The following is a 129,837-nucleotide window of genomic DNA, read 5'->3' as shown; positions in this document are numbered from 1 at the left end:
CTCCAGCACTGCCAAGTTAACCTCCAGCACTGCCATTATAACCTCCAGCACTGCCATTTAACCTCCAGCACTGCCATTTAACCTCCAGCACTGCCATTTAACCTCCAGCACTGCCATTTAACCTCCAGCACTGCCATTTAACCTCCAGCACTGCCATTTAACCTCCAGCACTGCCATTTAACCTCCAGCACTGCCATTTAACCTCCAGCACTGCCATTTAACCTCCAGCACTGCCATTTAACCTCCAGCACTGCCATTTAACCTCCAGCACTGCCATTTAACCTCCAGCACTGCCATTTAACCTCCAGCACTGCCATTTAACCTCCAGCACTGCCATTTAACCTCCAGCACTGCCATTTAACCTCCAGCACTGCCATTTAACCTCCAGCACTGCCATTTAACCTCCAGCACTGCCATTTAACCTCCAGCACTGCCATTTAACCTCCAGCACTGCCATTTAACCTCCAGCACTGCCATTTAACCTCCAGCACTGCCATTTAACCTCCAGCACTGCCATTTAACCTCCAGCACTGCCATTTAACCTCCAGCACTGCCATTTAACCTCCAGCACTGCCATTTAACCTCCAGCACTGCCATTTAACCTCCAGCACTGCCATGTAACCTCCAGCACTGCCATTTAACCTCCAGCACTGCCATTTAACCTCCAGCACTGCCATTTAACCTCCAGCACTGCCATTTAACCTCCAGCACTGCCATGTAACCTCCAGCACTGCCATTTAACCTCCAGCACTGCCATTTAACCTCCAGCACTGCCATTTAACCTCCAGCACTGCCATTTAACCTCCAGCACTGCCATTTAACCTCCAGCACTGCCATTTAACCTCCAGCACTGCCATTTAACCTCCAGCACTGCCATGTAACCTCCAGCACTGCCATTTAACCTCCAGCACTGCCATTTAACCTCCAGCACTGCCATTTAACCTCCAGCACTGCCATTTAACCTCCAGCACTGCCATTTAACCTCCAGCACTGCCATTTAACCTCCAGCACTGCCATTTAACCTCCAGCACTGCCATTTAACCTCCAGCACTGCCATTTAACCTCCAGCACTGCCATGTAACCTCCAGCACTGCCATTTAACCTCCAGCACTGCCATTTAACCTCCAGCACTGCCATTTAACCTCCAGCACTGCCATTTAACCTCCAGCACTGCCATTTAACCTCCAGCACTGCCATGTAACCTCCAGCACTGCCATTTAACCTCCAGCACTGCCATTTAACCTCCAGCACTGCCATTTAACCTCCAGCACTGCCATTTAACCTCCAGCACTGCCATTTAACCTCCAGCACTGCCATTTAACCTCCAGCACTGCCATTTAACCTCCAGCACTGCCATTTAACCTCCAGCACTGCCATGTAACCTCCAGCACTGCCATGTAACCTCCAGCACTGCCATGTAACCTCCAGCACTGCCATGTAACCTCCAGCACTGCCATTTAACCTCCAGCACTGCCATTTAACCTCCAGCACTGCCATGTAACCTCCAGCACTGCCATGTAACCTCCAGCACTGCCATTTAACCTCCAGCACTGCCATTTAACCTCCAGCACTGCCATTTAACCTCCAGCACTGCCATTTAACCTCCAGCACTGCCATTTAACCTCCAGCACTGCCATTTAACCTCCAGCACTGCCATTTAACCTCCAGCACTGCCATTTAACCTCCAGCACTGCCATTTAACCTCCAGCACTGCCATTTAACCTCCAGCACTGCCATTTAACCTCCAGCACTGCCATTTAACCTCCAGCACTGCCATTTAACCTCCAGCACTGCCATTTAACCTCCAGCACTGCCATTTAACCTCCAGCACTGCCATTTAACCTCCAGCACTGCCATTTAACCTCCAGCACTGCCATTTAACCTCCAGCACTGCCATGTAACCTCCAGCACTGCCATTTAACCTCCAGCACTGCCATTTAACCTCCAGCACTGCCATTTAACCTCCAGCACTGCCATTTAACCTCCAGCACTGCCATTTAACCTCCAGCACTGCCATTTAACCTCCAGCACTGCCATTTAACCTCCAGCACTGCCATTTAACCTCCAGCACTGCCATTTAACCTCCAGCACTGCCATTTAACCTCCAGCACTGCCATTTAACCTCCAGCACTGCCATTTAACCTCCAGCACTGCCATGTAACCTCCAGCACTGCCATTTAACCTCCAGCACTGCCATTTAACCTCCAGCACTGCCATGTAACCTCCAGCACTGCCATTTAACCTCCAGCACTGCCATTTAACCTCCAGCACTGCCATTTAACCTCCAGCACTGCCATTTAACCTCCAGCACTGCCATTTAACCTCCAGCACTGCCATTTAACCTCCAGCACTGCCATGTAACCTCCAGCACTGCCATTTAACCTCCAGCACTGCCATTTAACCTCCAGCACTGCCATGTAACCTCCAGCACTGCCATTTAACCTCCAGCACTGCCATTTAACCTCCAGCACTGCCATGTAACCTCCAGCACTGCCATGTAACCTCCAGCACTGCCATTTAACCTCCAGCACTGCCATTTAACCTCCAGCACTGCCATTTAACCTCCAGCACTGCCATTTAACCTCCAGCACTGCCATTTAACCTCCAGCACTGCCATTTAACCTCCAGCACTGCCATTTAACCTCCAGCACTGCCATTTAACCTCCAGCACTGCCATTTAACCTCCAGCACTGCCATTTAACCTCCAGCACTGCCATTTAACCTCCAGCACTGCCATTTAACCTCCAGCACTGCCATGTAACCTCCAGCACTGCCATTTAACCTCCAGCACTGCCATTTAACCTCCAGCACTGCCATTTAACCTCCAGCACTGCCATTTAACCTCCAGCACTGCCATGTAACCTCCAGCACTGCCATTTAACCTCCAGCACTGCCATGTAACCTCCAGCACTGCCATTTAACCTCCAGCACTGCCATTTAACCTCCAGCACTGCCATTTAACCTCCAGCACTGCCATTTAACCTCCAGCACTGCCATGTAACCTCCAGCACTGCCATGTAACCTCCAGCACTGCCATTTAACCTCCAGCACTGCCATTTAACCTCCAGCACTGCCATTTAACCTCCAGCACTGCCATTTAACCTCCAGCACTGCCATTTAACCTCCAGCACTGCCATTTAACCTCCAGCACTGCCATTTAACCTCCAGCACTGCCATTTAACCTCCAGCACTGCCATTTAACCTCCAGCACTGCCATTTAACCTCCAGCACTGCCATTTAACCTCCAGCACTGCCATGTAACCTCCAGCACTGCCATTTAACCTCCAGCACTGCCATTTAACCTCCAGCACTGCCATTTAACCTCCAGCACTGCCATTTAACCTCCAGCACTGCCATGTAACCTCCAGCACTGCCATTTAACCTCCAGCACTGCCATGTAACCTCCAGCACTGCCATTTAACCTCCAGCACTGCCATTTAACCTCCAGCACTGCCATTTAACCTCCAGCACTGCCATTTAACCTCCAGCACTGCCATGTAACCTCCAGCACTGCCATTTAACCTCCAGCACTGCCATTTAACCTCCAGCACTGCCATGTAACCTCCAGCACTGCCATTTAACCTCCAGCACTGCCATGTAACCTCCAGCACTGCCATTTAACCTCCAGCACTGCCATTTAACCTCCAGCACTGCCATTTAACCTCCAGCACTGCCATTTAACCTCCAGCACTGCCATTTAACCTCCAGCACTGCCATTTAACCTCCAGCACTGCCATTTAACCTCCAGCACTGCCATTTAACCTCCAGCACTGCCATTTAACCTCCAGCACTGCCATTTAACCTCCAGCACTGCCATTTAACCTCCAGCACTGCCATTTAACCTCCAGCACTGCCATGTAACCTCCAGCACTGCCATTTAACCTCCAGCACTGCCATTTAACCTCCAGCACTGCCATTTAACCTCCAGCACTGCCATTTAACCTCCAGCACTGCCATGTAACCTCCAGCACTGCCATTTAACCTCCAGCACTGCCATGTAACCTCCAGCACTGCCATTTAACCTCCAGCACTGCCATTTAACCTCCAGCACTGCCATTTAACCTCCAGCACTGCCATTTAACCTCCAGCACTGCCATGTAACCTCCAGCACTGCCATGTAACCTCCAGCACTGCCATTTAACCTCCAGCACTGCCATTTAACCTCCAGCACTGCCATTTAACCTCCAGCACTGCCATTTAACCTCCAGCACTGCCATTTAACCTCCAGCACTGCCATTTAACCTCCAGCACTGCCATTTAACCTCCAGCACTGCCATTTAACCTCCAGCACTGCCATTTAACCTCCAGCACTGCCATTTAACCTCCAGCACTGCCATTTAACCTCCAGCACTGCCATGTAACCTCCAGCACTGCCATTTAACCTCCAGCACTGCCATTTAACCTCCAGCACTGCCATTTAACCTCCAGCACTGCCATTTAACCTCCAGCACTGCCATGTAACCTCCAGCACTGCCATTTAACCTCCAGCACTGCCATGTAACCTCCAGCACTGCCATTTAACCTCCAGCACTGCCATTTAACCTCCAGCACTGCCATGTAACCTCCAGCACTGCCATTTAACCTCCAGCACTGCCATGTAACCTCCAGCACTGCCATTTAACCTCCAGCACTGCCATTTAACCTCCAGCACTGCCATGTAACCTCCAGCACTGCCATTTAACCTCCAGCACTGCCATGTAACCTCCAGCACTGCCATGTAACCTCCAGCACTGCCATGTAACCTCCAGCACTGCCATTTAACCTCCAGCACTGCCATTTAACCTCCAGCACTGCCATTTAACCTCCAGCACTGCCATTTAACCTCCAGCACTGCCATGTAACCTCCAGCACTGCCATTTAACCTCCAGCACTGCCATTTAACCTCCAGCACTGCCATTTAACCTCCAGCACTGCCATTTAACCTCCAGCACTGCCATGTAACCTCCAGCACTGCCATTTAACCTCCAGCACTGCCATTTAACCTCCAGCACTGCCATGTAACCTCCAGCACTGCCATTTAACCTCCAGCACTGCCATGTAACCTCCAGCACTGCCATTTAACCTCCAGCACTGCCATTTAACCTCCAGCACTGCCATGTAACCTCCAGCACTGCCATTTAACCTCCAGCACTGCCATGTAACCTCCAGCACTGCCATGTAACCTCCAGCACTGCCATGTAACCTCCAGCACTGCCATTTAACCTCCAGCACTGCCATTTAACCTCCAGCACTGCCATTTAACCTCCAGCACTGCCATTTAACCTCCAGCACTGCCATTTAACCTCCAGCACTGCCATTTAACCTCCAGCACTGCCATTTAACCTCCAGCACTGCCATTTAACCTCCAGCACTGCCATGTAACCTCCAGCACTGCCCCGAGTTCACCGTGCTGTGCTCCCTTCCCAACAGCCTCCAGGGCTGGGGAGAGGGCTGGGGAGAGGGCTGGGGAGAGGGCTGGGGAGAGGGCTGGGGAGAGGGCTGGGGAGAGGGCTCGGGAGAGGGCTGGGGAGAGGGCTCGGGAGAGGGCTGGGGAGAGGGCTGGGGAGAGGGCTCGGGAGAGGGCTGGGGAGAGGGCTGGGGAGAGGGCTGGGGAGAGGGCTGGGGAGAGGGCTGGGGAGAGGGCTGGGGAGAGGGCTCGGGAGAGGGCTCGGGAGAGGGCTCAGCAGGCCCCAGAGCTTGCTGCTCTGCCAGAGGGTGTGAATCCAGTTCCCAGCACCCACAGCTCACAACCACACTCAACCCCAGCTCCAGGGGGTCCCATACCCCCTTCTGCTCTCCGTGGACACCCCTCTGTTCACATGCACATATACATAAATAAAAATAATAAAAATAGATCTTAAAAAGTTGGGGGAAGCATGTATATACATGAGTAGTTATGGTGTCAGACGATGAGCTTTTTATTTCATACTGTCACGCCTGACTTCTAGCTTATTTGAGACCTCAGCCCTGTCTGTCTGTCTGTCTCATGTTTCAGCAGTAAAATCACGGATGGAAATCACCTAAGATGATGGCATTTGGTAGCCACCATTTTCTCAGTGAGGGCGCTGCACAGCTGTGGTCCCTCATCTGTTAGTGAGCTGCTCTGAGGTTTGCCTGCAGTCCCCCCCACCACCACCACACTCTCTCCTGAGCGCCTCGGTGGCCGTCAGAGTTCCCGAGGATGGTTTTGATTCCCCCCACACTGAGCCATGGAGGTTTCAAGACTACAAAACGTGGCAGGGTTGTACCTACACAGTGATTTCCCCAGCATCTGCCCGAAGCACATCCAGGTTTGGCCCGGGCTGGAGCAACTATGATGGGCTGCTCCATCAAAGCTGCTGGATGTGGGCGTCAAGGTGGAGAAGGAATGTTCAGTGCAGCCCACCCATTCTTAGTGCAGGCTGCAGGCTCAGGCTCACCTAGCCTGTGTGGAGACAGGGCCCCGGCGGCCTGTGCTTGGGGAGGGTGCTTCTGTTCTCCTGCTGCCTTGGGAGCAGGAAGGCCCCGTCCTAGCATCAGTGACCCTGTGCCCATCCTGGTACGTGTGTGTCAGTTGGTCGCAGGGGACAAATGAGGACGATTCCCAGTGTCTCCCCTATGGTGAGGTGGGGGAGGGGGGGCACAGAAAACAATCTTCTCTAAGTGACTTAAACTCTATTCAGTTGAGGAACTGTCACATACAGCTTGGGAGACTTTGGAGGAGTTATTTCTAAGGATTTTTTTTTTTGTAGTTGTTTAGTCACTTTAAATGATATAGATGTCTCCTTATCTGCGAGGTACATTCTAAGACACTGTCCCAGAGAGACCTTGAACTCTGTGGAATACCAACCCATACACATACACAGTTATTGTACCCTGTGTCTACACACCTGCGATAAAGTTAAACTGGAAAATTTGGTGCACTAAAAGATTAACAAAAACAAAAATAGACCAATCGAAGGGACTCTGACCAGCTCCAGTGAGGTGAGCACGGCTCCGGCAGGCCTTGCCTCATCCCCATTCCCTCTGCCTTGTTCAGAGCCATTAGGTTATCTCGCTAAAGCTGGCCACCAAGGGCTGCTCCCTTATCTGGCCACTTCCTCCTCCTGAGACTGACCACCAAGGTCCAGCTACCAGAGTACTGAAGCCCAGCATCGAAAGCCCCCCTTGGCTCACCTAATGAACATGCCCAACCAAAATCAAACACCTCAGCCTAACTTAGGATTTTCCCCTCTACCTCTATAAACTGCCATTTGCCTATGGGCCACCTCTGTCTCCCCACTATGCTAAGGAAAAGCAGTCCTTTGTCACCTGGGACAAATATGCCTTTCCTCTGTCCCTTGTTTGCTCCCTTTATCTTCTTCCTCTCCTTTATCTCCTGTCTTTGTCTCTTATTCCCTGTCCTCTGTCCCTCTGGGGCAAATAAATCTCCTTTGGGTTGAGAACTTGGCCTTAGTGGTCCTTAAAAATTTTACTTAACACTTAAGAGTTGTTAATTTCTAGAACTTGTCTGCACTGACATTGGGGAAGGTGAAGCCACAGACATGGGTAAGCGTTAGGGCTGGGCATTCCACACTTGCCGTTCTTTTTTTATAATTATTTTTATTTTTTATATTAATTATCATTTATTTCCTTTGTATCCCAGCTGTAGCCCCTCCCTCATTCCCTCCCGGCCCCACCCTCCCGCCCCGCCTCGTCTCCTCTCTGCCCCTCTTTGAGTCCACTGATGGGGGGGCCTCCTCCCCTCACAGTTGCCATTCTTACAGGATGTATTTGAGCATAGGTGAAACAAGTGATACACAATGGGGAAATAAAGATCCCTCCTGTCCTGGCTTACTTTTTGTTGCTGTAATAAAAATAAAAAAGCTGACCAGAACCAAACTGGAGGAGAAAGGGGCTTATTTTAGTTTACAGGTTATTTTCCATTACGGAGTGAAGCCAAAGCAGGGAGTCAGGGCAAGAACCTGAAGGGGCAGCTATGGAGGAGTGCTGCTCGCTGGCTTAGACCCACGCTGGTACCCTCCTCCATAAACTAACAATCAAGGAGATGCCCCAGGGGTGTGCCCACAGGCCAAGCTGATGGGGGCAATTCCTCAGTTTAGGTTCTCTCTTCCAGTTACCAACCAAGTTACCAACCAAAATTAGTCATCAAGTAAAAGGAAGAAATCAAAGTAAAAATTTAAAAAAAGATTAGTCATCAAGCTACTGCAGACCCGGCATGATAAGCAAACTTATGTGCAGGGGGTGGCGGTATGCCTGTAGGCCCAGCATTCGTGGGGCAGAGGCAGGGTAGCTTCTTTTAACTTTCAGACCAGTCCCGTCTACGTAGTGCCAAGGCTGCGCAGTGAGGCACTGTCTCCAAAGCCCAAACACTAACATAAGACAACACACTGCAAAAGCCGGGCACTCACGGCAGTGCACGCCTGAGATCCCAGCACTCAGGGAGGCAGAGGCAGGCAGATCTCTGTGAGTTCAAGGCCAGCCTGGTCTACAAAGGAGTCTAGGACAGCCAAGGGTACACAGAGAAACCCTGTCCCAAAAAATCAAAAAGCTAAAACAACAACAACAACAAAACACATTACTTCTTTGGATAATTTCCACCCCCTCCCCAATTTTCCTATTGAAGTAGAGATGTTGCTTTGGATATTTAAAATATATATATATATGTGTATTTTATATATTTAAATATATATATTTTATATGTTATATATATTTAAATATATATATAGGTGTGGTGGCACATGTCAGCACTCAGAAGAAAGAGCAGCAGATCTCTGAGTTGGAGGCCGGCCTGATCTACACAGTGAGTTCCAGGATTGTCAGGGCTACATAGTAAGACATTGTCTCAAAAAAAAAATGTGTATGAGTATGTTATAGGTGTACACATGTTCCCTTGTGTGTGTAGAAACAAGCATGTATGTGGAATCCAGAGGTCACAGTCAAGAGTTTTACCTTATCATTGTTCGTCCTCCACCACAGCCATCTCTTCATATTTTGAAGCCAGTGAAAGCTTCTTTTCAGCATGCAAATAGTCTCTGTGAGATCCAGGATTGCTCTCAGTTCTGAACCGGCCTCTCTCCTGGAGCCCGGAGTTTCTGAAACCTCAGCTGGTCCAGTCTTGACTGTTTCCTCTGCCAAAGAGCCCTGGCTGAAATCAATCCAGAGAGGATATCTGATGACCAGCTGTAGTAAAGGGTCAGGTAGGAACCCGAGCCGCCTTGGGGACAGCCTGCGAAGCTCTGAGCAGACACACACTCTCCATTAGAGGCCCGGAGGAGGCCGGCTTCAGCAAAACCGTTAAGAGATGATGAATCTGCAGTCGTCTCTTGTCTGCCTTGTTGGTGGGGGCAGCCAAGTGTAGCTTTCCCTCAGACAGAAGCGGTAGGCATACAAGGACGGTAAGACAAGCCCACAGGTAACCTTGAACTGGCCATGAAATCCAACATCCAAGACTTTCAACAGACAGGAAGAGAGGAGCGTTGCGGTGACCCCCTCCCTATGTCAAGGTCACCAAGTGGGAAAGTCGGTCAAGGGCTCTTCAGAGTAAATCAGAGTGCCTGGGCCGGAGTCCTCCCAGAAGATTTAACCAATTGCCCTGTGTGGGCTGCTGTGTGTGTGTACATCCGTGTGGGTGTGTGTACCTGTGTACTGGTTCTTGTGTATGTGAGTGGGTAGATACATGTATGTGTGTGCATGAATCTGTACTTATTTATCTGTATGTAAATAGGTTGTGTGTGTGTGTGTGTGTGTGTGTGCATATAGGCCAGAAGTCCAAGGCAGGTATCTTCTTCACTCTCTGCCCTATTTTTCTTTTAACTTTTAATGCTTTATATGTATGGCTGTCTTGCCTGCATGTATGTCTGTATACCGTGTTCTATGCCCAGTACCTGAAGAAGCCAGAGGAGGGTGTCAGATCCCTTTGAGTTGGAGTTAGAGACAGTTGTGAGCCACCATGTGGGTGCTGGAAATAGACCCCAGGTCCTCTGGAAGAGCATCTTCAGCCCTTCCACAGGTCTCTGGCTGAGCCTGAGGCTCATTACTTTGGTTCTCTCACCAGGGCACTCCTGGGATTTTCCTTCTCTGCTTCCCCCCCCCCCCAGCTGACATTACAGCTGCCCCCCGCCATGTCTGGCTAGGGTGTTCCGGATCTGAACTCGGGTCCTCATGCTGTCGCGAGGCTTCACCAATGAAGCCACCTGTCCCACCCTTGGGTTTGGGAATTTTAAACTTTGGACACCACTGTGCGTCCAGGCATCTTCCTATGTCTACCCCCAAGTGGGCTGGGTGTGACCATCACCTGTAAGGAGGCCCCCGCTGCTGTGGGGAGAAAAACAGGCTATAGAATTGTGAAGGGGTCTACATACACAAACAGTAAAAGCCAGAAGTGAAGAATGAGAGCATTGTGAGACCTGGATCCGGGGCTGCACGGGAGTCCCCATCTCAGGACAGCTGTAGCTACCTTCAGCTTTCCCGGCCACCAACTGCAGATATAAACCGGTTCAGCTGGAAAAACGGACAGCATTTTAAGGTTCTGAGTGATGTTTACTTTAGAGATAATTTCAGGGGTTAGAGAGCTAGGTCTGTGGTTAAGGGCACATGCTGTTCCTCCTGAGAACCTGAGTTCAGTTCCCAGCACCCACCTCAGGTAGCTTACTGCTCGTAACCCCAACTCAGGGCTTTCTCACACTCTGACCTCTGTGCGCACTTGCATGTATTAGCCGGGTGCAGTAACCTCAGCACTCAGGGAGGCAGAGGCAGGCAGATCTCTGTGAGTTTGAGGTCAGCCTGGTCTACAAAGTGAGTCCAGGACAGCCAAGACTACACAGAGAAACCCTGTTCCAAAAAACCAAAATAACAAAAATTGATATTAATTAATTTTTTAATACAATTTAATTAAAATGCTTATGTGTCTGGATGTTTTGCGTTCATGGAAACCTGTGCCTGATTCTGCTGCAGACCAGAAAAGGGCACCGGATGCCCTCTTAACGTGAGTCCTCTGGAAGAGCAGAAGGCGCTTGGAAGCACCGAGCTACTCTCTGGCCCTGCCGTGTTTATTTTTCGATTGGCGTTCAGTCATCGTGCAGGTTTGGGCTTGCCTGACGTGTACAAAGTACCACAACAGAGGGAAAAGAGAAGCGTGCTGCTTTTGCGTTGCTCTGGGTCAGCTTGACACACAGGTACAAATACTGAAGGGTCAAACAGTTTCCATGTCCTGAGCCATTCCTCAGGTTCATGTCCTGGGCGTCTCTAGACTCGTCTTAACTTGACGTTCAGAGTAACAGTTCTCCCTTGTCCTTGTTGGCTGTCCTGTAAGGCAGTGTGGAGACCGGGCTGACCCGGAGGTCCCAGCGCTGCCGCCTTGGTCTCCTGAGCTGAACTGGCACACAGCACACCCTGCCTCCGCCAGTGACGCTCAGAGAGCTGAGCTGCTTTTCCTCTGGGTGTTTCTTCTGACTCACAGTCCAGCCTCCAGGGTGGCCTGCGGGCAGTTTCACATCACAAAAGCTTCTTGCTGTTATTAAGCAGAAACGTGTGTGTGTGTGTGTGTGTGTGTGTGTGTGTGTGTGTGTGTGTATGCATGTGTACCCAGAAAGGACGCTTCTGGGGGGAGCAGCCACATAACGGGGCTTTTCCTCTGCTTCGCTCCGGGCCCTTGCTGGCCAACCTTTGCCATGGCAAGCCCCAGCCTGAGGAACGAGCCCCCAGCGCCACAGGTCTCACTTCCCCTCTGCCACCACAGACCCGCCGAGGGACTGAGCAAGCTCCCCCGGCTGCACACCCGAGGATGCTAGCCTGAGAGCTGAGGGACTCCCACCTTGCACGTCCAGTCCGCTCAAGGCCAGAGGTGGAGTGTGAGAGCAGGCCCGAGGGCTGCTGCCCCGGAGGGGGAGGCGGCCTCTTGCCAGGAAGCTTCCAGCAGGAAAACACCCCGTGTTTCCAACCTGCCATCACAGTGCCCATCCCAGCGTGAGTACCCGAGGAGCTCAGGGAGAGGGAAAGTGAGTCACCCCGCGCAGGAGGGCGCCCCGTAGTTCCCACGGAGAATCCTCCTCTGTCCGCCCTGTGTCCCTGCCCTGGAGCTGGCAGGAGAAGCTGGAGCAGAGTTGTTTCGGCTGGTGCCTCCCTATCACCAGCGCACACTCGCTCCTCTTGTGCTTCTGGCACACCGCGCTCCGAGCCGTGAAATTCTCTTGTCTAAGCTGTTAGTCCACGCCACTGAGTCACAGCGGCGAGATACACGACTCGCGCTGTCCTCCCCTCCTCCCTTAGGAGTGGTTATTACAATACATAAGAGCGTCTTCAAATTTTAAACCGGGAAGGCGGCGAGGGCTGGCAGGACGGCGCAGCGGAGTGGGCCCCTGCCCCTGCGCTGAGAACCTGAGTTAGATCCTGGGGGTTCTCTCTGGCTCCTCCCGAGATGGACGACCTTCCCACCTCGCCTGAACCATCCTCTCTCCCCGGCGCTGAGGGATGGCTGCCTCAGGCCTCCTCTTCCCATCTGTCTGAGAAGACAGGGCTCCGCCGAGTCTGGACAGCTCTCTCCAGACCAGGCTTTGGGTTGACTGAGTGTAGTCAGCAGCTCCAGCCAGAACAGGACAAGGAAAATACCCACCCATCTCCCACCTGATCAAAACATAAATAAATGTCTCAGTTCCTGTAATGGGGTTCGAAAGGCCGATTCTAAGCGTAGGCATCTAAAAATATTGGAGGCAGCTGTGGTGGCCCATGCCGGTGATGTCAGTGTGCTGGCAGAGGATGTGGGGTTCAAGACAGCTACGCGGTGAGGTTATGCCTCAAAACAGGAAACATGCCAGGTTTACATAGGCCTCATCTTAGTCTTTGTTAAGATAAAATTCTAGGAGAGGTACAATCCTGACTGATGAAAATATAAAAAAAAAAGTAAAAAGATGTCAAGAATTTATATTTTCATCAGTTAATAAATATGTAATATATAGTATTATAGAATAATATACATTGAATAATATTTTTATATTATTATAACATATAATATAATTATATAACATATTACATATAATAAAAATATATAGTAAATCTATACACAATATTTCACATGTCAGTACTCTGGGGGATGAAACTTGGGCCAGGGCCAATAAACCATAAACTTTGGGGTTTTTCTGTTCCAGTTGAACAGAAATTTATCCACATTTCTACCTGATAAAAATCTTCATGTTAACTCTGTTTATACAGACTTGTAACACAACCCTGACAATAGATTCCCAAGCTCAGAACTCTGTGGTAAATGAATACCTGGAGTCTTGTGTACTCAGGCTGTGACAACAGAACGCCTTCTGCTGGGGGCCTGAAAACAACAAAAAATCATGTCTACTAGCTCCAGAGCCTGGGAGGCCAGGACTGAAGCGCTGGCTTGTCAGTGTCTGGCGAGGGAGTGTGTAGATGGTATCTTCTTTTAGGGTTCTTTTACAGTGAGAGGTTTCTCTAGGGCGTTTTGTAAGGACACTAGTTTTCTCCACGAGGATCTACCCCGAGATCAAATGCCCCCACAACCAGCATTTGGCTACTTTGCTGGGTCCTTCTGTCTTCCACCCTTCTCCACCCCGTTTTTTTTCACCCTTCCAACCCCCTAACACTAGGTCGGAGAGAAAATAGGACAGAGGGGAAAACGTGATATTATAAGACTACTTCCTGCTGATTAGGTACCTAAACAACCACCAGCCAGCTAACACTCCCCCGGACCCTTCTTCTTGGGGCACTCAAATTTATATACGTTCTGAAGTCGCCAGAATTCCAAACACCACACAGTTTCTGCTGTCCTGCTGGCAAAAATTACGCCCCTGCTAGAGCAGGAGGCGAATCATAGCCAGCTGCCACGGACAGCTTAAAGCAGTCCGTGTCCCACACCTGGGGTTAAAACAAAACTATAGTCTTATAATATTTGTGTTTTTTTTTTTTTTTTAATTCAAAATTGTCACTACCTCCCCCCCAACCCAGGTTCCCCTCCCAAAGGGCCCTGTCTCCTAACGCTATCACACTTCAGGTTAGGCTTAAATATTAATCTTGGATGGTTAGAAATGTTTACACTCTAGCACTTGGTGATTTCTTTTTATTTTCCCCATGCATCTGAAATGTCCATGCGGGCTGGAGAGGTGGCTCAGGGGTTAAGGCATACATTGCTCTTCCAGAGGAGCCAAATTTGGTTTTCAGAGCCTACACCAGGTGGCTCACAACTGCCTGTAACTCCAGCCTGAGGGAATCTGACACCTCTGACCTTCTTGAGCACCTGTACTCTGACGCACATTTTCCAGCACAGACACATGATTTAAATTGTAATAATAATAATAATAATAATTTGAGTATAATATTTTAGGTGTTAAGGGGTGTGGCAAACAGACAAATATCGCTACCAGGGGCCAAGCCTTCACTGTGGTAATCATTGATGCACAGGAATCTGTGGGTTTTGCATGACTATCTTAAGTGAGATTTGGCTCCCTGTCTTTTTAGGGGTTGTCATGGTTTGACTGAGATGTCCCTCATTGTCTGGGGTGTAGGAATACTTGGTCCCCAGTAGTGGTGCTGTCTGGGGAAGTGGGGAAGTGTGCCCTGTTGGCAGAAGTATGCCACTGGAGGCGGGGTTTGAGAGTTTAAAGATGGGTGCCATTCCCACTGGACTCTTTGCTTCCTGTTTGTAGTTCAAGATGGCAGCTCTCAGGTTCTAGCTCTGATGCTATATCTGCCATTTGATGCCACACGTGTCTCCTATGACGGACTCTGATTTTTTTAAAGTCATGAGCCCCAAATCCTTTCTTCTGTAAGTTGCCTTGGCCATGGTGTTTTATCACAGCAATAGAAAAGTAACTCATACAGGGGTGAAATGAGGAAAGTATGTAGAATAAAGGAGCCCATTCTCCTCTCTCTTCTCCCCCTAAAATGCATTTTAAATATTTCTTTGGATTCTGTATGTTCTTTAAGAAATTTGTATTTAGCAAAGTAATACTGAATTTTATAAGAAACATTGTTATTTCTTGAACAGAGATCTATTTTCTTTTTCTTTACGTGTGTGTGTGTGTGGGGGGTACTCACGTGGGTGCCTGCAGAGCTATTCCAGGAGCTGGAGTCACAAGCGGTTGTGAGGTGTCTGATGGGATCCACACTCCAGTTCTCTGGTGCTCTTAACCACAGATCATCTCTCTGCTTCCAGCACACTGGTTTTTAAAATTTGCTTTGGAAGCAAGGCTTTGCTATGCAGTCAAAGCTGGCTCCTGCCTCCACCTGCTATGTGCTGATATTACAGGTGTGAGCCGGCATTCCTGCTCACTGTTCTTGAAACTTCTAATGCAAAGTAACCTCTCCCTGTCCTATGGCCTGTGCCCCGAAGGCGATCTGTGTTAATTCCTCTTGTGCTTTTTTTCTTTCTCCGTTTATACTTGATCTTAGCTCAGAGGTAGAGAGATAACCTCCTGTTTCCAAGTGTTATATTCTTGTTACTGAGTCTTAGCTTTCAGTGTGCCACCTTTCTGTTACACACTGTGAGGACCTGCTTTATATTACTTTTGTGATGCTGAGGACTGAATGCAGAGCTGTGCTTTGAGACACATGCTCTACCACGGAGCCACATGGACTTAGCCTTTCTCCTGTCCTCAGCTTCCCTCACTAAGGGATGTAATGATGTTTAGGCAGCAATTAACCTTCAGTGACTTAAGTTTTTTTTTTAGTGAGCACTGCTTTTAGTACTTACATGCAGAGCCTTCTCTGTGTATTATGACTCAGTTCCTTCCTTGCAGAGCTCTGTCTCTTCTAGTTCAAACCTCCCCATCTAAAGCTCTGCTACATCTGTGTGTTCTCAACCCGAATCCAGCCGTGCTCTAAGCCATCAAGTTCCTCCAAGCCTTGCCCGACAACCTGACAATCTCTGCTGTGTCTGGAAGATGCTGTTTGCTTAGAGTCACTCATTCCTTCCGGCTCGAACAGTCTTTCCAGCTCCTCTTACACATAGTTCTGAGGCCTCAGGGGAGGGTGTGATGAAGATATCCTATTTAGGACGGAGCGCTTCAAAGTCTCTCATTCTCTGCAAACTGCAGTTGTGGGGGCTGTGTTATTTCCCAGAAGAAGCATCTCTGACGAGAACTGAAGGAGGCCCTGACCTGTGGGTAGAGCAGTGTGTCATCAGGAGCCATGTTATCGCTGTGTTCTTTTGACAGAATTATAGTTTTAGGCTTTCTCATAGGTCTATGGCCTGAATAGTCTTAGGTTATGGGCCACTTCCTCAGGGTCAGATTTGAGTTACATCTCATGGAGTGGGCCTTAATCCAATCATTAAAACGGCTGGTTACTCCATAACGTTTGTACCATGATTGTACAGGTGTATCATGCAGGCTGGTTTCTGAAATTCAGCGCTAAAACGAGCCATTTCTCTCCTGTTGCTTTATGTCAGGAGACTTATCCCAGCATCTGAGATGAAACCAGAGCATTGTTCTTATACCTCGTTTTTTGTCCATGACCTCTCTGTTCTCTCCGGGAGGAGTTCAGAATCATATCTCTAGCGTGGGTTCTGTTAACTAGTGTGATGTGTCTTGGTACAGGTCTATTTTCACTCACGAGGGTATGTGCTTCAAACCGGTCTTCAAGTTTGTGGTTGAGACTGGGACCTTGCAATGTGGAGACTCATGTCCTCCTGTTCTTGGTATTTGTGTTTTTAGATTTTTGCCTGTTTTTTCTTTACACACTCTAGTTTGTTAGACTCCCTCTATTTAAATGGATGCTTTGTCTTCTCTCTGTATCTGCACTGCTTTCCTCATCTTTGTTGGGTTGTTTGTGCCTCCTGGGAAGATGACCTCAACTTCTACTCCCCGTCTTTCTCCTGCACTTCTCACTTTTGCAATTTTATTTTTCTTTTACTTCAGTGCCTTCCTTATTTTCTTTCCCCATTTTTAAAAATAGCTCATGCTCTCGTGTCATGGAGGAATGTCTTATTCTCTGAGGACTTTCATTATAGAGTTCTTATGCTTTGATTTGGTTTTCTTGAGATGGCGCCTACTTAGCTTGCCTCAGCCCCTGGGTACCTGGCGTGATGGCCGTGTGTCAACATCCCTAGATTTCATTATGGATTTTTTTAAGTTGTCATCTGTTCTCTGTGTGTGTGTGTCTGATTTTATTTTTTTATGGTGTTGTTTATTGGAGTCTCTTGTCTCTCATGGCATTTTTCCAAGTGTTCTGTACTTTGTGGTCCATTCATATTCTAGAATGAACCATATGAAGTAGATCCGTGTGGCTTATATGTGCTTAGCAGTGGTGATCATTGGCCCCTTGCTGTGGGGACGAGGAACTGAGCTATCCTTTTCAGAGGAGCTTCAAATGTCAGTGTGCTGGGTCATTTTTCACCAGCTACGCATTTTGTCCGATTTCCTGACTATGTGTGGGGAAAACCCCTTCACATGTTCCCCACAGCTTCACCCAATGTTTCTGATTTCCATTTTTGTCTCCACCCAGGCAAGAGAGGAAACTGGAGGCCTTCAGACCTGACCGCTCTGCCCTGTAACCAGAACCTTCTGAATCTCTTCTTCTCTACTCTTCATATATTGGCTGAGTTTCTACCCCAAGTCAATGTCCAAGCGATTGCTCGCTAGGCTGCTGTTTCTGCTCTCCTGATCGGCATATGAGCCGTTCAGTACCATCCACAACCATTTCAGTGGCTCCTGAAAGGAGAGAAAATACAGACGCATGGGAGAGACGACAGTGTACCTCTCCCAGTGGCTTCCAAATGCAATCCCGAAGCCAGTGGTTGTGACCCCTCTGGGGGCGATGTCAGCTGACCCTTTCACAGGGGTCACCTATTAGATCTCCTGTATATCAGATACATTATAATTCACAACAATAGAAGAATTACAATCATGGCGTAGCAACAAAAATAATTTTGTGGTTGGGGATCACTACAACATGAGGAACGTATTAAGGGGTTGAGAATCACTGTCCTTGGCTTGGAAGAGATTCAGGAGACACGGTGTGCACCAGACATTCCGTGAAGTGTGGTCATGTTAGATAGCCCCCTTTCTATCCACGTAGAAGAAGTGTGCTGCAAGCTGTGGAGTAAACCAGCACACGTGGCTGATTATCACTATCCGCCATGCACCACACATCACGCACAGTAGGTCTGTTCATACTGCAACACTCGTGCCACGAACGCATCATGCCAACAACCTGTGTGTCACGGGTGTTGTAAGTGACTATTAATATTTACTATTGGTTTATGTTTTATTAAAGCTGCTGTTAGTCCTAAACAGCCATATACCCAAATCACCACACAGAGACTGGGATTTATTTAATTAACCTAGAACACAATGCTGGGCAATAGTTAGTCCATCCTAAACCTCCAAGCCCTCATAGTTTCCTAACATGTAGATTTCCCACATCATACTTGCTTTCAATGAAATCTTAGGTTCATTCTCCACATTGTTCCAAGACCTCCCTCTCTCAGCTCTGCTCTCCCAGCTCCCTTCTGCCCTTCTCTCTTCCTCTGCCTCCCACCTTCCTGTCCTCTGGCTCCTCCCTCTCTTCCTGCTTCCTTTCCATTACTCAACAGTGTGGCTAGTTGCTTTATTTTGGCCTGTTTACAGAAAGTTGAGACAGGTAATGCTTAGAATAAGTATCACAAAGCAATGTCCGGATTGAAACCAGAGAGTGGGGGAGAGAAATCAGCATTTGAATGAACAAGGGTAAAGTGTGTACATTTCAAAAGAACATATACATCAAAAGAACACACGGGCAAGAGGACTGTTCCCACTCTTCCACAGCCTTGCTGCCTGTGTTTACTGAAGCGTCACTGTGTGGACACCACTAATTTAAAGTGACATCTGGTGCTGAGGACAGAGTCAGGCACCCACCTAAGCACATCGGGCCCTGGGTCTCATCCCCAGTGTTGGGGTCAAAACTGGAGTAGATGCCAGGGTGCCCAGTGACTGTGATGTCCTCCATACTTCAGAAAGCAGAATGTCTGCTGTGCGCTTGAGGCTGGCCAAGGCCTCGGGGGGATGTGCAGTGGGACCATGTCAAAATTCTTGCCCCTTCAAGAGAAGAATGAATCAGAATGGCCCCCACGTGCCAAGTGACTGCACAGACGGAAAGCCCCAGAGCCCCCAGGTGTTTTCTTTCCTTTGTTTTTCTGAGGCAAGGTTTCTCTTTGTAGCCCTGGCTATCCTGGAGCTCATTCTGTAGACCAAGGTAGCCTCAAACTCAGACAGGCACCTGCCTCTTGCCTTGAATGCACGGCCACACCTGGCCTGACTTTTTTTTTTTTGTTGTTGTTAATTTAAAAAAGTTTGGCATGGCACTTGGCCAGGTAAGTGCTGCAGTGCAGAACTCCATCCAGCCCTGTGAAGATCTGGTTTTGCTTTGTTTTTGAAGACAGGTTTTGTTATCTAGCCTAGCTGGTCTCAAATGCCTCAGTCTCCTGCCTCAGCCTCCTGAGTGCCAGGCTTCCAGGCATGGGCTATCATGTGCTAGGCTGGAGATATTTTTTCTTTTTTGCATTCGCATGTGCATGGGTGTATCCATGTTTGTGTGTGTGTGTGTGACACATGTGTGGAGGCACGCATGCACATGGATGTGTGCTCATGTGGGAGTAGAGGTTGGTGGGAATCTTCCTTGAAGCTACTGCTCTATTCAGCGAGGGACTTACGATCACGCCCCGTGCTCGCTGCCGGTGCTGTTGCCCTTGCTGAGCAGCTCGCTCTGGGAATCCGTCTCCACCTTCGGGGGCTGGGGTTGAGGCAAGCTGTCACTCACACCTGTTCTTTCCACGGCTTTAGGAGATCTGAACTCAGTCCTCACACACAGTTGTTAAAACACCGAGCATCTCCTCAGCCCTTTGGAGATCTTTTTAATTGATTAGCATTGTTCTCTTTGTGGAACCAATCGTAGTACCATAGTCCAGCACTTGAGAGGGAGGGGCAGAGTTCGAGGTCATTTGTGGCCACGTAGTGAGTTCGAGATCAACCTGAGCTGAGTAGGACGCTGGCATCTGAAGGATTGCTCTCCCACCACAGAGAGAATCACTAATCCACGCTTACGGTTTCTCTATTTGTGACAGTGAGGACATGGAACTAGCCTAGGTATTAACACTATCTACATGGCAGCAACAAGGAGGGAGAGGCTGGCGGATCTCTGTGAGGTCGAGATCTTAGAGCCTGGTCTCAGAGTGAGTCCAGGACAGCCAGGGCCACACAGAGAAACCGTGTCTTGAAAACCCAAACCAAACCAAAACAGAACAACAACAACAACAACCCCCCCCCAAACAAACAAAAACCAAAATGAGACAGCTGGACATGGTGGTGCGGCCTTTAATCCCAGCACTTGGGAGGCAGAGGCAGGCTAGCTCTGAGTTCAAGGCCAGCCTGGTCTAGATAGTGAACTTCAGACCAGCCAAGGCCTCACAGTGATACCTTGTCTCCAAACAAACAAAGACAAATGGTATCTAACACCTTGCATGCTAAATTAAAACAAAACAAAACACCAGAAACCCCTGGAAACCTTGTTATCATTCTGCTTAGGAAGGTTGAACTAGACGGGGAAGGCGTGGCTCTGCGTGTGAGCGCCTGACTGATGTGCCCACGGCTGTGGCTTCAGCCCACAGCCCTGTTCCCAGCTGAACTCTCCAAAGGAAGAGAAGATAGATCTGTGTCTGCTAAAACTCAATAGCCTATCAGAGGCCGCTTCAAGGCTTTGTCCTCTGGCCTGGTGCTATTGTGTGAATGTGAGGGTCCTCTCCTTCGTTTTATAACGAAATGAAGCCAACTGGTTTTAAAATGAGGACATGGTTTGGTAGAGGACACGCTCCCCCGTTCACCTCACTGTGCGTTTCTCATGTACAGGTTCAGTTGTCGCGTACATTTCCTGAGACGGGGTCTCACGGTGGAGCCTAGGCTGGCCCCTGCCTCAACCTGCAAGTGTGGAGTTGCCGACTTCGCTTCATCCCAGCGGGGGATGGGTGATACAAAGAGCTACGCTTCCTGGTCTCCTTTCTTTGGCCTCCTCGGGGCACCTTGTTTCTCACCATGGCGCTGCACACCGGGAAGGGATGACAGTTGAGCTTTTGTTGGATGCATGCAGCCTGCTAACAGTTCTCATGTGGGTGCAGAGACAAGGGAAGGCAAGCAGAGGGCGGCCAGGCTGCTCTGCACCGCATCATGACAGAGTATCAAGACAGAGCATCAGGGCGCTGGCCCTGCAGAAGGGCCTGGCGGGACCTTCCCTCTCCCTGTGCCAGACGAGGTTCTTCTCGGTGCCTGGCTTTACTAACCCACACACAGAAGCCAGACAGACTTACCTCAACATCCCACACATGACATGTATGTGTGCTACATGCCTATGTGAGACAACGCAGATAAACCCCACCCAGGATTGTGTGTGTGTGAGTGTGTGCCACGTCATCAGATCCCTCGGGGTTGCAGTCAGCAGGCAGCTGTGCTCCGCCTCTGGAAGGGCCTCAGGTGCCCTTAACGGCTGCCCATCTCCCCAGCTCCAGTCCTTTTCCTTTTGAAGTAACAAATGCATGGGGTGTCGTGTGTTACTTTCTTGTATGCAGAGTGCTGTGACCGAGTCAGGATAAGCAGCGTCTCATCCTGACTGTGAGTATTTGTAAGCAGTTGTCCTGCAGGGCTCGAGATGAGCCCAGGACTCTCCCCTGCCATGGGAGCTCTGTGCCACGTCCCCAGCCCTGTTTGATTTTTATTTCCAGACAGGGCCTGACCAAACTGCCCCAGCTGGCCTTAAACTTACAACTCCCCTGCCTCAGCCTCCTGGGGATCTGGGATTATAGGTATGTGCCACTACCTGGCTAGTGATTTTGTTTTTGGCAAAAGGGTCTCCCTATGTAGACCAAGCTAGCCTAACACTCATTGTATAGAGCAAAACTGGCTTTGACTTCATGATACTCCTATTCCTATGGTCTGTGTGCTGGGATGGTAGTTACAGGATACTGTGTCTATTGAAAAACAAAACAACAGCAACAGCAACAGAAACACCACCGGCCAACATGTAAACACTGTACGTATTCATGGGCTTTGTGTAGTATGACTGATCATAATCAGCATCCTTAATTTCTCCACCTCCTTATGCTTCTTTGTGTTTAGAGAATTCAAGCTCCTCTGGAGAGATATTTTTCATACATAATATGTTTTACAATACAGTTTCACACAGAAATGCTAAGAGCATTTTTCTTCACATTTCACAGAAGGGCTTGAGTCATATGGACTCTAATATTCATACCGTAGTACATCTAAGCCTATTTCCTAAATCGCCATTTGTGAGACTTTAAAGGCCTAATGGCTAGGATCAGGGGAGGTAGGAGAATCTGTAAGTTTATGTAAGTGGCTGGAAAGAAACCTCAAGTCTCTTACATCCCAAAGAAAGTGGCGCTGGATTTGGAGGAGTGACTGGCGTGCTCAGAACACTGACTGTGGGGCCACAGAATCATCCCGCAGTCCGACATGGCTGTGCATCTAGTCCTCAAGACTCAGGGCTTCTCAGAACCAGGGAACCGATTGCCGGGTGTGCTCTTCCTCCTGGCTTTAGACTAGACTTTCTTCACTCAGCTGGTCAGCTTTTTCAGGGCTGCTTCCATCCCAGGCGGAGACCTGAAGCTTTATACATTTATATGCTTACATACATTTCTATTATTTGCATATTTTCATGGGGGAATTTGTCCATTGGGTGGCGACTGGGGCTTACAGTGAAGCCCAGCACAGCTGCATGCTTGTCTTCTCGTGGCCCCTTAGCTTCTGGTACCCTCCTTCGTTTTCTTTTGTGTAATGGATGGCTCTGCTACCATTCTCTTCTCATCACCTATGTGAGGAAGAAACTTTGGATGTTCGTTACTAAAGCCATCGCCATCTTGGCCACTTTTCTGCCAGACAAATCAGTTCAGACTATCAGGCTGCAGTTGAACTCACAGAGATCTGCCTGCTTCTGCCTCCTGAGTGCTGGGGTTAAAGGAGTGTGCCACCATGCCTGGCTTATAATTTTTAAAAAAAGTGTGTGTGTGTGGGGGGTGTCTCTATGCACATAAATGCTGGGGCCCAAGGAAGCCAGGATCTCTCTGGAGCTGTAGTTACAGGAGGTTGGGAGGTACCTGGTGTGAGTGCTAGAGACTGAATCCGGGCCCTCTGCACGAGCAGCTCCCTCACCACGGAGCCATCTCTCAGCCCCTCCACCTTGACTGTTGAGATTGGTCTCACTGGGACCTAGGCTCTGGAATGGGGCTAGGCTTACTGACAGTGGGATCCAGGTGTCTGTCTCTGCCTGCCCAGCTAGGATTACATGTATGCACCACTGAGCTTTGTACTGGGTTGGGGCAGCCAAACTCAGGCTTTACGTGCTCTTGACACTGTCTTTTTTTATACCCCAGCCCCACCCTTCCATTTTTCAACCATTTAACTACAACAGATAAATTTTAGAACTCTTTCAACCATAGTCCTCCTCCTCTTACTGCTGAAGATTAATTTTCAAAGCTAAAAGCATGATTTTGGGTGCAAATATAAAGTGAACATTCATCAAAGCCTTTTTTTCAACTCCTTAATTGGGTAAACCGGTAAATTGTTAAGACTAGTTCAAAGAAGACTTTGAAGACCAGATATATGGGTATTTGATTTAATGAATTATATGTAACATGAATACAATAAGGTATTATAGTAAGCAGATTATCTCCAAAACATTGTCATACAATATTATATACAAATTATGTGTAGAAATCATAATCTGAGAGTTTTTATTCATATTCTAATAATATCAGGCTTCTCTCTCCTCCTTTCCCTCCCCTTACTCCTTCCCTCCCCTCCTTTCCCTCTCCCTTACCCTCTCCATTCTCAGCTTCTCCTTTTCCCTGTCCCTCTCCCCCCCCCCCCCCCGTCTCTGGGACAGGGTCTCACTATGCAGCCCTATCTGGCCTGAAATTTATAGCGATCCTCCTGCCCCTGTCTCCCAAGTGCTAGGATTATTGATAAGATGTTACCAGGATTACCTATATGTACTGAATTTTACTTAACATTTCTCTGAACAAGAATCATCGGTGCTACTGCTTTCTACAAAATACCCTTTTCAAACATTTTAAAAATTATTTTTTTTTCTTTTTGTTTTTTCAAGGCAGGGTTTCTCTGTGTAGCCTTAGCTGACCTTGACTCACTTTGTAGACCAGGCTGGCCTTGAACTCACAGAGATACACCTGCCTCTGCCTCCCCGAGTGCTGGGATTACAGATGTGTGCCTCTAAGCCTTTTTAAAAACCTGTTTTGCTTGCATGTATATTTACGTGTGTGTGTGTGTGCGCACATGCGGATGGAGGCTGGACACTGATGTCAAGGGTCTCCCTTAGTTGCTCTTTAGCTTTTACAATAGGTAGTCATTTTAAAGGTTTATTTACTTCTCTTTCCACCCCCTTTACCTTCTTTTTTTGGGGGGGGAGGTCTTTGCTGTGCTCGGAGCTCCCCGAGTTGGCTGGACTGGCTGGCTAGCATGGCCCAGGACCCTTCCCACCACCGTCTCCCCAGGGCTGTGGCTATGAGCATCTGCCCCCGGCTTTTCGTATTTTGGTTCTGGGAGGTCAAGCTCAATCCTCGCTCTTCTACAGCCAACAGCTGACTGAGTCCTCTCCCTGCGGTCACTGCCCTCGCTTTTAAAGAGATTTTGTCACATGCATGTATATTTATGAGCACCATCACATTTTTCCAAACTCTTTCATTACCCCGATGTATATCATTTAGTAATCATAAGTATGTGAATATTTACAAATATTGCTGACTCCAATTTTATATTTCATCCTTGGCCTAACACTGTAGGATATGACCCATGTGTGACCTTTAACTTCTTCCCAATACATATGGGAAAGATTTTCCAACTCTGAGGTGTGTAATATATTTCAACTCCTCTTCCCCAAACTGACCTTGGATTCTCCTCCCAGGAAGACTCTCTTGGGGTCCTGGAGTCTGTGATGTACCTGGGGGTAGGTGCCAGGCAAAGGCCGCAGTGACGCTCAGGTTCCCTGTCAGTGGAGGCCGATTTCTGTGGGCTGAGGGCTCAGATTTGGGGAATTTGCCTTGTCTGTGTCAGCCCGACTGTGTTCAGAACTCGCTGACTGACTTTGGTCTTCCCAGTCAGTGCTCTCATCTTAGCACGGGGCTTGCTGAGGGCGAATGCTCATCCTTGGTCCCAGTTCTTAACCTGCACGATCGTATTGAGGATTGGAAGAAGAGCCTGCCCATCCTGTGGCCGCACAGATAAGGGCTTCTTTGAATTTTACTGTACCTGTACCTTGAGCTTGAAATTTAATACTTCATGCTTTCTTCCTTCTTTCTTCTCTCTCTCTCTCTCCAGGGCAGTCACAAACAGCCATTTCATTGTGCAATCTTTGTAATTATCATCGTTGCCATAGCAACAACATTTGACAGCAGCAAGAGCCCCCAAGCCTCGTTCTGTACCCTCTCCTCACACCACTGCCTGGGTGTGTAACCCTGCTCCCGGTGAGTGCAGCGCCTGGGCGAGGGGCGTGCTTTTGTCCCTGTGCACAGGTAGTTGGAGAGGCGTACCTTACTCGGAATTCTTCGTAAGTAAACCCTGTTTCCCGGTGTCAGCCGGGGTCCTGCCCACAACCAGAATCCCTCTCAGAGTGGCGGGAAGCGGCTTGGTGCTGCACCGATGTCCTCAGGACCAAGGAGGCAAGCACAGCGTCTGCCCATTGTCCCTTTTGTAAGGTCCCACTCGCTGGCTTAAGGTCCACCTGAGTAACCTCATCTAACTGATTACATCTGCACCGATTCTAAGTGAAGTCACAGTCTGAGGGGCTGGGGGCGGCTAGAGCTCCAACCTAGGCATTCTGAAGAATACAACCCAACCCATGATAACACCAAAAAGGGGTGCTCGGCTTCGGGGGTGAGTGACAGGAAGATGCTGTGTGCCCCTGTGCTAGCTACTCCCCACCAGGCCCTCTGCACCCCCTCTCTTGTTCTGTGTCTGGAAGGCTGACGCACCGGGTGTGTTCCTGCCTTCTATTCCTTCTCTCTGACACAGATGATGAGCGGCAGAAGCTGGAGCCTTACAGATGGGAGAGGCAAGACGGAGTAGCTTCTCTGTGGTCCCCAGGTTTTGTGTGTGAAGATTAAGAAATCTTTTAAATTAGGTGTTACTGTGTGTGTGTGTGTGTGTGTGTGTGTGTGTTTGTGTTTGCTCATGTGGGTGCAGTGCCTGCAGAGGCCAGCAGAGGGTGTTGGATCCATGGAAACCAGATGGCAAGAACAGTACTCCTGCTCCTAACCAGCCCCTGCTTCTCTCACTTTTAACATCTTTAATAATTACAGCAGGAGTGACTGGATAGGTCAGGAGAGTTCACATTCAGCAATAACAGCTGACGCTCAGTGTGTGTGTGTGTGTGTGTATAACAGCTGACGCTCAGTGTGTGTGTGTGTGTGTGTGCGCGCGCGCGCGCGCGCGCGCCCGCACACACGCATGCGTGTAGCATGTATTGTCTGGTTTTGCTGCTATAATAGAATACCACAGACTGAGTAATTTATAAAGATTAAAAAGTTATTTGTCCCATGGTTCTAGAGGCGGGGCCATCCAGGAGCCTTTAGGCTTGACTTTGTGGCAAGCCTAGGTGTCCTGTTAAGCTCTAATCTAGAAAGAGCTGTACTTTAGAGCGTCCTCAACCCCTTTTCCCCCAGGACATTCAGTTTGTGTATCCCCAGTGTCCTCAGCCCACTTAGCTTTTCTATTTTCCCATCTGTGAATCTTTAGGACAGGTGTCGTAAAACAGTTTCTGCCAAGATTAAAATATTCCATCTTGCAGTAACACTCCATAAGCAGGAAGGTAAACAAACAGCTTCAGGAAGTCCCTGAAGCTGACCAGAGTCATTAGGGCCCCTCCCTGCCAGAGTAACAGTGAAAGCCAGGAGTCCTTCTCAGATGCAGTAGAAAAGGACGCAGAGAAGACTCTAACCCCAGACCAGCTGCCCGAAGAAGCAGAAACCGGCCTATCTGCCTGGAAGACTGTGTGCAGTGTGCTTCTGGCCCCCAGCTTGGTGAGCTGTCGCCTGTCCTGGGGCAGGCGCTGGTGATGCCGCTGCCTTTGACTCACATCTGGTCCAGTAAGTAACCCAATAAAGCTCATCGGTCCACCGAGCTGGACTTTGGTGATACTGGTACTTTGGTCTGCCTTGGGCTCCCTATCTGGGGTGAGAGATGCGTCTCTCCTGAAGTTTTGTCACACAGTAGCAGACTAATATCCAGTTCTCTCTAGGGTTCCAGCCTGCCGCCTGCTTCTGAGAGCAGCCTGCGCGCCTGAGATCATCATGGCTTTCAGGCTTCCTCTGTTTGCTTTGGAAGATGGCTGTTTGTGGCTGGCCCGTGTACAAGCTTTATTTCTTTTCTTCCTCTTTCTTCCTGTTTCCTTCTTTCTCTCTACTATTTCTTGGTTGGTCTGTGGGTTTCATGGTGACATGTTCTTACAACATAGCTCTAAACCTTACTTACTCACCCTTCACTGCCCTCCCCCTCCCCCCGCCCTCCACTAGCTTTGCTTTCTGCAGGGTTCCTGTCTGCTGGATCTGACCAGTTTCTGATCCTCCCCAGGACAGGTTCCTCAGCCTCTACTCTCAGGGTTCTGCCCTAGTTAACAGCCACATTTTGTCCTTTTGTCAAAACCCAGGGACTAAAGGAAACTCTCCCTGCTCTTTGGCAAGGATATTGGATCTAACCCCCTCGCTGGAGAGAACACTTGGATCCCTTTTCCTCAGCTCTTCAAGGACAGCTACCACGAATCTATTTCTACTACAGCCTGGAAGGAACATTTATTTAAAACCCCGTGTCCACCTGCCCCACACCCTGCGGTGTCAAAACAGACTCAAGGCCCTCGTTCCTGTGGAGAGGACCGCCAGGAGGGACTGTCAGAGCTGTGCCTTCTATCTGATATGCCTCAGGAACACGGTGTTCCGTAGAGCCTGCTGCTTGTGCGGTTCCCACGTCTCCACCTCTCCCATAGCTCTGTAAGGGAAATACTAAACGGGGCCGTCGAGATGACTTCTGCTGCCAAGCCGGGGACCGGAGTTCAAATCTGCAGGATTCACACAGTGGAAACCAAGACCTGACTCCTAAAAGTCCACATGCCAAACTGGCTCTCTTGAACAGCCCCCTCCCCAATAAATAAAATGTAAGAAAGAAGAAACGGTAACTGTTTGGATTGACGAAAAGCAATGTCTCTGGACCTATCCTCACTGTGTACAGCTCTGTGTTTACAGTTAGCATGTGTCAACTGAAAAATAAAGTATTTAGAGAATCCAAGCATAATGGTTTCCGATTTTCAGCGTTAGCTTTTGGTTGTTTGAAACTCAAAGGCCCCCGAGTTTACTGGCGTGCATCGCACTCTCCAAGGTTAAGACTCTGGGTTGGGCAACTCGCATCTCGGTAACAAGATGTCTTTTCCCCTGTGTCCTTCCTCTACCTCTCAGAACCGGGAGCGTGGAGACAACTGGCTCTGTCGCTGGCTTCCTCCCGGTCCGGAGGGAGGGGACCTGGCTGTGACTGCGATTTCCTCCCGCCACTCCGGAACCCCGGCGGGGAGCCGCAGGCGCTGGGAAACCCGGGCGGCGCCGCGGGAGCCTGGGGGCGGGCGGGGGCGTGGCTGGAGGGAGGTGGGCGGGGCCGCGAGGGCGGGGCGGGGCCTGTCCGGGGCGGGGCCAGGGCGGGCAGCGCGGGGTGAGCCCGGCGAGCTGAGGTCTCGGCGCTCCGGGACTCGGCGGGCGCTTCGGCCGGCGTCTCGGCGCGCAGCCCCCGCCGCGTCCTTCCCCGCGGGCTCGGCCCGGTGCGGCCGGCGGCTGGGGCGATGTGAACCGGGGCCCGCGGGCGCGGCAGGCTCGCCGCGATGTGGCTCAAGCCGGAGGAGGTGCTGCTCAAGAACGCGCTGAAGCTCTGGGTGACCCAGAAGAGCAGCTGCTACTTCGTCCTGCAGCGGCGCCGCGGGCACGGCGAGGGGGGCGGCCGCCTCACCGGTAAGGGGCGCGCGCGGAGCCTCGGCCCGGCCTCTGTCCCCGCCGCCCGGCCGCGTCGCAGGTGGCCTGTCGGTGGCAGCCGCCGAGGCCGGGACGGCCCTGCCTGTGGCTTGTTTTCCTTTCTCCTTGGTTTCTCACGCGAGCCCCGGGCGGGCTGGGAGCTCAGGGACCCACGGGCTGGGAGAGGCAGGTGCATCTGATGTGACCTAGCTCGCGAACGCCGGAGACGGGGCTCCTAGAGCTCGCCCCAGGGCTGCGGGATCCGGGCGCCCGAGGGCCCCGCCAGGTGACAGGAGGGTGCGCCCGGGCAGGCCCGGACTTGGCCATCTGGACGCAGCTGTGGCTCCAGGTGTTGTTGCAGCTGGGGACCTGAGGCCATACGGTCGAGAGGCTCTAGAGATCCCGGACTTTCTGCCTCAGGAGGCAGGGGAAACTGAGGCCCTACGGTTCCCAAGCTTGTAGTCCGAGCAGTGAAGTTAAGCATCCAGTTGTTTCTTCCAGAGTCTTCTGGGGAACGGTGAGGAAAACAACAACAAAACCTAGGGCTTTGAAGTTGCCCAGAACCAGGCATTTCCCCACTTCTAAAAGTTAAAGCTCAAAGCTGGTAGAGACTGGGACTAGTTCGCATTGTTAGCTAGAGCTAAGCAGTGAGGGAGAACCGCGGTATCTACCGAGAGGATGGAAATGAATCCTTTGGTTAAGGAGCCGGGATAAAAGGGGCCTTGGATGATGGTCCTTTCACAGCCTTCTGCTGAGGAAGTCAATGCACCGAAACTGTGCCCAGGTTAACTGTTGGCGACTGCCGGCTTTTGGGCCAGTCTGGGGAAGGCCCTTTGGGAGTGGACTGTGGTTGGAGAAACGGAGGACCGATAGTTTAACTTCGGGGAAGGCTAGCATGTGGGTTCAGGGTAGGGTGTGTGTGTGTGGGGGTATCTGTGATGACGCAGAGGCCTTCCTTAGACCTCAGGAGTGAGGCCTGAGGCCTAAGGACCTGAGGCCTTCCTGCCTCAGGAGATGGCAGGTTCTGGTTGAAAGGGTGGGTGGATAGTGGAGGGTCCTGGATGTGGCATTCGGGTGGCCGGTGGTCCCCTCAGCAGCAGGGACAGGTGCAGCAGGTGTGCTTCATGGGGGCGTTACTGTGGCAGGCAGGGGGCCAGGGGGCCTCTTGTGAGCCCCTGGGGAGCACCGAGGGTCCAGTGTTGGGCTGGAGAGCAAGAAACATCCAGCAGCAGAGGTCTGTGCGCCTACAGCGCCGAGGAAGGTGGCCCAACTTACAGTGGATTGAGTTCAGTGTCTGCTGTGTCAGTGGCCTCCCGTTGCAGAAGGCGACCACTGGGTAGCAACAGTGCGGACTGGGAAGCATGAGGACGGTTTGTTCCACACGGCCTGCCCAGCCACTTGACCCATTGACCCTGTGGGATGTTTGATGTCCCTGCTGCCCTGGGAAAGAATCGGTGGGGCAGGTGAACGAGGGCATGCCATTTAGGGATTATTGTCCATCCAGCAGGGCACAGACAGGGCAGAGCCTGCTGTCAGGGCTGTGTGGAGCTTCAGAGTTTATGCCTGAGAGGTACAGAGTCCATTCCGAGCGGTGTGGCCTCCTTCCTGCTCAGGTCTTGTGCTGAGTTACCTGTGGCTTTGTTTGGTCTTGCCCGGAGTTTCCTTTGTCTGGACCTTGTGAATGTGCAATCTTTGAGACACAGTATAAAATATGTAGCTCAGGCTAGCCTCAAAGGAGGACAGGGATTGCAGGCATATGCCACCATGCCCGCTCAGACCATTCTTTCTTGCTTGCTTTTCTTTTCTTTAGCATACTGTTCTTTTTTTTTTTTTAAGGATTTTAAAAAAGATTTATTTTTTATGCATGAGTGTTCTATCTGCGTGTACACCTGCATGCCAGAAGAGGGCATCAGATCCCATTATAGATGGTTGTGAGCCACTCAGTAGTTGCTGGGAACTGAACCATCAAGACTTCTGGAGTACAGGCAGTGCTCTTAGCCACTGAACCATCTCTCCAGCCCTGAGACACTTCTTAAAGGCAACAAGATAAATGGAAAAGGAGAAAGCATCTTTAGTAAAGATGCTTCATTTCTTAGAGACCCAGGATCTCTTGTTGATTGTGCCAGGATGAGATGCCCTCTGCAGCCTGACTCTTGACCCTTAAACATTTATTGTGCAATCTAGACTTAGTGTATTACCCTTGAGCTTGGAGCAATGTTGTTCAGTCAGGACCAGTGAGGCACTGGGCAGCTCTGGACTAGCAATTGTTGGAGAACATAGAAATGCAATTGGCATATTTTTTAGCAGTGTAAGAATTTATGGTTTACAATGTGTTTAAAGGAAATAATAGGGGCAGGTTCTAGACTTTTTTTTAGCAGAGTTATCAGTGGACTGAAATAAAGGAGAGAGTATAGTAATCTTTCCCTTTTATTTTTATGCTAAATTTGTTATTATGTAGTAGGAGTTTAGGCACACAAAAGTCAAAAGGTTAAAATAATTTGTATTGCCCATTTTTAGAAACACAGGCTTTTCTCTAAGGGCTATAATTTACCCTCCTACACACGCATGTACATGCACACGGGCACGCACACACACACTTCTTATATATACCTGTTATCCTTGATATTTTTATCAAACCTGCTTTATTTAGGGTTATTAAACTCTTCCACCTCCCTTCCAACCCCCCAACACCGGGTAGGAGGGAAAGACAATTAGTGGGGACAGGGGGCGGAGCTCTCTTTTCTACTTCCCACTGCGTAGGGTTGTAGGATTCTTTTGGAGACAATACCAATATCACTTGTCCAGAAATCCAGAAGTCCAGGTAATCAGCAAATCGGCAAACAGCAAATGCAGCAGCAGGACGAACCAGCAGCAAGCAGTCCTCCTCCAGGCAGCCGCGCCTTCTTCCTCTGGGCTGTCATATTTACACCCCTCAAAGTCCCCCAAATTCAACTAATTCCACCTGGCAAAGGCCATGTTCTGCACGAGACACTTAACAGGTGTGGACAAGCTAACATCTCCAACTTCAAATTTTAACAAAAACCTGTTTACACATCCTCACCCCAAACATCCACAACAACTGGTTTTTTTTCTCCCTGACTTTCTAGTCCTCTGACTTCGTTACTTCTCTACTGCTGTGACAAACAGCACAGCCAAGGTGGCTGACAGAAGAAACCATTTCCCGGGGTGGGTCGGTGGCCATCTTGGTGGAGAGCGTGGCAGCAGACAGACAGGCATGAGGCAGGCACGGCCCTGGAGCAGTGCCAAAAGAGCTCACATCACGAGAGGCTGAGAGCAGGATGTGGAAGAGACAGACTGGGAGTGGCTGGAGCTCAGGTGAAAGGTGTCATGTCTCTTTGCCTCCTCCTCCTTCCCGAACAGTTCCACCAGCTGAGGACCAAGCACTCGAATATATGAGCCTGCGGCAGCCATTCTTGGTCAAACCACCACATTCTTTCATGTTGTTTTTCTAAATGCTATTCCTTTTCAAAAAAAAATTTTTTTTAATTGCATGTGCATTGGTATTTTACCTGCATGTATGCCTGTGTGAGGGTATCAGATCCCCTAGAACTGGAGTTACAGACTGTTGTGAGCCGTCATGTGGTTGTTGGGAGTTGAACCCGGATCCTCTGGAAGAACAGCTAGTGCTCTAACTACTGAGCCATCTCTCCAGCCCCTAGGTATTTTTCTCAACTGAATTGCCTATTTATTAGGGTAGGTGTTTTAGCTTTGACGATGCTTCACAGCATGGGCTCAGTGAACATTTGTAAGAGGAACAGGTGGATGAGCACACACATGAGTGGGCATTCTTTTGAGGGTGGATGTTGGGTGTGGGCATAGTGACAAAGTGAAGCTGGTCCTATGGGAAGGGAACCTCCCCTGCCTCTTCTGGGCTTCCCGTTGGACCGCTGTGGGAAGTGGCGATGGGTTGATGGGTGTTGTGTTCCTCCTCTTTCTCCTCTTCCACTTCCATTATTTCTGGAGCTTCTGCTTTGGGGACTTGTGTGTGGGGGGCATGGCACTGACTTCTCAGGTGGTGAGCAAGGGTGGGTGAGACGGAGCTGTCCTTACAGCTGTCCCATGAGGTGTCCTGGGATCCATTTTTCTTCGATGGGAGGGTGGCTGGAATATGAATTCCCGGGCTCTGGGAACTTCTGGGCGCCTGCCAGGTCAGGTTAGAACATGGCGAGTTCAGTACCCTGAGATGTTTCCAAAGCTCTGTGGGCAGAGGCGGTTTTGCCACCCTGGGAAGGAAGTAAACTTAGGCAGTGTTCGCTTGGAGACGCTCTACAGCCCACAGAGCCCATGGGAATATCGCTTATGGAAGTTTAGTCCACCCTGGGAGAACAAAGAGCCAGCGAGTGAGCACGTGGGAGGCAGTGGACAGAGAGAGCATACAGCCTCCCCGCCCCCGCCCCCAGGTCTCCCTGAAACCCTTAAAGCAATAGGGACAAATGGAATGCTAAAGCTCAGGCATCCTAGACCATATGGGGCCCTCGAGAGGATTTTATTTTGGTTGTTAGTGCTTGGTTCTGTGCATTCCTCCATAATCTTACAGTTGCTTTCTTAAAGGGCCTGGCTGTTACAAACTTGGAACTTGAATGAGTTATTGCTGCGCTCCGATTTGCAGTGTGCTGGCCGTCGCCCCTGTTCACATTACTGCGCTGGGAATTATCTAAGCAGGCTCAGGGAAGGGAGCAGGGGAGAGTGGGACAGAGTGGGTGATGTCTGTCGGCTTTGGATTAGGTCTGCTGGCTACAGTGTGGGGCAGGAGGCCTGAGTTTTGTTTACCCGGTCCCTGGAGCTGGAGTTGTAACTCAGAGTTGAAGTGGAGCAGGGATGGGGTGGCCCTGGAGAGTTAAAGGTGCTTCCGTGGGCCCTCGTCACCTGCATTTCTGCCAGCACGAGGGTTCCCATGGAAGTATTAGCATTCAGCGGGGTAATTAATCACGATTCCTCACACTTAGCACCTAGTGGGTTGGGAAAAATAAAAATAAAAAGTAACAAAAGAAACAAGTAATGTGAAGGCTTCTGAATAAATTCGTAAAGCAGTAAATGAAGTTTGCTATTCCAGGGCTGGCCTGGAACTCGTAGCCCAGGCTGGGCTCGATCTCAGAAGCAGTCTTCCTGCCTCTGCTTCCCAAGGGCCAGGATTACCAACATGAACAGCCAGGCCTAGCTCCCCAAATGCAATCTAAAAAGTGACACATTAAACCATGGCTGGGCAAAGCATGCCCATTGCCAGTGGAGATGGCCTTTTACAGCCTGGGGGGGGGCTCGCACTTGTGCTCCCCAGACGGAGAGAGTGAGGCAGGGGCACTCTTAGGAATGTCAGGGTAGCCTGGGCTAGAGTAAGACCTTCACCGCAGATCCATTTGTGGAGCGCATTGACAAGTTGGGCATGAGTGAGCCCTGAGCACGCTGTTCCCTTTTTTTGGCTAGTGTCATGGCTAGTTTTACTTCTCAACTTAGCACAATTTAAATTTACCTGGAAGAGAGCTGATCTGAAAGAAAAAAAAAAAAGACTTTCTTTTGTAATTTTGTGTGTATGAATGCTTTGCCTTTATGTATATCTGTACACCACATGCGTGCCTGGGACCAGAAGAGGTGGTAAGACTCCACTCGGGTGCTGGGAATCGAACCTGGGTCCTTTACAAGAACAGCCAGTGCTCTTACTGGCAACCACCTCTTCAGGGGCTGGAAGAGGGTCTTAGTGAGGGATGGATAAGGTCAGGTGTGCTGGCGTGGAAGAGCTACCCCGAGTGTGGAAGGTACGGTTTGAGGGCTGCAGTGTTAACGTTAGACCTGTGTGAGAGGGAAAACGGAGAATGAGTGAGCGTGGGTGCATTCGCGTCCTCTCTGCTCTTGACTGTGGACGCTCTGGACTGACTGCCGCAGGCCTGCCCTGCCGTTGACTGTAGCCTGGAACTGTAAGCCATTTTATCCCAGCAAGGAAAGGAAACTAAGATATCAGCACGCCTGGCACTGGCTGGGGACCCACTCAGGTGCCTGGATTTGTTGTTGGTTTTCGTTTCCAGCAACAAGGAAAACCACGCCCGAGCAGGGCCGTCTGCTGCGCTGTGTGGCTGTCTCCGTGTTGCTTCTAGAGCCTTGTTGCTTTGGTCTCATTTCCCCCAAAGACCATTAAGAAAGAAACCGTAAATAGAGCAGTTTGAATTGAATGTGCAGATCTGGAAACTGACGGGAGCAAAGTGACGGATGCAGTCGCAGGGGCTGAGAGACATTAACAGAAAGCACGCTGGTTTCTAAGAATCGCCCTGAGTGAGTGCACAGTAGTAGTGAGCGTCACAGTGAGATGATCAAGGCCAGTGAACACGGAAGGGGCACAGCCTGTGAGTCGGTGGTGACCCTCTCCAGGCACTGGACACTCCCAAGGAAGAGTGAGTGTGAGCTGAGTGGCCCATAGCTTTAAGAGAATGAGTTTCACAGCAGGGAGGGACAAGGATTTTATGTTCTTGACCTTACTCTCTAGTGGCATTGAGGAAGGGAGGAAAGTATTGAAAATCAAAGTAGCAAACGTCATAGACAACACTTGACCGAGTGAGGTTTCCAGGTTTGTATAAAGTGTTCATCAAGTGTATCAAAAAGTAGCTTTTCGCTGTTCTGAATTGTGGGCGGTTCCCTCTTTGCTGAGTCCTGGGGCTTCTCCACCTTCTGCTCTACCTCTGGTCTTCTGGAGCATCTTCTGCTCTTCACCTGTGTCTCACCTCGGCTCCTGGTGGCTTTATCTGCCTGAACTATGGTGGGCGGTGGGGGGAGGCGTCTGTGCCCTTCTGCTGTGCTCTGTCCGGCTGGAGAGGCTCTTGACATGCTTCGGAAGGATGTGGTGAGTGGATGGGCGTCCAGGCAGATCTGAGGGAGGAACCTGTTGGTTTTGGCCCTGGGAGTGGGAGTGCTGCATGCCCTGAAGATGGGAATAGGTGGCAGAGGGTTGCTTCTCACTTCTGCCTGTGTAGCGTGCTGGAAGGGCCGGCTGGTACGCGTTTGTGGAGGCAGCTGTTGTAACTACCCTCAGGTAACCTCACAGAAACAATTCTACTCTGAGCCAGACAAAGCCTCAGAGGATCTGCTTTTCAAAAAGGAAAGAAAAAATTGACAAAATGAACATCCTTACTCTGCTCTCTCCTTAAGAAAGATGCATGTCAGCCAGTCGTGGTGGCACACGCCTGTAATCCCAGTACTCAGGGAGGCAGAGGCAGGTGGATTTCTGAGTTCGAGGCCAGCCTGGTCTACAGAACGAGGTCAGGCTACACAGAGAAACCCTGTCAGAAAAAGAAAAAAAAACAACTAAAAGAAAAAGAAATGATGCCATGTATCGTTGTGAGTACGGAACCTGCATGAGACCCTGCGTGTGATGAGACATAAAGAATAAGCCAGGGAACCCACCGCGGGCTCTACCTGGGGAAGCTCTGCAGTGCTTCCCTCCCTCTCCCCCGTGGTAACCGCGCCCTGATTTTTTGCATCCTCTTGCTTTCCTTTATGGTTTAGCAGGCTTTTGACTGTCCCTACTCAGGACCTGTGCAGTTATGTATAATTCTGTAACTGTGTAGCGGGAGCCATGCTTTAGTCAAGGCTTGTGTATTTTTCATCAGCGCGGTTACCTGTTTCCCTCAGCCAAATGTCTCTGTGAAATTGGATCACGGCGCGTGTAGCCGGAGCACACTGCTTCCCCCGTGCTGTAGCCGCCCTGTGTCTGCTGCTATTTTCCCGCCGGAGGACATTCCGGTTTTAGTTGTTGCCTTCACTAGTACACATCTAATATTGCTGTAAGCGTTTACTTTTAAAGGTTCCTTTCGTGTGTGCATGCTCTGCTTGAATGCATATGTGTGTTCTACATGTGTGTATGCCCTGGGAAGGTCAGAAGGGCAGCTCTGGAACTGGGAGCCACCACATGGGTGCTGGGAACAGAACCCCGGTCCTCAGCAAGAGCAACAAGTGTTCTTAACCACTGAGCCCTCTCTCCAGCCCTCAACACTTTTTTTTTTGGGGGGGTGGGGACAGGCAGGGTTTCTCTATGTAGCCTTGGCTGTCCTGGAACTCACTTTGTAGACCAGGCTGGCCTCAAACTCCCAGCACATTTTTGTATAGTGTTCACACGTAGAGACATTTCTGTGGAGAATATGACTGTGAGTGACGTCTGTGGAGCCTATCTGTCATGGCAGGATATTTTATGCTGCGGTAGTACACTCACCACGGAATAATTTCTCTCTCTTTCTCTCTCCCTCCTTTGAATGGTACTCAGGGCCTTGGACATGCCAGGCAGGTACTCTACCAACTGAACCAATCACCCATCTCAGGCAATTTCTTTGTCTTCATGCTGCCCCTCCTGTGTGGGTCAGTACTAGTCTCTTCAGTGAAGTCACTCCATGGTGGAGACATTCCTTCCAGAGAGTTTCCATGATTTGAAACGGGAGCAGGGGAAACAAGTTGGCAAAGGTCGTAGTGGCTGTTGAAGCTTCTGTCCAAAATGAGACACATTTCTTCACTTTGCTTTCACAGCAATGTTCCTGTCAATGGGACCGTCTCAAGGTTGATGTGCTGAGATTATCATGTGGGTGGAATGAGGGTGGCAGGTGGCATGATGGCCCCTGACACGGAACTGAATCCTCACTGCTATAAAGCTGGCAGCTGGTACCTACAACTAAGAATTCAAGAGGCCAGACGAGGTGGTACGGGTCTGCAGTTCCTGGATGAAGGAGGCAGAGACGGGAGGATTGAGAGATCGAGGCCAGCCTGGGCTACTTGGTGAGCCTCTGCCTCAGAAACAAAAACGAGCCAAACGGTCATGGATGTACTCCAGTGGTAGAGCCCTTGAGGACTGTGTACAGGGTCCCAGGTTTGAACCATAACACTGAAAATAAGAAAAAGTAAAACTCAAATAGTACAGTAGGGATGGACTTAGAGAAAGGAAGGAGAATACAGGAGGAGGAACTGGAAGAGTTTGTTTTCCAGAGAGGGGAGGAAGTGAGGAGAGGTTGGGGTGAGAAGCCTTGCCAGGGTTATTTGCTTCTTTATCATACCCACGGCTCTGATTAAATCGAGAAGAAGCTAAGACTTGGGAGAGCTTGGAGGTAGCACCTGTGTGGGTCCTGGGGCTCCAGAAGCTGGTGGGACAATGTCCTGTCCTCATGAGGCCTTTGTGGTCAGTCCCATGTCCCTGGAGTGGGCTATGTTTAGCTCTCTGATGTGGAGCATGTGTGGGGTGTGTTTCTTGCAGGCTCGCACCTGAGTTCAGATATGAGCTAACCCGGTCAGGTATTTCCATTTATCTTCAAGATAATCTACTCGAGAGAGGAAAGCAGTTTAGACTTAGGCTCTTGTGGCGCCTCGAGTCTCAGAGAGGTGATTCTGTCAGCTGACACGCTTCTTCTAGGGCCCCAGGATCTTAACCTGTAAAACAATGGTAACATTTACTTTAAAGTAACCTAAATGTTTGCATTGCAGAAGATTCCATGTATCAAATTGTTTCCTTTTCCATACTTGCTGGCAAAGACAATTTAATTACCAATCAGAGAAGAAGAAATTTCTAGATGGCATTTCCCCCCACAGCTCCCAGTCCTGTGTTCACAACACCTACAGTCTGCAGAAACTGCAAAAGGCGGTGATGGTAAATCACAAATGCCATGCTACAAATGGTGGTGAATGCAGGAAATACAAGAGACAGTATCAGACCAACTAATGAAACAGATCTCAGGATCTGTGGTCTCACCTGCAGGGTGTGTGAGGCACGTTAGCTGGGTCAAAGGTTGAAGAAAGTACCCCAGGAACCGTGGAAACAGCATGTGCAAAGGCCCTGTGGCTGCCGAGAGTCTGGGAGCTCGGTGAGCCCTGTGGTAGAGGAAACAGTGGGAGCCAAGCAGTGGCCAGACACAGCAGGAACTCAGAGGGTGCATTTTCCCTGAAGCTGAAGGGTGGCTAAGCAGGGGGAAAGGGTGGAATCCGGTCTGCTTACAAGTTGGGAGGAGCTGGCAAGACAGTGGGGGCCTCTGCAGTGTGGGCGCGGGGAGAAGTCGGTGGGGACCGGCTGAAGGCGGGGGTTCTGGAGGAAGCAGGGAGGAGGCGCCTGAGGGCAGGTGCAATGCACTTACTGGACTTCTGGTTGCAGGTTTATTACTTGTCAACACACAGCGGCTGCAGAACGCCCGGGCTCCAGGCGCGGTGAGCCTGGGAGACATGCCGGGCCTTGAATGGGCCAGGGCAGCATCCGAGTAGCCAGGAGGCAGGTGAGCTGTCCACACCAGGGCCTCTGGTGCCATTTCCCGAGGAAGTCTTGCTTTTGGAATCAAGCCAAGTGCTCTGTACAGAGTAGAGAGTCAAAGACTGCCAGCAATTTCCTATGCGTAATAAACACACTTGTGTCTCTCCTTGGCCTGAGCTCCTAACATGCCTGTAATTTCCATGTGACAGGGAGGTAGGAAAATGCTGTGTTCCAATAACTGGCCTTTGACCCGGGTTCCCATCAAGGAGATCTGAATCCTTGGGGATCTCCTGCTGTCAGGAGCACCGTTTATTCGAATGAGGTCACCTGTGGACTCCTGGACCGGCTGTAATCAGAAGGGTAGCTCTCTGCTCCAGGGGAGAGAAAAGGCCTTAGAGCAAACCAGCAGCTGATCCTCCATGATGAAACTTACATAAAAGTGCCTTAACCACAGGTCCCAGGATTCCAAGACCACGTTGCCAGGGAGAATTGTGCACCCCAGTCTCACAGAGGCTGCAGCTTGTGGCCTCAGGATCTCCTGGACCTCGACATCCTGTCATCTGAATATTTACCTGTATCATTTGTCATAGTAAGTAAGTTCCCGAGTCCAGGAGTTCAAATAAATTATCAGACTGGAGCCGGGGGCCATGGCGATCCTGGCTTGAAGCTGGTTGGTCAACAGTGCAGGTGACACCTTTGCACTTAGCCTCTGGGAGGCGCCTGACTTCTGATGTAACGTTGGACATCCAGTTGGCAGCTGGAGAGTTGGAGAGTCAGCGGATGCAGAAGAATCCACACTCATTCGGGGCCAGAACTGTTGTGGATAATAGTCACATCCCAACCCAAAGAACTTCATAAAAATGGAATCCAAGGATGTTGGCTCAGCACTAGACGGACACTCTGTCACCGGGAGAGAGGAATTCTTTGAGAAGAACTTAGAGCTTGGGGAACGTGAGCTGAGAATGTGACTCGGTGGTGAAGCCCACCAAAGGCCCGGAAAACAAAGTGGATAGTGTGACCTGCACGGCGTTGGGTGACACGTGGGGCTTGCTGGCCCTTCGTGCTGTCTTGTCTGGGGCGGATGATGGTGCAGCATCTTCCCTGGCTTCGCTGTTCTGCTCAGGCTTCATGCCTCAGCCCCATAGATATATTTTGTTGTAAATAATAGGATCAGGATTTAGGCACTGCAGTTTATTTTTAGAAGGAAGCTGTAGGTTGATTTTCACTTCCGTGGCTCATGTGGGCTGACGAGGAGGGCTGGTTCTCCTGAGGTACCGTGTTGGTTTTGGGGTCTGTGACGGAGCATGTGATGCACAGACGGCCCCGGGGGAAGAGGCCTGCTTTTGGCTAACGGTTTCCGGTTTTCAGTCCACGTCTTCTGACCCTGCTACTGTGGGCCTGACCTGAGGATAACTTCCGTGCTGGGAACCTGTTGAGCAGTCGCCACACAGTGACCAGCAGGGAGGGGAGGGGCCCCAGGGAAAGCAGTAGCCAGCGAGGATACTTGCCTGGGAACCTGTTTTGACTAGCTAGTCCCATCTCTTAAGATTCCCAGAACTCACTGAAAGAACAGCTTCAGCTGAGGCCCAAGCCTCAAGGATGAGCTGGGAAGGGCACCTCCTAATTCAATCATAACAGTGATTGACCATCTCAGAGGGTTTTGAATCTGGTCTTGGCTGGGGATGCAGAGGACTTTCTCTACAGAACGCAGGGCCGTTCCTCCGCTGGGGTCTGCCTCGCGAGGACTGGTTTAGAGAGGACCCCTGGACTTGTCTCATGAGAAGAGGTACATGAAGGATGCAATGCCGCGAACAACAGTATTTGCTCAACCGCAGAGAGAGGGCACAGAACTAAGGTGGGTCCGGGTCGTGTCAGCGTTCTGTCGTTATGATTGCGTGGAAAACCCGAGTGAGGCAGGAGGCTTGTTCTCAGATCTAGCTTGCGATTGACCTCCCGGGAAGGATCCAGCACCAACAACATTTGGCTGCTGGGAAGGGAAAGTGTGTCCAGACTGTGGGTGGACCTCGCCTTGGCCGGCTGCTTTACACTGGAGGCTCTTGGATTCCTGAAGGACAACTGAACCCTCATTCAGGACAGATAAGGCCATTTAATGTCTGTTCACGTGGGATTAGGTTGCAGAGTCAGCCCTGGAGACTAAGGTTTCTCGAGGTGAAAACAGCTGCAGAAACAGTGGAGCCCTTGCCTGTGGCTGTGCTAGGCGGCGTCCCTGGGTGATGGTGTCCTGGGACTGTATGATGTCGCTCTCTCCCAGCGACAGACACACCACGCTTAGCTGTGCGGCCCTGGGTGTGTTGGCTAGCACGGATTGCTGGGTTTGGTAAGTCAAACTTGAGATGCAGGTTCAGCCCCTAAGGCAGCATCAATCCGGAGAAGGCCAGTGTGCTGCCTGTGGTTTGCTGTGTTGCCTGGGGATGCCGGTAGGTGAGGGTGGTGGTGTGTTGTGGGGTATTGGTGGTGGATTCTCTCGCCAGAGCAACAACGCTGATTTCTGGCTATTTGGATGGGCGTGTAACCACAAGGTCTGTACCAAGTGGATGCTGTTTCCCCTTTAGCCTTTACCCATCTTCATTTATCCAAGCAAGACATTTAGATTTGGGAGAGCAAAGGGCCAGGGAGCCCGCTGCAGAACCGGGGGGGAGGGGGAGGAGGAGCTCTCTGCAGTGGTCATGTAGTTCACGGCACAAGTTAAGTTTGAACTTCCCTTTTTGTATGCCCTGGGAAGCTGGACGCAAGCATTCTATATTAAAAACGAAAAGCCAAGTTGACCTCTGCTAGGGAAACAGTTTGTGGAGGCTGAGCACGGAGGCCGTTGGGCTCCTGCAGAGGGCCTGACAGGTGAAGCCAATGTGCCGATTAATTGCCCGACAGCGTTCCGTGCAGGAAAACCTGCTGCTAATTCACCTCACTGCAGCCGGTTGACTGGTTGATTGGCTAACCTGTAGCCAACCTGGGAATTTTCTGTGCCTTGCTTCTGTTTTCTCCTGGGTGCTGTCAGGTCGGGGCACCCGCCGGCCTTCAAAGAGCCTCCTCTGTCCGGTTCTAGAAGCTTCGGCCTTGTGCAGGGTTCCACCCCCAGGAACAGATGACCAATGTCTCTCAGTGCCTTGGACTGGTGTGTGAGTTCTCTCTCGGCTTTTCATAGCTCAGTGGCTTTATGGTTTGAATGCCCTGAGTTTGATACATGCTTTGGTCTGACCTGGATTTAGAGGGTGTGACAGGGACAAGACTGGGTCCTGTGAGGGAGTCTCAGGTGTCTAAGTCAGACAGAAATTGAACTGGGTTCAGTAGGACAGGGTTGGGTCATGGGGAAGAGGCCCTTCCTGGTCTGACTGGTTTTCCCCTCTCCCCACAAAAGAAACCCAAACCAGGCTGAAGTGGGCTCAGTAAATAGGTTGGGCTCCCGGGAGCACTGCCTTTCCTTACTCTGTCAGAATTAGCCTGAGGGACTAGAGAACTGTACCTGCAGGGTGTGCCGGGGCATGTGCTAGCAGGAGCCAGATGCTGCTCTGGGGGTTTGTGGGGCCAGTGTGTTCAGGTGATGCCTAGAAGCTGGGCTTGGCCCAGGGTCTGGAGCACCTCCGTTCGGAACTCCTGGAGCCTGTACCTCCCAAGTGCTGAGCCGTCGCGCCTGGCTTGATGCCGTTTTTTTTGGGGGGGAGACCCTGTGAGGGGCTTGGACCCTGTGCTGGCCAGGCACCGTGAGACAAGTCAGTGACAGCGATGCAGCTCCACCTGAGTGAAGGCCCGCATCTCGTGAACTCAGTTATAACTACTTGACCGACTGATTAAGCTGTAGCCAGTCCAGCAGTTTTCTGTGCTTTGCTTCATTTTCTGTCAGTGACAGTTCCTGTTGTCGGTTGACGATCTCGGAGCCTGTGCCATCTGATAAGCCCCCTCCAACCTCTCAATCTGCAGATTGTTCTTGTCTGTGTAGCTCTTGTCAAGCAATCACTCCTGGATGAGACCCATCTGAGGGATTTTCTTTAGCAATTTACATAATAGTATGCTTACTGTCTTTGAATTAGACTTTATAGGGATTTTGGAACTTTTTATACCCTTCATAAGGCAAAGCCAGAGACTGGTAGCATTGGCACCCGAATCTTCTGAGACCTCAGATCAGAGTCCCCTGAGAAGGTGTCCATTTATAGCAGAGAAACCGTTAGGAAGCGGGTGTGTGACAGATAATCATGGATGCCCGTGGCTGACTCACAGGGAGAGGTCTTCATTCCAGGACTGCTTGGCAGCACGCGTGCCAATGCTCTACATAACACAGTTCTGAGCATTCCTGAAAAGCTTTACTTAGAATCAGAACTGAACAAACCAGAACCCTTTCCATTGTAACTTCAGAGATTGCGTTTAAGTACGGAGCATCCTATTAAAACTCGTGTCCTCCAGAGAACAAGTGAAGAGTTTGACCTGGAAGCAGTCCATTGGTTTGTTTGTTTGTTTGTTTGTTCGTTTGTTTTAAGTAGACTAAAACTTAAATAATGGTATTATTTCCTTTACAAACCAACATTAATTTGATTGATAAAAAGGGAGGGTGTGGGGCCGTCCCAGAGATGCCAGAGTCATTAAAGCGAAGGTGATAGAAGTGTCCCCTAGTAGAGGGGCCTGGGGCCGTGGTGTTTGCTCAGTCCTAGAATGGAGGGCACTCTAGAGAGGTGTGACAAAGGACAGCCTTGGCCAGCTGGAGGGACTGGAATATGAGCGCCAGAGGCAACTGTGAACCAGGTGAAGTCGGTGCTCCTGGAATTCCAGCACTCAGGAGGCTGAGGCAGGAGGATTTTTAATTCAAGGCCAGTATGAGACACAGAATGAGACTGTCTTAAAACAAAAGGTGGGGGTGCTTTTCCATCTGAATTGAAATGGGCTTTTTTAAAAAATTGTTTGGTTGGTTGGTTTTGGTTTTGCCCAGCAAAATATGTGTTTTTAAAAACCTTTACATACGAACTTTTCCCAAGAAAGTTCGACCCTGAAAAACGACCTGAGACTGAGTCGGGTTTTATTGAGACGACAAAGCTTTGTAACGTGTGAGCTGTGATCTCAAGGTCTCCTGGGGTCCTGTGCGGATGGCCTGTTCTATGCGTGTTTCTCTGTCTCTTCCTCCTCAGTCACGTGGTGTGGGCACGGGACGTCTTACCGCCACCCGTGTCTGTGGGGCTGCATAAAAGGCACTGTGGCTCTGGAGAAGGGAGGTCTTGAAAAGGCTACTTAGCTGCTGTTTATCACTCTCCCTGGCAGTTGGGTGTCGGGTAAGCGAAGGCTGCCCTCCCAGAGCCTGAAGACTACCTTGGTCGTCTAGGGCAGGGGTTCCCAGGTGTGCCTGGCCACTCACGTCGGCTTGGGCATCATTTTACTGGAGGGCACTTAACAAAAATACTCGGCGTCTTCATCCTATAGCATCAAGATGTTGGCGTCTTGAAGTAATTACGGTTGAGGGTAAAAGTGTGGAGAGGCGCCTGGACCTCTGACCTCTGTCTTTCTGGCTTGCTTTTGCTCTAGGCGTGTTGGCTTCTAGCCTGTTGCAAAGCACTTGGAGTTGGAATGAGCAGCTTTGACTCCTGGCTTGCCCACCAGAGCCTGAGGCCTGCAGAGAGCATGCGCACGGCTGGAGCCCTGCACGGGCCTCCGAGGGCAGACACCTGCCCTGTGGGCTTAGGCCCAGGAGCCGCTCTGGTGGATGGGTGCCCCCTGCCTCCCCTCCCCACCCTCCCCGTGTTCCACAGCTCAGCTGCCTTCTAGAGGAACCAGGGATAAAAGGGGCTCATATTCCCACTTAAAAATAGTCCTGACATCTGTGGGCTCCAGGCTCCTGCTCACGAGGTCGGCACCTGTCTCTTGCTGTGGAGGCTCTGGGTCATCAGACTGCACAGGGTCAGGAGACCTCACCAGAACTGGGGGCAGAGACGGTCTTCATGCAGATGAGGGAATCTGGAAGAGGCTTAGAGACTTTTCTGGGGGGTGATGGGCTCTGTCACTTAGCCGAGGTTAGCCCTTTCCAAAAAACAAAGGAGCTCTTGAAAGGCCAGTCTCACAATGGTGAGCAGGAGCGAGGTATGGTGGTTGCCTGGGGTTCTCTGCTTTATTTCCACTCGGGCATTGTCCTGTGCCCTGAGACGCCTCCAGTTCACTCTGTAGCCACACTGGGCTTGAACTCGTCATTCTTCGCCTCAGCCCCCTAATGCTGGGATTACAGACCTGCATCACCACACCTGCTTGCAATGGTTTAATACAGGCAACAATACTCGCCCCCCCCCCCATCCACTGATGATTTGATTGACTCGCTGAACCACTCTGCGTGCGAGCTTGCCTGGCTCACGGTATGGTCACGGTGTGCAGCCTCCAGGACTTTCATCTTCACCTGGAAATTACGCCCATTCCCATCCCTCCCCTCCAGCTCCTGCAACCAGCAGGCCCTCCCACCCCACGGCCACCCCACCCCTGCCTCCGTGGACTCGAGTGTCCTTGGTCTTTCCCTCAAGGGGAGCCATCCAGCATTCACTCTTCTGTGTCCGTCTTCCTTCACTTGGCATCCCTCCGAGTGTCTCGGCCGACCCCTCCATTCTGTGCTCACAGCACCTCTCACCCACCATCACTGAGGGGCCTTGAGTTACACCCTCCCCACCCCCACCCCGCCCCGAGGTATCCGTAGAGGCTGCCCTCAACCCTTTGCAGAGTGTATCCTGAAACCTGGGTTGCCGGCCCACGTAGCTATTGTTAAGTCCTGATGTGACCTTGACTCTCGTGTCACTGAAGAAATAAAAAAAGGCTTAGTGTCTCCAGGTTTGTTGTTAAGTCTTGTTTGGGGTTTTATGTGCTTTGTTCTGAGCCAAACGCTGCACGTCCGTTTGGTTTTGGAGGCTATTCCCAACACCTCCTCCACGCTCTCTGAATATGAAGAGAGTGCTGTCTGGGTTTTCAGGAGGCAAAAGTAATCTTGTTTCTGTTATCTGGATGTCCTTAGGCCTCGGTTTCCTCTTCTGTGAAATTGAACCAGTGGCTCAGAACCAGTCCTCCTAGGGAGTAATTGGGAAAGTGGATCCAAGCTGCCTGGGGCAGTCTGAGCTCCCCTGCTGCCTGCTCCTCAGTTGCTGGGCCCTGTCCTTGGGGAGCAGTGGGGGTGCTGCGTTGTTCCGGCACCTTGAAAGGCGCTGTCTGAACCCCGTGGCAAAGCTGGCTTCTCTGCGAGCCTTCTGAAATGAACCTAGGTCGAGCTCCAGCCAGGGGCTGGATTCGGGTCTCATCTTCTACCCCACCTTTGTGGACTCTTGCCCTTACGTGTGAGGAGGCTGGGACTCTCACCTTCCCGGCTCCTGGCTAGGGGTGCTTTGTGCCCCTCTCTGGAGATGGCAGACATAGCTCGTGGGCTGTGAAAGAGCTGGGAAAGCAGTGTCTGATATGACAAGATGCCCTTCTTCAGCTCATCATTTCCTGTTAGCAGTTCTGTGCCAACTCTTCACAGCCTTGGATTCCAGAACCTGTGAGGCTTCCCTTCCCGAGGCCCTGTTTCTCTGGAAGGATCCACACCGAACGGGGTGTGTACTTAGACAATAGAACAAAGTGGGAAAGAGGCAGCTAGGGAGCAGCAAGCTCAGCCCACCTAGGGCTTCAGCCACCGTCTGCCGCTGAACTCAACTTTCCCTTGAACCTAGCGTCTAGTACATGCTAGGCAAGTGCTCTAAAGCAGAGATACACTCTCTGCATGGCTTTGGCTGTTCTGGAGCTGGCTGTGTAGACCAGGCTGGCCTCGCACTCGCAGAGAGCCACCTGCCTCTGCCTCCCCAGTGCTGGGACCACGGGCGTGCACGAGCAGGCTTGCTCTTTGAGGCAGAGTCTCACTGTGTAGCTCTAGCTGCCTGGAATTTGGCTTTGTGGCTCAGGGTGGAGCCTCCAGTCATCAAGGTGACAGTGTCTAAACAGTGCATTCAGGTGTTCCCAGCCTGCAGGCTTTACAAGTTACTGCACAGCTTTGGAAGTGCCTCACTTCCCCCGAGCTCCTTCACACAACTGTTAGGCATGAAGAGATAGGAAGCTGCCTAACGTGTTATTGCTGATCTTGTGGTGTGGGGGCTGGTCACTTTCTGCAGAACAAAACTAAAAGTTTCAGAACTAAGTGGCACAGCAAAGGGTCCGTCCACACTGTGCTTTGTAGAAACTGCTCCCAGAGGCTTTGACTGTGCGCGTGTGAATGCCTTTGTGTATTTTCTCAAGTTCCTGACTCTGCAAGGGCTTCATAAATCTGTCAGACTGGTATTTGGAGTGGTGCAGAAGTCATGGAAAATGTGATACTTTCCACGGTTTTTCCTTACAGGCTCATCTCGTAGCCTTTCAGGAGGGTGTGGCTGTGAGGGGCAGGTTCAGGAATGTGGACTGTGTTGTCAGAACCTGAACTCTGGGCTCCACTCGGTGGGCTCGGGGGTGTTGCCTTGGCTGGATAACTTCTCTTGGCCAGAAGTGATGCTGTCTGGAGGAGCGGCCGGAAAGCCTCGCGATTGTTTGGATGAGTGCATTTGTCATGGAAGACTGCTTTTTTTTTTTTTTTTTAAACAAGCATAAAAACATAGTTTGGCTCAGAGGAAATTGGTTTGCTCAGGAGTGTCCTGAGTCTTGGTGTTCTTTGATGGTCGGTGAGATAGTTTGGCTCCAGGAAAACGTCTCCTGAGCCTCCGACCCCGTCTTGAGGGAGTGTTCCGCTGAGCAGCGGGACGCCCTCCCACGGTTCCAGCTTCCCTGGCCTGCTCAGCTCCTTCATAACTGCTTGCAGCATTTTCCCCACAGCGCCACAAGTAACAACCAAGCCAGGGCCTCCCCTTGCCATACCAGCCCTGGGCTGTGGACAAAACAGGGATTATGTCCTGAGCATTGTAAGGGAAAAGCCAAGTTGAGTCTGGTCCCCAAGCCAGCCTTGCCCCACCCCGCTTTTAGAGGAAACAAGCCTCATTTACATTCCTGAAGCCCTTGCCAAGTCACATCTTTTCCCTCATTCGGCCGCTGACCATACATTGAATTAACTTGACCTGTTTTCTTGCATTGAGAGGATTTACAAAAATGCTCTGAGAGAATTTGCAAAATAACAGTGCAGTGGTTTCTTTGGGTACATTCACGAATACATGAGCTTGACTTTGTGTCCCCATATTTATGTATTCAGTGTGCATGTATAGGAGGGGTGGGGGGAGAGAGAGATCAGTTTGGATGTTATTTCTCAGGAGCTGTCCACCTTGTGGTAAGGGTCTCTCCCTGGAACCCGGGGCCCTTTGGGTGACCAGGGGAGTCATTTGTCTCCCCAGCACTAGGATCATAAGCACTCTTTGCTTTGGCCTTTAACGTGAGAATTGGGGTTCTCATGTTTGTGTAGCAAGAACCTTACTGGTCGAGCCATACTTCAAGCCCAGGAGCGGTTTCTAGGATGGTTTTCTCTTGCAGCCATGGGTGTCGGTGGACAGGCTGCATGTCTGTCAAGGTTGAAAGGGCATCACGCGTGCCCGTGCTACTTGGCTGTGACCAGCGCTTTTGCCTCTTCCTAGCAGCAGCCTGCACATCAGTGTCACATGGCTGTCCACTGGTGCCGGCCAGTATCATGTCCAGCAGATAGCAACATACGTGTAAATATCACTGCCATGGTAAGGCACATGCCATATGTTGACATGTGTCAGCACCCTGGTGACAGGCGTTGGGGTTTTCTGGGGAATAGAGGCATGGCTAGGAGGAGGGGCTGCTGCTTTGAATTCATTTTAAGTCTTGGAACAGTTAGAATCCTGAGTGGTCAGGGAGGGTTTGTGTGCCGTGTGTTTACGGCTCCGGTTATCACTGGGCTGCTGTCCCAGGGTGGGGGTGGGGGAGCCTTGGCAACTGCCAAGGTGACATTATTTAGGGACTTTCTTCATCCTGCCTTCCTGCTTGTCTGTCTGTCTGTCTTCTCTCCTTCTCCATGCCTCACTTCTCCAGACCTGGTTACTATGTCTTCCTGGCTGGCCTGGAACTTGTTGTGTAAGCTAAGCTGGCCTCAAACTCGGAAATTCTGCTCCCTAAGCACTGGGATTAGAGGTGTACACCGCCCTGGGGCCTGGGTGCTCAGAACTTTTTATCCTTTATTTATTTGTTGATGAGTGTGTGTGTGTGTTTCTTCTATCCACCCCCACTCCACTTTCTGATTCAACACTTCCTAACACACATCTCATTCCCACCTTCATGTCACTGTTTTTAAACACCCACTGAGCCGAATTAGTGCCTCTTTCTGCAGTATTGACCTTGTTGGCTGAGGTAACCACCGTCCGTGTTTCACAGTCCCCACTCCATCCAGCTCTTGAATTCTTTCCTCCTCTTCCACAGTGCTGTTGAGCCTGGGTGGGGTGGTTCATGTAGGTCTTCCACTTAAATCAAGAACACAACAGTCATTTCTTCTCAGCACTTGGAGCAGTAGCTGTTGTCTGCTTCAGAGAGATGTGTCTCTGGCCAAGGTTGGGAACTTCACTAATCTGATATAAAAAAAATACTTAGAAGGTAGCCTGACAACGTGTCCACTTGGGCCTTTGACCAGGTTTACAGCACAAGGCCTGGGTTTCCTCCTGTAGCGTAGGCTCCAGATCTACCCAGGAATGAGTTGGTTACGTCGTAGCCTTCACCTGCTCCTGACCAGCGGCCGTATCATCTGTGTGGCATGTCAGTATTACAGCTCTCGGGGCTGTTTGTTCTTTGGGACAAGATCTTACTGTGAAGCCCAATCTGGCCTTAAATTTGAGGTGATCTTCACGTCTCAGTCACCAAGGCACAGGCTGCAAGTGTGTCCAGCTATGCCTGCTGTGATTTAGTTTTCAAATTAGAAGACAAGAGTCAGGGCTCATCAGGCCCTGCCCCTCCCTGAGGATTTCTGCATAGTTAATACATGCTCTCCCTCAGCATGCCGGCAGGAGAGACATTTTCTTCAGTGGTGTAGCAACTGGCAAGGTTCTCAATAGCCCTGTAAACAGCCCTGTGAAACTCAATGAGTCATAAAAACAGCGAAACCAGCCATGAAAGTAGATGAGTCCTAGTTGGGAAGAAAAAGGGAATCAGAGGAAGCAGGATGGGGGACTAGAGAAGGTTACAGGAGGCGGATGAATATGATCAAAATGTGTTAAATACATGCATGAGTTCAAGGCCAGACAGGGTTACATAGTAAGATTTTTGTGTACTGAGACTTATAAATGGTTTTCTTTTTTTTAATTTCCTCAGAGGAAATGAGATGAAAGCCATACCCAAGCCTTTCTAGCTCTTTCTGAACTCTGACTGGCTGACTCAACTCAGCTGTTCTGGCCTAAACTTCTCTCTAAGCTGACTGATTCAAACTGGCTTCTCTTGGCTCCTGACTGAATTGCTCTGCCTGGCCTCAACTTCTAGCAATATGTTCTAATCTTCTGGCTCCTCCTCATTCTCTGGCCCTTTCTGTCTTCAGCTGTGTCTAGCTTGTTCCCTCTGTAAAACTGTCCTGGTAATCACCTCTCGGTAAAAACCTCTCTCTCCGTATGCTGCTCTTAAGTCACTCCTCTTTCCTGCCTGTTCTCATGTGAGTTGGGTGTATCCTATCTCTGACTCATTCTATCAAATCTTTTCTGATTTGTCACTTTGCCCTCAATTGGACACCACTTTCAAACATGGCTGCTTCCTTCTACAAACTAACCTTACCTTCATTGTTTGGGATTAAAGGTGTGTACTAAGGTTGTGTCTACATTCCAGCCAGATCACATAGGCCTTGAAGGACTCTGGATGTGATCCCTTGCCAGAGCAGCCACATTGCTTTTAACGAGGTCTTGTGTATCTCAGGATGGTCTCAATTTGTTGTGTAGCTGATGGTGACCTTGAACTTCTCATCCTTTGCATTCACCTCCCAAGTGCCTGAATTACATGTGTGAACCCGGGGCTTTGTGCATGCTGGGCCAGCACGTCAACTGAACTGTATCCAGCTTGAGCTCATGCTTTTACACAGAATTTCGTAACTGTACCTGTGTGATTTTGTGGGGCCAAGGAGCATGGAGGCCTTCTGGGGATATCCCACCCCTTGCCTTAGGTGGCTGGCACAGTCTCTGGGGAATGTGAATTGGTCCCTTAGAAGCTTGGCTGCCCTTCTGAGCGTTGTGGTTAAGAGGTGGCGCTGGAGTGTTTTTTCTGGGTGAGCCAGCCCCTACTCAGTTTGTGCTGTGTGACCATGCTTGTGGAACCTTCCTGAATGTTGGAGATTGAGTCTGGCCCACTTCAGAATAGAGGAGGCATGGAAGGAGCTTGTGTGGTGTGTGACGGGTTTTAGTTGATGATGGAATGGACGGAGAATGACTTCTGTTCAGGTGGGCGTGGCTGCTTACAGTGTCATAAAGGCTAGAATAAGACAATGGTTTTTCTTTCTCTGTATAAGGCCCCTTGGATTTTTCCCCAGACACTCTCTTCCCTTCCAAAGCACTGCTGGGAACCTTGAAAATATTCCATTAGGTGAGTTGGAGATTTGCTCTCATTTGGGGTCTCTTTGGCTGTTCAATGCCCTGATATAAGCCATGCCTGGTATTAATGTGCTACTGGGCTTCAGAAGGGTCAGGAGAATAACAGAATAGAAACTGGCAAGAAGGCAGTCACTCGCAACATTCACTGCCAAGTGTGCCCAACTTCGTGAGTTCCAACTCAGAAAGCGTAACTTTTCCTGCCCTCCACCAGCTTCCTAAGCCTGTTCCTCTTGACACTCTGGCTTTTTTCACTATTTCCTCTTTCCTCTGCCCCTCCCACTTTCCCACAGCTGCTCACAGCCTTCTGTTGCCACTGAGACTATCTGCTTTTTTGGACCCTATCTCAAAAGGTACGACGACTTCTCTCCACCTCCATTTCCCTCCTCCTAGCAGCTGTGGGGATTCTCAGCTTGCCTGACCTGTCCCACCCTTCCACACCAAACTCATAAGATGTCCCTCAAGCTTGAAGGAAGAAAATGAAGAAAGAAGGAAAAAGAAACCATTAAAAATCCTGATTCTGCCATGACTACAGAACATTTCAGCACAGCACCAGGACCAGAGACTTAGGGTTAAAGTGTGATTGTCCCACTCTTTGTCCTTCCAGGCTTGTGACTGTGCATAAGCCCTCCTGTGTGCCCTCTTTCTAAAAGTCCTGTTGCCCTGTGGCTGCGAGTAAGCTGCTAAGGTTGGATGTCTGTCAGCTTGGTCCTTGGTCTTTCCTGCCCAGTATGAGTCTGTCCCCCTGACACTGGCATTTCAACCGGGGTCAGCTGTCCTGCATCACCTGACGGAGGTGAACAGGTGTTCCAGCCTTCGAGATCCTAAATGTAGGCGGCTTACCTGGGCTCTGTGTTCTCTTGCCCAGGCAGGTTTGGCAGATAGCTTTGCTTGGTCCCCAAGGCCCCTCATGGCTGTGCAGAGCAATAGGGTAGACCCAGGGTTTCCCACCACACAGGCCGCCTCCGCGGATTGCTTCTCAGATGACGGGCAAGAAGGGATAGCATTTTTTTTGTTTTGTTTTTTCGAGACAGGGTTTCTCTGTGTAATAGCCCTGGCTGTCCTGTTCTTGGTTTGTAGACCAGGCTGACCTTAAACTCACGAAGACCCGCTTGCCTCTGCCTCCCTCATGGCTCCCTCTGCCTCATGCCCAGCCAGGAATAAAATAGCGTTTGGAGGCCAGGTGCAGCTGTGAAGAGGTGTGTTCTGCCTCACTCCTGAGGTCTGAGTAGCAGCGGAAAACACAGTGGCAGCTTCCATAGTCCCAGGGATGAGAGAGGGAGTCCAGAGACTGTGCTCCTGGGTCTTGACTGCTCGGGATATTCCCACGCCAGAGCAGCACCCGGGCTCTTGCCATCAGATGGTGCGTGGGGCCCTGGCCACAGCATTGCGGCAGAAGTCGAGAAGCTCTGCAGTGGCGAGACAGGAGCCATTACCTGGGATCAGGAGTGCGGGCAGCATCTCCACAGTCTCTAAGTGGGGTGGCATGTGGGGGTGTGTGGAGGGAGAGCGGGAGGCTGCTAGGGACAGATGCTGAGGACAGGGCACTGACTGAGAGAGAGGACTCAGCTTGCCGAGGCTGTGAGAGTCCACTTGTGGAACCCTATCCTTCCTTGCTCTGGCCCAAAGGCTGGTGATGGTGACAGGCATGGCATTAGCTCTTTGGGGAATTTGAGTACATCAGGGAGGGGTGGTGATTATATCAACCTCCTCCATCCAGAAGGAGATTCTAAGGAGTTTCTAACCCTTTCTCAAGGTTAAGCAAAAATATTCTAAGCCACCTTAAAAGCTGGCATGGTCTTTGAGTGTGTCTTTCTCTCTGAATGTGTCCTTTATTGCACTTTAGGTCATTAAGTCAAGAAGAAAGATGAAATAAAGATTCGTAGAAATGACTACTGTATAGAAATTGCTTTTAAAATCCACCCCGAGTCAAGACAGATGGGCTGAGATGGTTAATCTAGTTTTTCTTTCGCTTTTTTTTTTCTTTGCTTCTGATGATGCTGGAGGCAGAGCCCAGGCCCTGTGCATGCCGGGAAGCATTTCCTGGCTGCACTGAGCTCTGCCCCAGCAGCATCACAGGGGACTTTAAAGACAGATCTGTCCACGCACCTAAGACTTGCTGTCTGTATGGAGCAAGGTCTTGCACGGCCGTGACACAGGACAGGAAACCGATGGCTGGAGACACCTGGCTAAGGCTCTGCAGTTGGTCCAGATGTCCCAGACTGGGAAGCATCTTGCAAACCAAGAGAAGACCTCTCCCTCATCTTCTTGCTTCTGGTGGCTGCTGACAAGCTCTGGGATCCCTCACAGCAACCTAGTTCCATCTGCTTTCATCCTCACGTGACCTTCTTTCTGGGTATCTACCCTCCCAGGAGGACAGCAGTCATATTGGACTAAGGGACCAACATGACATCAGATAATAGCACCGAGGTTTTTCCTTTATTTATTATGCTGGTGATTGAACCTAAGGGCCTCAGACATGCTAGGCAAGTGTGCTAGCACTGATGTACAGCCGCACTGCTTGCATTGTTTTATTTCTTTCAACATGGACTCACCTTGCATGTACCTAACAATGTTTTTTGTTTGTTTTTCCAGATAGGGTTTGTCCTGGACTCACTCTGTAGACCAGGCTGGCATCGAACTTACAGAGAGCCAGCTGCCTCTGCCTCCCTGAATGCTGGGATCATAGCCATGTGCAGCTCTACGTGATAATTTTTCAATGCACATCCATAGGCGTAGGACTGAAATGTTGGGGGAGGAAACACAGCTTAACCTGCAGCAGGGGAGTGCATGCAGGGACTTTTGGGTAAGGGGCTTTTTGCATGTGCCCTCTTAAAGATGACCTGTCTGCTGGGCTCTCCCACCACTGAGTACACAGAAAGCTGAGCCCGAAGGAGGTGAGTGTGCATACCCAAGCCACACAGCTGGTTGGGGACAGAATCAGGTTGTGAACCCAAGACTTTGCCAGTCAAGAACAGTGTAGGACTCGAGACGGACAGGGGTCCTTCGGGGGCTATTTGGAGTGGAGCCCACAGTCAGCCTTTCCCAGAGTGCTGGGGCCAGAGCACCTCTGCAAGGAACCCTCCATCTCCTGCCTTTCTCGATGAAATGAGCGCCAGCTTTGCCTGGAAGGAACCTGGGTAAAGGGACCCTGGAAACGCCCAGTTAGTTTGACGTGCTGTGATAGGTGGGGTGGATGTTTCTCTTGAACACACCTCCATCTCTGCTACTTGCTCTAGCAAGCTGAGGAAAGAGATGCTCTTCTCCACCCTTTGCTAAGCATTGGCGTGCACGCTGGGTCCCTTATATATCTCTCCTACCCGGTGACCATTCATGCCACTTCACGCCTCCAGGGTCTGGACAGTAAGAGCCAGTCACAAGGTGCCGGCTCCTTCCTGTGCACCGCGCCTCTGTCTGCAGAGCGGGTGTCGGGTTCTCTGCCAAGAAGTGCCTTGCACTGGCCTGTCCCGGGCTGCAGCAGCCAATAGAGTGCGAGCCCTGACTCCCCAGCTGGAACGGCACTGTAATAATGAGCTGGCCATCCATCCGAGGAAGTAAATTAGCCCTGCTGGGGCGCTGCCACTCAGTCTTAATAAATTTTAATTGGATAAGATTTTTTTTTTTTTCTAATCACCGGCCCCACATTTACTGCTCGGCATGTGTTCTCTGCCTGCAGATGTCGGTGGAGATACATCTTGGGGGATAGAAAGGACAGCTTCTCTAGAGCCTGGCGACCTCTGTCGCTATGGTACACTCACGGCCTTAGACACAGGGTGAACGGTCACTCTGCCGTCTCTCCTTGACTGTCTTGGTCTCCTCGGGACTTGTATGTGGCTGAGCTCTGGTCCATGGCCTTCTTGGGACCCAAACCCAGCAGCAGATTCTGTGACACGTGTGCACTGCCAGCACCAGCTATGAGTGCCACCTTCTGCAAACAGGCCGTGGTGATGGCTTTCACGTTTGAGTTCCGATGTCCACCGGGTGGAACCATCTCCCCAGGGAGATGTGTCCTCCTCCCCCCCATCTTGTCCTGCTCTGCTTTCTGGAGTCACTGGTTGTCCAGGTTGCCGTCTGTATAACTGTACACAGAACTCGCAACACCTCAGGGATACATCCATTCTGTGGGGCCTTCCTGCACGCTTTGTCCTCAAAACAAAGCAACTATCTTAATCCTCAAGATAAATTTAGTTACTAGAACACGTATTTATTTCTGCCTAGTCCAAGATAAGATTAGCAGGGCACCGTAACAGCCACGGAACCGTTGCTGTGTCGCAAGTCCCGGCAGGAGAGTGACAGATGGCAGCTTTGAGTAATCTCATTTCGGGGCTGGGATGGACACACTCCAGCTACTTAGCATATGCGAAACAGCTTCCAAATGAGCTGACAGGACTCTGCTTTGAACCTCTCTTATCCAGAGGGCTCATTGAACAAATACATTTGGGGGGCATATCAGGAGCCAGGTGCAGCGGGGGTGGCCACAAGTAGAGCACCGGAGTCCTGACCCTCTGGCCCCTATGTGCGTGAGCTTAGAAGAACACCTGCTGCCCAGTGGGAGGAAACTCAGTGTGATGTACTCAAAGACAAACGGTGACAGGAAAGTCAGAGCTTGGGCTCTGTTGTGAAGGTTGTGGACACTTAGCCCCAGTGCTGATGTGTGCTCAGCTTGGCACCTTTGGTATACCTGTGGAACGCAGTCTGGCCTCAGAGAAGTCCTGGCACTGGTGGATGAACAATAGGTATTTGTTTCAGAAATTAATGGTGACTGGATGTCTTGACATGTGTGTGGTTTGGTAAACAGTGGCCTCGTTCCTTTTCGAGGTCTGTTTGTGGCATGCAGGCTCCCTGTGATGAGGCGCCATCTTTCATTTTGAACTTGAGCCTGTAGAGCTGACATCACTCTCTGACCGTTTTGCATTTCGTATTGATTTCCACTTTGTAAAGGAGACCCTGTTGCCTTATTTAGTTTTCTAGGATTGCCAATTACCTCCAAGCGCCACTTTCCTGCCTGTAGTTCGGGACGGGACCATTAAACAAAGTGTGGCTTGCAAGGCGGACGTGGCTGGATCATGGCTGTGGCCGTGTGGGCTGCTACGGGCAGCAGGCTGCATTTGTGCTTGATTCTGCCTGGCTGGTGTGCGTGTCACACGCTGTAAGTCCTGTAGGACGAGTTTAGCAGCCTTTTCTGCAGCTGTTTCCAAGTATGAAATGGAAACTGCGTTTTCGTGTTCAGTCTTGTGTGCTTACGGTTTGCATGTTTCCTGTCTTTTGTTTGTTCGTGGACATGGTCGTCTGTGCATGCGTGTGCATGTGCGTAGGCCAGAGGTCTCCATCAGACACCTTCCTCTGGCATTTTCTATCCTTTGGAGACAGTGGACCTGGAGCTCACTGATCGGACACAGAATGAGGCACCCCTGCACTCCCAGTTCTAGGACTGGGACATACCTTCTCCCTCCCCCCTACCCCATGCTAGGACTGGGATATACCTTCGTCCCCCCCCCCCCCCCAGTGCTAGGGTGCTAGGACTGAGACATACCACCAAGATCCGTTTGGGTTGTCATCTTCGGGATGTGAACTCAGGTCCTGACGCTTGCACGGCAAGCACTTTCTTGGCTGAGCCGGATAGCCAGCCCTGTCTTGACTATTTCCAATCCCCAATCTCTCCCGAGTGTCAAGACAGGAAATAAACTTAGATTTTCAGTAAAACAGATCATCCTAGCAGCCAAGAAGGAAGTTGCTCCTGAGGGTCAAATCGAAAGTGGGCCTTATTTTCTTAGGTGCAATTTTAGGAAATACATCTTAAAAACTCATTCTCTTTATGATTTGGGGGGAAGAGTGATGCAATAACTGTTAAACTTGTTAAAACAGAATATCTAGCTCTGTGTGTGTGTGTGTGTGTGTGTGTGTGTGTGCGCGCACACGCGTGCACATGCCCACCCATGTGTGCGTACACACTGGAATGCATACATATCTGCAGGGTCGGCTTCACTAAGGGAGCATGGCTCTTTTGAAGCAGCAGACATTGGCAAGAAGGTACCACTGTGCTGACCTCAAGTAGCAATAAGACTCATATTTAAAAAAATCCTTTTTGTCTAGGCTTTGTGGATGAGGGCATGATAGGAGCTTGTTCTTGCTGGATTACGGGGTACTGCTCACCCCTGGAGGAGTTTGGAGGTTAAAATGGAAGCTGGGGAGGCATCCAGAAAGGGCCTAATGGGCGAGTCAGCACAGCTGGAGCCGTCAGGACCACAGCTGCTGATGGCCAGAGCGTCGGGGAGGAGAGGCGCTGTCCTTGTGGGTCTCAGCAACAGTTGTGCATGGGCCTTGGGCTGGGCAGGGACCGTGTGGCAAATGCTTGTCTATTCTGGATGCCTCTGGCAGCTGGCACTTCATGTGAAGGTTCTGTTAGAGCTTAAAGCTTGCCAGGCCTTTGCTGTTTCTTCTTCCCGCCATGTCCGTGGCCCTCTGCTTTTAGAGACAAGCAATGAACTGTCTGTGCTCTCATCACACCACAGCGCAGCTCAGGCCAGGCAAGGGCCATGTGGGTGGAATGCTGGAGGCGTTCATGGAATCGCACACTCCGTATCTGTGGTCACAAGCGTCAGCGGTCCTCAGGCTTGGACTGCCAGACCCGTTGGCGTTCTCTGCAGGCTGCTTCTGGCCAGTGCGCTCTGAGCATTACCTCATCCCCCTTAGAGAGGCAGCACAGCACCCCTGCCTTTACCGTGAGGCCAGGCAGAGGGCCTGGACCCCATCCAGGAGTTATTTACAGAGCAGGGAGATACCAGCGTCAGCTGCACTAATTCAGATCCTGCTCCAGAATGTTCTCAATTCCTCACTTGTAGACAAGGCCAAACTTATATTTGCTTTTGAGTTCAGGTGTTTGGACCATCGGGGTTTCCCGTGCTTTCTATGCATAAATTGGCCCCCACGCCCGCCTTGAAGTTCCATGGTTTTGAGTATTGCCCACTGACGTGTGACCATCACCACTGACCTTCTTCACAGCTCTGCTGCAAAATGAACTCTGGCCTCAGTGACTTAGCCTGCAAGGACCTGTCAGAAGCTTCTCTCCGCTCTTCCGTAGCATGGCTATAAAGCAGGAGCAGCACGTCTCCCTGGCTGATGGAGGCTGGCATCCACCCTGCCACCCTCCCTGGCCTCCTGAGAAAGCCAAGCTGCTGCAAGGATTGTCTGAGGCGAGTCCAGCAGCTGGCTGGCCACACCTTCAGTACCCTGCCTTGCTCCTCAGGGCACACATGTCCATACTCTGCTCTTCAGGTGGTGGCTTCTGCAGCCTCTTCCGGTGCCTGTAACAGGCGCACCTTTGTTATACTGTCTCCTTAGTTATGAGGGATGAGTGTGTTTGGTGGCTGTTGCTGGGCTGTTGGGTGTGATTTGGCTTTGCTCGGTGGTTTGTTGTGGATGAACAGACACGGCACCTCTTGGTTTAGGGGAGATTGGAGTGGAACATAAAGGTTACGGGTCAAAGGGACATTGGGTTCTACAGTACACTCTCAGAAGAGTGCTCACAGTTCAGAGTTTGGTTGGGTGCTGTCACTTGGAGTAGGAAGAGGCCTCACATTGAAAAGCCGAACGCCAAATTCTTTCAGTTGGTAGCTAGTGCTTTTTTTTTTTTTTTTTTTTTTTTAACCAGGCTGGCCTTGAACTCAGAGATCTTCCCCTGCCTCCTGAGTGCTGGGATTAAATGCGTGTGCCACCACGCCTGGCTGGGTATGGGATCTTTCTGGTTATTTGTAAATTTAACATTCTTTTCCTTTCAATGTCAGACATTGAACCCGCCGTGTGCGTCCCAGACAAGCGGCCTCCACAGCCCACCTGGTTTTTGGTTTCCCTCTTCTTTTTTTTTCTGGACCCTCAAATACAGCCCAGAACCACACCAGCCTAATGGAAAGACAGAGCCAGCCAGCGCACGGGGTCTCCCCGAGGGGCTGTGGTGCCCAGTGCGCACACTTTGAAGGCTGTGCAATAACAGGAATCCCTTTACTCGAGGATGGAATTCTCCATCATGAAACCACTGAGATTGTGTCTGAACCCAAAGCCATTAGAGACCCACTTTGTTTAACACAAAGGCAGAAAGAAAGAAAAAAAGACTGCAGGCTTTATTGAAGCACTTTCTGTGTGGAAGTGGGAGGCTGAATGCCTCCGTTAGAAATGGGTGCGGGGGAGAGAGTCTCCCTGCCGGATTATTTTTGGTAAGAGCTGAGAACATCGCCTTGGTGCCCCAGCACTAAGAAACTACAAAGCCTCGGGATGGTTTCTCCCAGCGCCTGTGTTTGTCCCTGTCAACACGGCCGTCTCATCTCAAGCCTGGCCTCCCGGGGCAGGGATCAGAGGACGATGGCCCCTCACGAGGGAGCCAGCTCTTCGTAAGCCCCCTTGGTCCCTCATCTTACAGCTTGTCACCCAACATTGCTCTCAGCCAGAGCTGTTATTTTTATAGCCTAAAAATAGGAGTGTTTTGCTCACTGGTATGACAGGAGGATTTTTCTGCAGTGCCAGAGAAGCTGTTTGGAGCCTCTGCTGAGGGGAAACCAGACCATACCCTACAAGCTGCCTGGGGGGTCCCCCTAAAATCAGTTGCTAACTTGGGCACATTGGTTTTATGTAATGGCTCGCTACCTTTTTGTCTGTCTGTGGGTTTGTGTATGTGAGTGTCCGAGGCCAGATGTGTTGGGGTTCTCCTGCAGTTGGAGCTACAGATGACTGGACATCACCTGTAGGTGCTGGGGACCGGACTCTGGTTTTCCGTAGATCAGCGGGCTCTCTAACCCCTTTTTGCATTTTTGAGATGGTCTCAAGTACTCCAGGCTGGCCTTGAACTCTTGATCCTCTTGCCTCCACTGCCAGAGTGCTGGAACTGCAGATGTGTGCCTCCGTGCACCGCGTCACTGCCGGTTCTTTAAGCCTGCAGCCAGGACCCATCCCATGTCCTTGTCACTTCATGCTCCCAGCCTTAGCTGTGTCACGCCACTCGCAGAAAGATGCCTGCATGGGAACACACGGTACGTAGGGTGCTAGTGTTTTAAAGTTAACCGTGTGTGCACACCTCTGTCAGGGGCTGAGTGTCGGAGCTTGGCTTAATGTTTGCTTTACTTATGTATTCTGTCTTTGGACTCTTCCCATGCTCTTCCGCCTCAGCATCCTGCACTTGTTTTTGATTGGAATTTATAGAGATCTTTCTCTCATGATTTTGCCATTCAGACTCTTAAAAATTTTGTCTATTCAAGAAAAATTCTACAACAAATTTGGTGTTACAGATTTGTTCTCTCAGGGTTTTCATTTTTCTGTGCTGTCTTCATTTCTCTGTGTGTCTTCTTTGCATCTTCTCTCTGGTTTGGTCCCATAGACATTAGGAGGCTCTGTAGAGGAATTTTAACTCAGAACTTGGCTGCTCTGGCAAAAGGTCACGTCTAAAGGCCTTCTAGGTCTGTGTGATCCAGCTGGAATACAGACACACTTTAATCCAGGAGACAGAGGCAAGCAGATCTGAGTTTAAAGCCAGCCTGGTATAGAGCAAGTTTCAGGTAAAGAAAAGCTTAGATCCAGGCATGGTGGTATTGTTATGCCCAGTTTGTGAGACCCGTAAAGACTACCCAGAATCGACTCCACTGCAAAACACATGAGGGTTTATTGGATACAATCTTGAGCCTGGGTCTTGAGCTCCCTGTGGAAACAGAGAGGAATGCAGCGGGGTGGTCTAAGGGAACAAGGTTCTTAAAGGGAAAAGCTGCAAGCAGGGAGTTACATGCCTTGGTGTTACATAATTGGGGTGAGGGAAATTGACTTTTGAAATGGTTGGTTTACTTTAGGTGCCAAGTCCATAAACGGTTCTGACCTGGGCAAGTTTCCTAGCAACTGTATCTCTAGTGGGCAGGAAAAGAATGTAGTTAAGATGATTCCTCCGCACAGGTGGCCAGACATGTCTCCACCTGGCTGGCCTTCATTCAGGCTTGTGCTTTAAACTTTAATTCAATAACCAAAAGAAAATAATTTTCAATTCTTTGGTCTCTCAGTATATTCCTTTAATCCCAAACACTGAAGGTAAAGTTAGTTTGTAGAAGGAAGCAGCCGTGTTTGAAAGTGACGTCTAATTGAGTGGCAGAAAAGGTGACGAATCAGAGAAAGATTTGACAGACTAGAATACACCCAACTCTCATGAGAACAGAGATCAAAGGGAAGCTACTTAAGTGAGCAACACAGAGAATGAGGGGAGAGGAGGCAGTTTTACCTGGAGAGTTTTACAGAGAGAGGTTGAATGAGAGAACAAGCTAGACACAGGTGAAGACAGAAGGAGCCAGAGAATGAGGAGGAGCCAGAAGATTAGAAAAGATGGCTGGAGTTAGTTTGAGGCCCAGAAGAGCAATTCAGAGGCCGAGAGAGAAGCTGGATTGAATCAGTCAGCTGGGAGAGGAATTGAACCAGCCAGCCCCGAGCTCAGTAAGAACAAGAAAAGACGAGTTTACTGAGCAGTGATCCCAGAGGCTGCAAACATTCAGGGCCTTGCCCAGCAGTGTGAAGTCAGTGCTCTGCCGTAGAGTGGCTCCGGGGTCCGCAGGGAGGACTGTCACAGCTGCGGGAAGTCAGGGCGGGTTCCTGGTGGCTTTGAAGATGGAGCCTGGGGTCATGAACCAAGTGAAGGGGTGGCTTCAGAGGCTAGAAGGGCGCCAGATGTGCTCTCACCTGGAGCTTCCAGAAGGAGCGATCCTGTTGATGCAGACCTGAGGGCCATGTGACTCGTGTTGGGGCCTGCTCTGTGAACAGTGAGTGAGTGTTGGGATTTCCTTAGCCTGTTTTAGAACCCTGTTCAGGGAAACCTGGGGCTTCCTGAGCCTTTCCTGGCTTTTGCTGACGTTGATGACCACATGTGACAGCCACATTGCGGCTGGTGGTGTGTTCTTGGAACAGCCTTCCTTTGGGGTTCGTGTGGTGTTTTCTCAAAGTCCATAGACGGGCTGGTGTTGGGGCAGAAGAGACAGAGGCCAAGTGTCTTCAAATCCCTTCACATCGTCACTGTGCACAGACAGCGTCACGTCACTGGGGATGTCGACCAGAAGTGGCCAAAGGTCTCCGCTGTAGTGTTATCCTGCTTTCCATATCGTTGGTGAGCGTGTGCGTGTGTGTGTGTGTGCATGCATGTGTGTGTGCCTGTGTGCGTACGTGTGTGTGTGTGTGCGTGTGTGCGTGCGTGCGTGTGTGTGAGCATGTGCACATCGTGTGTTTGGTGCTTCCATACTGCGTGGCAGTACAGAATACTCCAGGCTTCTCTTGACTATCTTCTGCCACAGTTCCAGAAGGGACCCTGTGTTTTTTGTTTTGTTTTGGTTTTTGTTTTGTTTTTTTTCTTTTTCTGAATTTGGGGTACAGTGCTCCAAGAAAGGCAGGCTTAGCTCCGTGTCCTCAAGTCAATTAGAATAGCCAAATAAATAGTAAAAAGCACAAAATGGGGGTTTGTTCACTATGGCCACAACTGGGAGATGGATGGAGGGGGTCACTGGATTTTTATTCCTCTTCCCAGTGTGTTCACATTAAGTAACTCACCTCTCTGTGTTTTAACTATTAAATTGGGCGTTTAGCTGCCTTATGGAGGTCTGGTGGCCAAGCCTGACTTTTTGGGCACAGATCCGATTTTGGTCACAAGTATTTGTTGGAGAAAGGTAGCAGAAACCAGGTGCAGGAGCTGAGTGTGTTACCGATTCTGGATCCACTGTCCGAGGGAGCAAGGATATGTGTATGCATGCTAACACGTGTGTGTACACATATCTAGACATTGTTTTAACAATGCAGACTCATCAGGCTGCAGCTCATGGTGCAGCCTGGCCTGAACTGTGGCAGTCCTCCTGGAGCCACCAGCCTTCCAAGTGTTGGAAGGACAGGGCGTGTGCCTCCACGCTCAGTGAGGTATCCCTCTAAGCAACGGCGACAGTGAGCTGCAGTGATGAAGCCGGCAGGATGTTTGTACACGCACAGCCGTGCATTACCCAGGATGGCATGTGTGGTGAAATCCACTGCTGCTTGGTAACACTGGAGCACACTTGCTCACACTTACACACGGTTGCCATCTCACTGCCCTCAGGCTACAAGCATGCTACTGTACTGAATACTGGATATAGCTGTAATGGTGTTTGTCTACGTGTCTAGACATACTTCAACATGTCTAAACATTAAGAAGGGCAGAGCAAAAGCAACAAGGTAAGTGCTCTGCCTGTGTAGAGTGGGCCGGACCTGCAGGGCTGAAATCTGCTTTGGAGGCGACTTACGGCACGGTTCCTGGGGAGATGTGAACAAATGCCTGCCCACCCCAGACAGGGAACCTGCAGCAGACTGAAGAGTAAGGAACCCACCACAGTACAACTTAGTGAACCAGCGAGTTTTGCTGTGGGGCTACTTACAGGAGCAGAAACCACCTGAGGACCCTGCATCTCCAGAGGCCCACCCCAGCACGGTGACAGCTCACAGAGGTTAGAAACCTGGAGCTCACTGCAGGCAGCTCAGCAGGGTGCAGGGAGACCCTTCCAGATAACCCCATTGGTCCGGCCCTTCCTAGACAGTGTGGCTTGTCCGAGAGTGTGCCTCAGTGGTCCCTTCTGCTTTATACATGCTTGGGGAGGGAGGAAGGGGCCGGCCTAGTGAGTGTGGTCAGTTTCAGGGACTTCCTGAAGCCTACTTGTTTGCTTTGTGAGTTTAAGATACTTCCTTGCATGATGGATTATTTCACCTCTCTTTAGAGCAGTGGTTCTCAACCTTCCTAATGCTGTGACCTTTTAATACAATTCCTCACGTTGTGGTGACCCCCCAACCATAAAATATTTCCGTTACTACTTGAGAACTGTAATTTTGCTGCTGTTATGAATCGTAATGTAGGTATCTGTGTTTCTGATGGCGTTAGGTGACTTCTCTGAAAGGGTCGTCTGACCCCCACAGGGGTCAGGATCCACTGCCTTAGAACACCCTGTGTGTTAAGGACTTCCCTCCAGAATTGGGCAGTTTTAACCTCAGAGGAAACTGCCACCCAACAGGGCAGCCAGTGGCCTGCTGGGAGCTAGTGTGACACGCCCCGTGGAGTTCGCCACTGTGATCTTGAGGTGTGCTGTGCTTCGGCTGTGCCAGATCTATACCAAAATACTTCCTTTTTTCAAGAACAATTGTCATGGTTGACTGCGTGAGTTTTGTTGCTTGTTTTACTTTATAAACAAGAAAATCTTTTTTAGTGGCACTTAGCTTAAAACACATTGGACTATTCCTTAGTCTATAGCCTTTTCATATCCTAAGTTTTATGTTTCTGTGTGTGTGTGTATAAAATTTAAATTTGCTTTTTTTCTAACCCAACACATTAGCACTCTGCTTGGCCTAGGCAGGATTATATAACATCAAGACCATCAGCTTTTATTTACACGTCCCGTCCCACTGGAAGGCCTTCAGGGGCAGTAACACGCAGAGAACTGTCACCTCTGAATTGTGTGTGTGTTCCTGGGAGTGCAGGAGGTGGTGGTGGTCAGGAGGTTGTTGAATCCTCTGACACTAGAGCTATAGGCAGAGGTGAGCTGTCTGGTGTGGGTGCTGAGAACTGAACCTGGGTCCTCTGCAAGAACAGCAGCTGCTCTCAGCTGCTGAGCTGTCTCCCCTGCTCTGACTGTGCGGCCTTTTCTGGGCTTCTCCTGGAGGACCCGCCTGAGATTTACTGCACCATTGCTGCCTGCTTTCCTGTTCTGAGGCAGCCTGTGCTCATGCCTGTGCCTGCTTTTTAGGACCATAGACTTGCTTCTAAACGGGTAAGGAAGGTTCTGCAGCTTCAGCTCTGCCTGTGTGAAACCTTTCACTGTTTCCACCGGGAGGGAGGGATACAAACTTTCATTACCGATCTCAGCAATTGTGAAGGCTGCGAATTCCCAGGATAGCTCATCCTGCTGGAAATCATTAATGTTTCCATCATTAGCAGAAGACTAGAGAAACTGATTATGTAACTGAGAGCCTGGGGTGAGATGGGGCCCTGGAGTAAGTCTGGGAGTCTGAAGGCCGGAGCCCCTCTAGCTCAGGAATCCAAGTGCAATAAACGGGAAATGGATGCCCCAGCTGGAGAAAAGAGAATTCACTTTTCCTTCGCATCTTGTTTTGTGTGGGCCATTCATGACTGACTGTGTCTTCCTAGGGTGAGTGTGGACATTCTTTAGTAGGTCCATCAATTGAGACACCAGTTTCTTCTAGAAATATCCTCGGGGCCACGTCCAGACATGGCGCTGTTCTGAGCTCCGCGGCCATTCCTCTGACTCTAACCATCATGGTAGCTGTCTACGTGTGTGTGCGCGCGAGGTCAAACATGATTCATGCTTAGCGCTCAGCTCCTCCCGCCTTGATCTGCCTTTTCCCACCCTGGGAACTCCTGCTTTGGTGTGGACCAGGGCTCTCGAGCTGCTGTTTAATTCTAATAGCTAACTGTAGTAGCGCAGGATGGATAAGCTGTATCCCATACACTACATACATACGTACATATATACATACCTTTGAGCTTCTTCTCTTAAGCTCCATTTAAGCTCTAATTTATTTATGTATTCATGAATACAGTTCTCCTTGCTCACCTCAGTGAGTTGGTTCAGAAATCTCTTGTCAGTTCTTAAACAGTGAAGATTGGTCACATGCAAGGTCATCTAGATGCTCTGTCTTCCCTTCTGGCACTTCTGTGGTTTGCGTGTGATAGTTCAGACCGCAGTAGGCTGTTGGGTTAATTTTTGTGAGTGAGGTAAAGTCTGCCACATAGGTTAATTCTTTTCGTTATGCGCCAGCTGCTGAAAAGACTCCTCTCCCGCCAAGTAGCCTTTCTCCTCTGTTGAAGGTCTGGGGGTGTTTGGTTGTCTGTGAGGGTGTGTGTTCCCCCGCCGGCCTGTGGAATGCTTGATCTTCGTAACTCTGCTCTGCAGTCCGACTTTGAATGGTCTTGAATCTGTTCTCCAGAGGCTGTTGGCTCTTGTAGGCCTTTGCTTTCTCCTTCAGATGTTCAGTCAATTCTCAATATTTGTAAATAGCATGCTAGGATTTTATTGGTGTTGAGTTGCCTCTGCAGATGAAACTAGGAGGCACCATCACCACAATGGCTCGGAATCTTCCACTTACATTTCTTTGCTCTCCTTCATCATCCTTTTTGAGCTTTACGCATGTAGATGTATGCCTAATAGTCAAACTTGTGCCTGACAAAAGTACCTTTGACTATTGCCCGCAGTGGCGTGCTTTGTCCAGGCGTTTAGTCCTGAAACAGCAGAGCAGCTGTTGTCCTAGGGTGACAAGGTGTCCAGCAAGTACTGCACTCTGGGTATTAGTTCCTTAGGAGACGTTCGGTGGTGGTGGACACACATGCCAGCTCTGAGCCATGTTTTGTTTCTCTCTTCCCTATTGTACGCATTTTATTTCCTTTTTATGTCTTGCTGTGTCAGCTAGGCCTTTCAGTATGAGGCTTCGTGGGAGTGGTGTGGGACAGCATCGGCCTCATTTTGGTAGGAAAGTGTTTGTTCCTTCCCGTTGAGTACGGTAGCTGTAGGGTGATCTGTGTCTGGTGAGAGACTTCAAAATCGCAGGCCTTCCTAACTCCTGGGGGGTTGGTTTCATTTTAACTAACCATGAATAAGTGTTAGATTTTTTTTCAGATACTTCTTCTGTGCAGCTTGACACAAGATGCGCTTGGTGCTGTATTTTTCTAATGTCTTACTCTTGTATGCCCAGTGATTCACAGTTGCCCGTGGAGTTTGATTTACTTTATTCAATATTGGACTTCGTGGCTAATGTTTTGTTGATGACCTCTTGCCGGGGCGGTGTGGTAGCTTTCTTTGTTCAGTAGGTGTGTTGATTTGGTTGTTTCAGGAACGTGGGTTTTACTCACAGTAGAATGTTCTAAACAAGGATTTTCTGAGGGAGATCTTAGAGCGTCGCTGTTGTCCCTTATGGTTCAGCAGTAATCTACAGGTGAGCACATCTGGGCTGCCGAGTTTCTTCAGGCGATTGGTTGTTGATTCAGTTTCTTTGATGTTTCCTTCTGGGTTTGTTCAAACGATCCATCACTCTCATGAGTTTTGGTAGTTCGTTTCCTTAAAGCATTGTGCCATTTTGTGTAAGTTGGTGATTTTAGAGGCATAAGATCGTTTATCTCTCTTTCAGTTATCAGCTCTAATCCCTTGCTTCCTGGGAGCTCTCAGCATCTTGGTCTGCTTTGCACACTGCCTTAGCACGAATGACCTGGGGAATGCTGGGATTACAGGTTCGAGGCCCCGCACAGCTGTCTAATTTGTAAAACTTCACTTGCACGTAATTAAAGTACTTAAAACATTCTCTTGAGGGTTTTTTTATTTGAACTGTGTTATTTGAAGTTGTTTAATTTCTGAATTTGGGGGGATTTTCCAGTTTGCTTTTCGTTCCTCGGCTTCTGGTTTCAATCCACGGCAGCCTAAGATGTGCTGGTGTGATTGCTGTCCCTTTCGGGCAGGGTTTGGCTTAGGGCTCTTTTGGTACATGTCACTGTAAACCTGGGATGCACAGTTAGGTGCTGGTGAAGGATTCTCACAGATTGGATTCAGCTGTCATAAAACCGCTTGGAGTAGTTGTGGGCTCACTTGTCTGCAAGCTGGAGCCACCAGGGGCTAGAATTTGTGCGTCCAAGTCTCCAGCTAGGATGCTGGATGCATCTGTTTCCCTATCGCTTACCATTCTTGTCAGGGTGATTAGGTTCATGCGAGTTAGTGACTGCTGCACGTCCCTGCAGAGTCCACCCCTTCAGCCTTACATAATGCCACTCTTTAACCTGCTGGTGTTCCTGTTATGAAACCTGTTTTGTCTAAAATTAACACAGATGTGCTATTTTAACCAGTGTTAGTCTAGTACCTATTGATCCATTTGCCTTCCTTATTCTGGCATTTGAAAGGTGAAACATCTTTTAAATTTTATTTATTAAGATTTTGTGCTTGTATATATTCATCGTGTAGTCAGTGTTACAGTTTCATTGTTCTTTTCATACAGGTATTTTGTGCTTTGACAATGTTTACCCAGTTTATCCCCCATGGCCCTCTTCCTTCGCATCCCTTTTCTCAATTAGAATCCTCTTACACACACACACACACACACACACACACACACACACAAATACACAGAAGCTCACTCACACACATTTAGGTTTGGCATATGAGTGAAAATCGTCAGGTTTAGTCTTCTGAGACTGGCTTATTTTGCTCAATGATCTCAGGTTCCATCTATTCTGAAAATGACAAGGTTTTCTTCTCTAAGGCTTTTTGTTTATTTATTTTTGGTTTTCAAGACAGGGCTTCTCTGTAACCCTGGCTGTCCTGGAACTCACTCTGTAGACCAGGCTGGCCTTGAACTCAGAGATCCACCTGCTGGGGTTAGAGGCATGCAGTGCTGATGTTGAACATGTCTTGCCTACTGTGCATGGGCGTCAGTCAGCACGAGCTTCCTGCAGTGGCACACAGCCCATATCCACAACTCGTGGGGTGGAGGAAGGAGAAGTGGAGGGTTAAGCTCGGCCTGTGCAGATGCAGTGATTTTGAGGCCAGCCTGGGCCACAGGAGACCCTTAAATAAAATAAACAGGGTGTTCAGGTACTGTTTTCTTACTTCTAACCTTATCCTATGTGAGTTTCCTACAACATGGGATTCGTCATTTAAAAAAATACACTCCAAGGGGGAAAATAAAATCACTTTTAGTTGGTGTATTTATACCAAAACCATGAAGTCATAAGTTGGTGCAGTGAAGGCAATTTCTAACCCTTTTTACCTTCTCGCTGTTTATTACCCTGTTTCAACCCTCCTTTATTTTAACTGAGTGCTCTGTGAGAGCCCATTTTCTCTTCTCTCACCGACTTTTTTTCTTGGGCAACTCTAGGTTCTGATCCACAGGACTCTCTCTCTCCCTGAAGAAATCTTGTGGGTTGGTCAGCTGGGAATCAATTGCCTGGATTTTTTTTTTTAAGAAAGCATTTCTCTTTTAGGATATTAAAAAATGTATTATTTTGTGTGTGAGAGTGTTTTGTTTGTGTGTAAGTGAATCACATGTGTGCAGTGTTCCTGGAGGCCAGAAGAGGGCGTCAGATTCCCCTGGGACTGGAGTTCCAGATGGTTGTGAGCCTCCTAGTGGATGCTGGGAACTGAACTTTGGTCCTCCGGAAGAGCAGACATTCCTTCAACTGCTGATCAATCTATTCAGCTCCCTCCAGGATTAAAAAAAAAAAGTTTAATAGCATTATTGTTTCTAGACATAAATCTTGCTGTGTGTTCCAGGCAGGCCCTCAGTTTACGTCCTCCTGACTGTGCCCAAGCTCTGGATTGCTGATGCGCACTGCTGTGCAGAGTTCTCTCAGCTTGATGGCTGCCCTCGCTGGCTGCGCACCTGAGGGCTGGCGGTGTTTTCTTTCACACCAGCTTGCTGGGTCCCTGCCACGCTGCTGGATTACAGGCACGTGATTCTTTCAGTTTTGGAGGATAATCTCCCCCTGTGGGGTGGATTTGCAGGTTGGCTTTTAAATCCCCTTTCTCTCTCTGCATTTCACTTTACTGTGCTCTTGCCTTCCTGTTAGATGAGCTAACCTGTTAAATATGATTATCACAAGCTCACACTCAGTCTGCACTCAAGAGTTTACTAGCACCTCTGTTCAGTTGTTCCTGAGGTCCATGGCTCTAGACTGGGGAACTCTACCCCACCTGTGACTGGATGCCTGCAGTCTCTAGATTTGGGGATTGTGGTCTGACTTGTGACCTCAGTTCTTTGGTGACGTGAGGAAAAGTCCCCACTCTCAGGCTGCTCAGTTCTCTCTTGTGTGGATGGAATGACTTCCAGGCTGGGCCGGAGTGGAAGTCCCCTTGTGGCTTTCTGCACACAGCCTTCCCACCTTCCCGATAGTTGAAGGGCGTGGTTCTTGCAAGACATCCTGACCCTCCAAAAACACCTGAATCTTAGAGAGGGGAATAACTGATCTGTCCAGTCAAAAAATCCCCACTTTTCTGTGGCTGCTCTGGGCTGCTACACACCTGTCCCCGATCCTTGTCTCCTGGTTCCTGAGTCCCCCAGGAGGCTGGGGTGCTAGCTGGTGGTAAGTGCCCGCCTAGTGTGTGCACAGCACCGGATTCAATCCCCAGCACTGCCAGTCAGACAGAGAAGGAAGCTCTAGATCACGCTTGGAAGTGCCGAGGGTGGGTGGGGCAGTTAGCCCCTTTCTAATTTTCCTCGGCTTCTCTGTCGCCACCCCAGCCCGCCTTCGCTAGACAAATGTGCTATCTCATCTTTTGTGAACACACCTTTGGTCCTCCTACCTAACAGCTGCCATTTGGATTTTGTATCAGGAGAGGCTCTATTCCAGAAGGCAGCTGCTCAGTCACCCGGAAGGTGGGAGCACCGGAAGGAGGCATGGTTTCTAGGTAGCAGAGTAATACTGGATTTACAGCCTGTGCGCCCTTTATCCTTCTGAGAAGCTCATTGAGTGGGGCCAGAACAAGGGGCTTGTGGGATAGTTGGAGCCTGGCTAGGGTGAGGAGGAGTGTCTGCCAGGGCAGTTACCCTGGCTGCAACAAGACTGATGGGTAACTAAACATGCCAGGAGTCGTGAAAGCCAGGCTTGGTGAGGCATATCTGTCATCCTTACTCAGAAGGCCGAGGCAGGGAAGTGGTAACATAGAGGCTAGACTGAGCTTTGTATTCTTTGTGTATGTATGTATATATATATATATACAAATTGAAACATTAAGTGTATATATACATGTAAACATGTATGTCTATGAACACATCTATGTGATACACAGTCATGTATATAGCACATATGTATATGCATATATATTTGGTTTTTATATAGTCATATATCTGTATTTATGTGTATATACACATACACAAACATATATATTGTTTTTTTTCAAGGCAGGGCCTTACTGGTTAGCTCTGGCTGTCCTGAAACTCACTCTATAGACCAGGCTGGGTTTGAACTCACAGAGATCCACTTGCTTCTGCTTCCAAGCGCTTGGATTAAAAACATGTGCTGTTATGCCTGGCTTTCTTTTTAAGAGCGGCCACTGCTCTTATCAACTCTCCAGGCCCTGTAGACACAGTCTTTGGCTTTCCCCTCTGAGATCCTGCTGTGACCCTGACCATCAGGGACTAGCTTTCAACTGCAGCGCCTCGCTAAAGGAGGAGTTCCCCTGGAAAAATGGCTGCTTCCGGGGCGGGAGCAAGGATGGTGCGGATGAAGCTGGGGTCCTTTACTGTGCTACAACATGTAAAGAACCGTGAAGACATGTTCCAAGGACTCAAACCTGCTAGGAGAGGTTTGCTGGGATGGCTGAGCATTCGGGGAAATAAGGATAGGAATGACTTATCACCCAGGCTCGAAAGTAGGGAATGCACGGCCATGCTGACGTCAGGGAGTGAATACCCTGAGGAGCTGAGGAGTGGGAGGTTCATAGTTGGTCCACAGGCTGCTTGTTCAATACTGTTGCAGTGCAGAAGCCTGGAAGTGACTGTGTGTGTGTGTGTGTCACTATGGATGAAGGTGCCCGTAAGGGCCGGAGGGGCCTCTGATCCCTTGGCGCTGGAGTTTCCGGCATTTACGAGCTACCCAGTGGTCAACAGTCTCACGACAGAGCAGCAAGCTCTCTAGCCAATGAGCCACTCTCCAGTCCCAAGCAGCCTCTGCCTTAACCGCGTGACTGCGCACACGTTGCCAGGAATGAGTGGAACCAGGCCTCTGTCTGGGAGCCTGTGCTGGAAAGGACATTTGTAACCAATGTGGTCACCATTACAGACAGCCACACCACACAGCCCAAACTGCGGGGTGCGCTACTGAAAACGGGCCTGTGATCATCAGACACGTTAAGGCCACGGAAAGCCACATTCCCAGGTGCCGCAGAAAGTGCTGACTCCACCCCGTGGCTCCGCACGGGGCCCACGACAGAGGACACTGCACGTTGCTCCCCACGTCTGGGAGCTGTGACTCTCCTCTGTAATGATGTGGGGTTGATCGAGGAACTCCTGGGTATTTTGAATCTGCGTCTTTCACCGGGTGTGTGCTACAGTCCTCACGGGATGCAGGCAGGGGCAGGCAGCTCCTGCCTCCAGGCTCCTGCACTGCTTTGAGTCCTGTCCTGCCTCCTTTGATGGTGAACAGTGGTGTGGATCTGTGAGCCCAAACAATCCTTCCCTCCCCGAGTTGCTTCATCACAGCCCTGGTTACCACGCCAAGGAAGGCACCGTTGTCATCGAAACCTCCACAGCTGCATACACGGGAGTGGGGGATGCTTTGACTCACAGATGTCCTCTCTCTGTCTCTCTTGAAGGTCGCCTTGTGGGTGCTCTGGACACGGTACTGGATTCCAGCGCACGGGTTGCTCCCTTCCGGATTCTGCTTCAAGTCCCCGGCTCCCAGGTTTATTCTCCCATAGCATGTGGTGAGTTACTGAATGGATCAGACATTTACTGGGCCATTGCCGCTGGTGAGTTTTGTTCCACTCGGAACATTCCAGACCTTGCAGTCGAAGCATGCCGAGTGTCTGCATGTCAATGGTGTTTGAAATGAGACGCCTCTGGAGCGCTGTGGTCGCTCTTGCCCTCGCTGTTGCCACCTTGTCTTGCTCTCCTCCTCTTCCTCTTCACCCCTTGTGCCTCTGTTCTCACTCTTTCCCACCTCATCCTCCGTGTCTCTGTGCCACTTTCAACCACCACAACTGCATAAAGGCTGGGCCTCTGGGCGCTGTGTCTCTAGCGGTATCTCAGAGCCCTAGCACTGCTCCAAGTGAACTGAGCCCATTTCTCTGATCTGTGTGCCCTCGTACGCACGCCACTGTAGTGACTGGAGGACCGAGTCTGAGGGCTGTGTCCAATTTGTTTTATACATGAAATGAATGCACAAAATATGCACAAAAAGAACACTGCTCTGCCAGGTGCTGGGGGGATTTGGAAATCACCCCCGTTCTCCATTGCAGGGCTCTGTTCTTGCTGCAGGGGCCGCTTGCTGCTGTACTGAGGCCCTCGGGTCCTCCAGGATGGAAGCACCTGGCTGGCAGCAAAGCCCAAAGTCTGCTCTTTCCATGAGGCACACGCTCTATTTACACACTAAGAGAACACGGAGACCTTTATTCCAGCGCTGGATTCAGGTCGCTCTGTCTCCGTGTGCACGTGGCTGCAGTGTTTTGGCTTTGCATCGGGTGCAGCAGGCTTCGCTCATGGCCTCCTGTCCACCAGCCGTCCTGGACATGGAAAAGGCAGAAGTTTGAAAACACTTCTCATTCCCACCCACCATGCCGTTCTAGCCACTGTTAACATCCGGCCCATTCTCACCTGCTCTTCTCTCTTAACTAGGGCAGATCGTTCCAATAATAATAATAAAAAAGATTTATACAGAAATGCCTTTAACAACAGGAAGACGATGCCTGTTGCCCCAGACTCTAGTCCCTGCTAGGTACCTTCTAGAGAGGGGCAGACAAGGGCGGCTTCTAAGGTGGATACAGGCAGTGCTGGTTTATGTGTTACAATTAGTTAGATTCAATAGGCAGAAAAGAACTAAAGAAGAACAAAAAATGGCTACACTTCAAACGTTTAACACGGGAAATTCTCCTTTCTGAAAGGTACATGTAAGGCTGAGGCCAGGGACTTTGTTTCGAAATACACAGTAGAGTGGCAGTGCCGGAAAAGCAGTGTTTGGGTTCTAATAGTGCTTTCTGTCGCCTTGCAGGAGGAAAGTCCCGGCACATTCTCTCTTCTGCTTCCAGCAGTTCTCATTTAACTGAGCTGTTGCTATTATGTTACTCATCCCACTGAGACCCCAAACACTGTTTCCCATGGTAATTTCTGTTGTGTGTTTAGCAGGTATGGGTGTGGATCTTCTGTGGTTCCCAGAGGCCGCAGGCCGACGCCACACCTCCTCTCTTCCTTGTTCTGTTGAAGCTTGGTCTCTCACTGAACGGGCTGAGCAGCGAGCCTGAGTGAGGGATCTGCCCATGTCTGCCAGATCCCAGCCCTAGGGTTGCAGGCGCTTCTGTGCTGGACCGTACATGGACGGACGTGATCTGCAATCGCGTCCTCAGGGTCGCCCCCCTTCCTCCTTCCCTCTTTTTACTGTATTTTCTGTTACTGTTTGTCTCAGTTTTTAATGCAGATATTTTTGAGACCGGCTTTGTCTATGTAGCCTTGGCTGTTGTGGACTCACTTTGTAGATCAGGCTGGCCTTGAACTCACAGAGATCCACCTGCCTCTGTCTCCCCGAGTGCTGGACATTGACCAGCTATTATGCAAATTTAATACTTACAGGTTCCAGACCTGGAACCTTTCTTTTGGTCCATTTCTTTAATTTTTCTTTTTCTTTCTCTTGGGGGCCGGGCATTCAGGAAGTCATCCCATCCTTTATCCTGGAGCTCTGTGTAGACGGGCTGATCTTGAGTTCACAGAGATCGGCTTGCTTTGCCTCCCAAGTGCTCACATTAAGGTGTGAGCCACCATTCCTGTTTTTTTGTTGTTCATGGCTTAGCTGGCTGGATCCTGTTTTCACCTGAGCAGTGTATCTTGGGTATTTGTTCACATTTACAGACATCTATCTGCCTTTGGCTTTTGACTTTGGGAACCAAGTGTGATACAGTCCTAGGCCGCACTCTGCTTAGTGGCAGCTGTCTCAGGCTCTTCTAGTGTTTGCTACGACAACACAGATTTCCTCTCATTACTCGTTCCCACTTGTGGATTATATGCTTTTCAAGCATGCAACACTGCTTTTATCCCGGGGCTAGAAAGATTTGACTAGAACCTGTTATTCCTATGAGCTCAGTAGGTTGGCATTGTAGGCACACTGTGCTCTTACAATCAGCGCAGTGATTTCTGAAATTGTTGTGGGAATTTTTTTTGCTGTAATTCTGCTCATGGACTTTGTTTGAAAATTCTTTTCCTGGCATTTACTGCATATTGGGTAGTTTTTGGTGTTGGTTTTGCATTTCTATTTGTTTTTCTCTATCTTGCTAAGTCTGTTCTCTTTATTCACTTCATAATTCTTAAGTTAATCCAGTTTTCAGCAATATATTCTGTATCTTGTTTTTAACTTACTTACCTAGGGGGTTTTTTTTTTGTCAGATGTTGATCAGTAATCCACAGTCTCCAATCTCTTTTTTTTTATTTCTTCTACTCCATCTTCTCCTCTGAGACTTCTGTTCTCGCCCTATTCTTGGGAGCATGAACTATTTCTGAAACATCCCCTCTTCTTCACGGGGTGTTCCATTTTCTGCTGGGACAGTCTCTATCTCTGAACCATTTGACATCATCTGTCCATGTTCCTTGATGTCCAGCATGGTGCTGGTCCTTATCTCCCTCGTGCTTGGGCATCAGATGCTGTCCTGGCATTAGCATGCTGTGACTTTAGCTTGGGTTCAGAGGATAGAACAAAGAAGACTGACATTCTGCTGGACCGGATGTAGTAGGAAGACAGTAGCATCCCCATCTTTCCTCATGCTATCCTGCACCCTACCTCAAGCGAAAGAGTTGCCCGTGCTCTGAATTTGAAGCCTTGGATTTTTGTCTCCTCACCACTTGGCTTCAGAGCACTCCCAGAAGCTCAGTGAGAGTCTGCCCACATGTCTGCTGTGTCCACGATTCTACGCTCTCTAGATGCAGCTGCCCAATGCATTCAGCCCCATGGCCATAGCTCAGCTTCTTTGTCTAGATCTCCAGCACATGTTAATTGCTCTTGATTTTTCACTGCTTTACAAGCAATCTTCTCACTTTTTAAAAATCTCAGAACACTTCTCTTTCCTCTATTCATTTGGAGGAGTGTCTGGTTCCTGCTACATACCAGACAGCTTCCTGATGCAAGAGATCGTGTGGAGAATGTGTCAGCTGTGCAGGGCCATGGGAGCTGTGCATAGCAGTGTGGGAAAAGACTGGTGCAGGGAAGAAGTGGGCAGGGAGGTCAGCAAAGAACACGGTGGATAGAGAAGCCTTGAAAGGGGGACAAGTCATGTATGTATGTGCCTTTTATGCTAAGTATTTCCAAATTCCCCTAAACTCCCCCACCGTTGCTTGCGGTGGCTTCTCTGGCTCCCCACTGCACCAGGCAGCTGTCCTGAGAAGCTGAAGCCATTCTCACACTGTTGAGCCAGGATGGGCTTCCTGCATATGGCTTGTGCCTTGGGCTTGACACAGCCTGATTTTGCAGAGATGCCACTTTTCCTGTCGTCTTGCTTGCAGAAGGTCCAGCAAACAATACTTACCTTCTCAGTAGGTTTTTCTCATTGGGAAATGTGAGCTTGTTCAGTCTTGGACCTGTGAGGTTGATGTGGATGCTGAGGTTTCTGTCGCTGGTCACTTGGGCATCTTACACTCAGCTCTACTCACCACAGTTAATACTGAATTGTGACCTGAGCCTTGAGGAAGGTCCCTGCCCATGGTTTGGGGCCCCTGGAAAAGAAGAAAGCTGTAGGAAGGGTCTGTGTCCAGCCAGGGAGAACAATCTGCAAGAGGAATCCAGACCTTCACTTAAGCGTGACTGTTGGATGGTGAGCTGGAGAGCTGAGCAGAGCCTTTGAGTGTCCATTTCCTCTTTTTAGGCAGAGGTGAAGGAGATGGGTGGATTGTCTCATGGGTCAGCTAATTTACTTGGCAAAAGGCCTGAAGGTAACTGTGGTCTAGATAGAGCCAGGATATGGGCCATTTTTACAACATGGACCAAGCAACCATAGGCTCTGCACAGATGGTCAGCATCTGTAGCTGAGGCAGAATCAGACACTGCTAGAGAGATGGGTTGTTTTTGAGTTGTGGACAGAGAAATGGGCCCAGCCCTCCAGCTCAGAACCCAGATATTTTCTTCCCTGGCATCTGCCACCTGCTTCTCTGAGCACTGGTGTTTTCTTGCTTCTTGTCTGCTTCCACTATGGAAATAACTCAGAGCTTTTTCAGAATGGTGACCAAGACAATACCAAGAATGTCACTTATAAATCTTGGTAAATCACCACCGGTTGACCGAGTTGGGAAGAACTGGGGCTTCTCTGTAAGGTGATGTGGGTTCACGTGGCCCTGGATATTAGGGCTTGGGCAAAGGGTTTCTATCTTTATAATGGTACCGAGGCATAGCAACACTGCTGTTTATGCAAGAGGTTTTGTGGTTGGTGTTTGCCCAGCCCTCAGGCTGACGGAAGTATACTGAGCACCCTGAAGGCAGGCCAGGCTTGGGATCAGAGTGCCAAGAGCATCTTACGCTCAGCAAAAGCTCCAGCTTAGGAGCTGATCCGGTTGCACCCAACCAACAATTATCAGCATTAATTTCAAGCGAATCTTCTTGGGTCACCTTGACACAGGCTGGAGTCATCAGAGAGGAGGGAGCCTCAGTTGAGGAAAAGCCTCCCCCCATCAGACTGGGCTGTAGCACGCTTGTAGGGCGTTTTCTTAGGGATTGGCGGGGAAGGGCCCAGCTCATCGTGGGTGGAGCCATCCCCGGGCTGGTGGTCCTGGGTTCTGCAAGAAGACAGGCTGAGGAAGCTGTGAGGAGCAAGCCAGTGAGCAGCGCCCTCCATGGCCTCTCTGCCTCCAGGTTCCCGCCTGCTCGAGTTCTCCCGACCTCCCTCAGTGTTGGACTTGTGACCTGGAAGTATAAGCCAGATAAACCCTTTCTTCTCCACCTTGCTTTTGTTCATGGCGTTCACCACAGTGTTAGGAAGTCTGACTGAGGGTGGTCTGGGGCAGGCTGCGGGTCTCCTCCTTACACAGAACTCAGAAGGTAAGAGTTAGGATGGTTAAGAGAATGTTTTGCTGGGCCTCGTGACACAGGCCTGTAATCTCAGCTGTTAGGAGTTGAGGCAGGAGGATTACAGGCTTATAGCCCGCCTGGGTAAGTAGGCAGTCTGCCTCAAAATTCAAAGTTGGAAACTCTCATCGGGCCACACACATCTTCAGAAAAATAGGGGGGTAGAAACATGGCTAGCTGGGGATAGGAAAGGGGTTAAGAGAGCGTGACAGGGGTAGATATTTTCAAAATATGTTATGTACATCTATGAAAATGTAAGGAAAAAAAAAGCCCAAGCTGAAAAAGGGCTGGGCACGAAACTTGGTATGTAGCACTTGCCTAGCACGTGTGAAGCTGTAGGTGCGTTAAGAGAAAAAAGCCTGTTGGAAAGCGATTGCTAACAGGATTTGTCACAACCTTTTCTTGCGGTGGGGGCAGCTAACCCAGGCCGCTGTACACGGGAAGCCGACATTGCGTACTGACTGCGCTCCAGGGCTCTGTACGGGTGGGCTTCGGCTGCACCACCTGTAGCCGGCTCCGCTGCTCTGCAGGCCTGTCGCCATCGTCCTTAGCCGGAACGCCCATCACTCACAGGAGGCAGTCACTTTGCATGCTCTCCCCACATGCCTCCGGCCGCCGCCGCCTGTTTTCTGACTGATTCTGACACCCGTCTCATTGGTGGGGTTGTGCGTGGTTCATTCTTTTGTGACCGGCTCGTGGTGTCTTCTTGGTTCACTCATACCGGTCACACGTGTCAGGATTTCCTTTTTGAGGCTGGGTGGCAATCCATTTTCTGACAGCTTTCGCTTGGGAATTAGGCAGTTGGCACATGAGCTGGGTGAGGACGGGAGGCATGGAGTAAGGAGGGTAGAATCCCAGGAGCTAACCCCTAGTTAGGCGAACAGGTTAGAGCAATGGTTCTCAACCTTCCTAGTGCTACGACCCTTTTAATACAGGTCCTCGTGCTGTGGGGACCCCCAACTCTAAAATTACTTCATTGCTACTTTATAACTGTAGTTGTCTACTGTTATGAATCATAACATGAATATCTGGTATGCAGGAGATGGGACGCGTGACCCCCAGGTCACCTCTGATGGATGCCTACGCTGCAGCAAGCTTTGGGGCCCTGTAAGGACGAGGTTTCGCTGCTGTTGCGGTGTCTGGCGGTCTCAGTCATGTCCCAGCCGTGCTGTCCACTGTACTGACTGCTCTTATTCCCACACGACATGTCCTGGTAATTTCCTGGGTGCACATCCTGTTCTTCACACAGCCCTGAACACTGGCTGGACTGGTTGTTGTCCACATTTGATTTCTAGGAAGCACAAAAGAGAACAGGAAAGAGCCACTGGGCTCTGAGTTACCTGGTTAGGATCATCCCAAGAATCAAACCGCTTTCGCAGTAAGTGAACTCTGTTTCTTACTGTCAGCTGAGGCCTGGTGGGCTTGTTTTTCCAGTTCCCGGAAGAAGCACCCTGGAGTACAGTGAGTGGTGGTGCTCACTCCTCTCAGGAGTGTCCTTACACAGAAGGGCTTTCAACAATGCTTGTCTTTCTGGCCTTGGCGTGGCCTGACATATCCATGGCTGCACCGGTGCAGAGGCTCTGCCTTGCAAGCAAGTCTGCCCCGTGGGGTTGAACTGAAGGGAGGGAGGAGCAGGGAGCCAGGAGCATGCTTGCCAGGAGCGTGCTTGCCATGGCCCCGTGCAGAATGGTCTGGGTGCACAGCTGGGCGTGAGAGGGGATATGTGAACTGAGCCTTGGTCTGCAGGCTCCGTACCTGCACATTCAACCAACATGGAACACACACACATACACGCGCACACACACACACACACACACACACACACGCACGCACACACACACGCACACACACACTACAATTATATAATAATACTATATCTGCCTTGCATCTGTACTGGTCACATACAGACTTCTTGGTATTCCATGAACAAAATGCCACGAGAATTCTGTATCATTTACTTTGTATCTGGCAGTGTAAGGAATGTAGAGTGACTTAATGTATTCAGGAGGCGTGTGTAAGTTACCTGCAAACACTACGCCGAGTTAAATAAGGAGTTTGAGCAGCCCTGGACTTTGCTGTCTTTGGAAGGCCTGGATGCAGCAGATCCAGGCCCAGCCCCCTGGGGATGCGGAGGGACTGCTGTTGTTTGAAGAACACTTAGTTAATGGTTTAGATTCGGAAAACGAAAATAGACATCCTTTGAAAACTTCAAAGATGAGCAAAGGAAAGTGCCAAACATTTGCTAGTCAAAACATGGTGCATGTTTTAGGAGCCAGGGGAGCTAATTCTTTCCATCAAGTCCCTTTATTTTCCCACTTCGCTCCTCTCAGCAGAGCAGCAGAGGCTGCACACCCTGCTTTGGAGGGGGAAAGGTGCAGAGCACAGAAAGCCGGCTGCTTGCCAGGGTCACGCCAGGCGCCGGGGTGCTGGCGGGCGGCTTCGCTGCAGGCTCTGACAGAGTGTACTTTCAGCGTGTGCTTTCTGACGCACGGCCTCTTATCCATGCCCTTGACCGTGGCTGGCGTTCTGCTTTCTTGTACTCCACCTCACTGTTTGCTTTGTCTCAGTAGAGTGGGTGTCACTGGGGGAGGAAGTGCTCCCGGGTGGACCAGATGAGTGTCTTCCTGGACTTTGTGCCAAGGTGGCAGAGGACGCACAGGGTGCTTCAAGGAACATCTGGGAGGCAGCCCAGCAGGAGGAGAGTGAACTCTCAGGTTTACACGCTGAGGTCAGGATTGTTACACTTGTTTTCAGTGGCTCGGCGTTTCCTTGGAACAACACAGGCTGGAATTTTCCACACGCACGGGGCTCACCCCTAGGAGGAGAAGAGGGTGCCAGCTAATGTTTCCTTCCCTGGCGAGGAGATGCTGCCAGTTGAGCTGTTAGTGCATTTTCAAAATTAATTTTGCCTGTGTACAAATTATTTTCATTGAAAAATGTATTTTTGTAGTGTATTGTTAATAGGTGTTTTAAAAGCAAGTGAATGCCAAGACCAACTTTTAGGTCTGATATATTTTGAGGCTAAAAGCAAGGTTAAAAATCTCTGTCGAGCTGAGTGTGTTGGTACATGCCTGTAGTCCCCACGTCTCCAGGGACTGAGGCCGGAGGGTCATTTGATCCTGTGAATTTGTTACCAGCCTGGACAGTATATGGAGGACAAACAAAAGCAAAGTAAAAATTGAATCCCCACATCACAGGTTGCCTGACTTCCAGCGCAGGCTATGACTCTGCGAGATAGACGACTTGGATGGGGGTGCTTTGCCACTATCTGATCAATTCTCTCTTTAATACACGAGGAGGTGCTGAGACATGAGGGCCTCAGGAAGATAATCCTGGTACTCTTAGCTGACCCCCTGCTGATCTGGAAGGGGGTCATGGGGACAGGCGCTGTGACCTCCTGTGCCGTATGCTGCTCTGAAGGCTTTCTTCTCTATAACAGATTCACGGTGGTTGGTGAGGTGTGTGTGTGTGTGTGTGTGTGTGTGTGTGTGTCCTGCTAGTGTCAGTGATGTCTCAGTTAAGTCTGTTTCTCTGGTTTCTCTGCTATGAGAAGGGTTGTGAGCCCTTTAGTGTTGCCTATCAGATATCCTGCATATCAGACCTTTACATTATAACAGTGGAAAGATTACAGTGATGAAGTAACAACGAAATAATGTTACGGTTGGGGTCACCACAGCGTGAGGAACTGTGTGAAAGGGTCGTGGCGTTGGGAAGGGAGAACCGCTGCTCCGATACAGCTGAATTCCTGGGGCTGGCAAGTCTCTGCTTTAAAAAGCGGCAAGCTGAGTACCACGTATCTGAAATGCTCGGATTTTTTTCTTACTTTGGAATGTTTGCATGTATATCATGAAATACTTTGGAGATGACACACGTATCTAAACACGGGATTTGTTTCATGGGTATCATAATAGATATAGTCCAGTGGTGACAGGTCTCCTGTCCATAAAAACAAATTTCACAATGCGGAACTGTGTGTGTTCCCACAAAGCTGTCAACAGACTTTCAGAAGGCTGCTGAGTGCCGTCTATTCAACCAAACAATGGCAGTAAGGCCACCCCGGGCCCATGACCCTCTCGGCCATGTTTTGATCATTTACAGTATCATGTATGAGTTCCCTTCTATAAAAAGTTGTTAATAAATACGTGTTTTACTTTCTGTGTGTGTGTGTGCCCGAGCGCACAGTGGCCCTTGGAGACCGGAAGAGGTATCAGATGCCTGGAACTGGGGTTAGCAGACGGTTGTTGGCCACCATGTGGGAGCTAGGGACTGAACCCAGGTTCTCTGCAAGGGCGCTAAGTGCTTCTAACCACTGAGCCACTTCTCTGGCCCCCAGTAAGGATTTTGAAACAGTAAAAAGTCCTGAGGATTGTAATGAAATCCTGTGGAATCCTCATTAGGATCAGGGTTTGCCCAGCTTGCTTCATTTTGTTGCTAAGATTTTTCCCCTCTACCCTGAAGTACTTTAAAGAAAATCCCAGAAGTTGTAATAGTTCACCCCATGATAAATTAAATATCTCTCAAAAATTGAGGTGTCACTATGGTGTGCTGAAATGAAGTTAACTGGGGCCTGTTGGAGTCACTTGAACTCAAGCTTGGGCTTCCTGCTTGCCTCATAGCTCTGGCAGGTTCCACCTGCCATCCAGAAGGCGAAACTGTGCTTCCTCTTTATACGTCCTTACTACTCAAACAACCCATTTTCCCCTTCCCAACACCCCTTTTTATGGCAGTTAGATGAAAAAATGGGGCCCCGAGGGATGCTTACTGTTCTCTGCTGTTTCCTTCTTCAACTATTAGCTCCATATTCTAATCTCCCCCTCCCTTCCTTCCTCCATTCCTTAGCCCCTCCCTCCTTCCCTCCCTCCCTCCCTTCTTTGAGACAAGGTTTCTTTGTGTAGCCCTGGCAGTCCTGGAACTCACTTTGTAGACCAGGCTGACCTCAAACTCACAGAGATCCCCCTGCTTCTGCCTCCCAAACGCTGGGATTAAGGGTGTGCACCACCAAACCCACCTAGAGTCTATAATTTTTAATTCCATCTAGTGTGTCTGTCATTTAAGTGACTATTTCTGGTTGGGTTGTCCCTGGCCTTTTTGTGTGTCTGGACCTGACGCTGATCACAGCGTCCATCTGTGTCTGTCTGCTGGTGTCTGTGCCTCCTCTGCTTTTCCTGCTGGATTTACTGTGTGGTTACTACCAATCTTCTCCATCTGGTCTACCCTGCTTCTGTGAGGAGCATCCGGGCGGATTCAATGAAGGGTTTGTCATTTGAATTAGAAATTAGAAATCTGTTTGGCTTTTGGTACCTGAGATTGACTTTGTTTGATTTCACATACTGTAAATATTTTTAAAGATTTACTTACATATATGACTGCTCTATTTGCATGTATGACTGCATGCTGGAAGAGGGCACCAGATTCTATTATAAATGGTATGAGCCACGATGTGGATGCTGGAAATTGAACTCAGGTCCTCTGGAAGAGCAGCCAGTGCTCTTAATCACTGAGCAATCTCTCCAGCCCCTATTGTAAATATTTTTGATGATTCATTTCTTCTGAGAGAATAGAATAAGAAACATATTTAGATAATATTTTTAAAAACAGGAAAATCCAGCAGGTCATAATGATATTCTCGTGAGGTTAATTGCTTTAGACTTACAGGTTAGATCTGATAGTCTCTGCTTTCAGAATCTGGGTTTTCAAAAAAATTAAAAAAAGTGTTTTCCTTTCAGTCCAACAGCATTCTCTTATTTGTTATTTGTTTGTTAGGGATTTTTAAATTTTAAAAGATTTTCTTTTTTGAGACATGTCCAATTTAGCTCAGGCCGACCCTGACACAGCTTCATCTGTCGGCTTTACCTATCCCAGAGTCACTGGGGAGCTCACCCGGCCTCCAGACTGGCCGCTGGTGGGCATGTGTGCGAGGCCTTTTCTTAACTGCTAATTGATGTAGAAGGGCCTAGGCCAGGCTGAGTGGTGCTTCTGCCAGGCAGGTGGGCCTGGGCTGTGTCAGAAAGCAACCGAACAAGCCAGCAGAAGCCAGCCGGAAGACGGCCTCTGCGCGGTTCCTGCTTCCTGCTGCTGCCCTGGTGCCCTTGGTGGTGGACTGGGAGCCGCGCAAGCCCTTTCTCTCCCACCATGGTGTTTGGTGAGTGTTTTATCACAGCAGCGGAAACCAAAGCAGAACAAGTCCCATCCTCCTGCTTCCACCTCCCAAGCGCTGGCATCACAGGTGTGCCGCACCTCGTGTGGGTGCTGGGTACTGAGCCGAGGGCCCCGAGCATGCGAGGCAGACTCTGCTCCCCATCCTTCCCCCGTTTGCAGTGTGTGCTGGGATGCTCTGTGTCTGTGTCCGTGAGTGACAGGGGATGCTGCCCCCTGCCTGCCACACTTTTCCAGCCCCTCTGGACTCGACGCTAGATGGTTAGTGTGTGATCAATAGAGAAACGTTTTGCCAGTTCATAGGAACAGCTCTGGACTCTGAACAGAGTGCCCATTTCATAGTGCTTTGAGTTGTAGGAGGCTGGAAGAGACGCTGAATCCAGTCGCGTGTTTATTGTAGAGAGAAACAGTTACTTTTTTAAAAGCCAAAGCATAGACCCAGTTATTTATGGCTGTGTCCGTGCAGAAGCTGGAAGTGTGGACAATGAGACCCTTGTTTTATTTCATGACGGTACCCCCAAAGGAAAGCCAGCAGGAACGGTGGCTCCGGGTTTCCATCCGCTGTGATGTCGCAGGGGTGGAGGCCAGCGTCACACACATGTCCACGGCGTTGGCTTTTTTCTTCACTATTTTCTTTGTGCTAGAGAATGGTGATAATGCCCACCTTGTGACATTTTTATGGGGTGAATTTAAAGATGCAGCATGCCTGTCTGAATGATGTATGCCAAGCATTCAAAAACAGCTGCAGCCAGCGCCTGCTGCTTCCCACGTGGACTTGGTTATTCCCGAGTCGTCACTCGTTTGTTTGGCTTTCTAATGATCCAAGTCTGAGCTCCACATCAGATTCTCAACTTTCTTGGAAGAAAAAAGTCTTTTTCTGTAGAAGGAGAGGTTTTGGGAGGACAGGTGTAACTCTGCCAGTTGCTCTTGTCAGTCTGCAGTTTTTGGTTTAGTCTATGTGGCTGCTGTAACAAACTCTCATGGACTTGACTAGGGCTTAAACAACAGGATTTTGTTTTCCTTCCATCCCGGAGGCTGCACAACCCAGTGCATTTCCAACATGGCCTTTCTCGTGGCTCGCAGAGGACCACCTTCATGGCGTGTCCTGCCCTGGCCTTTCCTTGGTGGACAAACATTCCTGGCATGATATGACACCGGTCCTGTTAGGTCCGTGGCCCCACCTTAAGCCCCAATTAACCCAACTTCCCCTGAAAAGCCATTTCTTGAAATACAGTGTTGGCATGCGGGCGTCCACACAGGGACTTGGGGAAGCCACATTCAGACGTCTCTGTTGTCTGGGCAGGATCCAGCAGGAGGGAGGAAACATTCCCCCAGCACTCGGCGGTTAGGCCAGGTGGGCAAACCTGGTCCACGGGCTGCAGATGACCATGAAATCTAGGAATGTGGCCCACGTGGAAACATGAGCTTAAAACATTGAGGGGTTCTTGTGGCTTTTTGTTGGTAACTCAATTACATTAAAAACCATTTTTGCCGGTGTGTGATGCGCTCGTGTTCCGGCATGTGTGGAGCACGGAGCCTGACAGGCGTGGCAGCCAGCTCCCTACCCACCGAGCCATCTGGTTCTGGAGTGCCAACGTCGAAGATGAGAAAGAGCCTCAGCGTTGCATAGGGAGGACAAGCCTGTTCGTCCTCCTGCCCTCTGACTCTGTAACAGGCGGCAAACTTTCCTTACCTTTCTCAACAGTATCTGTAATGCGGTGACTTTCAACCAGAATATGACCCACAGACAGAAATGTATTGATGTGTGCATAGCACTTGCAGTCCTCCACTCAGTGGCTGCTCTTACTGGGAGATATGCAGTCCATTTTGAATTCTGGGTGTTTGTTTTGTTTTTTAGCTCATTTCCGATGGACTGCTTTGAATTCTTGGGAAACCGCTGCTTCAGTGCAGGCTCAGAAAGGCTCTGTGACATGAAGTGAGGTGACTCGTTTTCCGTCATCCATGGTCACACCTACCAACCCGCCTTGCTCCGTGGTGCTCATGAAGCCCACTCCGAGGCGTCTCTGCAGAGGAAATTCAGTTCGGAAAGTTTGCCTGACACTTGGCAGCTTCTGTAGGACACGGACCCTGGGGTGGAAATGTTTCCTCACGCTGACTGATTCCTGTCCTTGCTGGGAGAGGCGCGGGTGAGGGTTCCCACTCACGGCTGCAAGTCCAGCGCACTGAGGCCAGAGATAGGTTTTATGTGCTAGCTTTGTTTATAGTTTGGGGTTTCTTTCCTTGTTATGAGCTTTGTGTAGAAGCATTTCTTAAGAGTAAAAGTCCAGTGTTTTATTTTTCTGCTTATTTGGGTTGTGGTTTTTCTAGGTAGCTCTGGCTGTCCTGGAACTCACTATGTAGGCCAGGCTGTTCTCAGACTCACAGAGATCTGCCTGCCTGTGCCTCCGGAATGCTGGGATTAAAGGCATGTGCCTCTACATCTGACTATCTCAAGTCATTAAAAAATAAATGCATGCATGTATGCATATATTTTTCCAGTATATGATATATGAGTGTTTTGCTTGCATTTAGGGCTGTACACCATGTATGTGGGCTCCAGGGAGTCAGATTCCCTGGAACTGGGGTTACAGACAGTTGTAAGCCATCATGTAGGTGCTGGGAATTGAACCCAGGTCTTCTGGACGAACAGCCAGTGCTCTTGACCACAGAGCCATCTCTCCAGCTCCTGTCTCAACTCTTAATTCCACGGTGATATATTGGGGTTGGGACCTGGTTATAGCTTTATTCATGGTATCTAAATTGTTAGTTGAAGCTAATGGCAGGGGATGGAGAGATGGTGCAGCAGTTTCGGGCAAGTGCTGCTCTTGCAAATGACATGATCGCAGTCCTCAGCACCCATATCAGGAAGCTTGCAGCTGCTGGTAATGGCAGCCTTAGGGGTTCAGACACCATCTTCTGGGCGCTGTGGTCAACCGCACTCATAGCGCGCGCACACACACACACACACACACCATACACGATTAACAACAATTTAATATTTTGAACAAATGAACCGTTGCCTGTGTTGCACATCTGGGAAGGTGCTTGCAGGAAGAAGGGAGAGGCCGAGCGCCTGCCGCGCGCAAAAAGTGCTCTTCCAGGCCTGGACATCGGGCTAGGTAGGCGGTGTCTTTTGTGGGGAGACTCCAGGGGGTGCACTGCAAGGTTCGGTTGCTCTTCATACGATCCAGGACAAATACTTGTGCCTCCATTTCTCTTTTGTGTCTGAAGTACAGGTCAGTAGCTCTCCTCTCTCCCTCTTCCCTGTTCTCTGTTTTGCTTTTATGAATGAGGAAGTACATCTGAAAAAAACATAGCAGAGTGCTGAAGGTTGATAAAGACAGTTCCTCTCCAGTGTAATCTTCTGTGTGCTTAGTGTCCTGGCTGGTTGTGTTGTGATGGTAAATAAGGGCCTGCCCTCTCCAGCTCTGTGCCAGGCTCCTGGGCTGTAGCATGACTGGCTTTCTAAAGGGACTCTCCAGATGCTGAGGTGCCAGGCGTGTCACTGTCACACAGTTAGGAGCACTGACGGGGCAGGAATGATCGAGTCAGAGGCTGATGTGGTGTGCTACAGCCCCCTGAGGGCCGAGAGGTGCTGGGTGTCCCATGTTCAGGGGAGAGAGAGAGAGAGAGAGAGAGAGAGAGAGAGAGAGAGAGCAGAGACACGGCAGGTAGGCAGGTGGAGGCCAGACTTGGGTGGTTTGATTTTCTTGTAAAATGAGCTTTGCCTGTCAGGAGAGATGAGGAGATCTGGAAAGGCTAGGCCTCTCAGCCCAGGCCTCACACCTGGAAAGACCCAAATGGGCCAAGCCCTAGTCTGTGTGTGGAGGCACTGGGCTGAGAACCTGTCGGCTGCCTCCCCCAGTGCTGGGAAGACGCTGGATTTAGTGAGAACACAGTACGCTGTGCTCTGCGCGGTACGTCATGTGACTTAACTCTTGATTTCCCTCATGGAGTAGTCTCTGAGGTACTTTCCTGTTCCACCCAGGACAGCAGCCTCATTCAATACCTAGTCTTCATTCCCATGGGCCCAAATCTCAAGATCCATGCCAGCTGATGCTTTATCCGAAATGCTCAGGACCGGAAGTGTTTTGGGTTCTTTTGGCGTATGGAATACTTCTATCGATCGATACAGTAGTGTGAGGATCGGGTCTGGGCATGACGGTCACTTACCTTTTTCCCACAGCCTGTGTCTTTTTGATACTGTGTTAAATCCTGTGCGTGAAGGAAGTTTGCAGCTATGGCGGGTGTGAGATTTCACTATTTAGACTTGGGGCCTTTCAGATTAGAGCTTTCAGATGAGTGGTGCTAACGTGTGTGCTTCCAAGATCTCTGGGTGAATTTGCACTCTCCTTGTTACTGCAAGTAACAAGTAACGAGGAGAGAAAGGAAACTCACTTCTGAGCGAGGCACACCTGCTTCGCGATGAGTATCAGTGACGTCCTGGAGACCCTCCCCCTCCCCTGGCTCTGGTGATACCAAACTTCAGCAGCCGCGCATTCTCTGGGCTCAGTCTTGTCCTGTTTTGGAAATGTGACTAAACTTTTCCAGCCAGGGACTGTACCTGGGTCTCAGTGCCCTTAGCTGAGCATCAGCCCTCACCAGAGGCTGGACGCGACCTCTGCGTGAGGTACAGACCAGTAGAAGGCTCCCTGAGAGGAAACAGATGGCTGACATGACTATGCTTTAGTTAACAGTGTTGCCTGATGCGAGCACCTCAGCTGCCGCTCAAAGAAATTAACTCACAGATTGCGTATAATCTCATGCTGTGTGTGTGTGTGTGTGTGTGTGCGCGCGCACGCGCAATAACACGCACTGTACTTGAGGGCCACTGCTGTAAATGTCACAAAGTGTCCATCCCAGGACAGATGTCTTCTTAGGCTGCTCCTGGTTGGCCCGAGCTCTGCTGCTCCCAAGTGGCAGCATTCTTGTCTGGCCAATGGGCCTCCCAGCAGGCCCTGCTGCGGTGAGCCTGGGCTCCAGGACTTCGAGGCGTGGGTGGCAGCTAGTCGGCTGTCTGGGGCATGTCCTCTGCTGGGATAGCTGTGCAATCGCCAGTGTCTGTCACTGAGGGGGCGTTGTCAAGGCACAGCCAGGGCCCCTCTCAGCCAGCTGTCCCGTCTGTGGGATTGGTGTCCGGAGCTGCCAGGCGACAGGGCAGACGCTGGTGTCCGTGGAAAGGGCCTGCTGTGCAGCAGACTGACCCGCCATGGGTGAAATACACACAAGCCCATGTATGCCAGGGGCTGGGAAGGTGGCTCCTGTTGGAGAAGGTCCTCCTCCTTCCTGACGTCTGTCTGTCTGTCCGAATCCAGGCGCAACGCTGGAGGAGATCAACCAGCACTGGGACTGGCTGGAGCAGAACCTGCTGCACACCCTGTCAGTCTTTGACAACAAAGACGACATCGCCAGCTTCGTCAAGGGGAAGGTGAAGGTAGGTCCCACACCTGCTAGCTCCCCTCACGGCGCCCTGAGCTCCGGGCTGCCCAGCCTTCCACACTCGCTTTGGGGAGTCAGATCGGTGGTAGAGCTGCCCCTGTCCCTCCGTCCTGCCAGCATCTCCTAGGAAGCCTGGAGCTTGTTTTGAGCACACTGGCTAGCCAGCGAGCTCCTGGCTGCCTCCTACGTGGCGGTTGGGGATCCAGACTGAGGTGTGCGCGCTCACACAGCAAACATTTTCACCAACTGACCTTTCTCTTCCGTCCATCCTTCAGAGTAATAAAAAATAAAATAATAAATACGTTAGGTCTAATGTCTAAAATAAATTGTGCAGTGAAAGGGTCTGGTAGCAACCCCGAAAAGTTGCCTTGTCTTAAGGAACATGGATGTTCATGGATGTTCATGTACGGACCAAATGGGTGGAAAGTTAATTTTTATAAGTAGATTTTTTTCAAAGTCAGTCAGTTAGATGAAGCCCAGGAGGTCTTCACAGTTGCTTCCCTGGAAATATCAGGAAGACAAGGGTTTTGTTTCTGAGATAGGGTTTCACCGTTTCGCTCTGCTGGCCTATTACTTGCCGTGTGGCCCAGCCTGCCCTTACTCCTGAGTGCTGGGAGGAAGGGTGGGGCGTGTGCCACCACACTGCTTTTAAAGTACTTCCTTATTCTTTGTTTACTGTATACGATAAGTGTGCGCATATGTCGTTTACTGTGTGTTTGCCTGCTGACCGCAGAGGCCAGACTGGGGCACCGGATCCCTTGGGACTGATGTTATAGATGCTTGTGAGCTGCCACACAGATGCTGAGAGGTAGAGCAGCCAGTGTGGTTAACCACTGAGCCATCTTTCCAGCTCAAGGAAGGGGCATAGGTCAACCCTGGATCACATGAGTACACTCAGGTTCTGTGTGCTGTTCATGCTCACACCCAGAGGCTATGGGTTCCTTGGGGCCTCGGGGCAGCTTGACTTATTTCTGCTCTACCTCAGCAGAATGCACAGACATATTGAAATGCATTAGCTGCTGGGCTAATGACATTTTCCAATTCACGTTAAAAATGATGGTACCACACTTATTTGCGTGCATGGGCACACATACCACAGTGTGCGTATGGGTGAGAGCACAGCTTTAGAGTCTGCTCTCTGCTTCTGCCAGGTGGGATTGGAGGTCACACTCCGATCCTCGGGCCTGGCTGCAAGCACCTCACTCATTGAGCCGCCTTGATGGCCCCAGATCAGCGTTTCCATGTTTAACTCAAAAGTTCAAGGACGAGATTTGGTTCTTTCCTCCTTTGGGTCATTTTTCTCGGTTGCTGTAGCAAACATCCATTGTCCGCCCATCCTTCCCACTTGCTGTCCTCTTGTCCCTCTGTCTCACCAATGCCTGGCTGGCCAGGTAACTGTGTTCTTTCCATGCCCAGGCGCTGATTGCCGAGGAGACCAGCAGCAGGCTGGCGGAGCAGGAGGAGGAGCCCGAGAAGTTCCGGGAAGCCCTGGTGAAGTTCGAGGCCCGGTTCAGCTTCCCCGAGGCAGAGAAGTTGGTCACCTTCTACTCTTGCTGCTGCTGGAAGGGCCGGGTGCCGCGCCAGGGCTGGCTCTACCTCAGCATCAACCACCTCTGCTTCTACTCCTTCTTCCTTGGCAAGGAGCGTAAGTGTGGCCAGCCAGGCGGTCTGAGTGCACACAGCCCGTCCGCTCCATAGCCTCGCTCTTGAGAGAGTGTTTCCACAGCGTGCATGATCCAATATTTCCCATGATTCTTGCAGTTATTCGTGCTTAATTATGCAGGCTTCCCCTACAGGGGGCTTGACGTAGGGAGGGCTTGTTCCGTTTACTCTCTTAAACATTTCCATGTAACTCAGGTAGCTACTACCAGGTTTTTAGGACTGTAGGTGCTTTGGAAATGCAGAATCTTAGCTGATGACTGAATAGATCTGCAAGAGAATCTATTCTCCCCAAGGTTATATTTTATATTTTATATTGTGTGTCATATCTGGGGTATTTAGCTCGAATGCATCTGTGAACCAAGTGTGCTATGTGCCCACAGAGGCCAGAAGAAAGGGTCAGATTCTCTGGTGCTGGGAACTGAACCTGGGTCCCCTGGAAGAGCAGCCAGTGCTCTTAACATCTGAGCCAACTCTCCAGCCCTGAACATGTTCGTGTGTGCATGTGGGGGTGGGGGTGGGGTGAGAGCAGCTGAGTGCTGGCATCTGTCTCCATCTCCTTCCTGACTGAGGATGGCCGTGAGCTGCCGCCTTAAATGCCTGCTGCCATACCTTCCCTCCCACCGTGGGCCGTTCCCTGGAACTGTGAGCCCCTATCAACACTTTCTTTCTTAGCCGCTCTTGTCAGGGAATTCCACCGCAGCAGTAGGTAAAGCGACAAATGTGACGAATAGTGTCTTTTCCTTTTCTGAGCGTGTTTGGGAGGCCAGCCCAAGGGTCCCCCCCTTGAGCATCTTTGGGGAGCTTCCGGTACACGGTGTGCCGCGCTCCACGTGGCTGCGTCACCGCGATGCTCCGGGACCCCTTACACACGTTCCACATCGCACCTCTCTTTGCTCACTGTTGACTCCTTTGTGCACACTAGCCCTGGCTATGGGAGGTCTTGCTCCTTTGAATACCATGCCCTTCCCTGTGTGTATGCCCTACGTGTAAAGGCCTGTTCTTCCTGCCAACGCCACTGTGATTTTGTCCCCCCAGGAAGCCTCCCCTCCACATAATTTGTACATGTTTTTGTGTGGGGCTCCCCCAGATCTGCTTGCTTACCTGTTTGCCTGTCTCGCTTAACTTGAGCAAGCAGATTCAGACAGGACACGCAATGATTTTTATCACCGGGTGAAAGTGCCTGACAGAAGCAGGGCTGGGGATTAAGCTGGTTCACTCTCTCTGAGGCTGCACACGTACACAGAACATGTCGGCACTGGGGTGTGTGTCGGGAGTGTCCTGTTTTACTGTAGACAGGAAGGGTCCGGGAACAGATGCTCCCAAAGATCCACCTCCCCACACAGCAGCGTTGGCATGGGACCAAGGCCCCCATATGTGAGCCTTCGGAGGAACGTGTCCTTCCCAAACTGTTCCCCTGCAAAGCACTGTATGTAGCGGCCTCTTCATGGATAGCTGCTTAATGAACGGGAGTTGGTGGTGTAAACGGACCAAGGTGTGTGTGTGTGTGTGTGTGTGTGTGTGTGTGTGTGTGTGTGTATAAGACACTGTGTGTGAAACCACAGAGGCAGCTAAGAAACTTCTGGTCAAGGTTGGCACAAATGGTGCCTTTTAAAATGATCCGAGCCCTGAAAACAGTATCTCAAAGCAAATAGACAGAAACGGTGGAAATGCGTGTTAGCTGCCTGGTTCAGAGAGGACTCCTTTTTCTGATATTTATTAATGGTTGCATGGCTGGGTAAGGATTTTTGAGACAGTCTTTGCATAGCTAATTTGGCATCCCAGAATAGTGTCCCCTGGATGTGTGTGGTAGCTGGGAGTGGGCAGCAGCCAGCTACATGGGAATTTTCATACAAGTCCATAAGAAACCACCGGGTGAGGCTGTGTGTTCCCGGCAGCCGCCTCACAGCCCCAGGCTGCTCCCCTGCCCTGGCTCAAGAGAAGTTCCTAGTTTCGACAAAGGAGAGGGAGCTTTGACCGTCTGCCGCTTGCGCTTGCTTGAAGCTGGCTGCCGTTTGACATCGGACACGCCCGTGCCCTTCTCTCCCACAGTTAAACTTGTAATCCCCTGGGTGGACGTCCAGAAGCTGGAGCGGACGTCCAACGTCTTCCTCACGGACACCATCAGGGTCACCACTCAGAACAAGGAGCGTGACTTCTCCACCTTCCTGAACCTGGATGAGGTGTTTAAGATCATGGAGCAGCTGGCCGACGTGACGCTCCGGAGGCTGCTGGACAATGAGGTCTTCGACCTGGACCCCGACCTGCAGGAGCCTAGCCAGATCACCAAGAGGTGGGGCTTCACTCCCTCTGCCCCTCAGCGGCTCGGGGGACCCGGGCCCCTGCTCCCCCTGCTCCCCCTGCTCCCCCTGCTCCCCCTGCTCCCCCTGCTCCCCCTGCTCCCCCTGCTCCCCCTCCTCGTGCTTCTGTAGCAAAGCTGCACGGCTCACCCTCCGTGTGCTTTTGATAGCTAACGTGGCTTTCCGCCATTTGCCTCAGTCATTGGTTCCAGGACCTCTATGGCCCTCTAACCCACAGCTGTGCAAGGCCCTGCTGTAAAACACTAGTATTTGCGTGCAGCCGGCTCGGAGGCCCGATGCTGGGCAGTATCTAGAGGGTTTGTCATACCTGACACAGCATCAGGGCCGTGCAAATAATTGTCATGCTGTACTGTTCAGGGAAGAGCACTCAGGAAGCATGCCCACGTCTGGTGCCAGGAGGATTTCTCTGAATATTTGATTGAAGGGTGGCGGAGGCCAAGGATTCCGAACCTAAGAGTTCCACGGCGGTGCCCCTCACATTTGCCTCTGTGGTTCATCTTCCATTTCCTTATGACATTTTCATTTTGTGTTAGAGCGTGTGTGTGGGCCGTCACACACTCACTGCTAGAGTGTGGAGGTCAGAGTTCAACTTGAGGGAGTCAGTTTTCTCCTCCACCATGTGGGTCTGTGGGTCAGGCTTTCTGGAAATGTCTGTGCCCACCAAGCCATCCGGGCCCCCATCTCTGCGGTAAATCCCGACAGACAGAAGCAGGGAAGGGGGCTGTCATTGTCCCTTGCTTCCTTTATGCGCTTTACATGGTCTTCCAGACCTAGGGACCCTCTTAATCCAAATATTTCAGTACATGACATGGGCACCCTCGTGGTGGAGATTGGTTGTTGACTTTATCAGTGAGCAGGAAGACAGTTTGCTTTTTAATGGTGCTGGACCTTTGCCCCAGGGTTGATGCTGGCTAGGGATGTGCTCTGCCGCCGAGCTGCATCCCGGACCTCGCTGCTCAGACTGTGAGCCTCTGGGGGTAGGCAGGATGGCTGGGTGGTGCTGGTTCCTTTGCTGTGGAGCACATTTAGCTGTCACGGCAAGCTCTGTGAGGCAGTTGTCTGGCTTGTCACTAAACAAATTCAGCGTTGCTTTCTGAAGCTCAGAACACTGCGTTGGAGCCCAATGGGATTTGAGCTTTATGGGTCACAGCTGGGTAAGTGTGGCCTTTGAGAAAAAACAGGCGCTCACAACGTATTTTGTGGTCAGGAGTTCAAATCCCTTCTCATAGGGCATCACATGTAAGTGTGCACACAGTTTGTAGCTCTAAGCACACTCGTATCCCATCCCGTGGCCACCACCACTGCCCACCTGCAGAATCGCTCTGTGTGCCATAACAAGTTCATCCCCTGCTGAAGGGGAACTGCCAGGCCAACTGCCAGGCTGCCACCTTCCTGTCTCTGAAGCTGGCCAGGCCCCTTAGTAAGGTCAGCATCTATTTCTTTCTTCAGAGACTTGAAATTTTTTTCCTACAAGTCTTTGACTTGCTTGGTTAGGGTCATTCCAAGGTACTTTATGTCATTTGTGGCTATTGTGAAGGGTGTTATTTCTCTAATTTCTTTCTCAGCCCTTTTGTCTTTTGTATACAGGAGGGCTACTGATTTTTTTTTTTTTGAGTTAATTTTGTATTCGGCCACTTTGCTGAAGGTTCTGTTTTTGAGATGAAGGTTTTAGCCCAGGCTGGACTTGAAGTCCTAGTCCTTCTACCTCTACCTATACAAAAATTTGTGATACTTTGTGTCCCAGTCATTTTTCACAGGGAATTCTTGGTCTTTATCAAATTCCTTCAAAACTCCACACCCTAGTGTTGGGTGATACAGATCTTTAAGGGAAATGAAGATGCATTATTTCCCACACCTGTAATTTGCCTCACACTCGGTGGTGTGCTCACCATCCCCTCTTCTTCTTTTATTTATTTATTTAGATTTTACATGCATTGGTGTTTTGCCTGCCTGTGTCTGTGGGAGAGTGTCCAATCCCCTGGAACTACAGTCACAGACAGTTGAAAACTGCGTCATGGGTGCTGGGAATTGAACCTGGGTCCTCTGGGTGCTCTTAACCCCTGAGCCATTCCTCCAGTCCCCCACCCCATCCCCTCTTGCTGTGTGTATTCATCTTAGACTGAACTTAACTGCTCTTGGGGGTGAAATTTCAAGAGACTTCACATGGTCACAGTTAGCTCTGATAATGGGAGAGTTTCCTCGTGAGACAGGCTGTACCCCTCTCTTGTGATGGACCCCCCAGAGCGCTGCTCTTAGGTTTTCTGATGCCCAGCCCCGGGTGTTTGCACAGCTCCCCTCCCCCAAGTCTTTACAGCCGTAGGAGGAGATTCAGTTTGAAAAGAAGCAGCCTGGTGCACTGGGAAGGCCAAGTGGTTTGCTGTTGGGGTCGTTTAGTTCAGCTTATAATCTCTTAAAAATGCAAGGGCCATGCCACAGAGCCTTGAAAACAAAACAGACAAACCATGGCTTGGGCATGTGGCTCAATAGAGAGCTCCTGCAGGTCCCAGGTACTTTTGCCCTCGTCTGTCTGTGCGCAGGTGCCTGCGAGCCTGAGTTGTAGCCACCATGCCTTTGGCACAGGAGCCCAGCTTGGGGCTGCACATGTGCCTGCCTCCAGGGTGGGCACGATTTGCTGTCGAGTGGACAGAAAGGAGAGTCTCCTAGCCTGTGGGGATTATCTTGAGGTAAGCTAAGGTGGGAAGGCTCAGGATGTCACTGTTCCCTGGCCGGGGTCCTGGACTGTGTAAGGTGGAGAGAGCGAGTTGGTTTTGGGCAGCATCAGTGCCGGCAGTGTGTGCTCGGGTCCAGGATTCAGGGAGAGAGAGGCCCCCCCATCCTCCTGATCGCTCTACCCTGGGTACCACTAGAAAGACAAGGGAAGAAAGGACTGCACGGCCGGCTGGCCTGCAGTTGAGTGTCTGAGGGCCCATCTGTGCCCAGGGCTGGACCCGCCACTGAGGCAGGATTCTGGGCCCCCTGTATCCCCACCTGTCCCTTACCTGGGAAGGGACTTTCTCTCAGAGTGGCCTGCCCTTGGGGTGGTTCCCATCAATGGCTTTTGTCATGGAGACGGGGCCTGTGGGTGTAAACAGGTAATGACTCAGGCCTCTTGGCAACCTGCCTGGAGGCAGATTTTAAGGTTTAGGAAAACAGTCTCCCCAGCTCTGAGCCAGAGAAGCTGGAATGCCCCTCCAGCTCTTTCCTTGATCCATTTTTCACTTCCCTTCCCAGAGGACCGCTTTCCAGTGGTGACCTGTAGGGTCAAAGGCAGAGGTTACTAAGTTTCTGTTTACCTGTTAGTCACCTCAGTCCTGAGGTCACTCTACTGGGATTTTTGTCAACTCCAGTACGAGGGGGGCGGGGATGGTGCTTTGCCATCCTCCCAACCACCTATCCGATGGAGGAGAGCAGCAAGCTCTGTCTGGGCTCGGGACGCTGGCCCAGACACGCAGTGCAGAGGACCTAGACTAGAGATCCTCAGGATATCATCTTCGAGCTCAGGATGCAGGTCTGTGGCAGCAGCAGGATGCTGCCTGGGCAGCAGGAGAGCAGGGAATAAACCGATCCTGAAACTCCCAAACAAATGTTTACCCCAACATTAGGGTGTGGTCAGCTATCAGCCATTTTGTACAGAAGGCAGGGCAGACGTGCCTGGAGAGGCAATGAGCGCTGAGCCTCTTCCTGTGTGCTGGGGTTAGGTTGTGAGTGGGGGCTACTTCCTCCGGTGTGCCCTCAGTGGTGGTACCTGTCTCCACCCCGTCTGTCTATGGACTCTGGCCTTACGCCGATGACCCAGTCCTTCCCTGCTCTTCTCCCTTGGCCTCCATCAGATCCGAGCAAGCCCTCTGCTGGGAACAGGAGGACAGCTGGGAAAGTGTTAATCCCACTGGGTGAGGGTTAGACCACTGCCACAAGCTCTGAGCCAAATTCCAAGCAAACTTTTAAAATACTGGCCAGGACCATGGATGCTGGCCAGGCCCATAGCTGCGGTTCCTAGAGAATGTCCCAGAGTACAGCAGTCAGGGGCTTATCAAGGCGAAACCCGTGAGGCCACATACCCCCCGACCTTCGTGCAGTCAGGGGCGGGCACACATCCTGACGTACGTACTTCCTGTCTACGTACCTCTCACCTCTGTGTGATCAAACACACATCCTGTGCAACTGGTGTAACCATGCTTATTTACAGAAGTGAAAACAATGGCTTATCCCACAGGAGCAGCCCCCAGCATCCCAGGAAGTCACCTGCCCTTGGGAAAGTGGGTTTACAGGTTAGAGCAGTGGTTCTCCGCCTTCCTAATACGGCGACCCTTTGATACAGTCCTCGTGTTGTCGTGACCCCAAACCACAAAATCCTTTCCATTGCCACGGAAATGAATACGCTACGGTTGTGAATAGTAATGTAAATATCTGTGTTTTTCAGTGCTCTTGGGCATCTCCTGTGAAAGGACTCCTTGGCTCCTGAGGGGCTTGCTACCACAGGGCTGAAGCCATTTTTGTTTTATAGATCTCTTAAGCACGGTAATTTATACCTAAAACTTGGTGTTAGCCATCACAAAAGAGGCATCTTTCAGGGGAAGACCTGCTCCTCAATTCTCCAGCCCCGTCCACCCTGGGCTGCTCCGGTATTGTCTGCTGGTCAGCTCAGGGGGTTCTCTTGGGGCAGTGTGGCCAGATCCTGCTGTCTTGGGGAGTCAGGGTGGATGATTTCCAAAGGCCCTAAGAAGACACTTCTGCTAAACCACGCTGATGTCCCTGGACCACAGGTGACTAAACGCAGGAGGAAAGCCTGACCTGTGCCTTCTCTGTCTGCACTTCAGGTGTAGGCATGGGGACTCGGTGATGGTTCTGACCTTGGGCTCTGGGGACAACACCTCACAAGGCAGTGAGCAGCCAGTGAGGCCATGCCTACCTGTGCCAGGCCTCCCTCCAGAAGCTCATGTTAATACCCTAAAGACGGACTTGGGTCACTGTACCCCTTTATCTGTTCCTCTTCTCAGTGTGGCCACATTGAATAATCTTCCCCTGCTTTCCCCATCACTAGTTTCTTAAGTTGGCATGGCGGAGTGCGAGGCTGAACTTAGCTTTTTGGACCCTGGGAGCCCGTGCCCTGGTCCCGACAGTTCTGGTTGTCTTGAGTGCGCACACTCTTACACGTGGACTGGGCACTGAGGAAAGGCAGTATCTGCCCTCGCAGCCCTGATCCTATGCTGCTCAGTCTTCGCATTTCCTAAAGACACGGGGGTCTTAAGTGGCTGCGTGAGGCAGGACTGCCGAGGGGAGGCGTCCCTGCTGAGGCGAGGAGGCAGCAGAGGACACTGAGGCGAGGCGTCCCTGCTGAGGTGAGGAGACAGCCGAGGACCCACGATAGCCTTTCTGAGCGCAGATGGCTGGAGTCCTGGTCAGTCAGGTGGCCTGCAGTGGACATGGCTAATGACCCCCAGGGAAGAAGCCAGGCTGGCCTAGCCTGTCCCTCAGCCGAGCCAGTGGCAGATGCAGGTAGGGATGCCTCCCGTGAGAGTCTGTCGGCCCCACGGAGTTCTTCCAGAACGCTCTCTAGAGGGTTGGTGGAGAAGAGAGAGGGGACAGATCTGGCTCTGGCACATTTGTTTGATCTAGTCCGGACTGAACAAATCCCGGGTTTGTGGAGAAAGTAATGAACTCTTTACCTTTAAGTTCTGGGGATTGCTTAAGTTTCTAAGTTTAACAAAGGTGTGCGTGGAGTCTTGGTCGTAACCCCATGGTGTGAGAGTCCTGCTGTGGGGGATGCTGCTCACGGATGCTCCGTGGGCCTCTGGCCTGAGCTCTGTTGTGCCTCTCGACGGCCCTCTTACGGAGCTGGCCCCTTATTACTCAGGCCCCTGCTGTCTTCCCTGTGCTGGGATAATGAACGGCGTTCGTGAGCTGAACGGGGCCGCTGTCAGGCAGCAGTCTCCGTGTCTGGCCCCGCACTGAGCACGTTTAAGCTTCATCCACGCTGCTGTGTGTATCCGCCCCTTCCTCCTGACTGTGGCTGAGTAGCCTCTATCCAACTAAGGGACGTACCACCCTTCTATTTAGCTGTTTACCAGCTGATGGATGTTTGGGTCACCTTCTGGTTGCTGTCACTGTTAACATTGGTGCGTGAGTTGTTAGCAGGCGTGTCTCTTGTTTGTGTATGCCCAGGAGCAGAGTTTCTGGGTAATTGGCGAGTCTCCTTTAAGCAGTGAGGCTGGCTTCGCACGCATCGTTTTTACACACCCATCGGCAGTGTGTGGAGGCTCTCCCATATCCTGGCTAACGCTTAGTGTCTTAGGGTTTCATCGCTGTGAAGAACACCATGACCACAGCAACTCTTATAAAGGAAAACATTTAATTGGGGCTGGATTACAGTTTCGGAGGTTTAGTCTGTTATCCACATAGCGAGAAGCATGGTGGCCTGCGGGCAGACATGAAGCTGGAGAAGGAGCGGAGGCAGCAAAAGGGGCCTACTGTGAGCATGGAGGACCTCAAAGCCTGCCCCCCAGGGACACACTTCCTCCAACAAGGCCCACCTCCTAATGGCACCACACATGCATCTACGGGGGCCATTGCTAGTCAAATCACCACACTTAGAATAATCTGACTTTTTGGTACTTACATTTTGATGCCATTTTTGTGATCATTCTTACCCAAACCAAACCTAGTAATGCATTATTTTTTTTTAATGTGTGGGGGTGCTTTGCCTGCATGTATGTCTGTGTGCCATGTATGTACAAGAGGGCATTGGCCCCTGCCTGGAACCAGAATTATAGACAAGCGTGAGACACTGCGTGGTGCTGGGAATGGAGCCGAGTCCTCTGGAGAAGCAGCCTGCGCTCTCCACGTCTGGGCCTTCCGTGCGCCGTGGGACCGAACGTCCTGATTGATGAGCACGTAATTATTTCTGTGTGGACTCTGTATGCTTTGCTAGTGCTTGCTCCAGGGACTGGCTGTGAACCCAGAGTGCCCGAGGCTGGCTCGGTCTCCGGAAAGCCTGTCTGCGTGCAGGCCAGGCCAGCGGGGCGTCAAGGTATTTTTCTTTGTGCGCTCCGGTTCACTCACCGTCTCCCCATCACTCCCCAGGGACCTGGAGGCCCGAGCACAGAACGAGTTCTTCAGGGCGTTCTTCCGGCTGCCGAGGAGGGAGAGGCTGCACGCGGTGGTGGAGTGCTCCCTCTGGACGCCCTTCAGTCGCCGCCACACGGCTGGCCGCATGTTCTCCTCCGACAGCTACATCTGCTTTGCCAGCAGAGAGGATGGCTGCTGTAATGTGGTCCTCCCCCTGAGAGAGGTAGGCCCCTCGTCTCGCCCGGGCTGCCCTTCTTTGCCCTCCGGGGGCACCCTCTGCCCTTTAGACCCGAGGGTTTGAGTCTATCTTGCCTTGCTCAAACGAGACACTCAAGGCTGCATAAACTTAAGAGCAGAAGTTTAGCTCACAAGAGAATGGTGCTGTTTGGGCTTGGGTCTGGTCAAGGCCTTATCAGAAATGGAGACGCCATGGTTGGAGACACCACATGGTGAGACAGAGGGCAAAGGCCAGTCCTGTTGCTGTTTGCAGTGACCTACTCTGTGATGACCAGTTGAGGTCCGTGTTACCCCTTTCTGAGGGCCACGCTCCCAGCGGCCCAAATACACCAGCTAGGCCGCACTGCTTAATTACCCCTCCTCCTCTTACCACTGCCTCCCGGGACCACGCTTCTCACTGGTGATCTGATGGGGTCATGCGGAGACCATATCCAAACCTCTAGTGCTGCTGCCGTGACAGGACACAGGAAGGGTGGCCTAACAATGGCCCTCTAGCCTTCTAGGAGCAGGGCCTGAGCTGCCAGCTGCCGGGGTGGCAGCCTGAAATTTGCCTAGAAAGGCTGAGTACAGAGACCGCCCCATCCTCCTCCTCACTGGTGAAGCCGTTGTTAGAGAGCAGGTTGGATGACTGAAGCTCTTCAAGAGCCCTTAGGCGTGAATTCTCCCCTCCCGCCTCCCCCCAAGAGAGACGCAACCTAGAAGTGTCACTCTCAGAATCCAAGTGGCAAACTCCTTGGCTTCCAAATACTCCTAGAACTTTAGCTAAAAAATTTAAAACTTAAGAATGAGTCAGAGCCCCTCCATACTGTAAGATTTCATAATTCTCTTGTTGGGGGTCAGAGTCAACCTGAGCTTATGTCCAGATGTGAACAGCTCAGTCCCTTGGGGACAGGGACCAGTCATGACACACCAAGACCCCAACACGCGGGGCCTCTGGAGTCAGGCCGCTTGTGTTCATCCTGAGCATGAGTCTTCAGAAGGCCCAGTTCTCTCACGCCAGAGATCTCTGCTGCCCATGTATATACATGTACAGACATACACATACATGTGCATACGTGCTCATTTTACGATCAGCTGAGAAAGCTGTGGTCCCAGTCCTCGGTAGGCATGAGCAGGCAGAATTCTATGAATTCAGGGCCAGCCTGGTCTACACCTTGAGTTCCTGGACCGCCAGGGCTACATGGTGAGACCCTGGACCCTGTCTTCAAAAGAATCAAGAGGAATCCAGCAAATCTGTAACATCGTTTATCCTCTTCACCTCTGTTAAGTGTGCATTTCTCGGGCACCAGCTGTGTTCACATGGCTACAAAGGCCTCCCCACCATCATCCCCATCTTCCCAATTTGAACCTTTGTTGTACTGAGACACTAGTGCCCCTCTGCACCTCCTTCCCTCCCTCCCTCCCTTATGAATTTGAGGTAGCTTTAGTAAATGGAATTGTGCAGTGTTTTCCCATTTTGGTCTTGTTTTTAAGTGTGTGTGTGTGTGTGTGTGTGTGTGTGTGTGTGTGTGTTTGTGCATATACACCTGTGAGTGCACTTGCCTGCAGAGGCCAGAGAGCGAGCAATGTCTTCCCTGGAGCTGGAGTTAGGGGCAGTTGTGAACCTACTGATTAGGTGCTCCAGAAACTGAAGTAGGTTCTCCTTGAGAGCAGTCCTTGTGCGCTATTAACTGCTGAGCGTCGTCTCCAGCCCTGGAGTTTATGTGTTCTGAGTGGCTCATTCCAGGTAGCACAGCACCCGCGGGTTCGTCTGTGATTGAGATGTGTTGAGTTTGCTTTTGGAGGCTGATGGTACTTGGTTATCTGTATAAACCATTTGCTTAAGCCAGTCAACCTGTGGCCGGGACCCTGGGCTGCCGCCCCCTTGTGGTGCTGATGGGTAACGCTGCCCAGAGCTCTGCCCGTGGTGACTGGTTTTGCCTTCCACGGTGGGACATGCCTGAGGGTGTGATGAGACACACGCCTGGCCCCTGCACTGTACTGTGTGCGTCGTCTCTGCTCCAGGTGGTCAGCATTGAGAAGATGGAGGACACGAGCCTACTGCCCAACCCCATCATCGTCAGCATCCGCAGCAAGATGGCCTTCCAGTTCATTGAGCTCAAAGACAGGGAGAACTTGGTGGAGGGCCTGCTGCTGAGACTGAAGCAGGTCCACGCCAACCACCCCGCCCGCTATGACGCCTCGCCGAGCGACGACATGGTAGGAGCCATGACAGGGCCGTGGTCTCTGAGGGGATGCCTGGGAAGACGGGCCATGTGGGCGTGAGGAAACCGCCCTGACACAGCTGGGCCGTATGTCCCTGTGATGACACTTCCAAGGCTCTGCTGCCTGGACCAGAAGGGCCCGTGGGGGAGCACCTGGACGGAGGAGGGTTGACTGGGTGCCCCCATATGCTGCCTGGGTTAGAGGAGAATTGGGGACCCCCAGGGGGAGCTTTCCATACACCGAGTTTTCAGGGTGGCAGGGATGTGTCTGTGAAGAGAGATGGTGTGTCGTCCTGCGATGGGAGAGATGCGGGAATGCCCTTCGGTTTGCTAAGACATCATTGCTGTGGCTTCCATCAGGAAACTTCTTTTGAGCTTTACCTTTTCCTGCATGTGTGATGTACATACGTATGCATGTAGGGGTGTGTGTGCATGCGTGTGCCTGTGTATGTGGGGTGCCCATCATCCTGTCATTCCTCCACACATTGGCGCTGGCTCTCTCACTCAAATCTGGCACAAACACGGCTGCCCTCACTGAGCACCTTGCCCAGGGGTCCTATCTCTGCCTTCTTCAGCTGCCACATGCACTTGGTGACAAACGTGGCTTCCAGATAGCCTGGCTGCCATGCGTGTGTGGCACGTGCTCCCAGCCTGCTTTCCTGTTCCGCTGGCACGCAGTGCTGAGTGCACGCGCTCTCTCTGCCTGGCAGGCTTCACCTGTGTTCTATTCAACGAGCATATGCAGTGACAAGTTTGGGGACCTTGAAATGGTGTCTTCTCGGAGCAGCGAGGAGGGGGAGAAGGAGAAGAGCCCGCGGCCGCACCCCGAGCCCCTGACCGCCGGCTTCCAGCACTCCGGCAGCCAGAGCCCCGACTCGAGCCTGGTGAGTGGGGTGCGGTAGCAGCAGCTCCTCCCTCGTCCCTCTCTCTGTCCTGGGCACCAAGGGAAGGACAGGGGAGCCGGCTCTTCTCAGCGTGCAGTGAGTCTGTCTTTTGTGTGTGCCTTTTATATGTGTTTTCTCTGCCCCTCACTGAACCTGAAGTCTGCACTTGGCCAGGCTGGCAGGGGTCTGGGGCCCACCTGTCTCTGCCCTCCCCCGAAGCCCAACCCTGCAGTTACTGGGTTTTGACTTAGGTGCTGGGGATATGAGCTCAAGTCCCCATGCTTGATCACAAGCACTCCTGATCCACCGTTCCATTTCCCCAGCCCTATTTTTGCTTCATTTTTATCTATTCTTCTTTTAGCAGGGAAACCTTTGAGACAGAAGTCATGTGTAGTTGGTGGATAGCCTAGAAACTGGACCTGGGCTGGCAGGTAGGAAGCCACAGGGCAGGCCTAGGCGGTGGCCCGAGTGCTATTAACCAGTGACACTGCTGCCTGCCACCAGAGCACCTGGGTAAAGTGTCGGCTTTAAATTCCAAACCGAATCCTCTCTGTCTCTCTAAACACCGCCTGTAGTCATCCCTTGCTGTCCGAATGAAGGAAAATGCTAGGCTTACGGATATTTTACTCACATTATTGGACAGATCTCATTATTACAACACATGGCAAACATGCTACGGAAGGCTGTCAGCATTCTCTACGTGGGGATAGTTTTAAGGGACTTTTGGAGAAAGGATGTTCCCTCAATCCTGATAGTGAGAGAGTGGGGTAGGAGAGGTGGCTCAGTGGTTAGAAGGCCTTTTTCCTTTTGCAGAGGCCTCGGGTGGCTCACAGCTGTCCCTAACTCCAGTTCCAGGGGAGCCACCCCTCTTCTGACCTCTACAGGTACCAGGCACGCAGAAGACACGTGTACGCAGAACACACTTATAAAATAAAAGTTTTGAAAATAGTCGCCCCCCCCCTTGTCCCTCTGTCTGTCAAGCTCAGGGCACACTGGACACCTTTTACTCCTATCCTTGGAGTCGAGTGGTTTGAATTCTCTCCCATCCAGTGCAGGCTGCTCTAGTACTTAGGTGCTTGTGTCCCTGTACGTTGTATTTGCAGACACCTCCACCAGGCCCCTTGGTGCTCTGTGTTACTTGTCCTGCATCCTTTCTGCCTGGTGAGGCCCAGACGTGTTTGCTGGGTGAATACTGTTATTGCTGCCCTTCCTGTTGGCTCCGGATAAACAGAGACTTTCTTGACACGCTAATGAACGTTTCCACTTTCAGTCCCGGGAACAGATAAAAATCAGCCTGTGGAACGACCACTTTGCAGAGTACGGTAGGACCGTGTGCATGTTCCGCACCGAGAAGATCCGGAAGCTGGTGGCCATGGGGATCCCTGAGTCGCTGCGTGGAAGGCTGTGGCTGCTTTTCTCAGGTGGGTTCTGTTGTGCTCAGGCTGTTGGTAATCTTCGGAATGGTCTCGGGATTGGCCTTCCTATAAGCATCACAGAAAGATGAAGCCCCTGCAGTGTGGACTCAGGTGCCCCTGCAGTGTGGCGCCCCTGAGGCTGGTTGCAGTGCCTCCTCCGGAAATGTGGGGTCCAGGGCAGTAACCGCACTTTACCGTGGCTTCATGGGTTGGACGTGGCGGCCGGTGCCTGTAATGTCGTTGCTGAAGACAATGCTGTCGGGTTGCAAATTCCTAGTCAAGCTGTGGTGTACAGCAAGACCTGCCTCACCCCTTCTCCACAAAAGGTGAAGTCAATAAAACGGTGAGGCCCCCACATGAATAAGGTGTGGCAGCCCGAGCCTGCGAGCCAGCATTTGGGAAGCAGAGGCAGGAGGATCAGAAATTAAAGGCAGTTCTCGGATTCATAGTGAGTCTGACGCAGTCTGGGCTATGGAAAAAGGACTACCTGGAAATGAAGTACCTTTGCTGGATGTGGGCCCCGATAGAGAGGAACCAAGAAAACCGTGTTTGCTGGCTGGCGCTCTGCGGTGTTGAACTGAATCCCTCTGTGTTGTTTATATGGCCCTCCTCAACTGGAAATGTGGTACCCCAGTGAGATGTGGTTACAGATGTTGGCCTGTTTGCTTTTCAGACCATGTGAGTCATGAGTGACAGCCACGGCTAGCCTCAGCCGGGTGGCCGCCCTCTTGCTGTGGCCACAGCAGGATGGCCGCCCTCCCCCTGTGGTCACAGCAGGATGGCCATCCTCCCCCTGTGGTCACAGCAGGATGGCCGTCCTCCCCCTGAGGCTGTAGTACAGTGGCTGTCCTCTGCCCTCCCCCTGTGGATGCTGGCTACTATCTTCAGAGTCTCACAAGAAGGCTTACTGAGGCCGGGGCTGAGATGTCAGTGACTTCAGAAGTTTCCTGCTCAGGCCGGGAGCAGGAGCAGGAGCAGGGGCCTCCCCACCCATCGGGGTGAGGAGGAGGTGAGGAGGACACTCCTGCTAGGCAGAGGTGCCAAGGCGAGGCCCTGCCACCTGTACTGTGACTAACCTCCATCAGGTGTTGGGGTACATGGCTGGGAGCTGCTTCCCCATGTGAGCCTGCTGTGCTGTGTGCTAGCGAGGCTCCAGGAGGCTGTGCCTCGGCCGTTCTGTCCCTGTCTGCCCTTCCCAAGTGTCTGTCTTAGTTACTGTTCTCCTTTGAAGAGACATGACCAAGGCAATTTATACAATAAATTTAATTGGCTTGCTTACAGTTTTAGAGGGTTAATCCATGGCCATCACGGTGGGGACAGTGGCAGGCATGGTGCTGGAGAAGGAGCTCAGAGCTCTAGGCAGAGAGAGAGAGACAGAGAAAGACAGAAAGACAGAGACACAGAGAGAGACAGAGAGCTAGAGACAGAGAGACACACATACAGTCAGAGAGAGGGAGGGACAGAGGGAGGAAGAGTGACAGAGAGACACAGAGACAAATAGACAAGATGCTGGGCCTGGTGCGGGCCTCACAAAGCCAACCCCAGTGATACACCTTCTCTAACATGACCACACCCTCTAATCCTTCCTAAGCAATCCACCATCTAGGGACCAAGTGTTCAAGCGTAGGAGCCGGTCTCCTCCAAACCACCACAGTGGGCCTGGAGCCTTTCCTGGGCCTATCCCCATAGTCACCCTTGCTGGTGACCCCGCCCCCATCATCTCCTCCCTCCCCGTGTGCATCAGTTTGGCCCTGCCTCTTCCTGTCCAGGCTTCCCCCACACACAGCTCGGCTTTGGCCACGCTCCTTCAGGCTCTGCCTGGCCCATGACAGTGCCGTCACCCACCTCACTGCTTCCCAGTGTGCTTCAGCAGCTCACACACACACACACACACACACACACACACACACACACACGGAAATCTGCCTCAGAGTCAATTCTGGGACAGCCAGGCCTACACAGAGAAGACCTGTCTTAGAAAATAAAACAAAAAGCAAGCAAGCACACAGACAAAAAACCCACCACCACCACCACCACCACCAAAAACCAAACCGACAGCGCCTGCCGTGCTCCTGTTCTCAGTCAGGACAGTGTTGTTCACAGTGGGGAGTGAGCAAAGCGGGGAGGCTGCGCTGCGGCCCGGCCTTCTGGGTCCCCTAACTTGCTTTGCTGTTGTTTCCACGTGGGAAGCCGGGGTTCGTGAATGATGGGAGGTTGCTGTGGCATTGGAGCAGCTGTCCCCCCAGCACGTGTGAGCGCTGCTGAGGGGGTCACAGCAGGGGCTCACTGCAGGGGCACCGAGGCACGGGGCTGTTTTCACTAGACCTATCTAGAATCTAAGACCTTGCCTGGCCTTTGAGATAGAATCAGACACACTGCTGTCCCCCCCGACCCCCCACCCTCAGGGCTCACCTCAGGGGGCAGGTTCCTGAGGGCACAGGCTCCTCACTCGCATGTTGTGCCTGCCTGAAGCTTGGCTCTGGGGTGGTAGCCATCCCGTTCTCTGTTGTCCTTTCATGTGCTTTGCACAGGGATACATGGCAATTTCTTATTGAATTAACACATAACCATTGTGTGTGGACGTGTGTGTCTCTGGGCACTTCGGCTTTTAGAAGCATGGTAATGACTTGATGGCTTCCGGTTTGTGCTGGGGAGTGAGACCCGGCGTGCTGGTGCTTGGTGTGTGCGCGTGCTTGGCGTGCGCTCCCTCTCTGAGCTACACCACACCCGATTTGCCCTTTCTGGGTCACATTCTGAGAAAAGCTGCTTTCTTTCCTGTAGGCGGTTTGGGCCGGGCTGCCTGGCAGAAGTGAGGTCTCAGAATGTTTCACGGCACTTACTGCCGCATCCCTTGTAATGCCAGATTCACGGGACCCTCAGAGACCACCAGGAGACGACTCGATGCATTAGCAAGAGAGCTTTATTATGAGAGTGATCGAACTTGGGACCCAAGTCTCACTGGCGCAGCAGTAGAGAAGTGGGACCCCAAGCTCTGAGTGAACAGGATTTTTAAAGGGAAAGTCTGTGAGCAGGGGGTTTCCATGGCAGCAAGCAGGGGGGCACAAGCCTTGACCTTACAGGATTAGGTAAAAGTTAGAGGGGCGAGGTGACCTTTTCTGAATCACAATTACCCAAGGCCTATGCCTCTCTGAGGCACAATGGCCTAAGACATACGATCACAATGGGTAAAGCATATAATCACAATGGCTATTTTTCTAAACTATATCTGAAACATTGGGGAGGATTTTCCCACCCGATTCCCAACTGATTCTCATTGATTATTGCCAGGGAGATTGTCTCTATTTTCTATGAAGCATTTATTCTGTTATATTTCCTGGAGGCTGTTGCTAGGAGAGTTAACTTTGTTTTCTGCCAAGTGTACATTCTGTGATGTTTCCTGGTACCTGAATTCAGCTCCCAGTCAAGATCTTTATTTCAAAATGGAGTTATACTCAGGCTAATCATACCCAGGCTAACTTAACTCTTCCCCCTCAGCCGTGACACCCTCAGCCGGGACACCCTCAGCCGGGACACTGTCCTGATTGCCATGTGGCCTTGATGTGTTGCTCTTACCTGCAGACGCCGTGACGGACCTGGCCTCGCACCCCGGGTACTATGGGACTTTGGTGGAGCAGTCGCTGGGGCGGTGCTGCCTGGTGACGGAGGAGATAGAGCGGGACCTGCACCGCTCGCTGCCTGAGCACCCCGCCTTCCAGAACGAAACGGGCATTGCCGCCCTGAGGCGGGTGCTGACAGCCTATGCGCACCGGAACCCCAGGATCGGCTACTGCCAGGTGACGCATGCGCGGAGGCCTGAGAGCCCTGAACTGTGTGCGCCCACTCCTGTTCTGTTTCTAGCCACCTAGCCAGGCGCCCCTCCCAGAGCCTACACAGCCACTGCTGTCCAGCCGCGAGGCTGGTGGTCGGGGAAGGAGGGTGTGGTGGGTGGACCAGGCCAGGCTGCTGCCCCGCCCTAGCGTGGTGGGTGAGGAATGGCCCCGTCCTCCCAGGTCGTGGGGGTGAAGCAGCAGAGTGCTCGTGGAGGAAAGGGTGATCTGAGCTAGTCACTTTCCCAATGGGAACGGGAGTGGAGAAAGGTCTGTGAGCCATTCCAGGTGGGAGGATGCAGCCAGCAAGGCAAAGGGAAAATCCAGGGATTCAAACAACTCAGCTGACTGGGTTAGAAGTCCTGACATTTGCAAATAGAAGGTTTACTTTCCCAGTGGATCAACAGAGCCAGTGGGTGACCACAGTGTGCGTGTGCCTGTGAATGTACAGAAAATAGCTGAATTGACCCAGGCCTAAAGCCACGTCACAGCTAACTACAGTGACTGACTCATGATCGTTCCATTTCTGGGTGTCATTATGCTTGGGGTGACTAGGCCTGTGGGTCATTTGGGCTTGTTTTCTTTTGTAGTTCAAACCCAGGGCTTCTGCACACTGGGCCAGTGCTTGTCCACTGAGCTACGCCCCCAGCCTGGCTTGTGGGGTTTTTAATGTTTGTGTGGCAGCGGGTGGCTCGGGCACTGACGGCCTCTGTGACCCTCCGTGCAGTCCATGAACATCCTGACCTCTGTGCTGCTGCTCTATGCCAAAGAGGAGGAAGCCTTCTGGCTGCTGGTTGCTGTGTGCGAGCGCATGCTGCCTGATTACTTCAACCGCCGGGTGATCGGTGAGCTGCCCTCATCCTCCCCCTTCTCCTGCTGCTCTCCTTCCTCCTCTCTCCTCCTCTCTGTCATCTCCCTCCTCCTCTTCCCCTCCCTTTTCCTCTTCTCCCTCCTCCCTCTCCTCTCCCTCCTCCTCCTCCTCCTCCTCTTCTCCTCCTCTTCTTCTCCCTTCTCCGTCTCTTCTCTTCCTCTCCTCCTCCTCTTCCTCTCCATCCTTCTCTTCTCCCTCTCCTCTCTCCTCCTCTCACTCCTTCACCTCCTCCTCCTCCCTCTCCTCCGCTCCCCCCTCCACCTCCTCCTCTGTGCCCAGGGAGTGATGCCTGAGCTTAGGGAAGACATTGTTCACCCCTCTCTCTTCTCAGCCAGGTTGCACACACACCGCTTTTGAAAGTCCATGTTGTAGCAATAAAACCAGGTAATGCCATGAAACACCTATGGCATCTGGATTGAAAAACAAGTGAATTGAAATAAATAGCTCACATACAGGAGAGAGGGAAAATCCCTAGGTCAAGGAACAGATCAGAGTAAAACAGCAGTGACTTTTCATGGCTGCCGTGGCTTGGAAAGGGAGAGGCAGTCCTCTGGATGACCAGGCCAGCTTCTGCAGATGTTTTCATTCCCCTGGAGGAGAGGAAGTGGCGCTGTGCCAGGGACCCTCACTGGGGTGATTGTGGGGAAGCTTTCTTCTGTTCCTGTCTAGCTTACATTGGTCCATTTGTGCTGTTGCTGTAAGGAAGTGCATGGTGCCAGTTACTTGCGAGACAGGCTGGCGTAGCTCAGTTTCGAAGGCTGAAGCTAGAGCACCTGCACAGCTGAGTTCTGGCGCGGGCTCCATGGTGGGAATGCGTGTTGGAGCATGTGGTCACATCTCCGAACACGAAGCAGAGTGAGTTTGGTGAGGACATGCCGGCTCCTTTTACTGCAGACTTAGCAGAAGAACCCTGTCTTGCCCCTAACCCGAACACGGTTCATTAGGCCCTACCTCCAGGAACGCCACCGGGAAACCAAGCGTTAACACAGAGCCTTCAGGGCTGGGCAAGATTAAATTCTGTCCTGGCCACCCAAGGGGCCTTGGTGAGCTATCGCTGGTCAGCCTCCACAGGGTAGACTTTCTCTGCTGTGATCAAGATGTGTGTGTATTAGTTATTTTTATAAAATTGTATGTTTCTCAGTTTCTTTCTTTCCCCTGCTTGCAGTGAAATAATTGAGACTCTGTTGTATTGTTTAATAAGCTTCACAGCACAATATGGAGCAGTGATGAGCCTGTTCTTGTCCCTCCATCTCTGCTGGCTTCCTGCCAACGCAAATCCCAGAAATACTCCCACTTTGTAGCTGCCCTGCTCCAGCTCCCTTTCCTCATGTCTCCTGGACCTCTGCTTGTGGCTGAATCCCCTCCTGCCTCTTCTAACCTCCTCCTCCAGCTGGCAGGAAGCCTGGCCCTATTCTCTCCCTTGCTCAGTGATTGGCAGTGAGCTACTTTATTGGCATATCAGGGGCCAGTTGGGGAGCAGTGTTTATACAATGTTAAGACAGGAGATTCTCAGAACAAGGACTACAATCAGGTATGGGGTGGGGGGTACAGAAATGAGCATTTGAATCACACAGTAACCTCGTGCCTACACAGTGTGCACGGTCTCTGGCCCCACAACCCCCTAGTGGAGAAAGCATCACATCAAGGCAGGCAGTTTCTTAGGGGACTTCTTAGTAATCCAAATAAAGTATCAAACTAGGCAGCTGGGCATAGTGGAATCTTAGCACTTAAGAGGCAGAGGCAGGAGAATTCTTGTGAGTTTGAGGCCAGCCTGATCTGTGTAGTGAGTTCCAGGCTAGCCTAGCCTACATGGAGAGACCCTGTATTGAAAAATCAAATAAGAAATAACAAAATTAGGGTTGCAGGACAGGCAAGATGGCAGCGTGGGTAAATGCACCCTCCGCCAAGCGCCATGACCTGAGTGTGAGCCTGCAGAGTGGAAGGAAAAAACAGATTCCATGGAGTTGCTCTCCTACCTCTGTGCATGCCCTACCCCCTGCCCCCCATGCACGCACGCACGCACACACACACACGCTTTGAGAGAAAGAAAGCGCTATTTAGAACATGTCCCTCACCACCGGTCACTGCCTGCCCCATGGCTGCCTGCAGCCGGTGTCTGTCACCTTCAGGGAAGTTGGCCTGCTCTGGCAGGAACTGGTTTGTGTCTGGCTTCTTTGCACACTGTCTGTGGCGGGCATTTGCCTTGGTTTACATGGGTGGTCTGCACGTCTGTGTTGCTGAGCCCTGGACCCTGAGGTTCATACCGTGACTGGCTGTCTGTTCCCTGTGAGCATTCTCAGAGGAACAGCGGCAGCTGGGTGAATGTATAAAAGGGGGATGTCCTGGCTCGGCCAAGAGCGACTCTTACAGTGGAGACGCAGAGTCCAGCCATTTCTCGGTACATGGGGCTGGGTGTCTCACAGTCCCCATTCCACCCTGAAGGACTGCTGAGGAGCTGCTGGTCCTCAGATTTCATTAGAATCCTAAAGTAGCTGCTCTGTCACGGGTCAGGGAAGGAGCGGCAGCAGTGATATGAGCAGGAACCTGTTATCAAGAGCGAGGGCAAGCCGGCAAATGGCTCCACCTCCCCACCTCCAGAAGGGGGCGCCCCACTGCGGGCGGGCTGCCCACTGAGTACTCTGATCAGAAAATTCCCCACGGGGTCCCCATGGGGGTCCCTGACTGCTTTCCTTTTAACTGATTCCCCAAGTTGATGAGAATTTGGGTTGCTTTCTCTTTGAGCCCATGAGCAACGAAGTTGAGTGAACATTCGTGTCATGTTTTCTGTGTTCCCCTGGGAAGATTGTGGGTTACGGGTTAGGCGCACAGTTCTCGGGGAACAGGAAGCTACCGGTCCTACCAGTGGATGTGAAGGCATCATTTACGCGTTTTCTTTCAGCAGCGTGAGCACCTGTTTGCTTTGTGTCCTTGCTAACACCTGGGACTGTCCACGTGTTGGGAATGGCATTTATCATGTGGTTTTTGCTTGCATTTCCCAGCTAAGTAATGGAGCTGAACAGATTTCTTTGTGTTTCCTGCCATCTGAAGGTCATGTTCAGCTTATTTTAAGAGGAAACTGGCTGTTGGGCTTACACACAGAGCTGCAGGAGTTCTGTGCTTTGGGCTTGAGTCTGCCGGGCTGTAAGGGTTTTCTCCAGTCAGGCTTACGTTTGCATTTTGTTGCCTCTTCCTCCCTGCTGGCACTAAAGGCGTGTCGAAGAAAGGGATTTGTAGTGTTTTTGATGGCTAGTACTTTTTACGTCCTAAGCTAATTCTGTCACGTTCTTGTATTTTCTCCTGGAAGTTATCAGTTATGAGCATTCACCCTCAGGTCTGTGGTTCTTCCAATGTGTTTTTCTATGTGTAAGGTGAGGTTAGAGCCCCCCCACACACACACTGAATAAGCACTAATTTTTTGGAAAGATTGTCTTTGCATTGAATGACTGTGGTCAAATGTCAAGAATTAGTGAACTAAATACATGTCCTTTCCTGGGCTCAAATTGTTGCGTCATGACATGAACTCAGAGCAAGCTCAATTTCAGCCCAGAGCTAGGCTTGAGCCTTCCCACCGGGGCTTCCTGCTGTCTGGCAGGGGCTCAGGTGGACCGGGGCTTCCTGCTCTCTCTGGCAGGGGCTCAGGTGGACCAGTCTGTGTTTGAGGAGCTCATCAAGGAGCACCTCCCCGAGCTGGCGGAGCACATGACCGACCTCTCGGCGCTGGCGTCCGTCTCCCTCTCCTGGTTCCTGACGCTGTTCCTCAGCATCATGCCGCTGGAGAGCGCGGTGAGCGTCGTTGACTGCTTCTTCTACGACGGGATCAAGGCCATCTTCCAGCTGGGGCTGGCTGTGCTGGAAGCCAACGCAGAGGAGCTGTGCAGCAGCAAAGACGACGGGCAGGCCCTGATGGTCCTCAGCAGGTGGGTGTGGGGCCGTGACAGAGGCTGCAGCCAGGGCAGCCGGACGGCCGCAGAGGGAGGCCATGGCGAGTTGGTCACTTACCCGGACCTGCCCCGCAGCACCCATCGTCCCGTGGTCCCTCCAGACTGAGTCTGTCATGAGGCGTCACACTGGGATGCAAAGAAGGCCACCATCTCCTCTCACTCTTCCGAGAGTTCAGGGAGAATAGAGCCCTAAGTGCTTTTGCCTCGGGTAGATCCTGGCGCTGACCAGGACTGAGGACCAGGAAGTGCCAGCTCACGCGTGGGTGTGGAAGAGTCAAGTGTGGAGCCGCGGTGCCCAGTGGCAGTTCAGCTCTTCTGGGTTCAGCTCTTCTGGCAGTTCAGCTCTTCTCTTACGCCATGGTCCCTGGCAGTAGCAAGCTCGCGGTTATGAAGTAGCAAGGGAATCATTTGGCTGGGACCACACGCGGGGAGGTGTATTAAAGTGGTGCGTCTTAGTGCAGCTAGCAGTAAACGAGCTACAGGATCCCGTGAGGTTGAGGCCAGGCCTCAGGGACAGGCGGACAGTTTGTTTTCAGAGTGCTGGGAGCCGAAAACCGCGCTCAGGCGGTTCCGCTGACCCCACCGTACTCTCGGGGATTGGCAGGGCACAGCCCTTTCTGCTGGAGTCCCTGAGGGGTGTTGGGTGCCTTGCCCTGCCCTGGGTGTTGAGAGCGCGGGCGGGGAATGCCGAGACCTTAACTGTGGGCGTGTGCTCAGGTTTCTAGACCACATTAAGAATGAAGACAGCCCGGGGCCCCCCATCGGCAGCCACCACGCCTTTTTCTCCGATGACCAGGAGCCCTACCCCGTGACCGACATTGCAGACCTGATCCGGGACTCCTACGAGGTACGGGAGCCCCTGTCCCGTCCTGGCCCCTTCCTGCTCGGAGGCAGACGTGGAGGGCGGGTTTCTGGCTCCCCCCACCCCCCAGCTCTGCACTCAGCAGGCCCTGTGTCTGCAGAAATTCGGGAAGCAGTCTGTGGAGCAGATCGAGCACCTGCGATGCAAGCACAGGATCCGAGTCCTGCAGGGCCATGAGGACACCACCAAGCAGAACGTGGTGAGTACACCTCCCCGGGCGTGGGGGGCCGGCTGTGAGTGCGGCCCTCAGCCACACAACAGGCACACCAGGGCGAGAGCTGCTCTCTTCCCCTCCCCTCCCCCAACTGAAAACTCACAAACCTAGCAGCCGCGCTGTCGCATGGAAACAACGAATCTCTAGGAGTCAAATGAGAGCAGCTAACTAAGCCTGGGTTCCCAGGTTGTAAGACAGAGATGGTGCCCGTGGTTATGGGTGGGGGCTATACAATGCCCAGGCAGATGGCCTGCGGTAAGTGTTGTCCTTGAGAAGCAGCTGTCAGCCTGGAGTCTCTGAGGCATCTCCGCCTCCATTAGAGCTTAACACGCTGGCTCAGAACGCCGTGTGCACCTGGAAAGGGGTGAGGAACCTTTCCTAACCTGAAACTTTTGACAGAAAGGAGTTGAGACAAGGGTGCTGGACGTGTGCCCCACCAGGAGGGAGGTCCCACCCATCCCACCCTCCCTCTGGTTGACCCGGGGATACAGGGGCACAGGCCGGGGAGTCACTCCATCACTTCAATTCTTTCCCTAAGCTCCGTGTCGTTATCCCGGAAGTCTCCATCCTTCCTGAAGACCTGGAGGAACTCTATGACTTGTTCAAGGTAGGGAACCTAGGAGGGGGATCATGTCTTGGGCCTTGAGCTGGCTCGTAGCACACAGTGCTGCTCCACAGACACACAGCCAATCGGGTCCCGGGAGGCTGTCCTGGGGCTGGAAAGATGGCTTTCTTGAAGTAGGTATTTTATGTCTTTCAATCATACTTTAAAAATCAAGGGTTACGCAGACTATGGAAAGAAGGCTGTGCCGTGATCTGATTCTCACCGCTCCGCCACAGGTTCCGAGTCTGCAGCGGAGGCATGGACTATTCTGAAATGATCTCGTCTACCCCTGCTTCTGCCCCCGTGTACTGTGTGCTCCGTCTGTAGCTGCTTCATGTGTTTTCCTTGGTGCTATCAGCCCTTCCTCGCGCTGTACCATCGTCACTATTGTCATTGTCCGGTGTAATGCCTTCTAGTTGGCTTTTAGGGCACGCACTTAACTCACATCAGTTTGTTTTTGAAGCAGTGTCTCCTGCGTTGCCAGGGTAGCTCCTATGTCTCAGGTTAGCTGGGCACAGTCAGTTCCCTGTGATTTACTCTCTCACCCTGACTCTATCAACAGATAGTGCCTCTTGTGTGTGTGCTGACCGGAGCCCACTTTTATTAACTACCAATATTATAGCAAACCGGAGAGCCCAATTTTATTTTTTTACTGGAAATAGCAGACTAGAGTTTCAATGCTTGCGTTTTTTGTTTTGTTTTTTTGAACAGGGTCTCACAGTATCCCGGGCTGGCCTGGAACTCGCTGCCTCCCAAGTACTGACCTTGGCTTTTGAATAGTGTGCCACCTTAATGACCAAATTGTGTGGGGCATATTTTTTTCATAATGAGTGTTTTTTTTTTTTGTTGTTGTTGTTTTTAGAGACAGGGTTTTTCTGCGTAGCCTTGGCTGTCCTGGGCTCACCTTGTAGGGCAGACTCGAACTCACAGAGATCTGCCTGCCTCTGCCTCCCAGAGTGCTGGGATCTCAGGCGTGTGTAATCTATGTCTGGCTCATGTGGGGCATATCGTCTTCTGGTTTCGGTTTAAGTGGATCCCTTGGCCTTTGAATCAGAATTACACAAATCCCCTCACCCTGTTTTATAATGTTCAATAGGTTCAACTGAAAATGTTGTCCTCACTTTATTTCCTCCTTCCTTAGGCTTAGCATCCACAGGCATGGTCTCTGACCAACTACTTTACATATTCTTTCCGTTAAAGACTGGACATGGTGGTGCAGGCCTACAACCCAAGCGCACGAGAGTCTGAGGCAGCAGGCTCAGTAGTTTGAAACTAGGCAGGGGCTACATAGTGGAAAAGCCAAACCACAGCAAGGTGGGGGATTGCAGATGACTCAGCAGGAAAACCTGCTTCCGCCAAGCTCAATGACCTGAGTTCAGTCCTCAGATACCTGTGGTGGAAGCAGAGAACCTGCACCCACAAGCTGCTCTGTGACTCGGTGTGCACACAAACACACATCAATAAATAAATCCGGGGTGGGGGTCCCTGGAAGGGAGTAGTAGAATGTTTCTGTTTCTATGACAAATACCCTGACCAAAAACAAAAACAAAAACAAAACAAAAAGCAATGCAGGACAGGAATGGGTTTGTTCCGATCATAATTCCAGGTTACAGCCTGTTACGTTGGGGAGGTCAGGGCAGGGCCTCGGCTAGCTGGCCACACCACATCCACAATCAAGAGCAAAGACAGTAATGCATCCTTGACACTTGCAGCTAGTTGCCTCTTCAGTCATTCAGGGCCCTCTGTCTAGGGACTGTTACCCACAGTGGGGTGGGTCTGCCGACAGCAATTAATAATCAAGATGCCCCTCCCCCCTGCTTGCCCATGAGCCAACTTGGTCGAGGTCTCTTCCCAGATGGTTCTCAGTTGTGTTTCGGTGACAGTTAAAACTAGCCAGCACACCTGGCACGGGCAGCTACCTGTGTCCCTGATCCTTAGTACCGAATAGAAAAAAGATGGCTGGTACTTGATAACAATTACTGACTTTAAAGTAGTTCTTTGACTTTCTGAGCCCAGGCATGGGATGCTTATTCTCTCTCCAGCTGAGACCATTCTTACTACATTCAGCTAAATTCATGCACTCTTGCTGTGATGATGCTCCAGAGAACATTCGATTTCTTAATTTTCCTTCTTTCCATAGTCTGCGTAACACTTGATTTTTAAAGTATAATTGAAAGACATAAAATACCTACTTAAAGAAAAAAATCTGTAAGCAAGCAAAAATTGAAAGTGGGACTGGAAAGATGGCTCAGAGGTTAAGAGCACTGGCTGCCCTTCCAGAGGTCCTGAGTTCAATTCCCAGCACCCACATGGTGGCTCACAATCATCTATAATGAGTTCTGGTGCCCTCTTCTGGTGTACAATTGTATATGCAGACAGAACGTTGTATATATATATATAATACAGTGACCTGCCTTGTTGCCTCTGTGGCCCTTCCTTGCACAGGTAATTGCTGTTAATCTGTGAGTTTCCCTCTCAAGTGCATGCAATATACATTCAGATGACACACTTTCCCCCTGCATACAGAGTGTGGACTGTGCACTTGGCCTTCTATAATGTTGGCACTAGTTTTGATCCGTTAAAGACAGACGGCTTTTTTTTTTTTTTTGACCAGTTAGATTTAGCATGCATGTGATGGTTTTTATCAAAAGGAAGTTGGACTCTTCTCAATGAAGGGGTGAGTTTTGATTGCTTTAGATTTTAATGAATTCCTAGGACTTGAAAAACCACTGCTTGCAAATGTAAAGTTGCTAATATACACACGGTAACAATTCAGAAAAGAAAGAAGTCTCTGCTGTGAGCCTTCAGCACCCCAACCAACAGGTAGCCTGTACTACTGTCTCCTTCCAAGTTCTGTAAAAGTGTGTCCTTTCTGAATTTCAAATAACCATTTTCAGGGAAAATAATAAAAAGTATCTTCATTCTTAAAACTATGTCAACAGAACTATGCATTTAAGACTAGATAAAATATAAATTTTGTATCATGTACATTTTATCACAAAGAAAAAATTTTTGCAAAGTGTATTTTTTGTAAAAACAAGTTTGTAAAAAATTCACAATGAAATAAAAATTGATATTCATGTGGACAAGGTTAACAAGGAAACACTTGGCCATTAACTTGGCCATCCTCCTGTTGAGGAATGTTTGTGCTGGCTTTGGGCAAAGCCGGGACAGCTCTTCCACCTGTGTGGTCCCGCAGCATTGCCACTCAGTAGGCAGCACTTCTGAGACAAACCACCATGAAGGAGGGCTGTGTGAGCCTCAGCTTTCACTGCGCGACCTCCCAAGGCACCGACGGTCCTGTGTGACAAGCTCTTTTCCTCCCTCATTTAAGAGAGCACACATGATGAGCTGCTACTGGGAGCACCCGAGGCCCATGGCCCTCCGCCATGACCCCAGCAGGCCCTATGCTGAGCAGTACCGCATCGACGCCCAGCAGTTTGCACACCTGTTTCAGTTGGTATCACCATGGGCCTGCGGGGCCCACACGGAGATCCTCGCGGAGAGGACCTTCAGGCTCCTGGATGACAACGTGGACCAGCTCCTGGAGTTCAAAGCCTTCGTAAGCTGTCTAGGTAGGACTCCTCAGGTTTTTGCTGTAGTGAGCTGAGTTGGCATTTATCTGTGAATTGAAGATGAGGGGTGGGCAGGTCTACACAACCAATGTGTTTATAATTCGCCTGCTTAACATCATTCTGTGGTTTTCAAACTTGCTCTGCAGGCTGCTTCTAGGGTCACCCTTACATGTCCCTCAGGGATGGGAGGGATTTGGCTCTCCAAATTCGAAGCCACTGACCTGCCCCCTCAATAGCCAAGGTGTGGCCATGGTTTGCCATGTTGCATAATATCCGAATCTTTTTAAAGCACATCGCCACAAGGTTCTAGTGTGGGGTGAGGGTGCTGGGAGCAGCAAGTGTTCAGCCTGGCCGTACTGAGCCTGAGCCAAGGCAAATGAATTCATTTGTACCCAGTTTCTGCCTCTGCGATCTTGCAGACATTATGTACAACGGAGAACTGAACGAGAAGATTAAGCTGCTGTACAGGCTTCATATCCCTCCAGGTAAGCCAGCCTGCGCTCTGCTTCCCCCGAGGGCAGCTTTGTAAGGACACTGCACTGCTTCTTTCTGAATTTCACTTCCGCTTTCTCCATGTGGATACCAGTTTTCCCTGAGAACCACGTTTAAGAAGGCTCTACTCTTTCCCAGGCCATTTTTGGGCTCATTTGCTCAGACTGCTTGGATGTAGCTGTGCCGGTTTATTTTTATTCTGTTCTATGCCATTGGCCTTTGCGTCTGTTTATGCTAGTGTAGTGCGGTTTTGTTTTTTGCGGGGGAGGAGATTGGTTTTTGAGACAGGTTTCCTGTGTAGCCCTGGCCATCCTGGAACTTACTCTGTAGACAAAGCTCACGTTGAACTCATTCACCTGCCTCTGCTTCCTGGACCGTTAGGACCAGAGTGCAAGCAGATGCCCTGGTGGGGTCCTGGAGTAGAGGACCTCGTCTGTCCTATGACCAGACATCCCGACAGAAGCCCGTCACTGCGGGGTGACAGGAACTTGATTCTGTCACATCACACCCACAGTGAAGAATGCAGAGCGGTGAATTCGGTGCCTACCTGTGCCTGGTCACCTTTCCCACGCAGTGAGGACCTCAGGTCCAGGGAGCGTGCTGCTCAGGGGTCTCTGCTGATCTTCTCTGCTGATCTAAGAAATCCCTCCCAGGCTCCAGCTTAGCAGTCCGCCAGCCGGCTTAATCCCCGACAGAGCTAAAACCATGCTGTTGTGGACCTGCACTGGACAGTGTCCCATGTCCCCCGTGACAACACCAGAGCTGTCTCTGGAGCACACTGAGGCTTCGTCACAGCGTTGCAGTCCGCCAGCTGGATAGGTTCGCCCACCCCCTGCAGGAGCCAGTGTCAGGGTTTGCTGTGGAGGACTGAGCTTTCCCTGCGGTCAGCCTCTTTTTTACTGGGGCCTCTTGCTCACTCTGGGTGAGGCCCTGAGGAGTGGCGCCACTTGTGCTGGGCTTGGCTCTTCAGACGGTGCTCACTCCGCCATCACCCCTTTCAGAGCTATTTTGTCGCCCTTGTTAAGTTCTCCTGCTCATGGGGTCTGAGGTGAGTTAATCTACCATGTACAGTCCTCACTGCACTGTTTTTATAGTACTTGAAGTTACTGTTTCTCAACCTTCATGCCCTTTAATGTTTCCATTCTCACTTCCTAACTGTAATTTCACTAGTTGTAAAAACTGCCTTGATAGCAATGTCTCCACCCATTAAGTCTAGAACCCTGGAACAGAGATGTAAACCTACGGCCTTGTTCCCTGTGACTGCGCTCACAGGTCAGTTCTCAACTGCCACTGCAGTTACACACCCTGGCTCACACATTCTACTGGTGGCAATCACCTCAAACCGTTCCATCCCAACTGCTCCAAGCACCAGTCAGGCTTATCATTTTCTTTACTCGGTTTGCGTGGTCTCACAGGTGTTACTCTGCCTAAAATTTTAGACCAACAGTTACCATATAGAACCCAGTCCAAGCTCCCGCATAGCTGTAGTTTGGGACCATCTTGTGCAAGTTCCTTAGGTCAAGTTTTATCTGATTTATTCTGTGAATGGCTCACTGTTCTGTTCCAGTCATTTAAGGGTGGACTATGGTCAGCCTTGTTGAAGAGGTCCAATGGCTTCGTGCTGTGCAGTTGCCACCATAACCTCTGCATCACCCCTTGCCTGTACTATCCCATACTTCTGCAACCTAGGGAGTTACCTACTCCAGGTGTTAAGTGGACATCTGTGTCACTGCTTTCTGGCTTCTAAGATTTGTGTTCAGCTGGTCCACGCTGTAGCTAGCATCAGTGTATCAAACCTTCTAGCCAAATGACTGTCCCCCGTGTGGCTGGGATGGTTTGGTTATTCTTCAGTGTTTAGATTTGGTGGCTATGACCACCGCTGCTGCTAATCAGATATGTGTGAAAACAGTTTCAGCTGATTATTCTGAGGTGGGATTTCTCGGTTTGACTCAGAAGGCAGAGACCTGCCTTCCTCTGCTGGGATTAAAGGCATGAACCACCACTTCACCACTTAACTATTCAAGTTTTTGAGGAACTTCAAATTGTCTTCCAAACCAGCTGAAGCATTTTTCTACCAGGAATGTGTGGTACTGTTTTATCTAGTACACTTAAAAACAACTCAGCTGCTTGGGATTCAAGTGCTCCTTAAAAACCATGTAGGAGGCAGGCAGGCAGGATTTCCAGGCCAGCCAGGGCTATATAGACCCTTCAAGTCCCTCCCCACACAGAACAACCCTCAAAGGACACTTGAAGCGGAGCTTTCCAGTATTAGGTCTGCTGTTTTCCAGGCCTGCAGGAATGTGTTGACTACTTCCGTCTACATACCCAGACAGCATTTTGCTTACCCTCATTTGGCTTTTCAGGTTCTTGTGTCAACCAACTGATGGCTTACACTTGGTTATTCTTTTAGCCAAGCTGAGATTTGTCTAATTTAAATTCTTTTAGCCCTCACTGAAAATGACAGAGACAGCCAGTCGCCGCTGAAGAATCCTCTGTTGTCGACCTCAAGACCCCTGGTGCTGGGCAAGCCCAATGGTGAGTATCTCTTCACTCCCTGCTGCGTGGAGCCTGTCCCCTCTCCCAATTGTTACCATTCTGGCTGTGGCTAGTACATCCTGACTGCCCTGTCCACTCTGTTCCTTCTCTTTGATTTTATTCTAGGGTTCTTGTTTTAACAGACAGGAAGACCCAAGAATAGGGACAAAAAACAATTTCAGCCATAAAAACGTAATTTCTTGCATTTTGCTCTTATATGTAACTCCGGTAGGACCTGTTCCTTTACTGTTCAAATTTTATTGTTCATAAATTTAAATCTGTGTTTCCCTTTGTCAAGGTGACACAACTGATTATCAGAATCAACTGAAACAGATGATTAAGGATTTAGCCAAAGAAAAGGATAAAACGGAGAAAGAGTTGCCCAAAATGAGCCAGGTAAGTTTTCTTTGGGAAGAGAAACTCTGTGGCCTCTTCAGAACAGGGGCTGCAAAGCAACAGCCAACACTGCAGCCCCCCCCCTACCCTCCCTCCCCCAAAGGCTTTCTCAGGGCCACCATGCGCACCATGAAGGCAGGCCTCACTGGAGAACCGCCATTCTGCCAATACATGAGAAATGTAGGCTCAAAGTTAGGAGTGCTCCTGCTTCCTAAGACTTCATATTTAAAAGTATGTGTTGGGGCTGGAAAAGGGGCTCAGTGGCTAAGAGCAGTGTGCCCTTCCAAAGGTCCAGACTCAAGTCCCAGCACCCACACGGTGGCTCGCATGCAGAGTGCTATAAATAAATCTTATAAAAATAAAGCATGTGTCCGAGGTGTGGATGGGGCCGACAGGTGTAGCCCTCCACCTTACTTGAACTGACTGAGGCTGAAGCCAGGCAGGCAGTTCTTGGTCCTGCCAGCAATTTATATGTATGCTACTTAAGTAGCCCAGAGCTGTCTGGGCTAGTTCTTTAAAAAATGTAAAGTTCCCGTTACTACCTTGCTTCTTGCCTTCATCAGACTGGGTGTGAAACCACTCAATGTCCTGGTCATTTTTTGTAGCTTAAACATCACCCCCCTGCCTGTCTCCTAAGCACTGGGTCTGAAGGCACAGGCAGTTTTTATCCCTAAAAAGGAAGGCCAAGCACAGCTTTGGATTTGAGGCCTGTGCAGGCTGACTTGCTGGCTCAAGAACCCAGTCTGTGAGCTGACTGTTCCTACTAATTCCTAGTAGCACAACCTCAGGTTAGCATGGAAGCCCCCCGAGAAAATGCTCTTGGAGACAAGGACCAATACTCTGCAAGTGGAACCAGGCAGTAGTGATACACAATTATAACCTAGTGCGAGGCAGCAAGATCATGGGTTTAGGGCTGGAGAGATGGCTCAGAGGTTAAGAGCACTGACTGCTCCTCCAGAGGTCCTGAGTTCAATTCCCAGCAACCACATGGTGGCTCACAACCCTCTATAGTGAGATCTGGCGCCCTCTTCTGCTGTGCAGGTGCACATGCAGACAGAACATTGTATATATAATAAATAAATATTAAAAAAAAAAGATCATGGGTTTAAATGGTTTGTGCTTCTGATAGTGTAAATGTATACTTCCATCCTCCAGCTGCTGTTACATATGGGCTTTTTTAATTCTAGAGGGAGTTTATCCAGTTCTGTAAGACTCTGTATAGCATGTTCCACGAAGCCCCAGAGGAGAACGAGCTGTATCAGGCCATCGCCACGGTAACCACGCTGCTGCTGCAGATCGGTGAGGTGGGCCAGCGAGGGAGCTCAGGAAGCTGCTCCCAGGAGTGTGGGGAGGAGCTGCAGGCCTTGGCTCCTGAGCAGGACTCAGTCTTTGCTGAGGCTGAGAAGACGCCACAGGCCTTTCCCGGGGCAGAAGGGGACTGGACTGTGTCCCTTGAACATATCTTAGCATCACTTCTCACTGAGCAGTCACTGGTAAACTTTTTTGAAAAGCCACTCAACATTAAATCCAAACTTGAAAACGCCAAGCTCAATCAGTACAGTCTCAAAGTTCTGGAGATGAGCCACTCGCCACACCCTGAGCTGAAGCTGAATAAGCTGTAGCCAGCCACCTGCTGGGGAGCACACTGGAGCTGACCACACCAAAGCTCGGGCCGTCAGTCACTGCCCAGACTTCAGTCTAAACCAGGGAACTCTACAAGCTGGGTCTGTGGATAGCTGGCCTCACACCCACGGCTCGGGGAGCTGCTGCAAGCCTCACACATCTCTATTTATTCAAGGACAGGCCAGTGGGGGAATGTCGTTTACACTGTGACTCTCAACTTTGCTGAAAGCAGCGTCTCTGCTGCGACGCTGGTTATGAGTTCGCCCTTCAGTTGACAAAACGAAGGCACTGTACGCAAAGACTGATCAACCCTGGGCTCATCTTCCACTGTCGAGAAACAAAGCTCACCTCCAAGATCCCACAATCATTGCCTGCACAACTTGTATTTGGCTTTTTTTGCACTAATTTTGTTTCAATGCTGGTAATTGAAACCATTTAATATATTTGGTTGTACTCACTTTATATGCCCTTCCAAAAAACGTGTACAAACTATGCTTTCAATGTTAGTCCAAGGTTTTTAATAAAAACTTTTCTTTTTGTACTTTTTCTTTAAACCTTATGTTACACTATCTTAAGGGCATAGCATATTCCAGGGACAGAATGGACTGGCTGGCAAAGATGGCTAGAAAGGCAAGGCTGGCAACTCTAGTTGGGACCCATAAAAGAAATTCAGTATCACTTAACAGCTATCACCTCAGGCTCGCAAATATACCTAAGCCTGAAAATGAGACTCAACACTCTTCTTAGCTAAAAAAAGCTGGGTGTGGTGGTGTAAGCCTTTAATGCCAGCACTAGGGAGGGAGAGGCAAGGGGCTCTCAGAGGTCAGGGGCAAAGCAGTCTACAGAACAAGTTCCAGGACAGCCAGGACCACACAGAGAAACCTTGTCTCAAAAACAAAAAATCCCCAAAGCCTAACACCAACTTCTGAGAAATGTGTTACATACTTCCAATTCCCCAAGCACCCAGAGCAGCGGCTCTCAAATAACTCCCACCAAATCCCCTTAGCCCCCATTCTAAACACCAAAAATTCTACCTGTGGGGCAGAAAAAAGGGGAAACCAAAACCTGGAGGCAGTTTTGCAACTTTATTTGACATTCAGTTTAGTTCTCATCCACATTGACCGTCTGTAGATCTGGAAGAAGAAGTGAGCACCAGTCAGCATACACGTAGCCCTCGCCTCAACCTAGTCTCAGGGCACCTTCCGCCATCACAGGAAGGTCCTGACTATTTCCCCATCAAGACAGCTTTAGTGAAGGCCTGCTATTTCACCTGCCACTCATCCCTTCCCTGAGAACAGTAAAAGCACACTAACATTTGATAAAATTTGGGCTGAAAGGTGGTAATAATTTTCTGCTATAATTTCAGCTCCCACAGTATGACACTTACTTTTGAAGGTGGTCACCGGCACATAAGTTACCAATGTGTAGAGCTTGTTTGGTGAATCCTCATCTTCATTACGTTTTCTGGACAAACGTACTCGGATGCGATACGGAACATTCCTAATAAAATATGTGTTGCTAAGGTCAATGCCTCCTGTCAGAAAGCAGCCATCCTACTGCTCTGATAAGCAAGCCTTTCTATGACCGTGAAAACATACCCAGATGAGGGCCAAGCTGCCATCTCAAGAGGCATGCCTGTTAAGGCAGCCACCAACAGTAACCAGTTGTTGTTAGGTAGAAAACTGCTGTCACCAACAGAAAACTCATCCATTTTAAGAAAGGCACACACAATACCCACCCACAAGTACCACTGCAGGCTTATCTGTTTTCTTATCTCAGGGTGTGCTAGGTGCTCTTAGGCCCCAGTTCCGACAAGACTTCCCCTTACTTCAAGGCAGATACTGTAGTTGTCTGCAGGATCACCTTAACCACAGCCCCACACTAGCGTGGTCACGATATTAGTGCCCGCTGCAGAACCACCCATTCTTCTTACTCACTGCACTGTGAAATGTGACCCCTGACCTCCTTACATTTAGGGTGGGTGAACCTGAGAACCCACCCTTGCATTACAGGGCAGCACACAACCCCCCCCTTCCTGGCTGATGAAGACTCCCCCTCAGGACTGGCCAGCACCCCAGGCTCCTCCACTTTCTCCTGCCTTAGAGCCCTTCCAGCCCCAGCCTCCTTCACAACGAAGGAGGCTGGCTTGGTCTGAGCTACTGTCCCTGTACCTTTCGACTACACACCTGGCACCAAAGTCAAACTATCAAATGAACCCTGTGAACTAGGTAGAGGGAATTGGACAGGCTGGCATCACCCTAACGATTAAGTTCAATACCTTATTCCTTTGGCCCAGACAGCTTTATTGAGCCTTGTATCTATGCGCACATCTGGAGTCCCCATCTCTTTCATGGCAAACTTCCGAATTTCTTTGAGTGCCCGGGGAGCACGCTTCTTGAAGCCCCTGAGGTTCAGAACAGAAGCATATAAAATAAATCAAAAATTACACAGCCCTCATAAAACCTGAAGCCAGTGAGAATCCCCACAATCATGAAACGTCCTGCAACTAGCATCAGTACTTGGGACAACACTGAGGTAAATACTAAATATATCCTACAACCTGAGCCTAAGAAAGATGCCATACTTTCCATCATACTGTCCACCAACTGTCACTCTCACAGCAATCCTGAAACGCTGGTGTTTCGCTGAGGTGCAGAGATGATTCAGCAGTTGGGAATACCTGCTCTTGTAGAGGACCCGGGTTTGGCTCCTAGCACCAATGTGGCGCACACAGAAACAGGCAGAGCACGTACCAAGGAAGACAACACTGTGTGGAAGCGATTCAGCCACTCACCCAGATCTTACGCTTTCAGTCAAATGATTTAAACTAACAGGGAGTCTGTCTTAAAAAAAAAATCCGAATCTTTTAGGGGGTGTGGTGCACACAAATAACAACACTGGAGGCTGGGCAGGAAGACCTCACATCCAAAACCAGGCACAAATTTGTTTGTTGTATCCAAACAAATCCAACCACAAAAGCCTCGTTCTATCCAGCAACTGTGAAGTCACCACTCTACCCACCATGGTCCCGTCAGTAGTGCCCAGACAACCCACTTCACACCTATCTACAAAAACGGGGACCAGAAATAGCAGTTATTCCAACGGACAAACTGTTACCCAGCTCATACAAGCAACCCACAGGCCGTATCAATTACACAAGGACCAAGGACACACTGGAAAAGAGATGGAGCGCTGACCAACTTCAGTGTTATGGCCAGGGAATGGAAACAAGACGAGCTGTCATCACTTCAATGAGGAATGTGCAGCCAGTCAGAGCGGCTCTTAGAGGAGAGCTAGCACTGGACTGAACCAATGGATGAAGGAGCCTAGAGACCTTCCAAGGTAGTGCACAGGGTCTTCCAAGGTAGTGCAAAAGGCCTGGAAAACTGCGACCACCGCAGCCCGTATCCACACCTACCTCTTTTACCCAAGGACAAACCCTCCAAACGCTGGGCAATTAAACAAAAGATCACCTTCAACTCAGAAACTACTTGTCGCCCTCTGGTAAGCTTGGGAGGGCCAGGTCCTTACTTTGTCACCTACCTGCCCAGCTCAAAGCAGTGCCTGACTGCTCGTGCTCAGTATGCCGACCAGAGGATGGAACATGGCCCACAGGCAGCACGCGCACACCGCGGAGACCCCACACACGACAACATACAGAATGACAACACATTTCAGTCCCGCAAAATCTGCCTCGGGGCTCAACGCTCTAGTCCAGTTATGACCTACACGCACCTGAGCGTACATAAACACATTTACACTGAACAAGGGTTGCAAGCACCCTCCCCGAAACTGCCGCACCACACACCGGCCCCCAGCATTTCCAGTACCACAGCTGGACCCGAACAGCACGTTCTGTACGGTCGGGGGACCTGAACAACCCCACCTCACGCTCAAGAGGCTCAGCGCCTCGCAACGGGCTGATTCCCTGCAGCGTTTAAGTCGCTCCAGGTTTCCTTTCACAAACTCGTGCTTCTCAGTCGCCCGCATCACAAAACACTGTCTTCTCCGCGCCGCCAGGTTTCCTAGCGTCTACCGTTCACGGACACCCAAGCACAACCTTCCGTTTCCAGCGACCAAGCGGCAGTCGCGCCCCACGGACCCCGCACACCTTCAAAGCACACGCCGGGAGGCGGGCGAAAGGGAAACTGCCGGGCGCTCCCCAGGGCGCCGCGTCCCGCAAGCAGCCAGGCGGCCACCAGGCTGCCAGCGGCCGCCACCAGCCGAAGGGGCCCGCGCGAAGTACTCACACGCCATGGATGCGCTTGTGGATGTTGATGGTGTACTCCCGGGTCACCACCTCGTTGATGGCAGAGCGGCCCTTCTTCTTCTCGCCACCCTTCTTGGCGGGAGCCATCTACGTGCAGGAGAAGCGGACAAGCCCGAGTGGGGTCCCCCTCCGCGAACGCGCGCCCGGAACCCCCGTGCCCCCGCCACTGTCCCCCCACGGCCCCGGACAGCGGAGCACACCTCACCGAGCCCGGCCGCCCCGCGCCCGCCGAGGATGGAGCCGGATTTCAGAGGCGCGACCCCGCCGCCATACTCACTCTGCCGGGGCCAAGCTGGAAAGGAAGGCCGCGAGGGATTGTGGGAAGGAAAGCCGCGTCGCAGTACGACTTCCGGGTCACGGGGAGGCCGGAGGTCAGGCTGTGACGTAAACGCGGCGCGTCGGAGGCGGGGCGAGCCGCGTGGGCGGGGCCGGGGCGGGGTCGAGGCTGTCAGTCTTCCGGCCGTCCGCTGTGCGCGGTGTCTGCTCCCGGGGAAGGTGCTGCAGGGATTTAAATCTCGGAACCTTCGTGGTCGGGGCCAAGAAAGAAGACGCTCTTCTGCTTTTCGCGTTCACTCATTCGTTCAGTCTACATTTATTGAGTTAGGTGCTGTGCTTGGCGCTGGGTCCCAGGGACGAGTCAGACCACAACCAGAGGGCTTATTTCCCAAGCACTTCCGTAGGAAAATGCACGAATCCAAACAAGTCCGAACAGCCAGGTGTGGGTGTGCCTGCTCGTGACCCCAGAACTTTGCAAGTTGAGTCAGGTGGTTATCCTTGTCTACACAGTGAGTGTGGGCCAGCCTGAAGAGGGCTAACCAC

At 50.8% G+C, this 129,837-nt stretch overlaps 2 protein-coding genes and 1 long non-coding RNA gene across 10 annotated transcripts; 2 read left to right on the top strand and 1 right to left on the bottom strand.

The window, feature by feature from the left end:
* The first annotated feature begins 11,514 nt into the window (after positions 1-11,514).
* On the top strand, positions 11,515-28,253 carry LOC132648399 (uncharacterized). Of its 3 annotated transcripts, none has more exons than XR_009586813.1 (3): positions 11,515-11,925; positions 25,296-25,441; positions 25,673-28,253. It is a non-coding gene; the product is annotated as an uncharacterized LOC132648399 (long non-coding RNA). The 3 variants fall into 3 exon arrangements; XR_009586812.1 differs by having other exon boundaries at positions 25,296-25,850; positions 25,989-28,253; XR_009586811.1 differs by having other exon boundaries at positions 25,296-28,253.
* Positions 28,254-28,644: 391 nt separating this feature from the next.
* Tbc1d8 (TBC1 domain family member 8) lies at positions 28,645-125,289 on the top strand. Of its 4 annotated transcripts, none has more exons than XM_060369912.1 (21): positions 60,005-60,048; positions 60,530-60,684; positions 72,991-73,101; positions 89,900-90,018; positions 91,440-91,668; positions 93,735-93,975; positions 101,084-101,291; positions 103,310-103,504; positions 104,220-104,393; positions 105,664-105,814; positions 109,388-109,602; positions 110,363-110,480; positions 114,138-114,423; positions 115,165-115,294; positions 115,410-115,508; positions 116,062-116,130; positions 119,462-119,702; positions 120,122-120,187; positions 122,640-122,729; positions 123,028-123,125; positions 124,313-125,289. In XM_060369912.1, the coding sequence occupies exons 1-21, from the start codon at positions 60,020-60,022 to the stop codon at positions 124,745-124,747; spliced, it is 3,459 nt and encodes a 1,152-aa protein (XP_060225895.1). In that variant the 5' UTR covers positions 60,005-60,019; the 3' UTR covers positions 124,748-125,289. The 4 variants fall into 4 exon arrangements, with proteins under 4 accessions (XP_060225896.1, XP_060225897.1, XP_060225895.1 ...); XM_060369911.1 differs by having other exon boundaries at positions 72,991-73,146; XM_060369913.1 differs by lacking the exons at positions 60,005-60,048; positions 60,530-60,684 and adding an exon at positions 28,645-28,960 and having other exon boundaries at positions 72,991-73,146.
* A 525-nt stretch (positions 125,290-125,814) lies between these two features.
* Rpl31 (ribosomal protein L31) lies at positions 125,815-129,353 on the bottom strand. Of its 3 annotated transcripts, none has more exons than XM_021664417.2 (5): positions 129,296-129,353; positions 128,999-129,105; positions 127,027-127,152; positions 126,136-126,248; positions 125,815-125,881 (listed from the first exon to the last, which is right to left on the bottom strand). In XM_021664417.2, the coding sequence occupies exons 2-5, from the start codon at positions 129,103-129,105 to the stop codon at positions 125,850-125,852; spliced, it is 378 nt and encodes a 125-aa protein (XP_021520092.1). In that variant the 5' UTR covers positions 129,296-129,353; the 3' UTR covers positions 125,815-125,849. The 3 variants fall into 3 exon arrangements, with proteins under 3 accessions (XP_021520092.1, XP_021520094.1, XP_021520093.1); XM_021664419.2 differs by having other exon boundaries at positions 129,224-129,323; XM_021664418.2 differs by having other exon boundaries at positions 129,219-129,318.
* Between the last annotated feature and the right edge of the window lie 484 nt (positions 129,354-129,837).

Source organism: Meriones unguiculatus, chromosome 16 (assembly GCF_030254825.1).
Source record: "Meriones unguiculatus strain TT.TT164.6M chromosome 16, Bangor_MerUng_6.1, whole genome shotgun sequence".
NCBI lineage: Eukaryota > Metazoa > Chordata > Mammalia > Rodentia > Muridae > Meriones > Meriones unguiculatus.
The sequence above is the reverse complement of the archived record's forward strand: the minus strand, read 5'-3'. Positions and strand labels throughout refer to the sequence as shown.

Excerpts from the sequence above, each read along its gene's own strand:
- Rpl31 (XM_021664417.2), bottom strand. The coding sequence starts at position 129,105 with ATGGCTCCCGCCAAGAAGGGTGGCGAGAAGAAGAAGGGCCGCTCTGCC. Across the intron at positions 127,153-128,998 it reads CACAAGCGCATCCATGGCGT|GGGCTTCAAGAAGCGTGCTC; the intron begins GTGAGTACTTCG and ends TCTGAACCTCAG. Across the intron at positions 126,249-127,026 it reads GTCTGGGCCAAAGGAATAAG|GAATGTTCCGTATCGCATCC; the intron begins GTATTGAACTTA and ends ATATTTTATTAG.
- Tbc1d8 (XM_060369911.1), top strand. The coding sequence starts at position 60,020 with ATGGCCCCTCACGAGGGAGCCAGCTCTTC. Across the intron at positions 104,394-105,663 it reads AGAGCCCCGACTCGAGCCTG|TCCCGGGAACAGATAAAAAT; the intron begins GTGAGTGGGGTG and ends TTCCACTTTCAG. Across the intron at positions 122,730-123,027 it reads GGTGCTGGGCAAGCCCAATG|GTGACACAACTGATTATCAG; the intron begins GTGAGTATCTCT and ends CCCTTTGTCAAG.